The sequence below is a fragment of the Poecile atricapillus genome, chromosome 1, assembly GCF_030490865.1.
Source record: "Poecile atricapillus isolate bPoeAtr1 chromosome 1, bPoeAtr1.hap1, whole genome shotgun sequence".
In the NCBI taxonomy this organism is placed as follows: domain Eukaryota; kingdom Metazoa; phylum Chordata; class Aves; order Passeriformes; family Paridae; genus Poecile; species Poecile atricapillus.
The window spans coordinates 125,654,763-125,798,941 of NC_081249.1; the positions used below are offsets into that span (position 1 = coordinate 125,654,763).

At 41.7% G+C, this 144,179-nt stretch overlaps 2 protein-coding genes across 5 annotated transcripts; one reads left to right on the plus strand and one right to left on the minus strand.

Moving 5' to 3' along the window:
* Window positions 1–20,610: 20,610 nt before the first annotated feature.
* On the plus strand, window positions 20,611–35,189 carry RIC3 (RIC3 acetylcholine receptor chaperone). Of its 2 annotated transcripts, none has more exons than XM_058836940.1 (6): window positions 20,611–20,740; window positions 26,393–26,616; window positions 27,141–27,219; window positions 28,705–28,798; window positions 33,423–33,571; window positions 34,688–35,189. In XM_058836940.1, the coding sequence occupies exons 1-6, from the start codon at window positions 20,611–20,613 to the stop codon at window positions 35,170–35,172; spliced, it is 1,161 nt and encodes a 386-aa protein (XP_058692923.1). In that variant the 3' UTR covers window positions 35,173–35,189. The 2 variants fall into 2 exon arrangements, with proteins under 2 accessions (XP_058692923.1, XP_058692933.1); XM_058836950.1 differs by having other exon boundaries at window positions 33,426–33,571.
* A 5,607-nt stretch (window positions 35,190–40,796) lies between these two features.
* Window positions 40,797–116,626, minus strand: TUB (TUB bipartite transcription factor). Of its 3 annotated transcripts, XM_058836919.1 has the most exons (13): window positions 116,319–116,626; window positions 87,772–87,823; window positions 86,263–86,425; window positions 66,716–66,883; window positions 62,391–62,462; window positions 61,385–61,506; window positions 60,409–60,600; window positions 59,738–59,850; window positions 58,657–58,771; window positions 53,648–53,746; window positions 53,067–53,238; window positions 52,526–52,651; window positions 40,797–43,064 (listed from the first exon to the last, which is right to left on the minus strand). In XM_058836919.1, coding segments are annotated over exons 1-13 (1,434 nt in total). In that variant the 5' UTR covers window positions 116,357–116,626; the 3' UTR covers window positions 40,797–43,062. The 3 variants fall into 3 exon arrangements, with proteins under 3 accessions (XP_058692902.1, XP_058692895.1, XP_058692911.1); XM_058836912.1 differs by having other exon boundaries at window positions 40,797–52,651; XM_058836928.1 differs by lacking the exon at window positions 62,391–62,462 and having other exon boundaries at window positions 40,797–52,651.
* Between the last annotated feature and the right edge of the window lie 27,553 nt (window positions 116,627–144,179).

Here is a 144,179-nt window from a genome sequence, read left to right on the forward strand (position 1 = left end):
TCTGTGAGTTTTCAGCATCCTTGCATCCCCTTGAAGCTGTGGCAGGTATAAACTTGTCTCTCTTGTATTGTCCTCTGTCTGTGGGGCACAAGGCAAATGTAGTTTCATTTCTGTAAGTGCCTAAGAGTCTTTCACTTGTCCCTTCAGGGTGTCAGGGAGCCACTTTTTGTAGTTTTTAACCATAACATACAGTTGTCTTGGTGGTCTTACACCATGATGGTCATAGAAGGAAGATACATGCCCTAAAAGAAGACACTGTTAGAAGATCCAGGTCTAGGTTTTGAACCACATTTGCTACAGCAGATTATACAAATCCTGTGTATGGTCATCAGAAGTAGCCCTCAGTCCAGGTGTATTGGACTTAAGAGATCTGTACACCCTCTTGCGCCATATAAATTGTGAGTTCTCGATTCTCTAATGCAGTATTATTCCTGTCTTTTCTACTTTTAACAGGATAATGCTGTTCGCTGTTGACATTTTCTACTACAGCTTGTAACATTACAAGATTATCTGGATTTTTAATACTGAAACTTTAAAAAGTGCTTATGTTAGTGTCTTTGAACAGCAAAAATACCATGGATTTATTTAAAAGACATCTTTCTCCTTTAGAAAAATATATGATGCAGTAAATTATTTGTAAGAAATTTGCAACACCCCCCCCACCCAGACAAACAGCATCATGTGACAGATCACTGTGGGCCCCTGCTCAGTTTCATGTGAAGCTCTTGGAGCAGTCTGTGCCAAATAAACTTCTTTGAAAAGGTCAGAAATCATCCATATGGTAAAAACATCACCTCTCCCCTCTTCACCAACAATTCTGTATTTAGGAAAATACTTTGCAAAAAATGTGGAAGCATGTGGTCCATGGAAGGGGCCCTCCTGTAGAAAGGGCAGAGCCAGGCTGGCCTAAGTCCCCTGCCCTCCCAGCTGGGTAGAAAGTATCTGCATGGCAGAAAAGAGCAGGAGCAAACAGGTAAGAGGAGAGGAAAGATGCTTAATGCCTAAAAGGATGTGTATGAAAGGCAGGGCATAGACCTCAGTGTCTTCCCTGGGAATAACAGTGCACTCTGTAGTAACCTCAGGCAAAAAGACAGACCAGTGAATCATAAAAAAATAAAAAATAAAAAGTGTGGACATTTTAAAGTTAAGCTTTTAAGAATAAATAAATCTGTAGAATGTAACATAAATCAGCTGTGTCTTTCCCCCTCCCTCCCTCCCTCCCCCACCCCCAAACACTCGCTAAAGCGATTGGAAACATTTGGGTCTCAAAAAAAAAAGGGAAAGCTATAAGTGCTTTTTCTTTCTTTTTTTTTTGCCAAATCATGCAGAAGATGCTGGCAGCTGCAAAGATTCAATTATACACAATGCAAAAAATAATTTAAAAAAATAATGGCACTTGAAAAAAAAATCGCCTCTCCAGAAATTGCGTGGAACAATAAATCTGTTAATTAGCTAATTAATATTCAATTGGGGTCAGTGGGCTTAATAGAACCTTTTTCTGAGACCCAAGAAATTTTCCAATCACAATGTTAAGCCTGCCCACTTTCATTATCATCTAAGCACAGGCAGCCCTTATCAGGCCGCCAGACGCCCGGGAACAATGCGGTACCATTATCATCCCGGCACAGCGGGTGCGGGTACCACAGTCGGACGTTGCAGGCTGTGAAGTAAAAATGCTTGAGCATTTAGGGTAATTGATATATGGGTTCTGCTGTATTGTTTAGGTCTGTTTGTTTGCTCTAGTGGTATTTAAGGCAGTGGAGCATCAGAAGATTGATTTTCATTGGTTGCCATTTTTATTTTTTCTTTTTTTTATTTTTTTAATTTTTCTTCCAGCGGAATCGATGACAAGTTGTCAGCGCGGGACCCTGACCAATAGCATCTGGCAAGTGCTCCCCATGGCACGGGGGCTGCTGCTGGCCAGGCACGCATGGAAGTGCTGGGGCACTGTGCTCCACGTGCCTTCTGCCAAATCTTGTCGGGCAGAGCCGCTGCGGGAACGCTCCCCTTGGCGGGGCGGACATTAAAACCCACGTTGCTATAAAAAAGGACACATTTAAACCTGCCTCGCTATAAAAAGTGACAAAATGCAAGATCTATGTTATGAGTGGTGGCCGCTGCTTTTATTTATTTTTCCAAGGGACTGCAGTTTTCTGCTGTAAGGCCTAATGTCCTTTCCCTCTCTTAATACCAAAATATGGAAGTGGGTCCAGTGGCTTTGGGCCTCCCCACTGCCCCCCCAGGTTAAGAGAGTGCTGTAGATTACAGCTTTTGGAGTTCACTGGGCTGAATACGGCTGTTTATGGTATTCCACAACATTTCATAGAACAGTTTGCGGGTGAAATCACATTTGTTGTTTAGCTGGCAGTAAATCCTCCAGGTTAGCATGGAAAGGCCATCCAGGTCCAAGCAGTTTGACACAGGCTCCTTAAATCACCGTCCCAGGCCCCTGGCATGTACCACACTACACTGATGATTAGGTTGTAAACGGAAAATGCAGCTGGAGTTCCCTCTACAGAATGGGGACTTGATCTACAGGACCTACCTGCCCCTCCACTTCTTCATGGAGCTGCATCTCCATGTGCTGTTGCAAGTGACCAAAGAGGGTAAATGTAGCCTGGATACTTTGCAGTTTAAGGTTTCTCAAAAAACCTGTCCATCAAGGAGCAATGCTGCTTTCCCCCCTTGCCATGGGTCCCTCACCAGCCCTATGTTTCTCTTAGAGAGCAGAAAAAGAGGGAAACAGATTGTTCCCTGGAAATGTGGAGACCGGGAAATCCTGCTTCTTTCATTCTTTCTGCTTCTGACAAAGGATTCCTGTTACCAATATTCAAGGCAGGGTATTATTACTTCAGAGAGAAAATTGAGAGTTTTGCAAGTATTTCCCAGGTGATGGGGTTGTTGGTTATTTGTGTACTTAACCTAAAACTAGAAAGTCCTGGTTATGGATGCCTTATCCCTGAATCTACTGGAAAAGAACATTTCAGGTGATTTCTTTTCAGTGAAGCTATAGCTTAAATGGTTTACAGGTGTGAGCCTTCCATGGTGGCAGCTCTCCTGCCTGGTGCACCCCAAGGAAGTTTGCTCTCGGCACTGCCAGGAGAATGCGGGTGTTTTTTGAACAGGCAGATCCTGGGAGGAGACGGGAAAGTGCTGTGCCTGGGGGCACACCAAAATCCCTTCCTAGCTGTTGGTAAATGCTTGTAATTTCAGTCTTAGCTGTGGTTTTTCCGCTTAGCTTTTTGAGACCCACTTCACAGTGCTCACAGACTTGATTTCAGGGCTATGGGCTGGGGAGGGGGAAATCAAATTTTTACTTTCTCCTTCAACTTTTCTTGCAAGTCACTGGACTTTCATATTTATTTCCTGGGTAGCCTATGTGCAATTATTCTGATTAGATCCCTCTTGCCACTTCTCTGCTATTGCACACATACCCTAAACCTTAAAGAGAAAATAAAAGCTGTTATTTCCTATTTTCATAAATGAAAAGATGTTTCAAGTATTGGGAGACACTGAAAGAAATTCTGCAGTTTGAAGATACTTCAACTTAACTACTAATTGCAGGGGACCAGTGGGCGTAATTTTGGCACTATATTAGCTTTGCCACTCCATGAATAATTTGCATACAAAATGCTTTATTTTGGCAATCTATTAAAGAGCTATACAGTATTTGTGGCTTATCGCATTCACGCAGGAAGCAGGATCCTTGGCCATCTCGTTAAATTCTGTTGATGCATAACAATTTAAAGCATGGCACAAGCTGGTATGACATTTAAAGATGCCTTCACTTAATTATATTACACAAATATTGGGTTGTTTATCCTTGGGAATAAAGTCTTTTTGAAGTCAAAGTTGGCATGCGTATAAAGGAGTAAATTTTAACTGATCCCTCAAGTGGGCCTCCTAGCTGCAAATTGGGGTTCTTGCATTTTTTAAATTATTTGTGATAAGAAGCATTACACTTTGAATGCAGCCACTGGAGTTTGTTTGGTACTCCCTCCCTTCTTCTCCCCTAATGGAAAATACAGTCTTTAGCAATAAAACAGCACTTGAAACCGGAGGGGTAACTGCAGGCTGGGGTGAGAAACGGGACAAACGAGGCACTTGTAAAGAGTCTGTGGCTGCAAAAAGTCCTCACTTTGGTCTTCAACAGGAGGGAAAAATCATGCAAGGGGGTATATAGACTGTTTGCACAGATGCAATCGGGAAATTAGGGTAAAAGAAAAATCAACACCTTTTTTTTTTTATTATTTTTTAATCCCCAGAAGGATAATCAGCATGAAGCAAACACTGGAGTTTGGGCTTCTCTGTAAATAATAAATTGAAAGGATGCAAATCTAAAATTCATATTGTTCACTTTAGCTGGCTGTTCACGTTTTCTTTATATACATATATATCACATGCAGAAGCTGAAGGGAAGAAGACTGACAGTGGGCTGGGCAGAGAGCTCTCCAGCCCCATAAAAGGGAGACACTCTTGATGAGGAAACTGAAACCATTCATTTGCCAATGTTGTGAAGAAAGTGTGATCATTTGGCTCTGTCAATGATGTTAATAATAGAGAATTAATCAAATTTTAACTTACTGGACAATCAAAGAGAATATCCCTGTGCGATAAAAACTCTTTATTGGAGCAGGAGCCTTCCTCCATTTCCTGCTCCACTTTGACCAGGAAAGAAAAAGGCAAAACCCCACAAATTACTGAACAATCCTATCTAGCCTTACTCATAAATGAGTGGGATGACCTCCAGGTTATGGACAGACCATCACTGAGAGGATGGTTGCACATCAGTTTAATGGCTGCCTGTCCCTTTTCTGGACTTATTTTAGAAGTAAAATGTGGTGGCTTGAAATGACTTTATTGGGTTGGGTAATCAGAAACATTAAGTTCACCCAATTCTTGTCTAATGTAGGAAAAATATATGGTATTTCACTCTCACCAAAGCCAGCCATAAAGAAGGCAGTCACTGAACACAGTTTAGCTTGTCTAATTATAACCAACATTTTTGTCCGTTGGTTTAGTGAGATACTCTCATAGGAAAATTAACTTTATATCCCATTTCTTAGCATACTCATTCAGCTATTTGGAAGAGGTTCAAAGAATGGTACATACATATATATATAAAAAATTGAATTCTGTGCTTTCTCTAAGCCATTGATCTGCTGGCTGCAGCTCTGAGCTGTGGTTTACCCAGGAACTTCTTTATCTCTGAAGGTAATGTCTCAAAAATCTGAGATGACAGGCTGGTCCTGCCATGGTGGCCTCATCTCCTTACCTGTCCTTTGCAAAACTGCATTGCTGTGAATAAGTGTCTGGAAAAACACACAGACCAGTGGGAATTGGCACCACTGCACTAGAGCTGCCCCTTGTGCTCAAGGAGAAATTTAGTCTACATTTGGCTTTGATGTGTGTGTCCTTCCTATAATTAATTAACTAATGAGCTGATATGAAGTAATTTTATATATCATGGACTATTGATAAAACCAGTGTTAAGTATATTAGCAATTAGGAAACTAAGAGGATGGTAGGAATCCTTACGTGCAATTAACTACTCTGATGTAAATTACCGTCCTCCCATTATCCTCTGTTTCGATCTATAAACTGTCCCTTACTGAAGATGGATGTGTATGGATGCACTCCTGGAGAAGCTACACCACATCTTGGACTGTGTGCCAGTGCAGCAGGATGGATCTGTGCCTGGCACTGCATCCCACACCCCAACCAGACAGACAGACAGACAGACAGACAGACAGACTGAGGCGCCGGAGTGTCCTCAAACACACAGGACGCCTTAGCCTAAATCCCACTGGGTTTTGGTAGGGTTTAAGAGACCCAGCTTTGCATTTCCAGTGACTGAAGCACAGGTGAGCAACCCCCACAGAAGTATTCTCGTGGATCAGAGAGGAAAAGTCTGCTTAAAGCAGTGCCTTGTAGCTGTGCAGTCAGGTCTCCTCCTGCAACTGCTTCATACACAAATTAAACAGCACTGAGACCTACTCTGGTAAACAGCATATTCTTTACTGTTTTACCAAGTGCTGACCTAATATTTTTCTTATGCTTTCTATTTGTTGTGAGATTTGGTTGAATAAGTTCTTGCTTCATAATAAACATCTCCTGGAGTTAATGGACCAGCAGAGAGGCTGCTGAGCTCCAAGCTGCACCAGCAACGCCAGCGGCTCCCAGGGAATTATTTGCAGGTGCAGGTACTTGGCAATGCTGGGGTTTGCCAAATGCAAGCAGTAATGAGTGGCATAAAAATTCTGGCCGGTGTGTTAGATGAGCTGGCCACGCTGCAAAGCTGTGGCTCACAGATCTCTTACCCCCAGTTCAGCACCAGAGATCTGTCTGCCATCAGGAGAGGAGCCTTGTTGCCGTAGCTGTATCACAGGCTGTGGCACAGTGTGACCGTCTGCTGCACAGCCTAAGGATGAAACAGGGGAAAGTAAGGCAAACCTGTACCATCAGCTCATACCCATCAATAACTCTGGGATTTTTTTCACTTTCCTTCATTTTTTTCCTTATATTTTTTCATGCTGTCATCATTTGTCACTGCTGTGTGACCCGACAGTCCCAGCCCCTCACAGCCATCCCTACCCAAAGGCTGGCACCCAGTCTTACAGGTTTTCATCAGTTTTATCAGGCACATCCAGCCTTGGTCCTCGTGGGATCAACCACCTGCCCTTTCTCCAGGCATTTTTCAATGTGTGTGAGCAGAACCATGAGCTTCAGAGTGGGCTGTGGTCTGACTGGGACCAGAGCTGGAGCGAGCAGGGAGGACAGGCAGGAGGTGCTGGTGGGGGCCAGGCAGGGAGACACACAGGGGATGACTGCCAGCCCATGTGGCTGGGCTGATCTTGTACTCTTCAGGGCCTTTCTCATTTCAGTGGATGATGCCTGATTTGCAGACAGAATTTGGGCCTTTGGGCTAATTTTATTTAATCTTGCGAGATCTCTTGAGAGATTTTTAATGGGAACTCTGTATTAACTGTCCCTACAGCTGCACATCCAGACATTTTTTAAACTTTAATATTTTCTCAGCCAATCACTGAAAAATCACAAGCTATCACTTCTACCCTCTTTGCCAAGCCCTTGAATCTTCCTTCATCCCAGTGCTGTTGTAGATGCAGTGCCCCTCTTTGAGGCTGTCTCTTCAGCTTCTGAGAATGGGACCTTCTAAAACAAGGCATACTCGTGGAATTCTTCTTTTCCTCACTTGTGGGAACCATCTGTCAGTAGCAGCAATAGTGGTGTGCCCAGAGGCTTCAACTAAGCTTTAGGCATATAAAATTGGGACTACAGCTGAAGTCCTGGTAGAAATTGGAAGATTCCAACCAAGCAGAAATGAAAGACGAGAGCTTGAATGACTTCAGTAAAGACACGTGGAGAGTGACTGTCCCAGAAATAACAAGTCCCCTGAGACCCTGGTTAATGTTCTGCTCTTCTATCTGCCTGTCCTTTGGTGACTAACCCTACATGGGGCTGCAGAGGGATGGATGTGCTGTATGGAGTTGGGCTGCACATGTATTTCTTGCATGAGGAGGATGGCATTGATTCACATCCCCAGAGAAAGTTACACTTTAGCTTGTGTGGGAGGTGCACGTGCCCTCAAAGCTATAGGGTTTTGTTTCTGAAAATTACCTTGGTGACAATGGATGGCTGTGAACACGCTCTCAGTCTTACTCATCTAGTTCATTTCCAGATCCATCAGGTTATTTCTGGGGGGTGTGTTCTTCCAGGGTCTGGTTGGAGCTTTGCAGACATTTGCACGCTGTCAGGTGTGTGCATGAGAAATGTTCTACCCCTGACACTTGGCTGTTTCTCACATGTGACAGGAACCTGCTGTGCTCTTTTTGCTGGTTTTGGTGCCCCACACTCCACCATGACTTGGCCTGTTTGGTGCTCACTGTACAGAGTAACACCTCCGAATCACACAGTCCGTGACACCTGTGTTGGCATTGCTTGGACTAAATGACACTCCATTCAAGCGCTGCATTAACCCTGAGTGGATATAAATGAAGGTGGCTCTTGTGAAGTGCAGGTTTCAAGCCATGCCCAACCATCCTCTTACCCACCAGTGCAGAGTCATGCCATGATCTTCACAAGGCTGGTGGAAGCACAGCTTAGTCAGAAATCAGGATGAGTGATAATTTCCCTTTTCCTGAGAGTTATCAGCCATAGGACCTGAGCTCCTGTTTGATTAGCTCTTAGTGTCACCCCATCCTTCTCATCTGATGCACAGTTTAATAAGCAGAATGTTATAGTTGAAAAATTATTATTTAAATACCTTATTTATGTAGAGGTTTTTTTGCAAAGACTAAGCAGTAAATTAAAAGGGATATATAATGCAGAGATTAGCTGCAATGTACATTTATTTCCTGATGTTTTTATCATGTATGTAATGCAAAGTACCATTACCAGTTATTTCACCATCCTCATTAACAACAAGAACTAAAATTTACACATTTAAAATGTTACTTTGCCATGCCTTCATTTCCTTCTTGTATCTTAGTTATGTCCATTATGGCAAATTATCACTCCTTCCTACCAGCACCCAGCAGTGAAGTGGTGCTCCCACACCTAGTGGGACCTAGTTCAGCACCACCTAGGAGGGATGGGAATGATAGAACATTTGCAGCCTGTCAGGCTGTAAAAAGCTTGGAGGTGCTGCTGCTGCTCTAACAAATGAGACTGCTGTTGACATGGCTTTCCACGAATTCCTATGATTTGCAAAATACGACGTTGAGCAGCCAATTATGTTATATTACTGCTGACTATGAAACAAGGATCTAATCTGAATCTCGTTGATGCTAATGAACATTTTTATACCGACTTCAAAAGGTGCTGTTGGATCAAGCAGCAAATTATTCTCCTCCAGGGTACTTAAATTTTGATGTGTCCCACAGAACCGGAATCTCTCGGGTCTAATGAGCAGTGTGCAACTCTTGCCCTGTTACAAGGGAAACACAGGGGCTGACATGGATGAAACAAGGTGTGTCTTTCCTTCTGCCAGCTATTTGACAGTTGTGACAAATTGTCTTCTGCCGTGAGGTCCTACTGGAGACTCGCTCGTTGGTACGGGGGGCAGGGTCAGCAGCATAAACTTTCAGAGCTTCAAAAAAAGCCCCAACCACAAGGTGCTTCTATAAAGCACATATTTCTGGCCTACTTGAATCCAGCTGTGTGACTTTCAGGTCAGGAAGAGGAATTACAATACAATCTTAGCTAACTTTTGATTCCCCACAAAAGGTCTTAACAAAATTGGATGAGTTTTATATGAATATGTTAGCAGGGTGTAGAATAACTCTTTGCTTGCCTTCTTCCCACTGAACTGGTAGGTAGCCTTTCTAGTGTGAATAGAGGGCTTTTTTTTTGTAATGAAAGACTTATGAAAATATAATAAGTGACTGGAAAGAGAAGCACAGTAAGTTCTGCATCTTTTCATTGATCTGTTATTTTTAGTAAATCACATGTAATCATAATAAAAAAAAATCCTTGAAATATGATGTGACAAAAATAATCAGAAATCAAACTCAACCTGAAAATTAAAGGCATCAGCTCACAGAGTTCATGAAAGCAAGAATATATTTTAGACAATCTAGTTAGCATATTGCAATCTACTTAGCAATGTACTTAGCATACCACTGCATCTGGTGCAGTGCTCTGTTCCTTATTAATCTTCAATACATTTATTCACATGCTTTATACTTCAGATTTGCCAGGTGCTGCCAGATGTGCTGTGGCATTTCCTCGGATTGAATCCAGAGTTTGCTGCCTACTTGCCTGATGCTGCAACTCCTGCAACACCTGCACTTGCCCCAGTCAGAGGAGATGGGTGTTAGGAGGGCAGTTCAACATCCAGTGTGAAAACGTGAGGTGAAAATTAATTATAGCATATACTATATGTGATAGAAATGAGTTACTGCCCAATTATGTCTCCTGTTTCCATTCAGATGAATTAATGCTTGTTGTGAGCCCTTGGGAATTCAGACACACTTTAAACTTGTAATGAGTGCTATCATTATTGCTTTTGACAGTCATTGAAGTATAATTATCTGATCATCTATTTAAAAAAAAAATCAAAACTTGTTATATATGAGTTTAAACTGGCAGATTACAGAACAGTCACCTTAGCAGCTCAACCACTCAGCTAATTTCTGTAGTGGCACTGCCATCTCCTGGAAAAACTGAAATTGTGCTTCCAAATTTTTCACCTTGAAAGAAACTTTTCAAGAGCAAGAGAAAGGTTAAGCACAAAAGCCAACAAGCTCTTAAATTTGGGGCTTTAGGTGTTGCTGAGATGCCTGGTTTTGGTGTAGAAATGGCTGCATGGCTCTTTGTTATCAGAGGATTTTGCTGAGAAACAAGAATGGATGTGTTGTGTGGAGTGTTGTGGGCTACTCCTATCAAAAGGAGGCAGTGGGAATGACCACGGGCTCCAGCAGTTTAGTGTTTCTTTACAAAGCACAACCCTAAACACAAAATGGGTTGCCAAGGAATTTTGCAAGACCCTTTACTCAAGGCCCCCAGCATCCAGTTACCCAGGAACAGCTGCTTTCTGACCACAGGATTTTAGCAGTAAAGAGGTTTCTATTGCAGCTTTCATCTGAAAGGAGATGGCATTTTAGATTTTTGTCTGCTTTCTTGGCCTTTCCTGAGCCACCCTGTGATAATTAGCATTGACCAGCCTACCATCTTCCTAAGCAGTGGTTCTGGCTGTGCTGAAAGATTTCTCCCACCTCCAAGCACACCTCCCATGTTTCTAGGTGCTGGGTTAGTTTTCCTATTCAAGTTTTACATTTTTCATGCCCTGCTTTCAGGATATTTTCAATTAAAACCAAGTGGGGTTTTTTAACTCAAATTTCTCTTCCAGCTCCTGTCTCTCTGCTGGGCAGAAGCTATGTGTGAACCATTTGTGTTTTATTACCCACACTGAGCTGGGCCCATTCCCATCTCCACAGTGCTGGAATACAGGTGTGTAGGCTGCTCGGTCAGCCAGCACACACAGCTCCAGCTGCACAACACCTGCTCCCACCACATCCATATGCTGCAGGGATGATGACCTCAGAGATGTCCAAAAATTACACAAGCTTTCATTAATCCTATGGATTCAGATTTTCTTTTTCTGCCTGTGATGCATGTAAGATATCAAAACTGCTGCAAAGGAAGTCTCTAGCACTCAATTGCCCTGCCTGCTCATTTCTCACTGTGCATAGTGCAGAATTGCTCTCTGAAATAATCCTGTGGATAGCAGGATTTTGGAAAGTGGCAACTTTTTTGACTATGGAGAAAGCAAAAGTCATGTTTGGCCTTCCTTTTATTAGAAACACCTGATCTCCTCTGCAAGATTGTTACATCACACTTTGTCATAGACCTTTCTCTTAGACAAGAGCAGTTCTCTCCAGGGCAAGAAAACTTTTCCTGTGGTTTTGTAGGATATGTGCATGCCAAGTTGGTTACTTGGCACTCTCTTCCCACAACTGCACCACTGATAGATGAGGAACATTCACATGTCTGCAAAAAGAAGAGAGGCAACAGACTCTTTTCCCTCCCTGAACACATTTATTCCCTTCAGCCAGCAATACTTTTCTCTCATGCTTAGAGCAATGTTTGATACTAGTTTCACAATAAGCTTATCTGGAGACCACATCAGCAGTGCAGAGATTTTACCCAAGACAGATTGCAAATCCACATTGCTTCTGCTTTTCTAAGAATTCAGATGGGCATCTGCCAAGATTCCTCAGTCACAAGCTACTCCAAGTGTAGTTTGAACTGGCCTTGTAAATAGGGACAGGAATTCCTATGGCACTCCAAAAATTTACTTCTGAAGAACTAGGATTTTTCTAGTGAATTGTTGTGCTCTCAGCTCTTTTGTACTGAGCAGCTAATAATGGCCTCAAAACAAAAACACCATCCAGAAGGTTCTTCAGGTCTGGAAAAATGTTAGTTCACGCTGGCCACCACAACACTCCCTTTCCTCACCTCCCACAGCATTTCTCCAGTGCTGTCAGGCCTAAAAATGCACTTTCTGTAATAGCAGCAGAACCTCCTCACACTGCCATGTCTGTGTGTCTCAGGTGCAGGACCTGCCAATGCACTAAAGGTGCACTGGAAAGTTCAATACTGCCTCTATGTTCAATTTCAACCTGGAATCTTCAAGCTTACTGAAGGCTAGCAGATAACATCCTTATTTCTTTATCCAATGGTTCAGCCTGCACAAAGATATCACTCTGATAAAACAAACTGATGGGAAATGACACGCTTTTCTATATTTTCAGCATCAACATTTTTTCATATGGCAAAGGTTTTTCATAAGCTGAAAGCTAAAGTTTGAGACCACTTGCAGTTCTTAGGTAAAACTTGAGGCTTCCTTGGTACTTCTGATGCGGTTTTGAACTTATGCACTCATTTTATGATCAACTTTTCCGGGTACCTGTTTTTTTAATTGAAATGCTTCTTTTAATCAGCGCTAATTTCACTCCAAAATTAACGATTCTTTTGCAGTACATAAGTGGCTCTCTTAGAAGCTTCTTTGGTATCATGTGTTCTACATACAGGTTGCTGCTGAAACACAGTGTTTCAATCACAGCATCACCTCCAGGCTCTTTTCCTTTCTGCAGCCACTGCTACCTCACATGCTCAACAGAAGTAGATACACATTTTTTCACCCTGACCCAAAAAGCAGCACAGTATTACAACCTGCTCTCTGTGTTCATTAGCTGATTGCCTGTCTGGGGGGGCTGCAAGGGGGCTGAGCTCAGCGGGAGCTCTCTGGGCACAAAGAACAGCTTCCTATGGAAAATGTGGTGCTGGTGCTCCTGGTCTGTCAGCTCCAGGTGACAGCAGCTGGGCCCATGGGAGAGGCACAGGGAGCATTTACAGAGACACAGGCACAGATTTCCTATCAGAACTGCCACAGCCATCCTGCAAAGGGGTCTGCTCTCACTTTGGCACACACCAGGCTGCAGGGCCAAAACCCCAAAGGCTCTTCTGGCAATCAGATCATCCCCCAGCTGACACTGAGAACAGTCCAATACAAGTATATCAAAATCAATGGTGTCTCCTTGCACTAGGTCATGATTTGGCCCATTCTATGTAATCTGTCCTTTTTTCTAATCTTTGGAAAATATTTTGTAGATGTAGATGATTATCCTTCTTAGAAAACAATTATTCCTCTATGAAATATGTCTATCTTTAGTTGTATGAGAACGCACCACTGGCAAGTTGATTGATTTTCCTTGAAGGCCTTTCTCTCTTGCCTGGCTTCCAGTAAAGCAAAGGCCCTGAAAGGTGCAGCAGCTTTATAGTAGACATAAATGTTCATGTCACAGGTGTCTGAAGGCAGCGACATGAATCCACTTCCCCACTCTTTCCTGTACAACTCCTGACTTGTTCTCCTTGGCTTCCCACAGTAAAAGATGCAGTGTGGACTCATAATGATTTTCCCCCTTTGAACAGTGGCAGTCCTTCCCGTCACTCTGCATAAAAAGTGCCTTTAAGAGAACACTTTAGAAATGTTGATCCGTATTATAAACCCAGGAGATAATCAAATTGTCTGGAGTTCTGCTGATGTCAGTGAGAATTTACATGCTCCCTAAGCATGCTGGGGTCCACCCAGGTGCACCTCCCAAAGATAGGGGAGCTCACTGTACTCATTGTATGACTGTGCCTACATACTTGAACAGAGCCAGGCTTTGGGAAGCTGGCACCTTCCCCTGTGCAACATCTTCTCTAAGGCACGCCTTGCATCATAATCAGCACCACAAACATTCCCTAAATTATCTCTACCTGAACCACAATGAAATCAATTCAGCATGAAGAACTTCTGTTTCTAAGTAAAGTGGAAGTTTTGCCTGGTAATGGGTGAAATTGTAGTTCAACTGGCCCAAAGGTGGCTGGCATGTGGTAAAGAGGCCACGTTCTCTGGTTCCTACTGTACTAAATGCATCCTCCAGCTGAAAGAAAACAGTGATTATCAGAAAGTCAATTGTCATTCTGCCTCTTTAGAAAAATTCCCATTAAAGATAAAGCAAATTTTAATTAGATTAAGTATCCAATTACTGTAATTACATTTTTAAAAAATTCACATCATGAGGATGACCCTTTTAAAAAGGGTTACAAGAATAATTAGTGTATTCATATTAACCAAAATGTATTGGATAATATTTATACCCAGAAGGCAAAGTACATTACACATATTTCACCTTTGGGGAAAGCTTGCAAATGTTTTGGCAGTGGTATGAATATTTATAGGGAAGAGCGTGCTTTAGCAAGATTATATGAGAAAGCATTTATATGCTCACAAATTTTTACCCAAGGGTAAAGTATACATAAAATGTAGTGCAGAGATTATGGATATGCAAAGTGCGATTTAAGCGCGGAATTTATATCAGTTTGTTTAATTAATTGGAGCAGAATACTACTCCCCTTATTTATTTATTTGTCTGTTTTTGGTGACAGAACAGCCACAGAATTCATCAGAGCTTTCTTTCTGCTGATCAGTAACACCAAGAAAGGTTCCACCTTGTCCATGGGCTAAACCATGCCCTTTAACGCGCTCCTGAGCACACTGTGCAAGCAATCCCATCTGCTGCTGGCTGCTACCTGAGCACCTCACCGCGGAGCTGGGAAACACGCAGGCAGCCTCCAGTCAACACTGCTCATTTAGGGGCAAATCCTCCAGCTCTCAGCGAGGGGAAGGCTTGAAGAGACGCCAAATAGGTTTGCTCAGGCACAGAAGATGAGAAACCACATCCTTGTTGCGGGCTGCCCCCAGGATGTGACCCACTTTTGCTGCTGAGGGTGGCAGCTGTGCCAGCTCTTGTGCTGTGCACAAAGTTCCTGCTGCAGACCACTGAGACCTTCCCAGAGAACCCTGCCTCCACAGCCCAGCCAGCGATTTTTGCCTGCTCTGCAGCTAATCAACAGCTTTGGGAATTGCCAAGGAATTACATCCTTCCTCAGAAAACAAGCTTCTAACAGGTGTTAGCATTTACCTACTACTGCAGCGTTTGGCTCTTTACTACTAAGATACTCTCCAGTGAGAATGCTTGTAACAACCAACCCTAATTTAGGTGAGGAGCTGTGATAGCACAGCTTTTGACAAAACCTAGACAAATGAGGAAGCTCTTGTGTCATTTGTTAGTTTGATTAAGTTAAGAAATTTCTTCCTGCTTTACATTTATATCAGAGATTGTTCATTTTTATAGCAATATATATGTGGCCAGTCAGGAATGAGCAGACCAAAAAAGAGATAAAGAGACAGGCTTTAAATGATTCATTCAAGTTCTTTCACATTCATTTTCTCTTCACTGAATTATCAGCAATCATTCTTGAGCATTCATGCCTTTCCTGTTTTTCAGGACAGCTGAATATTGCTTTACATAATCTGAAGTTTGGTATTCCTTAGGCTATAAACCGTGGCTCGTGTAGATCCTTACCTACACATGTGGAAAAGGTTCTGCCTTCTGAAGATGTTTCCTTTATAAAAGGTAAAATTTAAAATAAATTAGAAATACTTGTGCAAAGGGATGGTTGCTTCAATGCTGATATTGCCAGCGTGGATAGCAGCATGAACATTTACAACTGCCACAACTCCCACTGTTGTTTGCTGAGTTTTGAGCTTTCTTGCAAAATAAAATAGCCCAAGAACATCCTTCAGGAAAAAACATAAAAACAAGGAAAAACCCACCTCCGATTCATACTGGCTAAATTACCTCTAAAGCTTTGTCCCATAATAAGGAGGAACTGGAAAAGTCAGTAAGCATGTGATAGCAGAGAGATAGGTAGGTGGAAAACAGGAGGGTTAAATAAATAGGAATAAAGTTAAATTACTTTCAAACATTCCTGTCCAGAAGTTCAAAATAAATAATTTTTTTGAGATTTCTATTGATACCTGCTGAATATGTATTTCACTGGCTGGAGGGTATTTTGCTACCTAAGTATTGTTTCTGAATATTATAAACTGCCAGATAACAACAAGGTATTTTCTATGATGGAATGAGGGAATTGTTTGCTGTTAGTGAGCTGATGACACATTTCTGATCAAGGCAACGCTCCTTTGGATGCCCTTACTTGTTAACTTGGCCTCTGGAGGCATCAAGAGTTGCTGACAAGTTTAGGAAAGAGGCACAGACACCAGAACAACAGCTCCCACAATTCTCATTTCCAGAAACAGTGCAGGGACTCCCAGAAATCCTACTGTGAGAAGCCTGCAACCTGGTGAATGAGTGATGGGTGAAGGAGCTGTGGAAGGAGACAGTCCAGCCAGGTTTGTAAGGGTTGGTGGGGCCTGACCAAGGACTGGTGTCTCCCCAGGGTCGAGGTGCTCACTAAAAAGGATTTCTGGAATTGTCCATCCAGTTCCAGCTGTTCAGACAGCGAATATCTCTTTTGAAGTAATTTAAGAGCCTGTGGTATTCTGCTGCCATAGAGGTCTGCAGCGTTAGTCAAAGCAATTCTGCTCTCAGCTCAAGTCTAATTAAGGGTAGCTCTTGCGTAAAGTGAGTTAAATTCAGTAGTCACAGCCCAGACCCCATGGAAAATAGTCTAATTCAACTACAGTAATACAGTGTAATATAAATATAATGGAAATACAAAACCATATAATTTAATTTGACATGACTGGCAGTTTTTTGCTTAAGTCAGTGAGGATGATCAAGTACAAACACTGAACTTCCCTCTTCGATCTTTTATTGTTAGTGCAGTAGGGAGCTGGTTTCAGGATGACTTTGCACAGCAGCACCCTAAACAAATGTACTGACAAGAGGCATATTTCCCACCCTCTTTTGAAAACATGTGCACATTTTTAATTTTTAATGTTTTAGATAGTTGCAGTAAATTGAATTAAGATTAGATATGGTCTGGACTTTTCTACATCTGTCCCATGTGCTCAAAGGAAGGAAACAAATGCACATGGAGAATCTGGGTAAGCCATGTGCCTCAAGCAGTGCTTTTATCCATGCTGCCTTCTTGCCCTTGCATCCTGACTGCCCTAACTCCAGCAGTCCTGACACAGGAGAGAGAGGTCCTGGCCCCTCCTCAGACCAGGAACAATGGGAGCCCCGCTGCCAGGGATGCTCCAAGCCCTGGGCACCCCATGCCCACCTGCCCTGTCCCTGCCATCCCTGCCTCCAGCAGAGACCAGCTGAGGCCATGCCCAGCAGTGAAAAACTGTGGAGATATGTTTTTTTCCCCAGAAAGTCTGAAGTGCTACCAGCAAGAAGGGCCCAGAGCCAGGTAAACGGTTATGGGGGGTAAGGAAGAATCACAGAATGGCTCTGTTGGAAGGGATCTTAAACACCACACTGCTACAACTACCTGCCCTGAGTAGTGAGAGGAAAGCTCATGTCTTGGCAAACAATTTGATGGGTGAAAGGTGTGGGTGTTAACATCTTTGAAATAGGTCTTCATGTCACTACTGACTATGGGCAGCGGGTTTATGGCAGAGCTCAGATGGCCTGGCCCCTGTCACAGACAAGGGAATGCACAGGCCTCAACTTCTGAACTTTGGGGGAAACAGCAGGTTCAAGGGACAATATGTGGTAGGCGGCTTGGGAAGGCTGTGCCATCCTAATGCCTCAGCCAGTGGAGAAAGGAAGAGGGCAACATGTGGCCGGGAATTAGGGTAAAAGGAGGCTGTGCCCTCTGAAACCCTGAGAGAGAAAATGCCCTGAGTGTGTTCCCCAGTGCACTCCCTCCCTTTATTCGAATAAAGTTGCAGAACTCCTCTGTCTCTTTCTTGGGCATAAACCTCTGGTGTTTGTGGATTTTCCTGACACTTGGGGGGCTCGGTGTGGGACTGCCTGGGTCGGGCAGGCAGTGAGAGGAGCTGGAGGTGCGGCTCACCCATGGGAGGTGAGCAGCTCCCTACGGCGCTGGCCGGCAGCGGGCGATGGGGCTGCTGAGACCGGCCAGGACAACTCCAGGGGGTAAAACACAGCAGAACACCCAGGGTGGAACACAGGAAAATAGAAAAAGGGCTCTCGACTGTAGGGGTGACGATGTCATGTAGTCTTTTTCACATTTGGAACATTTGCAACCTACCCTCCTGACTTCTCCACATCTGGTCTGTCCCTGTACCAGGTGTGGCAAGTTAATACAGAGAATAAAGCAGACACTGACAGTTCATATTAGTTCATTAATCACTAGAAGTCCTTGTCCATGGCTCCTGTTAGCCAAGGTGTCCCATCCTCTTTTTCCAGCTGAGAAGTCCAAATCTCCAGAGCTTTGGAGTCCTTGACCTGGGTATGAGTCCATCAGTGTCCAGGTGTCCTGGCTGCTGTCTCTGCAGTCCTGGCTGGATGTCTGAACAGCAAAATCCAAAGGCAGAGTCTGTGCTAACTGGGCTTCCTGTCAATGAGATTGCACAAGACCCAGAATCCTGGCCACACATTGGTTTAAATAGGTATCTTCACCTTCTCAGGTTTCCTTAGAGTAATGCGAAGAGGCTCCATATCCAGTTTTCCACATTCCCCTGGGACTGCCCCCACCTCTGGGTTCACTCCAGCATTCACAGCAGCACTAGCCTCCCCACCACCCCTTACAATACTAACATTCCCAGCTGCAGTCACCAAATCCTCTCCTCACAAACCACAATCACAACTAGGAATAACCAGAAAGTCATGCTTTTAAACCCAACTCACACATTTAGCCAACTCTCATGGGCGTCCCCATGTTATTTTTATTTGCCAGCAAAACTCAAATTAACACACACATCTTTCCCACTTGTGAGAAGAACATTTGAGCAATTGTTCCCCCTTTGCCATAAAATTCAAATTATCACAGCAGATCCTGACACCCTTAACAATCCATGTCTAATGTTTCCTTCCTTCCCAATCACTGTCCTGGTCACCGCCCCCTTCCCTTAGGTCCTGGGGCTCCCAGAACTTTGGGGCTTGTAAAAATTGCCATTCTTCTTGCCTGTGCCTTTACCTTTTCCTTTTCCTCATCATCTCTTCTTTCATATCTTTCTAACCAGGTCATCCAGGGACTTATTCTGCCCTTCCACCTGCTGCCTGTGGGTGCTCATTCTCCCACAGCTCAGAATCACTCATTTCTCCAGTGACCCAAACAAAATCGTTGACAGCAAATCCTGATTCTTCCACATACAATCCACGTTTCCCACATAGTCCATTCTCCTCCTCCTTGTGCTCACCCTGCTCACCACACACCAGAGCCATCCATCCCTGTCTGGCCACAGTGTCCAGCACTCCCAGCACAGACAGCCAGGCCCCAGGGAATAAGTGGACAAACCCAAATCCTCCGCCCTGGCTCCATAATGGTTCCAGGGGGGAGTGGGGGTGTAGGAACAACACCTGCTTGTTTTCCCTCTCCTGGAAGCCGGGAATGCAACAGACGAAAGCCAATCCCTGTATTAGAGTGCAGATTTGGAAGATTTCTTATCACATCACCTCCCGCTGCTGTTTGCCTTAACCACATTTGTCCACACTCCCCTTCAGCCAGTCCTTTCCCAAACCAACACCGTATTGCCTGCTCTGGTTGCCGAGGCCCTTTCCCTTCACCTCTTGCCTCACCCTAATGCCCCTCTTGGGCATTCCTGTCCTTAACTACGTCTGCGAGAATGTGCAAACCCTCTCAACATTCTCCCTCAGGACCCTTTGGAGGTATTTTGGCATCATCACCCTTACAGTCGAGAGCCCTTTTTCAATTTTCCTGTGTTCCACCCTGGGCGTTCTGCCGTGTTTTACCCCCTGGAGTTGTCCTGGCCGGTCTCAGCAGCCCCATCGCCCGCTGCCGGCCAGCGCCGCAGGGAGCTGCTCACCTCCCATGGGTGAGCCGCACCTCCAGCTCCTCTCACTGCCTGCCCGACCCAGGCAGTCCCACACTGAGCCCCCCAAGTGTCAGGAAAATCCACAAACACCAGAGGATTATGCCCAAGAAATAGACAGAGGAGTTCTGCAACTTTATTCGAATAAAGGGAGGGAGTGCACTGGGGGAACACACTCAGGGCATTTTCTCTCTCAGGGTTTCAGAGGGCAGAGCCTCCTTTTACCCTAATTCCCGGCCACATGTTGCCCTCTTCCTTTCTCCACTGGCTGAGGCATTAGGATGGCACAGCCTTCCCAAGCCACCTACCACATATTGTCCCTTGAACCTGCTGTTTCCCCCAAAGTTCAGAAGTTGAGGCCTGTGCATTCCCTTGTCTGTGACAGGGGCCAGGCCATCTGAGCTCTGCCACAAACCTGCTGCCCATACTCAGTAGTGGCATTGAGACCCATTTCAAAGATGTTAACACCCAGACCTTTCACCCATCAAACTCTTTGCAAAGCCAATTTTGTTTTTGCACACATCTTTCATATCCAATGTAAATCTGCTCTCTTCCAGTTTGAAGCCATTCCCCCTGGCTCCTGCCACTACACGTAAAAACCCCTCTCCATCTGTGTCGCAGGCTCCCTTCAGGCACTGAAGGAGAAGAAGGGAGTGTCTGTGTCGCTGCTCGGCCTGTCCTGGCCCAGGGCTGTTCCCGAAGCCGCGACCCAGCCCAGGCTCCGCCATCCCAGCGCCTCCCCAGGGCCTCCCCCTGCGGCTCCCCCTCCCCGCTCCCCTCGGGCTCCCGCGCGGCGCCTGCGCGCGCCTGCGCCCAGCTCCGCCATGGCGGCCTGGACGTGCTGCCGGGTGGCGGCCGTGTCCTGCCTGGTGCTCTGCGTCTCCCTCCTCCTGCCGCGCACCTTCCTGCCCCGGGCCGGCGGCAGGCAGGAGCCCGGCGCCGCACCGCCCGAGGGTAAGAGGCCGCTCCTCTCCGCCGCCCCCCACCCTTGTCTTCCCCCCGGGCCGGGACGCCGCGGTCCCGTTCGGGGTGAGCCCGGGGCGGGCGGGCTGCGGGGACTCCGTGAGGGGCCGGGGCTGCGCGCAGGGAGCTCCGCCGCCCGGTATGGAAACATAGCGTAGTTCCCCCTTGGCGCGTCTCTCCCCCGTGCTCATCCCTTAGCGACGTGTGGAGGGATGCCGGAGGATTCATTCGTGCTTACCGCTCTGATCTACTGTCTCCTTTTTTTAAGAAACAGCTTAAAAACTTAAAAATAACATTTTTTTTCTATGTGCGGGGTATTAAAGCTTCCCGAAAAGTGACATATTCATTCCATTTTTTTCGTTGGTTTTGTTTTTTGGTTTTTTATTTCATTGCAATACATCCCTTCATTATTTTGTTACTCTGTGTATGCAATTCTTCTGTTGTTACATATGAAATAAAAATTCATTTGAATCGTCTTCACTGTTCAGTTTCCAGCGTTTTAAACTTTCATTTTCATGCACCAGATTATCATAATGCTGTGATGGCTTATTTTAGGCTCAGGTCGTGTCTGTGCAGCCCCCCAAGTTGTGTCCTTCGTGCCTGCCCTCCCACTCTGCATGTGCTCTCTTTAAGTTATCAGGGAATGGATTCATACAAGCATCTCCCATCCTTTTTATGGCCTTTTACTGTAGAGGTTATTTTTCCCCAAGGCACTTCCCAAGAGTAGCAGGTGTCATAACCCCTAGTCTTGGCAGAGACGGAGCTTTGTGCAGGGCTGCCCACAAGCCAGAAGTGAGGCTGGTGGAAGCACGGAGAACTTGGGAGTTCGTCAGGATGCTGTCCCACAGGGACTCATGTTCAGTGACTGTGTCTCGTGCATCCTTCCAACTGCCTGGTTCTGTATCTGCACTCTTCAGTGACATGGATTTCTCTCACTTCAGGGTTTTCTAAGGACCTTCAGGCTGAAGTTAACAGCTAAAACAGTGTTACGTTGAAGCCAAATAGAGGATTTCCATGCCACAACAGCTCTTTCATGGTTACCATGTGTATTTTTGGTGTTCTAAGAACTTGAAAATAGGCTGGTCAGCACTGTAGATCTGCAGGTGTATAGTTCCATTGCAGGACCTTCTCGCACTGAAAACCCATAAGGGCCCAGCAGCCAGAACAGGTGAGGACTGTGGAATCACCTGCCTGGAGCAGGGATGGGAGCAGATGCTCTGAGAGGTGGCTCCCCAGACTTCTCCCCCCTGCACAGCTCTGGACTGACCCCGCAGTGGTACCAGAAGATGGAATTTGACACACCATTTTCCCACAGCAATGTAGTCTTAAGCAGTTGTCAGCTGATGTTGTGGTGCTCCTTCCTTTGGCTGCAGGTTGACCTGACAGAAAAACCAGCTTTAAAAAACCCAACAACAAACGTGTCCTCCAATTATTTTCAGTGCCCCTCAATTATTTTCAGTGCCATCTGTCAAATGAATGATGTTTGTACCTATGCTAGCACAGCTGGCTCTGAGCAGTGCTGTGATAGGGTGGCTTAATCATAAGATACAGTTAAGTGCTTAAAATAGGTAACATAAATACTCTTTACATCCTCAGAATTGTAAATACTTCCCATCATTCCTGCAGAGATCACAGGGCAGCACAGGCACCCAGCATTGCTCCCCTCTTGCACCCCAGCATGTGTCTTTGGCTGAGGATGTAATAACTCACCTCAGCTGCTCAGTTTCAGATGAGAGTTTATAGTCTGTATTTTCTACTTGATAGCAAGGATTTCATTACACTTGCTCTGTAGACCAAACTGTATTTCACCTGAAGTTACTTTTTTATTGGAAGAATAAATCTTGATTGAATCGCTCAATTCATATCTCTGTCATTAGTTGTCCTCTTCACTGCACTGATAACTGCAGTTACCTGGCAGGAGTTTGAGGGCTTGAGGTAATCATGTCATTCTTGAAGTTAATAAAGTGCTTATGGTAGTCTTGGGGGCAAAATGTCTCTGAATAAAACATGCTTAAAGTTTAGTACCTTTTGTTAAACTCAATGTTACCAGAAGGCTTTTTATCAAAACAGGCTTTAGGCATGGCAGTGGAACTTTCTTAATAAAGTCATTTTCAAAGGTCTCTTTCAGAAAACGGTGTTAACTATAGAAGTTAATTTTATCTTCCAGACAGGAATGTTGTTCTTTTTTTACAATAATAATTTCATGTATACGACAAAGCTTGCTTAAAGAACTTACTGTGTTTGTATCACACTCCTAGATGACATTATAGACAGGCATTAGAATGTTTATCTTTTGTTAAAGAGGAGCAAAAGGGGACCTACTAGCAGTTTTAAAAGTACATTTTAAGTCTAGTGTTCATAAATATATACCATGCATTTTGTAAAGCTGCTCTCTAAGTTGGTAGTTTCAGATAAACCTTTTAACTCCATGACAGCAGCAGACTCTGCTTTCTTACAGACAATCAAGTGGCATCAGCTTTACAAAAAAAATACATGACAGTTCAGGTAGCCCCCTCTGCCCAGCCTGAATTTGTGCAATGCACACATCAGTTGCCTGCTGGTGTCCTGAAGAAAATGATGTGCCAGAGAGACATATTGCCTAGACTAAGAGTTGCTGAATACTACAGTAACATAAGTCTAAATAACTTTATAAATTGTTGAGTTGGGCTTAGTAGCAATTCCTAAAACCCATTAAATAGAACACATAACGGCTTTCATGGAAAAGAGATGCCTGAATGGTCTGAGTGTCATCATCTGGTTGATTGTTGTATTCACTGTGTTGTAAATACAGTTTTTAAGATTTGCTCCTTTTCAGTTAGGTGTTAATATTGTTACAAGATTAAAAATACCACAGTCATTCTCATGTGAAAATACCATTAGGGACTTCATCTACATTCAGAAACGACAGCCTTTTAAACAACACAAATGTATCCTGGGGCATAATTTAATTTTTCGACTTCAAGCTATTGAAGGGACTGGGTTAAACAAAACATGCTCTGCTTACCCTGCAGCTGGTTTGGAGAGTTGATTTGAAACATAAAAACTGACAGAATTATTAAATGTATAGGATAAAGCCCAGGTAAAAAGATTTCAAAGCCGGGTAGGGTGTGGTTGGTGGGAGCTGTCACACACAGCAATCAGCCTGCATGAAGGCAGCCCTCGGGCTGTCACAGGGGAGTTGAGAAACATTTCAAAAGCAGAGCGGCACTTGGGGACCCTTCAAAGCTAAGGGGAGTTAGTGCTCTTCCCACAGCATTCCCACAACAGGAAAATGTCCTGTTATGGTCCACACCATCCCCACTGCAGCTGAATACAGCAAACAAGGACCCAACACATGGCCTTCTGTGCTCATCAAGTGTCACTTGATTTTCTAGATGGAAAGTGTGTTGTTGTCTCCATTTGAAAGTGGTTTGTTTCATCCCTGGAAGTGTGGAATCTTATTCAAACCACAGTGGCACCCAATTGTTACATTTTCCATTTGTATACTGTGCATTTAAGAGCTTTGTGCGTGTGGTTTTTTCAAATTGCCTGTGCTCTCCATTTCCTGTGTAATTTGCATGGATTCTTCACAATAAAAAGCTATGGAAGATAGTATTTGTTTATTAAGGAAATAATTATAGAAGTATAACAACAGGGTAGGTTTACAAATTGGAGCCATGAAATTCCCCTTTAAAATTATCTTGATATGTCTAGGGTTTGTCCTCTTGGCCTGATCATATTTAATTGAATTGAATCTTTTAAAGCACAAATGAGGCCTTGTGGATAATTTAGAAAACTATTCACTTTGAATACAGTTTCACCTTTGTCAATTATTTTCTGCTTTCTTAATATCTCCTTTTTTAAAAAATAAATAATATTTGCATAAGTATAAGATGTTTTATAAATGTTTACCTACCCTGCTGCTTCATCCCCACCAGAGTGATGCTGCTCTCTGCACGACATCACACTCGTTTCCACAGTGACCTACTGCTACAGGGCATTGCTGCTGGAGCAGGAGGACTTTTCTTGTAAATAAGATGCTATGCTTTCCAGCACAGACTTTGAATAATTCACTGAAATTTAAGTGCATGATAACAGCTTCCTCAAAATTAAGCTAGCCTGAGAATAGGTTTGGTCAGTGGTAGTGTAGCCTGGCAGTTACACTAAAGAACTCTTGGAATGTGTGCTATCGTCTACAAGAAAAATGTGTTTTTAATAGTGTAACTTCATGAATTATTGATATCACTTCCTAGTAAGTGTTTACTGCAATTTTCTGTGCTCAGGAATTTAGCTGCCTATGATGGTGTTTCCTAGCAAGACCAAATGTTAATTAAATTTTTCTCTTGTGTCTCATAAAAGTATCTGCAGCTGCATACTCGCAAGAGTAAAGTCAGTTCTTTGCAGTGCCGCTTTAAACCTGCTTTTCATTTTCTTTCTGCGAGCACAAGCAGCCTGTCCCAACACCAGGCAACAGCATCCAGGCCGTGTGTGCCAGGGAGGGGGAGTTTTCCAGCTGGGATCAGGGAGTGAGCTGCAGCCCAGCCTGGCAATCCCCATCTCTGGTGCTTCCATCCAGCACCTCTCACAGCCAGGTTCCATGGCAGAGTAACTCAGCTCAGCACCAGTCAGTGGAAGGGAGTGCAGGTGCACATCCAAGCTGGATATGGAGATGGAACGCAGGATGTCAACTACACAGAGGAGTAAAATAGTGAATTTCACAGCAAAATTGTTGAATTGATGGCAGCAAGAAAATAGAATAATGCATGAGCTTCAATTTATTGAGGTTCTTGTGCCCTTCAGTTGTGTGAAATCATTTGCAGCACCATTTCAGGCTTTCTGCAGTTCTTACTGTGGCATCTGTACATCCATTTATGCTTTCTCTCCTTTCTTGTGTTAAATTAGCTCTGCCTAGAAAGGTTAGAAACCTCTAAATTTTTTTTCCCTCTAAAATGCCAAAGATAATATGTCCCAGGCTATATTCAGTCTCCTTTCTCACACTGCTTTACCTTAGATCTTTTTAAGGAGAACAGCTTGAGGTAACATCGCTTTTCTTAATCTTTCATTACTCTCTTGGTGAAATCAGGTAAAATACTATTTCTTACAGCAATAACAAAAAAATCTGCTGGGCAGACTCTGCGGTCGTGTGTCAGGCTGTTAGGTGGATAATTGTTTGGACATTAATACATTTATACATTAAATGCCTTTGGGCAATATTGAAAGATCAGGCTCACAGTGGAAAACTGATATGTTGTTGGGGGATTTTGAGGAAAGAAACAAGTAGAAATCTGGCATTTCATCCCACTGGAGATACTGATCTGTTGGGTATTCAGACAAGAATATAACTATTAAAATCCATGTTTTGTTAATTACCCTTACAGCTTTTTCTCTGCTTAAAATCAAGAGATTTTAATTGTGTGATTCTAGTCCTAATTGTGAAATTTCTAGAAGTAAATGGCTTTAAGTAAAACCTAACTCCTAGCACTGCACATCACAGGAGACTGAGGACTGAGTTCACAGACTTAGTCCAACACGTTATTTACTCATCAGTGGTGCTGAATTTACAAGTAGAGAAAATAGGTCACTTGCACCTGCTGCAGGTTTATGCTACATGTGAAAAGGTGGAAGGTAATAGAAGGGAAATGACCATTGTGTGGTTTTTTGCAGGGAAGCTCAGTCGTTTTCCTCCGAGGATGCATTCCCACGCCACTCCCGACGGCCGAGCTGTCCCTCATTTTCCGAGGTCTCACCTTACTGAAGCAGTTGCCAAAGCCAAGGCAGGTGGAGGTGGTAGTGGAAACACTGGTGGAAGTGGAAGAGGTCTCGTGGGACAGATTATCCCTATATATGGATTTGGCATCTTCTTATATATTCTGTACATTTTATTTAAGGTAAGAACCACCATAAATTGGAAAGTCAGGGAAAAACTTGGGAAAAAAAAAATATTGAGTCTTGTTTCAGTACCTTGTTCCATTTCATCTGTGCTCAAAAACATGCTCATGCTGGACCTTTGCCTGGTGGTCAAAAGACTGGAGTATCCTGTGGGTTTTGCTGTTGCAAAGACTATAGCTAAGAATGCAGGGAAGGAATTCTCTCTGCATTGGCCTCTGACCTTTAACAATTTTTTAATTTTTTCTTTTTCCTGTGGAAAAGTGCATGTCTAGAGTAATGTTAGATTAATTTTGAATATACACATAGTATTCTTTTCCTTGTTGTATGTGTATATGTTACATGTTGTTATTTGTTCCAGGACTCTGATAGGAGTTTTCAGCTGGCAAAATCTTCCAGGCATCTTTCATGGTTTTGCTCCTGGGTGTGCTTTTCCATGGCTGCCTTCTGTATTTTTTTCTATTGTCTCTGGGGTTTATCTGTTACACTGTAACTCATGGAAGGGCCATGTTCTTGTCCTCAACAGCTGGCTTCCAAGGGAAGAACTACTCCTGCAGAGCGGAAATGCCCCACTGCTACCCCTGGGAACATGAAGAGGAAAATCAGTGAGTATGGCTCTGGGTTGTACCTGTGCAGCTGTTGATTCTGTAATGCTCTAACAGGCTTCTTCAAGTTCTGGGTGCACTGTAAAGCTGATGCTCCCTCCCACCCCAAAAAAAAATAAAAACAAAAACCAAGCCAGAATCTTCTGTGTTGGAACGAGCAAGAGTTAAAAAGAATTACTACACTGTCACTTTCTAATCTAATTTAGCCCATGAGGCTGTGATAGCAGCCTGATCCCAAGCCCCTCTGGAAGGAATGGCTTTTCATGAGGTTTGCTGAATTAACTGCATGGATTTGCTGAAAAGCTGTGTCACTAATGATTAAAAAGGGATAATAGGATGTCCAGTTATAATTATTGTATAATCCCTAATAGTCTAGTAAGAGCATAGAAAGCTAGTTTAATTTTTTTTAATTGGTGAATTCTTAGCCATCATCAGGCACTTCCCTAATTTGTCCCTTTTTTTTGCAATGTAGAGTTTTCATGTGTGCAATAAAGAGAGCAAATAATATTCTAAAATGTTAATTTGATTTTACCTAAACGTCACTGAGATAGATTCAAGTATTTGTAGGCACTTATTAGATAAATTAATAAGCTTACTATTGAGGATTGGGAAGAGTAGTTACCATTACAGTATTTAAATGTGTTGTGTTTAGCTGGCTAAACTGTAATAGGAAAGGAAAGTACTTAGGGCTTTATAGAAGCTTTTTTTATAGAAAGTGGTAGCAGGAAGGTAATTCTCTTAACATAGCTGTAATTTTCTTGACATTAATGCACATATTAGGAATACCTAATGTACTCAGTGCTGTAGATTGTGTCTCCAGTGCACTCATACTGCATTGTGCCTGGCAATTTTGGGCAATATATCAGCAATGATAATTGTATTTTTTTTTCTGGTGTTCAGTGAGAGAAAGTAACTTTGCAGTAAGGTTGCCATCCTTACATCCCAGAGAACTAACAGGGGAAATGATTCTGCTTTTTCTAGAGCTCTTCATTTATATTATTAAAGCATTAATGGCAAGCTGTACCAGAGCAGGGGTCAGGTCACTGGATTAGGAGCTTGAAGACTGAGTCACCACTTACATTGTGACTTGGAGAAGTAACTTCCTGTCTCTTTGCCAATTCCCCTTCCCCTTTTTTAAAGTCTCAGACATGCAAAATAATTACATCAGCGTTGCATTAAGTAATTACAATCTGCAGAATCGAGATCTTTCTAAAAGCAGGATGTTTGTTGATGGATTTCTCCCTTCCTACTATGTTGAAGTTCCATTGTGCCTTTGTGCTGATTAAATGGATGTAATATTGGTAATAGTCTTCACTTCTCAGGCCAGGAAAAGTAGGTAGAACTCTCTAAGCTGGATGTTTTAGTTTCCTCACAACCAGTTTGGTTTGGTACAGCATTTGCTACCTGTGTTAATGGAACAGGGATACATTTGCAAGGCTCAATACTGACAGATCTTGGGATTTTTTGTTTTGTTTTGTTTTGCAGCTGACTATGAACTCACTCAGCTCCAGGAAAGACTGAGAGAGACAGAAGAAGCGATGGAAAAATTAATCAACAGAGTAGGACCTATGTATGACAGGTGTGTTTCAAATTAGAGTATTTTTAGGAGACATTCTACTCTGATTAGAAATCAAACTTTCTTGCATTTTATATATAAAAATAGCATTTTTATTGCTTCTTCAAATTATAGAAGTTAGATTTTACACATCCCAATTCTTGTTCTGCAGTTTTTCTCTTTTCAGTAGCTATATATAAAATAAATATTTTTTTCCAACTTCATTTTCCTTAACCAGAAAAGCAATTATCCCTATCTCTCCCCTTTGTATAGTGTTATTTGTAAGAAAATGACAGGTATATGTAAACAGAAGATGAACCATCTACATTTAAAGTACGTAAAACAGCCTGTTTTATGTGACCAAAATAATATCCTGAATTATTCTTTTCCAGTTCTATGGATTATTTTCCTAAATTGAAATGCTGTTGTAATCTATGTAAATTCCTGTTAGAATAACCATAAAATTTTTCTTTAAGGCAGAATTGTATAATAATCTGATTACATAACTTAGTTCCACTCTAAATTCATGCATTTGCTTCTAAATATAAAAAGACAAAAGGTTCTAAAATCAGCATTCAAAATTTTATTATGTTTATTAATGTTTGCTACAAGTCTGATATCACCAGTCTACATTACAAAGAAACACTGGAAACAAGTCTATGTTTTTCATAAGGAATAAAAAGAACAGATCAATAGGATGCTGCATAACTGCTGTGTGAAAACTGAAACACCATAAATATGAAGGTGAGGTTTGCAAAAAATGAGAGCTGTTCTGGTTGTATATCATATTAACTTTGTCTGGATCAGCCAAGGCATGTTTTAACCCATCCTGTAGGAATGTTCTATGCTGAACATGCACATTTTGTTCATTTATGCCTCAAACCACTTCTCTTTGAGTGCAGTTTTTTCCCACTTTGTGCTGTGCCCAGTACTGTCTTGGGCAAACAAGGTATCCAACTTGCCCATGTTCAGCCAGGTCTGTGGGAGAGCCCCTAAACTGCCCTGGTTTTGTTAGTGGAACAGAAGGATCCTGCTTTAACTCATCTCTGTTCTGGAGAGCTGACACAATGCTCTACATGTACCTCTGAGCTGACAGAAATAGGCTTATGAGCTGCCCAGATATTGTGCTGATACCCAGGATGGAATATTTTTTTTTACTGAGAAAATTGGTTTAGGGTCTGATCCAGTATTTGTTCTACTCTGTGTTATTGGCTCAAAGCCTCTATTTAGTAGAACTTCCCTTCTTTGTTCAACCAGACTATTTATATAGATGGGTCTAAAGGTCTCAGGGGAAATGAGAATCTGAATCTAATGCTAACTGGAATTTTGTATGTTGCCTCTCTGAAGAGGAGGGTAAAGGCACCTCGTGGTGCAAATGGAGCAAATAGCTGTTTTCAAACACTTTGAAGCTTTCTTGATCTACTCATTAATTTCACTAATACTGGATAAATCTATTAAAATAAAACCTATGGTTTGAAAGTGAAGTTAGAGTACTAAGCTAGGCTTATTCAATCTGGATATTGATAGATTTAAATAAAAAGGAAAGAGTAAGAGAGTAAAAATGACTTGAGCTTTATTTATTGATCTGCAGTTAAACAGAAACCCTTATAGAGAAAAGTCAGAGACAGATATAAGTGCTATCAAGTTTCAACTAATGCTGAGACCATGGCCCTTTACATGAGGTTTGAAAACCAACCTCCAAACCAACTGAGGAGGCCTCCTTCCAAACCAGCATACCAGTTGGAATTGCTACACCATTAAATAGAGAAACAACCTTCCAGAAATACAAAACTGCCAAAAAGTACAAGTGCAGGTACTTTTAATAAGGCCAAGCATTTTGTAAGAAGAATGAGAAGCAAGACAAAGAAAGCAAGAGGAAGAAAGAACCACCTGACCAGGTCCTCAACAATATAACCAAAAATTTCTATTTCTGGTAGATAGGTAAGAGGTAGAAATAATGCAGATCACTACCTGTTTTTAAAGTCCTGTTTACCAGGCTGTCAACTGTAAAAACTTCCTTTTTTATCATAAACTGAGCAAAGGTGATATGGAAGAGTGAGAGACTCTGTGGGGTGCCATTTTTGGGGATGTAGCTGCATTTTGATAGCGATTACTTTAAGATCACGAAGCTAAAAAAATACCAGTTAACATGTCTGAGATGCCATTTTAAACTATTTAGATTATTTTCCCTGCAGTCATGATGGCTCTTTAGGAAATGTTCTAATCTCAGGCTAAGAATAAGAAACCTTTACTTTACCTGTTAGTGAGCTCTTTGGGACTCTACAAAGTGTAAGTATTGCCATTAGGAAAAATAATACTTGTGTTGGAGCTACAAACACAGACAGCAAAAATAATGACCTTTTCTTGTGCTGTAAACCTTCTGCATCTGTTATCCTCTTAGTATTCCTAAGTGCATTATATCCAGATAAATCTCCCATGTGCAGCCAGCCAGATGTCTTACACACTGCCAGCAACCTACAGTAAGTCTTCCCAGAGGCCTTACATGAAGTCAAAATAACACATGGGTTTCTCCCTCTCTGCAGGGAAATTTGCCTTTTAAACAGGGTATTTGGAGAAGGAATACTCTAAAATACAGAGCCCTTGTGTTGCAATAAGACAGGAGTGTTTTCTATTGAGGGTATCCCACATATTAGGAATTTTCCTGTATGAAATGCCACAGTGATGCAGCTCAGATAACAGGATCAATCCTGTTATCTGAGCTAGCTTGTCTGCCCAATGTGCTAAAGAGATGGGCCTCTCTGTCTTCAGCCAAGTGATATATATTCAAATTGGGTAAAAGGAGGATTAGTTCAGCAATTCTGTCACAGCTTTGGTCAAAGGCTGATGAAACCATTCCTTTCTATGGGCCTCTTAATTCACACCTGAGATTCCACATCTGCATAAGCCAGGCTTTTGGGAAGATGCTGCCTCACACCTTCAGCGGTTTGTGGAACAGATTGCCACGACAGCTTGGGGAAGATCAATGCAGCCTATGTATAGTGTTGGGATATCAACTTTTCAAACTGTGGAGCAAAGTGCTCCTTGGTGGAAAAGTGATGTTTTGCTTTGTGATCTCAGTGAAGTAGTTTAATCTAGGGAGGTGCTAATCAAACCAGCTCCTGAGCTAAGTTCAGTGACAGACACTTGTGCTTGCAGCTGGTTACAAAATCCAGCCCAGGCTGGAGATCAGCACTTCCACCACCATCACACCAACCAGCAGTAGGATGCTAATCTTACTTTAAACCAGTGTGACTTTGCTGCCCTTAGTGGAGTAGCCATTGTGTCACCATCCTTCCCGTTTAGGCAGAGTGGCACAAAGTACCTCCTGGAGTGCTGCTCCAGTCCCAGCAGCTGGTAAGAGGAAAACCTGAGGGACATTGCAAGTTTATTAGAATTCTGATAACTAAAGTGAGGTTTACATAGATACAAACCACCTAAAGCCAAAATCTGCTTCCAGCTCCTCTCTTCTCATCTCTTCCCTACGATTCACTGAGCAGCCTACTCAGTGAATCTACTCTTGGAGATTATCTGTCTGTCTGCTCTCCAGACCAGAGATCACCAGAGAACATCTGTCTGACCTCACCTACACCTACCGTTCAGCATTCTGTGCCACCCTTTCAAGTAACTGGGGGAAACAGCTCCTGACTGAAACACAGATCCAAAAGGGTTCCAGAAGAGTGGCTTGAACTGGCATTACTGCTCAAGAATGACTTAAACCTCAAAATATCATAACTTTAAACTCAAGATGAAACATGCACCATTGGTCAGAGCCATTTTCACCCCTGGTGGCAGCCAGTGGCTTTCTCATTCAAGCCTACTGAGTTATCAGACTGCAGAGCACCCCCCTCCAAATACTGCCTTTTTTGTCCATAAGATTTTTAGAAGCCTTTTTTCTTTCCAAAGAAAATAATGTGCAATGACTACATGATCTTATGTGTTGGAAGCATTTTTTTTACAGCAGAAATTGTATTACCTAAGCAGTAAAAATTACTAGATCCAGCAGTCAAAAGTTTGCTTTCAATCTGATTTAAAAAATCACAGTCCTCTCCAATTCTAAAGGGCAAGTTACAGTTTAATGTAACACCTTCTTTGCATTCTTAAACCTTCCTTCCTGTTTCTCCCCTCCACCTCCCCAACAGGCTGCATGGTTGACTGTCTATAATGACAGGATAATCTGTCCAACTTGCAAATTCAGTGGTCACAAGGAGAGATTTTAGTCTTGAGACTAATGACTGTGAGAAATTTTGAGCAGCCTCACAAGCTACACATGTAGCACAAGTTCAGAATTGCATTTCCTTATAATACTTCATACAAGGTACTGCCCCCTAATTCTTACCTAACACACTTTTAAAGGCAAGAAATTTCTCTAGTGTCTTTTGTACCATAACTCTTTTTTTGTGTGTCATTTTCATCTTGCTCTCACATTGGCTTTACCTTCCTTCCTCTAGTTGTTTACATTGCTTTTTGGATAAAGGGATGAACTATACTCAGCTGAAGTGCAGAGCACATGCAGATGTCGAGGAGGGATCACACTCCTCAGTAGGTTTCTCCAGACTGTGCTGCTGGCATGAACCAAACAGTTGGGTTCAAACCCTTTTCATAGCTTGCAATAACAGTGGACAAAATTCTGGTGTCTAATGTCTTCTAGCAGGACTCAAAATGTTACAACAGACCAGGAAAAAATGTTACTTCAACAACTCAGAGAAATCACTAGAGTTATGAAAGAAGGAAAATTCATAGATGACATCTCTCCTGAGAAGGAAGCTGAGGAAGCTCCTTACATGGCAGATTGGGAAGGTAAGTGAGAGCCTTTTGTACCATTACCCTTACAAGAAAAATTAGATAAAGATCTAATAAGATCACACTTCCAGATCCTTTCAAAGTTTTGGTCAACTTTATCCTTCTTTTTCCAGAAGCCAGTGTTCAAAACTTTTTTTAAGAGGTTGCTTGGCTTTTTTTTTCCCCAACCATAACAGAAAAAAATAGATTTTGAGGTATCCAACATTTCTTTTAGTGTAAACACTGCACTATCTGCTTCCCAAAGTGGCATATGAATATTCACATATGCTCCATCTGCTGCTGGGGCTCGGCTGCTCTGGGTTTACATCTTTCCCTTTCTGTGCTGGGCTAGATTTCATGACAATCATAAAACACTTGGAAATCAGAATCAGTATGTTTTAGATAACTCACAGTTATTACTTTTGATTATTCATCTTTGTTAGCTCCAATGTTGTAAAAGTCAACTCCAGGAAGTCTTTTAAAAGCTATTTATTTTAATGTCCTTTCCATTCCTTGGTGTTTACCTTCTACATAAATGTGTTTTCAAGATACCTTAGTTGAGCTGCTCTGTATCATAATTTTAAAGTCAGACTTAATTTCTTGCTTTTTAAAAAGCTTTCAAAAATGATCCAGCACATAAAGCATAAACAGTGACCCTGAGCTCTGTTCATAAAGTTTATAATGTTATTTCTAAAATGAAATGCACAAAGTCATTGATGTATCTGTTTTTTCAACTTTCTCAGTAATTCTGTTTATTGCAAGTGTTCAAACCATGCATCAGTCAATCTGTAGGCAGGAAAAAAAGAAGGCTCCATTTAAAGATCTAAGATACACCATTTTTACCTGTTAGCCCTCATAACTTCCAGCAAAGCTCGGCTTTCACTCCTGAAAGTCAGGGTTGATATCCTGGCTCCCTAAAAGCAAATTTTTTTTCATCATCTCCCAAGAAGACATGCTTTGCACATTCTTGCCATGGATTTAATACTGTCACGTGTACATGGCATTAAAGAGCTGACATTTTCACTGGCAGTAGAATAAAACAACTGTCCTGGCCAACTTTGCATCCACCACTGAGGTCAGGACTACTTTTAAATGCTGGTAATACTCCAAGCTGCATATCCCTTTATTCCTAAGGTTATCCAGAAGAGACCTATCCTGTCTATGATAATTGCTTCAAGCGCAAGCAGGACACAATCCTTGTAGATTACCCTGACCTGAGCCAGCCCTCTCCAGAAGAGCTGGCAGAAAGAATGGAGGGCATGGAAGATGAGGAGTATCCTTATGATGAAACCCTGCTAAGTGATCTCACCGTGGGAATGGGTGGCCAGGATTTAATGCAGAAAAAGGATGATGTAACTCTCATCAGGGAGGAGGAGAGTGACCTTCCTCCCAGCCAGAGCACTGAGGAGTGCTGCTGTTGCTGTGATGATGATGATCCTGCTGTCATAGCAGAGAATGCTGGATTCCACTCTGAGACCTGCAGTGAAGTAGAAGAGACAAGCCAAGAGGACCTCTCTGTGGAGTCAGAAAATGAAAATGCAGCACTGGAAAAGCAAAAAGTCTGTGATTCAGAGGAGACAGGCACGCTGAGAAAGCGCAACACCAAAGTGCTTGATTGATAGGGACAACAGTGGATGCCATCTGGATGGCAAAGGTAGAGGTCATAAACTGTCATCCATGTGGATTTTGTTCCCAGTGAGGATTTCTCTGTGTTCATCTCCTTGTACCTATTGCATTCTTGTGGTACCAGTCACATCATCTACCTGAACTGGAAGCCAATGTCCTCTTTCATGCACTTGTCATGGGTTACCATGATGCTGCCAACAGTGCTTTGTCCTTGAATTTTGAAGCCTTGTACTTTGGAGCAGATATTTGTGACTTGTTCCTCTTCAGTTCTGAAGGTTTTGTCCTTGGTTTTGCCCTTTGTCATCCCAGAGTTGACCAAATGTCTCTTCTGACTTTTTCAAAAACATCTGTGTGCTACCAGTTAGGAGGGTTAACCAAATCCTTATCATTACATGAGTTTACTGGGATGCTGAAGGACAAAATATGCCTTTTTTCTCTTGGCTCAGTGTTAACTGGTCAGCAAAGCAGACCGCAGTCACACACGTGACTCTCTCAGCTCTGTCATTGCTCTCTACGCTTCAGGAACTGCTGTCACTACAATCCAAAAAAGGTCCTGTGCTACCCCACAGCCCCTTTCCCAGTTGTTCTGTGTTGTTGGAACGGTAGCCTAATCCATGTTGTGTTACTTGTGTGAGCAAGACTGAAGCTCTGTGAGTTGTGCTTTAACTTTGCCTTAGCCGTGGTGAAATGATGATTGCAGGAACCACAATGTGTAAGAGCACTAAAAATATCCCTAGAGATCAAAACCAAAAAAGCAGTGTTAAGGTTTGTCTGTAAAGGAGAGAGCAGCATCAGGGGGACCCTGACACTGAAGGTAGCAGGTAGGCTTTTCCTTCTTCCTGGAAACCTGAGGGGTTTTATGTCCTTGGAATGTTGTTGCCAGGGTCATGTTGAGGCAACCCCAGCTATGAGATGAGGAAAAGTGCTGGAGCCAAGGGCTCCTGAGGGGAGGTGGCAGGTGGTCCCTGTGCCCAAGGGACAGCCTTTCTTGTGCAAGCAGCATGACATGTGGGACAGACTTCTGGAAAGGGTCCCTCAGCTTCCATGACCCTTCTGCTTCTCCTGGGTGCTTTTCAGGCCACCATAACCCGATGTATTGGGCCACACTCATGGTCCAGTCACAGCGGCTGTTTGTGATGTCAGCAGTTCCCTGAGTGCTCTGGCACTGTAGAAGCAGGGCCCTCTGCAGCTGCCCCCTGTCCACCCAGCTCTGAGGCCCTTGATGAATGTCTGGAAGGAAGAAAAGTCAGAGCAGGGAGGCAGATGGCAGCCCGCCTTTGTAGGGACCAGCAGCAGGGCCCCTCCCAGTGATGGCTGAAGAGGAAGGCATGTGCCAGGAGGAGGCTGTGGAAGAGGAGGAACGAAATCACACCTCTGCCATGAGTGCCACCACCCTCAGTTCCCTGATCATGGCCATGCAGAGCTTGGCTCTGTGCCCACCAGGGAATGGCGTGCAGCCCAGGGACATGGGCGTGCCAGGGAGCCAGCGGAGCAGTGAGCCTTTGAGTGGGACAGCACACAGACACGTCCGGCAGTGGCCAAGGAAGGAATCACTTTCCCTGGGCCTGAAGAATGGCAGTCGACAGTGCAGGAGGAGGGAAAGGAGGAGACGGAGGAGCATCAGCCCTTGCTCCAGGAGATCCATTGTCAACACGCGAGGGATGACATCCAGCGCGCGCCTCCAGGAATTCTGGCGGCTCAAAATCCGCACCGGCCTGACTGAAAAATAAGCAACAAGGATGAAAATGCTGTCACATCCTCCTTATTTGGTACTTTGGCAACAGCACCTGTGCTCCCGTGACCCCATAAGTAGAAGGTGCTTTTTAGAAACTTTCCGGTTCCATGCCTGCATCCTGCCTTGCTGGTGCCACCTTACATCCTGGGGTCTTTTAGGCTATAACATCAACAATTTGAGACTAGTTTTTTTTAAACAGAGTAAAGTTATCATAATGAAAGCACAGAGCCCGAGGAATTTCTTCTTTGCAAACGTGCTAGGGAATTATTATGGAGTCCCAGCCTCCACATGGGGCCCCTCCTACTGGCTCACCCATTCCATCTCCTGGCATCAAGAATCATTTGTTGATTGCCATGAATTAAATGAGCCCTTCCTTGTCATCCCCTACCCCACCCTTCCTGGAGCTCCTCTGCTCTGAGCCACAGGGAAAGGACATGAATTGACTTGGCTTTCACCAGCCTGCTGTGCTGAGGTGACAGGAGTTATCCCCAAGAGGGACACTGAGGTTCCTGGGGTCTGGAGGTGAGGTTGCTTCATTCTGAGGGCAACAACAATCCCTGATGGATGAGTGAAATCAGCCTTGCATAAAGAATGTTAGCAGACCAAGCCAAGAATGTAGACAGCTGTTTCTTTGGTGAAGCAACAGATGGCAGTTTGGCCAGGAAGAAGTGCTAGCCTTCACATGGAGATCCCTTCTAGCTGCTTCACAGGAAGTTCTTTTCAATGTTGGGGAATAAATTTTAAAAAACCAAACTTAATAAACCAAAAAAAAAAATATAACAGCAAAAATTCTTTCTTCCTCTGTTTTTTTTGGGGGGATTTGATGAGTGTCTATGGATTCCTCTCTCCCCTCCAGGTCTCCACAGCCCTGGAGAGGTACTGATGTGTGGGGTATAGGCCCAGCCCAGGCCTTGGAGATGGTGAGGAGCTGGGGCCCATGGCACACGAGGCCAGGCTGAGGGAGCTGCCTCTAGTCACGAGGGTGGGGCGGTGGTGGAGCGAGTGGCCCAGTGGAAATGTGGATGCCCCATCCTTGTCAGCATTCCAGGTCAGGCTGCCTGGGGCTTGGACCGATCTGGTCTAGTCTCAGCCTCACCCCAGTGTTCAGCCAAACCCTTGTTGGCTTCATTCTCCACTATTTCCAAGGAAATGCAGTGCTGGAGCCCTGCTGTGGATACAGGCACAGCCCAGTGAGAGGCTGATACCCTTTCCCTGGATTGTCACAGACCGCCAAGTGTTCCCTGGGTGTCACCAGAACTCTGACACTCTGAGACAGCAACCCAGGAGCACAGGGCAGGCATCTACACCCACCATGGGCCTCTGGGACACTCTGCTTTGATGAAAAACATTGGATTCCCCTGGTCTGCACCAGCTGCAAGCCAGCTGCTGGGAGCCAGTCAAGGTGGGGTGCCGGCCTGGGGCTACCCCCACAGAGCTGCTCACGTCAGGCCCTCGGTGCTGGGATGGGCTGGGGAGGGTGCCCATGGCAATGCCACCCACCACAGCCAGGGCAACCCACAGGAAGGGCCTGTGCCACATCCAGAGCCACCACCCAGCCCTGTTCCATGCCAGCCCAGCCCCCAGAGCATCTGTATCCCGGGATTATGGGTCTGGCCCACCAACTGCCCTCACCAGCACAGCTCCAGGTGCAACTGTTCCAAACATACCAATAACCCACGGAACCTGGGAATCCAGCGGGTAGACACCGTCATGGGAATGTGGATTCATGTCGATCAGGAGCTCCTCGTGATGGCCATCGTTCTCCAGGTGGGAGTTGCCCAATCCTCTCAGCACAGCATTATTGTGTGCTCCTAGAATAATTATGCTGTGCCAGACATTTTCTCCCAGCTTTGCAAAAGCCAAAGGGGTCCCCTTTTCAACGCCAGGTCAATTTCCCATTGTTTCAAGCACTAAGAAGGACTTGAACCCCCCTTTTACATGGGAAAAAAAGGAGCTGAACTCCCCTTTTACATGTGCCTTGCAAGGGCTCTAATCCCTTACACTTTCGGAGTTGTTAGAGCTACTTTTAACACCTGTGACAGGGCTAAAGGCTTCCTGTTTCTTTGCAGCAAGGTGTCAGAGAGACTCAAGAGCTCATCCCTGAGGTGTCCATGGCCTAGGCAGCCCCTCCCCAGGGACCAGTAAGTGCTCTCTGAATGTAGCCACGGAGCAGCTCACCAGCAGCTTTCAAACTGGGATTCCTCCCGTTTGAATATTTCCTTTTCACCCTTTGCCTCAGCTTTCCCCTCTCTGAAACAGAAATGTCTGTTTAAAGGAGAATTTTAGAAAAGGACCATCAAACGTGTGTCTCTAGCTTTCTCAACTATCAACTGCTCACTTCTACTAGGGAACACTCATAATTTGAAGGAGAGCTTAGCTGATCAAAATCAGGATTCTCAGAGAACTTTGATTAAGTAAGTAAATCAAAATCATAGGTCAGAACATCAGCAAAGCTGGGAATTTGAGAAAAAGTTATAGAAGCTCAGATAGATGCCCACTGGAAGCAGTCAGGCTCTTTAAAAGCTCATGCTCCTTTACTTGTGATGCTTCCCACCTGGCAAATGAAATGGCTTCAACTTTTTGTTAAAGCTAAAAGAAATATCACATGTATTGTTAAAATGAAATATTATGATAAAACTAGATTTAAAAACCCACACTCGGGCTTCGTTGTACCTGAGCATTTGAGAATGGTTACAGATTGTTTCGGGCATTCCATGGGATCAGGAAAAAAAGCAAAAAGATCACTGCTGGCCCCAAAAATACTCTAAAGAACATTAGTTATCAAATGGTATTTGGAAAACAGATAAATCTCTGAGAAGTTTATGACCTAACTCTTTGCATTAGTAATTAGTGTCCATATCTTGGATTTTTAATTTCCCAGCTAAGAATAAGAAAACTACGCTTACCTTTGAGAATACAGAACAATCTAGTGCAATAATCTTCTATTTAAATAACATTTACTTGCACATTTTAATAAAAAATAATAAAATTCTATGTTTCTAACCTCACGTATCACAAACACTGGGGAAGAGAAGCCAGATAAGAGTTAGAAAATCATCTCTTTATCAGTGGTTTTATACTGACCATGTATTCCAAAGCAAACGAATGCAACACCAGATCAGACAGACTGAGCATCCCAAACACAGCTGGAAAGGTTGGTCTGGTCAAATGACTTTTCTAAGCTTTGGCGCTCCATCAGTTTTTTGGAGGAGCACATATTCCTAAAGAGCAAACAGACACCTCTCTTTTTTTCTCAGTGATCTTCCTGGGTTGGCTCAGTGCTCTCCTCTCTGTTGGGACCAAACACCTGCCCAAATACAAGACTGCCCAAACTATATTGTTCCTGACAGAGGAAATTGTAAAAATACAGTTTAAATGGCAGTGGAAACTCCTTATGTTAAATAACTCCATATTCAGTGGAAGCAATTTATTGAGGTGTTTCCGTCCTTGGGTAGGGAAAGACCTTGTTGTTTCAAACAAATAATTCTGCAGTGTTCTGTATTCACAAACACCGGAGCCTCTATGACACACACCACATAAATTATGTGAGAATACAAAAATCAGTCGTTGCACATACTGGTAAATAAATACATTTACTCCAGAATACCAAAGAGTTTCTTTAAAAAATTTAATTTGTAAAAGCACATTCTTGCAGGTTTATCTAAAACTCTCTAAAGTCTGAACAAAAAGGGAGATGTCCAACTACTAGAAACAGACCAAGACCGTTTTGTGTGCAAACAAGCCAGACATGTTACAGCTATGGGGGAAAAACATGTCTGGTTAAATGTTAGTTCTCACGAGTTGGTAATTTTTTGTCAAATTTGATATGTTCCATTCTTTTAAAAGCCTATATAATGTAAAGAAAATATAGACCATAACATATTAAAATTCTACTGTATAACATCAGTTTATTTAAGAAAGGCAAAGAGATGAATCAGAAAATGCTTACTTGGGAGTTAAATAAAAAATTTTAATTAATCTGCTTTTTTTATTTTCTAGGGACAGAAACATTAATGTAGCACATTTTCTACTTCTTGAAGTTTAAGTAAACAAGTCAGAAACAAAGGTAATTTTTCTTTGCAGGCATATAGGCTCAACATATTCTAAAATGGGTATTTCTACAGCTGCTCCCAAACACTGGATCATTCAGACCATCATTAGCTGGATGAAGAGTGTTAGAAAGTACAAAATCAGCTCAGTGGCTACTAGGAACTCTCAGAAATGAACCACCACTAGAGTATGTACTTTCTGAGATACTTCTAGAGGTGCAACAAATTACAAAACATCCTCCACAGACATTTTTTTGTTTTGTTTCCCTGCTCTTGAATATAAGAAATTGTTCAAAAAGGAGAAACAAAAGCCCTGGGCTTGTGATCATGGGGTGGAGATTAGCTCACTGTGTGGATCAATCCCACTGAAAAATCAGCTGAAAGGAAAAGTAGATGCTTCTCTAATAATTCTCATGGAAAGCATGAGAGAGAACAACTTCTTGTAATCTTTTCAACAGATTTTAAAAAATCACTCGCTCAATATGATTTTGAAAGAGGTTTCAAATAACTGACTCTTTTTAGAGACATTTTGCAATGATTAACCCCAGGGCAAATTATTATCGTGGCTTATGCTGTCACTGTGAACAGAGGGGGGAAAAAGATATCACCAAAGGAGTTTCAAGTCTATATCCATATCTATATGTGTGTGTGCACAAACGTTTGCACATCTGAACCTGGAGAATGTAGGGAAAGTCATAAACTAAACCCATCCCACACTTAATACTGACAGTCCTGCTGGGCATGCATGTATGTCCCCTTTATACTTTGCATACAGCTGTCAGAGGAGCTGATTTTCCTGTCACTGAGCACAGGATTTTAATCTGAAATAAACTTACTTTCAATCACCAGAAAAAATGTTTATACTTTTAAGATAATAAAAATTATTAAAGCGCCAATATTTGTCTTTTTCATACGTGTTTTTCAGTAAGCCACTGTAAGAGATTTGTTTCTTGCAGACCTTGTTTCTTAGGGAGACTCCCTGCATGATTTGCTAGTTCTTGTGCAGGTTCAATTCCACCCTGTTTTATCCCTTAAATCATGGGCAAGGGTTTGTTTTTCTAAATGATCTGTGGAGTTGCAATAATGACATCACTGAATTTGGCAGCACATTTAATGGAAAAGGTGAACATTTTTCACCAACAGATATTCTAGATCCCCCCTTTGAGCGTCAACAAGTCTTCACGGGATGTATGTAAGAGCAAACTTTGCCCTCCCTTCCAAATCCTATTTTCTGAAGTGTTCCTGCCAGTAATGCCCAATTTTTGTGATCCAGTTAAGCCCACATTTAAACAAAGACAAGAAGACATGAGGACTCTGGCAGGGACACACAAGTGTGGCATTATGGAGACACAACAGAAGTTAGAAAGAAACACTGGTTACAGCAGCAGGCTTGGGGTTAGGCCTGACACAGAAACAAATGGGCGAAAATGACATCATGAAGAAATCTGTACAGAAATCGAGCAGTTTAGATGAGAAACAAATGGTATGGGCAGAGTTCTTACCAACATTGCACAACATAAGCAGTGGCCATCAGTCTATCACTGAACACTGAAATCCATAACTCTCTCTAAGCAGTGAAAATCACGTTCCTGCCATTCCCAGCACATCCCAGTGCCCGGCCCACACGCTGGACTTCCTCCACATCTGCAAATGCAGCTTGTTTGCACTTTGGTTTGCTTCTCTGCAAGTGCACTCCTTGGATTCTGTGCTGCCTTTTTGTGGGCTTAGGGCTCAAAATAGCACAAGTATAACATAAAGGTGTTCTCTTCTGAAATGCAATGCAAACCCAGGGAGAGTTCAAGTAAAGAGCCACAGGTCCCCGTTTTTGCCTTCAGGAGGAGCTCTTTCTTCAGGATTGGGAGAGCTGTAATTTAATGGCTTCGGTTCAGCATTTTCTCAGCTAAGCTTCCATGCACGTCTCTGCAGCCGTGTCCTCTGACTGGTGACAGACACACGAGGTAGGGGACAGCACACGGGGACAAACATGCACTGTGACAGAGCAGGGTGACAGTGAGCATGTGAGAGCTGCACTCTCCGAGATAAACCCGCTGTGTGTGCTTTTCTGACATGGCTTGCATGAATGCTAAGAGGGGCTCTCATCCTCCAGATCCAGGCAGATAGAAATGAAGAAGAAAAAGAGAAAGGAAGATTATTTTCTGAGGAACAAGCATACCCTCTGATGGGCACTGTAAAATAAACCTAGTTCTACGGGCATCATTTACATCACACTCCTAGAGTCAAGCTCTGCTACACTAATAAAGCTTCCTGGCAGCTACAAAATCCCAAGTAGAAAGCACACTGTTGTCAGGAAGCTTAAATTCATCATACAGGTGGCAACAAATCAGAGAGTGCTGAAAACTACTGCAGTAGGAAAACAGGACCTGGGAAACGTGGCCTCTACCGTGCAGGTGCTGAGCTATGAGGTGCAGTTCAAGAAGCCAAAAAATGTGGTACAGTAAAAGTCCTAAGTGCCACCCTGAGAGTGCAGAGGGGTGAATCCTTTTACATGTCCACCAGGGTTTGGTCAGAAACCTATTCAGCACTTTAAAATTCCCCAACAACCTTGAACTGCCCAACTTGATGAATACCCAGGTGGAAGATTATGCAACCAGAACTGAAGGCCAGCCTACTTCAAAATGAGAACATATACACAGGGATTTGACACGCTTTAATTCACAGATATTTACTTTATAGAGCTTTCACTGACTTAGCGTTCTGGGCTGTCCCCATATGGAAAAACCTGCACATGTTTGAAAGAAGAGAAGGTTATAGATGGGATGGGGAAAAAAAAAAAGAAAAATCTGGGAACTTGAAGCAAAACAAGGAATTCCAGTAACACAGATAACCAAGAAGCTGAAAAGCATCTACCACCTGCAAGAAAGTATTTGAAGTGATACCAAACAGGAATTCAACCTTGTGGACTTGTGCCATGTAGTCCAAAAGACAGAATAAACGGTGCTTTTGAAAACAGGGGGTTTTTTGGAAAGAAAAGAAAACCAACAAAAACCTTGTCATAGTATCACTGGACTCAGTAACTCTTGAGAATTCCTCCGTTAGAGCTCTATTCCACAATCAGCTTTTTGAGATGACACTGTTAGAAATCTTAAGAGCACACATCCCCTGCTGTAGCTTTGCTCTAAAGCAGAAGTTAGAATTAACAGTACACAGAATTTCTTTTCAACCTACTTTATAAAATATTGAATCCCCAGCTAAATACAATTAGAAATGAAATAGAGCCTCATTGTTTGTTTTGTTGGGTATTTTTTTACTTATAAAAACTCTGTAGGCTTGATTTAAATATTTTGCTGAGCAACTTCTCAGTTCCTGACATTTGCTCAGCGTTCTCATGCCTATTTGGGGTCATTCTCATAAATTAATTTCCATGAAACTCAGTTTCAGTGCAACTTAATTGCCTGATGAGAACTCTGTAGTTACATGGTTAGGTTTTCCAGTATTGTAAAGTGAAACACTTTAGTCTTCAGGATGAAGCTCACAATGGAGACCCTCTGTCTCCTAGTGCTCACCCATGGCAACAGCTGGGACAATAAGGAATAATAACACTCCTGGTTGGCAAAAAAAGCCTTCTGCCAATCCAGGCATACAGCACTAAGTGTCAGTGATTTTGTCTAGAAATCCTGGGGTTTTTTTTCTTGGGAGAGTTTATATATTTAGTAACAAATACCGAATCACATGTAAGGCAGCCGGAAATGAGGCAGAGCCTTTCCTAGAAAACACGGCTCTATTTGTGTTGAGCACTGGAAATACTGCCCTTCAGAAAGAAATGTCATGGTGCACAAACCAGCAGCATCATTAGGCAAAACCCAAGGAAAGCATATTATTATATAATATGCTGAGATAGAAATATATACACATTTATATAATATAATAGCTATGTCACGTTTTTCCAGCAAGACTATCAAGATCTGCTTCTACAACAGCTGAGGAAATTGCTGGAAAAAGCAGCTGTCTCTCAACTAAGCCAGCTTGGTACACCTCTAACTATTTGAAACACTCTTTTATTTGAGCTTAAACCACATCTTTGAAAACGTTTTTAAAACAGCTAAAAAATGCTTTAATGTTTAAAGACACATCAGGATTAACAAAGTTCTACTTCTGAAAGGCCAGGAAATTCTCCCTAGGGAAGAGAACTGGATGGTAATAATTGTGTTATCTTCTGCTGGCCCAGACTGGAATGAAGACCTTGTGCTACGAGGTGCCAAGGCTCATAAACTTGTTTATCATCATGTCCATCACAAGCTTGATGATCTTGGAGGTCTTTTCCAGCTTTACTGATTCCATGAGCAGTGTCCAAAGCCCACCCAACACACTCTGGGTTTTGTGGACTGGTGAGATTTTCTGCACTGGCAAAATAAGTGATCTCATGATGAAATCTTCCAGCACATCAAGACAAAATGTTAAGATTACACTTACCTAGACAGTAGGCCTTAAAAAAAAAATAATTTAAAATTCAAAGGGAGTGAAAATATTCCTGCTGTTATTTGGTAAGCCAACATAGGAAAGGTACATTATTTCCTATGTGATGTTCAAGAGTGCCTAGGAGAATTAGGAAGTGCACTCTTGCCAGGACTTTGGAATTCTCATCACTTGGTGTGTCCTCATCACACTGACAGATTGCTGCAGTCACAGACTGGCAGTCTGCATGGAGCTTCAGGATCAGAAGGTTACTATAGCTTACTAAATCTCCTAAATGAGAGCTCAAGCTTCAAATCAAGATTAAGAAAATAAAATTTTCAACAAATAATCTCCTTGCAATTTCATCCAGACTGTAAGCATTAAACTTAGCTAGATTTTAATGTTATATTTTATAAAAATGTTTATAAATTACATTCTGCTACTTTGAGAATTACTCTTTATAAATTACTGACACTTCTAATGGCATTGTGCCAACTGGGACAGCCTCAGTAAGAAGCCACAGATACCGGGTGAAATGTGAGAAACACTGTTAACATCCCAGCTGAGTATAAAGGTGGGCAGAAATCATGAGGCTCATTGTTTTTAAATCAGATGTGCATGACAGAGTCAAAGTGGGCAGTAACAACACTTCTGAGCAACTGAGTCACATCCAAGGGAAAGAAAAAACCAAAAAATACAAAAAGGCAATTTGCAGCACAATTGCCAAGTGCCTCAGTTTGCTACATGAAAGCATAAATAGGTGACTGCATTAACTGAACCTCTGCAATGTGTTCAGGAATAATAGTTTTAAAACAACAGATGCTGGGAAGTAAAACACAACCAACACCAGAAGGAACAGTGTATCAAATGGTTTGTCCTTACTGGTTTTTGCTGCACTTTTGGTAACCAAAAATAACACAAGGTAAAAAAAAATGCAGCCTCATTTAAATCATTGACAAGACTTCCATAGAATTCAACAGCATCAAGATTTGATCCTAAGGGATTGGTTAGGACGTGGTTTCTACACAGGCAGCAGAAAACTTCACATTCTGGTTGGTTCAGGGAGCATTAAATTGTGTTCTGAGCACTGCAACACCACTGTCATCCACCAGGCTCAAAGCACTCCTGGAAATCCTCTCAGCAGAACAGAGATGGACGCAGCCAGGCCAAAAACCAGGAGTTCCATTCAACTCACTGGCGCTGAGGCACAAAGAGGTTCCAAGATTTGCACAAAGTCAGACTCTGTTGGGATTAAAGCCCTGGTGACCCCATCCCCAGGCCTGTGTTGTGTCAGCCTAGAAGACTGTGTTGATTTTAACGCAGATTTTGACTCTTCAGGACTTTTTTTGCCTGTACCCAAGCACAGACTAGATCATGAGCATTAAAAGTACTTGTGAGATTCTGACTCTCAAGTAGGACTTTGTTACAGTTCATGTGCTTAACAAGCTTTTGTCAGAGTAATTTTCAAACTGCCATTGCAGACTTAAATAAAACCATGATAAGCTTCCAGTGTTATTGTATAATCCAATTATAATGTGAATAGGGAAGGTTTTTTATCAAAATGTAAGCATAATTTTTCTGAACAGTGTCCTCTTCCTAGAGCCATTCAGCAAACCAAGTAGTGGCTCCATTAAAGAGTTTCAGGAAAGCCACTTCATTCAAGTCTTCTCAGTGAAGGTACAGATAAACATACCCTTACTGAAAAAGGGGAATCGAAAATGTATAGGCAGTTAAATAAAATACAACATACAAAATAAGTTTTAATGCATTTTCATCCAATATACAGGCATTTGTGAGTATCAGCTACTGAGCTATAGTTCATAGCAAAACACCAAAGCGCTGAGATAGTTGTGCAAATTGTTTTCTTAGTTCCTTGGCAAGCAACAAAAAGAACTGAAGAATATCTACAAAATTAATTTCAAACACTTACAGAGGAGAACCCTGGAAGGTACTTTTTGTACATGAGGAACAACAGGAACCTGATTTCATTAAGTAGCACATACAAGAGAAGCCTGCACCTACAGTTAGATTAACTCTACTGCAAGATTTATATGTATAAAACTACTTTGTTCTAGTAATCAAAATGAGGCCTTTTGAAAAATCTGAGTCATCAGCCCATAATTCTAATAAAGGTGACTGCTGTGCTGTCCTTAATTGCCAAGCAAAAATATCTGCTGGTGAGCACAGGCTTCTGTAAAAGCAGAAAAAATGATATTTTAGGAGAGCAGTGGGATAGTGTGGGGCAAATAGTTAGAATGCCACAGGATCAAACCCAACATCTTCCCTCTGACACTTGCAATACATTAGGAGAAACCATCTCTGCCCAGAACACCAGGCAACCCCCTGTCTTGTCCTACTACCATAAACAAAGACAAAATAATCTGATATTGGTCTAGACTCATCATCCCTTCAGGGTAAAAACCCTCCTTTCCCCATCCTTGTTTTATCCTTATGTGAAATTACAAATTAATTAACAATGAAATTTGTAAAAATCTATGATACAAGAACTGAGAATTATTTTCCATAGTAAAGAATTGATTGATTTTCTGATTTTTTTTAATGGGCATCACCCAGATAGGAGTAAGATTTTAATAGGAGAAAAGTAGGTCTAATGCCCAATACTTTTAGAGAGCTCACTGGTGTCTCTGCTTGCTTAAAGCCCCTCCTTTGTTCACCACAAGGGAGCAAAACCTCTGAAAGTTTGAATTGGTGGCATTGGTTCCCCATGACCGATAAAACTCTGGTGTCATTTGACTCCACAATGAAATTTTTCAATTGTGCAGCCACCAGATTTTATTACAGAGCCCTTTTCACTCCAGCTCCTTTCAGTGCTAGGACCTCATGAGGACAGCCAGTTGGGAACTCCAGCACTATTGTAAGGCAACTTGAATAGCAAGAGATTTGCCCAGTAATTATTACAAAAACTATTCTCACTGATTTCTTAACAGCAGAATTTATAACAAGAGCCTATGACATTACTGTTTTATGTGCCATATATTATCCTACAAAAGGAACAGAGTGATGTCTAGCTTCTAAAAAATAAACTATTTTAGGCCACCAACACAATTCAGCTCTCAAAATTACTTCCAACCTTTTGGAAAAAAAAAAAAAAGAAAAAAGGAAAAAGTAAGGCAGCACTACAAAGGGAATCTAACAGCCTGCCTCCAGGCTTGTGGACAGCTCTGCTCATTGATTTGCAACCAATGGATTGGAAACTGAATGTTTACTGAGAAAAATTTTGATTATATTTTAGGCAAGCTTTTTTATCTGCTACCTTTTAATGTGTTAATTCACTCTAATGAAAAGCCAAAGGGCCAAATATACCCCTCTGATAAGGCTTCTATTGTAGGAGCATCACTGAATGTGCACCAAAGGCATTATTCATCTGTGGAGAGATCACTGAGCAATATTGTCAAACACTTCTGAGTTGCACATCCTTGAAGAGCAGATAAAGGAATTGTAAAGAGAATGAGAAGGAACAGAACATCAGAGATGAAGAAAATTAGATAAAGGGCCAGGAAGAAACTGTTTGATGTAAACAGAGTGACAAGTTAGATTAAGAACTCTCATTAAAGCATGCAGCATTTGCCCATAAGCAATTCAGGCAAGGAATTTGTTTACAACTCTGCCAAAATCAACAGCAGATGCAAAAAATCATCAATATTGGGATTTTAAATAACATTAAATCTACTGTAGCCAAACATTCACTAAGACTGTGTGAAGGAAATACACAGCTCGGGGCCATTCTGTTCTTTGTCACACTGAGTAAACAAGGTTATGCCCTGCTGCACACAGGCCCAGCAGAAGTTACTAACAGGAGAGTACCACTAACTACTCCTTGGCTACTTCAGCATGCACATGTCTCTGAAAATACTTACTAGTACCAAGATTTTGTTACTGATGGGGAAGAAAATGTAACTTTGTGAGGAAAATGTAATTTCAGGTATGACTCTATTCTAAGACAGAACCTGGTTTGACTTTTCCAAGTTGGGAGGACAAAATTTAGAGATGTGCTGGAAAGCTTGTGGTATCACCTTACATGTGACCTTCACCAGAAAATATGCAGCAAAAATTACCCATCAGAAATTATATAGATTCAAAATTAATCTTTGAAACTGCTTCCAGAGCAAATGGTAAAGGCCAAATGAATGAAACCCAGTACCTTGCTCAACAATAGTGAGGAATTAGGGTTTTAGCAAAGGGCATTAGGAACAAATCCTATTCTAACTGAAGCAGATTTAATGAGAGTTCCTCATTCTTAGTCCCAGGTTAACACCCCCCTCTAGTGACCTCGATTTATTGTGGGCAGTTTTTCCCTCAGCAGCTCGTTGGCTGATGGCCCTGTACGATTCTGTTAAGATGATGGGAATTTGAGCCACCACTTTCCTCCTGGCATGGTTACAGGTTAAAAAAAAATACCTGGCTGGGAAGAACATGCAATGAGAGTGAAGTTACACAATGTGCTGGCAGCAAAATTGTCCCAAGAAGCTGAACTTGCAGCCTTTCCCCAGCCCCTCATTCTCACCCTTGTGCAGGAGTTCACTGCACATGAGTTTCCTTTCATGCCAATTCTCTGGGGGGTCATGATGTGAGTCAGACCATTGTTATGATCTGGGTTAAAAATAACCCTTCCTAAACCAACTCCACCACTAAAGCCAGCAGATTGTGTATTTGCAGCACGGGACACTCAGCTCCTTGACACAGTGTTGTGCACGAACACAAAACCGTGTCAGGTGCCACTCTGTCAGAAGTAAGCGCGTGACTGGCAAGGCACAGAACTGAGGCCATGCAGATTCAGCCATTCCCGTGCTGCAGACTTCTTGAAATCCACATCACACCTAAACACCAGCACTGGAAATTAATTCCTCACTGGTCTTGCAGTAGTCCAAACAAAAAAAATTCTGGTGGTCACTGGAGCTAGTTTTTAAAGGCTGACATGAGGTAAGGAAAGGCCTAAGGGCCTGCTTTGTTAAATCCAAAGTGAGGTGACAGATGAGGATGTGAAACTGTGGGAAACCACCAGCTACAGAGAAAAACAAAGCACCCATGTGCAAAGCCAGAGGATCACCCTGCAGCTCATGACTCTGCACTTCGATCATTCACCGAGGGAACTGATTTCTCTCAAACAAAAGGTGTCTTTCCATTTTATACCATTGCATGGAAAGGCTCCTTGCAAAAAGATGAGAGGGGGGGGAAAACAGAGACAGAGCTTCCTGTTAATTTATGATAATATTTGACATGCTGAGTCTATCAACAAAACAGTCTTTAAAGTCAGCAGACTTTCTTCCCATAAGTTGTTTAAAAGATTAGAAAAAATGCTGGCAATTATTTATTTTCATCTCTTATCTCTTTCATTTCTTATCTGAAATTCCTTTGTCTGTATACTGGGAAGGAGAGTTGAAGGCAAAGGTGAAGAGAGCATATTTCTTTTGTTAGTTGAAATGATGCAGTCCAAATGGCACAAACTTAAGGAGAGCTTTATGACCTGTCCCCTACAGTCAAAAAGGGTCTGTCAACTATGAGAAAATCAGGCTTTATCTCATTTTTACATTGCATAATCTGGTTGTGCAGTGCAAGAATTTATAAGGAATAAAAAGGAGGGCCTGAATGTACACAGTATAAAACACAGCTACTACTTCACTCACATTTCCACACCCTTCTGGTGAACATATAAATCCTATTACTCTGTGTGCCATTCTGGACAACACTGAACAGAACAATGGCAGCAAGACCATTATTTTTATAGGTGTTGTACAATGTGCTTTTGAGTTGCAGCTGCTGGCTTTTGAAATGTTCAGGAGAGAAGATAACAATGGTTTGTTCTTTGCTTGTGTTTTGTTTTGAAATTGTATTTGTTTATATATTCCAGATAGATCAGAAGATAAAGTAAATGCAAAATCTGCACTATTTTAAGCTATTCTGTGTCCTGCCAGTGTCTCACCTGAATGCAGCATAAACTAGATTTGCCTAGAAGGATTTAGCTCAGTAGCTGGCACGTTTACATCAGAGAACAACATACACAGTTTCAATCGATTTCAAGCATTCTTACAATGGGAAATAAATATGAAAAGTGGTTGTTGCTCAAAGTTCAAAAAATGCGATCAACAAATTGTAAAAGCTCAAAAGGCCAGACAAATTTAATAAAATATTTCCATTTACCTTCCTCAGCTTTACACAGCCTGTTCAAAATAATAAGATTCTCTGCAGAGTGCCTTTATCCAATTGTTTATATCACTTCATACAAAATATGTGTTTGAATTACCACAGCAATACAAGGATATAAATTCCCAGCCCACAAAATGCCAAATTCAACATAAGTTATGCTTTCTTGGCATCTAGATGTTTTCCTTTTCCCTTTCTGTACTGCAAATACATTTCCATTTGAAACAAATTAAAAAGCATGTAGATGTTAAAACATAATGACAGCTTAGAATTCAAGTGACTTGTGCAACATTATTTTGTGCTTTCCACTTCTCCATTTCCTCCTACTGCAATTAAAATTCATCATGCCTTTTTCTACATGTACAACAGCAATGCATCAAGTTCAGTCCAGTAGAGGTTTTCAACCTTCAGACTCGGCTTTACACTATGTGAGATCCTCGCACAATCAAAAAAAAAAATTAAAAAAAAAATAAAAAAGTGCATCTTTTTTCCTCATCTTTCTCTTATGCTGGATGATGTGAAGCTCTGATTAGTTGATGCAGGAATGCAACCTTGAGGTACAATTGCAGCCTCGGAATGATTCTTAAATGTAAAAAGAAACTTTTGGAGCGCTCACGCCCTTTCTGGATTTTAAAAAAAGACACCACTGTCATGGTGCTACTGGAGCCACGGTACAGTACATCATGGCACACATCCATAACATAACCAGGGACACCAGAGACAGCTCCTATTTACAAAAACTCGATGTCATGTCCAGAAGAATATGACAGGGGAAAAAAAAAAAAAAAAAGGAAAATATAATTTCCTGAATGTCCTGAATTTTTAGAAGATTCCTTTCACTTTCTCTTCAGCAACAGAGTGGTCCTCCACAACTGCATTTTTCCCTGACCCTTTTAGTATGGACCATAAGCGACACCAGCAGGAATTGGGAATCATATGGCAAACTGCTTCCTTCGAGAGGATGCTCACCCACGCCCCTTTACTCACAAGCCAGCTTGCTGTCAAAACTGGAAAGGGCAATGGAAAAGGCTTGTAGTGCACACATTGGGTAGTTGTAGTCCATGGTGAACACGTCCTCAGCCACGCGGCCAAACTGCATCACGATGTAGTCAGCTGCAAGAAAGGTGAGAAAAGGCAAAAAGCATTACTGCTGTTTGCAGCCCTCGCTACAAAAGTGTGCATCCAACACCACCCTCTGTCCCAGAGCAACGAAATACCAACCAAACATGCTCACTCATCAAACTTCACAGCACTTATTCATGCAAGTGGGTGTGCTGTTAGCAGAGAGAGAAGCAAGGACAGCTTGAGTGATAAAGGGTTGCAAGACTTGTTAGTGTCAAAAAAAATGACGCATATAAAAAGTACTTTTTGCAAGAACAGCGAGAAGATGCCTTCTGTAGAGAATGTTGAAGCCTCTTATACAGATCTCAATTAAACCTGCTTAGGTGACAACTGTGAGGGCAGAATCCCTCCCAGACTGTGCAGGCAGTGCTGCTCCTACACCTCACAGGCAGAGAGCTCTACTTACGGTCATTGTCGTGGATAATTTGGAAGTTCTTCACCGAGGCCTGTGTGACTCGACCATGGAAATTCAGAACATAGGACTGGGTGTCATCATTCCAGACTGGTGTTTTGTTGTGCAGCTCAATGACACTCTCTGTGTTTTTGTTCTGCCACCGTGCAAGAAGCGTCTCATGTTCCTGCACACACCACAGACACGCACTTCAGTTTAACACGCTCGCATGACAAAAAATACATTAACAGGGAAGAAAAAATTAATCTATCCTGGCCCAAGGACTAAACTCTTACCCTCAAACCTCAGAACAGTTTCAGTGAATGAAACTGAGGACTCTGAGGATCTAAATGCAAATGTGCATTTGAGTCCCTTCCACAGTTTGATAAATGTTGGTTTAATGTACCTTTAATTATCAAAACAATTTTTCTGTAGTGCTTTTGTGAGTCACAGTAGTAGTCACATCTCATTGTTCTGCAATTGTTTGAATACCATTTTATTAACTTCTAGGCCTTCAGAAGTGCAAATAAAAACCCCCAACTCTACCTGAAAAACAATTCAAGTAATGTTTAGTGCTGGCTGCTGGTATGACTTACATTTCGTGGTCGGATGGAAACTCTTTCATGATCCATATTCATTCCTGGTATGATCACGCTCATTTTACGAGGTCCTTTAAACCCCAGGACATTTGTTTCCTAAAAATGTTTAGAAAAGATTTCATCATGTTCTTTATTTTTATAGTTAATTTCTTCAGCAGAGAGACATGGTGGCAGCCCAGGGAACTTATTTGTTAGTCAACTCAAAAAACATCTTGGAACTCCCACCTTCACTGGCACTGCCAAACATTCTAGCTTTGTCTTAGAAGCTCCAACAATAGGAAAAATGGAAATAGAGAGGTTTCCAAAAACACTTCTAACACTAGCTGCCAGCAATCTTAATATAATTCTTTTTTTAAAAAAAAAATCCTTTTGTTTAAAAAGGATATGAATTAAACAGATTGCTTGGCTACTGCTAGATCCCAAAATAAAGTAGCTGCAATTTAAAAATCATGAAATGCAGTTACATATTTTTATGCTAAACAAAATTAAATATATGGGACCAGCTCCATTTATTCCAGAGCCAGCACAAAAGCAAACAAAATGCTAGTCAGAGCATCTGATAGCAGTGCTGTGGTTTCCTAAGTTTGCTTAGAGATGACCACAGTAAAAAAAACAAACACATTAGCATGAAGGCACATTTTCTAGCTAGGAAGACAGTGAAAGTAAAGAAGTCACATGGGCAGCAAAAATAAATCCATGGAAAATACAAGTTCTTCCATTAAACATGATCTGATGCTTTCCTGAGCAGCTTTTCACAAGTGCACTCCAGCATTGCACTGTCCTCTCAAAAGACAACCATTAAAATCTAAACCAGCCTAAACCCTTATTTTCATCTGACACCTTTTTTTCTCCCACAGAAGCAACTAGGGCCTTAATTTCTGTTATCACCTGCTTTTGAACCAGAAAAAGTAAAGAGCAATATTTTCTAGTAAAACCTGATTTTATCATTAACCCAGTAAATGAAACAGTGACACCTTGAAGTCCATCTCCTCATGTTTTGTGATAGCTGTTTTTCAGTCACATGTATTTTTTTTCCCCATCTGCCAAACTGAAATGAAGGGCTTTGGAGATGCACTAAGGAATCTCAAGAAGAACATTCCCATTGTTCCCAGCAACATACCACAAGATGCCAAGAACCAGACACCCCTAGCTCCAGCTGGTGTGGCTTTACCACTGGGACATTTAAAAGTGATGTATTCAGCTGTCTCTGCTTTTATAATTTTAATGAAAATTTCCCGATTTTATGGAATACTAAACTTATTAAAACATCTCTACTTTTGCAAGCATCTCATCCCACTGGAAACATCTGAAAATACCCACCTAAAATACCTGCAGCTTTGCCATCATCAGACCTTCGAAATAACTTTGCCTGTTCCAGCAAACCATCTAGGGATTTTCCACAACTCATTAAAGATTTGTATGCATGCAAGAGAAATTCTACTGGATTATTTTACTGCAAGCTCCTGAAGCAATCCAGGCATATTCATATATCTTCCTAACTCTACACATTAATGGGAAGATTCTGCCTCTTTTCTGAATCATTTATGTCCCCTCCTTTGGCAGAGTAAAACATGTTATCAGTTCAGTTGGTTCTGCATCATGGCAAGATGAAAACTGATATGACTGCCAGCAGATTTTATAAGTAGGAGAGACTCAGCACAGCAGAGGACAAGTTCTAAGAAAAGATTCATGCTTATGCTTATTTTCCACTAAGTACTGACAATTTTGGGTTTCTCTGCTATGCCTTACAAGCTTTTCTTCTCCTCAAGCTGCAGTTATGCTGTACATAATTAATTTAGGTGCTGACTGGTTGAAGACATTGTTGAAGGTAAAATTAAATAATGGTGCTGAATCACTTCCCTCCCAACAAGCAGAGGAAAAAACCAGGACTATATTATTTGGGTTTACTCAGAAACACTGAAATTGGTACTTCTGGCACATGATGAGAGGATGGTTACTAGTTACACATTACCACCATCACCAATTACCACGCTCTGTGCTGGCAAATGCTACCCTAAACTCACAGTACCACACTGAAATTACATAAACATAGAATATGTGAGGAAAAATATTAAAATTACCTCATCTCCTGCTTTACTCCCTGCTTCTCTTTTATTTCCCTCCTCCACTGTTTTGTGTGTGTAAATTTAAGACTACAGAGGGTATTATTAGGGGAACATAAACCAAATTCTGATTTCACACCATTTTAATGCCATTGACAGTCTTGGTTTACACAGGAACACAAATGTTGTTTGTTGGCAGAGACTTATTGACTCAGGACACCAGTGATTTTTGTCAGCTCAGGATTTAGCCCAGTATTGCTGCACTCTCTGCCTTAGCCCATCCAGTCAGCCTCACAATAAGCTGGACTGCAAGAACAGAGAGCCTCTCCCCAGGGCTGCCTTTAGAATCTTACACACTTCTAAATAATTATGTAAGCAGGTTGCTTCAGTGGCAGTAGCTGCCCTGATAAAAGCAGCAAGGTGAATATCCCAGCAGCCCCCAGGAGATTCATGATTTTATTACCCCCATTTTCTTGCAGCCACTTCCCTTCCTGGGCTTGTTTCTCGCAGCTGTGCCTTGTCCTTAATATTTTCTGTAGAAACTATCATTCCAAGGAAGGCCCAAATCACAGAACTCACAACACTGCAGGAGCACAATGCAAGTGACTGAGTAGGAACACAGAATCTTGTTACTGTACTGAAACCTGAGTCACACCTCAGAGTATCTGCTGAGCTCACTGCCTGGAATCTGAAACAAACTGAACCGGGAGATACTGTGGAATCCAGCACAGAAAACCCTGGTACCAGTGGCACAGTTGCACCTCAGTGCTGCTGGATAAATTTTGCCAACGATTCTTCAATCAGCCATTAGGTGCTGCTGCAGGTTTATTAATAAGCTGGGCTGACAACACAAGGGGAGTAAAAGCAGCCAACAGCACCGAGAAAACTCTGACCTTGCCTAGCTCTGTTCCTGTTGCTTGAAACACATCTTAGGGCAAGCTCCACAAAGGGAGCCCTCACCACATTTATCCCACAATCAGCCACAGATGCATCCCCAGTTGTGCCTATATAAATTAGACCTGCTGAGATGATTAAGCAGGTCATGCTCAGCAAGCTGGGTGCAGCTTGATCTCCACATGGGTACTTGTTCAGATGAGCTGAGGGTCAATGAGAGGCAGAGTGGTGCTTTCAAAGTATTGTTTTTATAGCTTTTGCTGCAGGGGAAATCTCAGGGCAGGAATTAAAAGACTGCCTTAGGACAAGGGTGTTTCGGCTCTGCTCTTCCTGGCACTCTCTGCTCTAGTTCTGCTGCAGCCAGGAGCAATAATCTCACTTCAACAAACCTGGCTAGTTTGAAATTAAATACAATTCCAATTTCCTTTTGTCCTCTGGCCACAGCACACCTGCAAGCCTGCTGCCTTTCTCCATTAGTACCAAAATATCAATGGAACGAGTAATTTTCTTATACAAATGCACCAGTTTCAAACTGCTGACTACAAACATATAAAAGCAGCTTATCTCAGCCCCATTCTCCAAACAGTGGCCATAGTTTAGTTCTTTCCAACACCCATACTTCTAATTACCTCTGCTGACCACAACAGCTTTTTATTTGGTTGTTCATCATTCAAGTATCATTTGTTGTTGACTTAAGCAATGCCTAGATTTCTCAATATATAATTTTTTTAAATTGTCTTTGGTTTTCTTTCTGCATTTCCAGTTTGCACAAGATTAGTTGCCTGGCTCCAGGGAATGCCATCCTATATAAACCAGCAAAACTACCTTTATTAAACATGTATGTTCTGATAGGCTTCTACTGAGACTTCAAAGTGACCTCAAATCCTGGAGTCTCTTTTTAAATCCTGCAAGATGAATTTTTGGAAATTCTCAGAATTTCAAATTCAACAGGAAGGGAGGGATATGTATCTGCTCATCTGTCTGTCTCCAACCATAAACTAAATGCCTGAGGAACAGCACATGTGAACACACACATTTCATCCACATGAAAACTGAATCCTAAGCAGCAGGAAGAATACATGCTGGCAGCTGATACTGCCCTCCTTCAGAACTCCCAGCACTGTGCATGGAAAGGATGGCTCTCAGCCTTCTTGTTCATGGAAATCTTCCAGATGCATTGCTGCCCACAGTCCAAAGCTGACCCTTCTGGGAGCTCATTCTGTGCAGACACAGGGTGTATGGTAGACCTCAACCTGACAGATTTCCAGGCATCCTTGATTAGAGCTGGACAGGAACTCTTCAGGAAATTAATTCTTGGATATTTTCATCAGAAGTTGTTGATTTGTGAAACCAGACAACTTTCTGCAGCAGTGTACATATCAATTTTCCCTGGAAGGGTTTCTTGGGCCAAAATATTTTTGGACAGAAAGAACACTCTCACCAAAAAGGTTATTCATCAGCAATCCTGAAACAACAGCAACTGTGTTTCAAGTCTTGATTGTCTGCATTGCTCCTGACAAACGCTACTTAATCTCCTGTAAGAGCCCAGTTTCTCTCATTCAATCAAATTTTGGATTTTACTTGGTTTTTTTCCTGATAAAAAGGGGTTTTTGAGATTTTATCCCAATTTCAGCTGCTGCAGACCTATCTGTCAGCTACCAATGGTTTGGATCAGAGGTCTGGATTCTCCAAAATGCCGTAACAAACAATGATACTTGAGAGCAGTAATGCCATGCACACAACTCTTGCCATTTGAGGAGGTTCCCTCAGGTGGTGCCTGCAGACTGTGATCCTTCCCTTCCCAGAGGGTTATGTAAGAGCTCCAACACCTTCTTCTCACCAAAGGTGAGAACTGGGCAACCCTGTGCACAATGTTTTTCACCTCTATTTTGCACTGAGCCTCCCGGTTTCTCTAGTGGAGATCAGCTGCCTGGTTACATCAAAGTCTGAATGCTGATTTACATAATCATAAGTGAGAAGGAAATTCAGTGTGCTCTTTCAGAAACAGAGCTGCCCTTCCTGCACGCTGTGCCTGTGAGCAGTACTTACGTAACAAATAGCAGCTAGCTCCTGACGCAGGGTACTCGCCTCCAGGCTGGATGTTGTCTTCATTGGATTTACTCCATTGTCATAAACTGTAAACTTAGTTCCCATAAGATTTGATCTACCAAAAAAAATGGAAAATCCAATCACCATTTGCCAGCAATGCTGCCTGAGACATCTATCCTTTACTGCACTGTGGCCCCAGGGGAAAGGCAAATGTTGAGTACAGAGAGTTACTTCAAATCCCAGCTACATGGCAATTCCTGGATTAAAGGCCAAAATGACAAAAATGCAAAGATAGAGTACAGAAGTGTATCCTAAAAGTCCCTTATCATCATGCTGGAGATTTCTGATAACATCTTGCAAACTAGGAAATTCAAGAAAGCTGTAAGGAAACATTTGGGTGGGGTTATTTTGTGTGTCTGCTTGGTTTTTAAACTACACTTACTCTCTACAAAACCATCTGCTTTCTTACCTGACTACTAAACTCTGTGAGAATGCAGGGAGTGACTTTTATAAAGGCACAAGTGAGATCAAACCTTTCCCATTGCAATGGAAAAGAGTGCAAAACAGAAAACAGGTACAGATGATCTGAACATACACCCAGAGGGGCCCCACAGAAGGATCAGCAGCAGACTGGTTGTACAATGTGGGGACAGACAGAAAAGGAACACGTGGTTCTGAAGTAATTCTACTACCTGTAAATAACTAACTTGGATCTTAAGGAACAGGCAAAACTAAAGGGATTTTCAGACTGTGTAACAGTGCATTCCAAAGTATTTATATCAACACAATGTACTCGTGCACTTCTGAAAATCCCATTAAGATAAGTTGTGCCGGTACACCCTTGAGAATCTGGCCTTTGAGCACTTAAGAGCTTCAGTCCTGCTGACTTTTAATAAAATGTGATCCTGTAAGTACTTGAGACATTTTTGAAAACATGCCTTGGATACTGGTGATCTTTAAGACCATGATGACGTGAGGTAGTCAAGCCTCTAACTATGACAACATAGTGGATTACAGGCTTTTTAATATTGAATAAACTTCACATTATATAAAGAAAATTCCTAAACTTATCACTGTTTACCTCAGTTTTCCAATAAAACTCTCTCCACCCCGAGACAGGTCAGTTGGGTCTATAGAGATGAGGTAATTAGAGGTTTTACTCTTCTTTCGCTTCCTTCCAGCCAACAGAAACACCTAAGCAATGCAAAAAGAAAATATTCTAGAATGCTAAAGGGGTTAGCACATACCACTTCCTGCTTTGATACAAGGAAACCATAAGCAATTTTTCTGTCTTCAAGCATCACTAGAAAAGTAACAGAAAATCTCCTGGGATTTAGCAAAACCATGGGGGAAAAAATCTGGTAAGGGAAAATGACTTCTCAACCACTCATTCCATTATTTATGGTTTAAATAATTAAATCTGATCTATTTTGTTAAATGTTTCATTCTAACTCGCTCTGGCTCTTCCAGCTGAATTGAAAGTAGATGCTTTTCAGGCCACAGAATGCAGAAAGCCCCAACTACTGACAGTCACATAAAGGTGACATGCATGGATTATTTAAGGCCAAGGATTAGACATATGAAGAAAAGCAGTGGAAGAAACAACACAGTTTTTTGGCTTTGGGAAGACCATAGCGTAGATCTAGCAAAAGCAAAAATGTATTTAAAATATAAAATATAAGAATCCTTCAGATTTTTATTACTTTTTTATATTCAGATGCAACTGGTATGCCATTCAAGCTATGTTATGACCTTTTTACCATGCTCCCTTTCCAAGTGGAGGTAATAAGTAGGGTACATCCCTCGGTCCATTCCCTTCTTGTCTCTTGTGATCCTGCACTTGACAGTGACCCCCTGTGGGGCAGGTCTGACAGCAAACTCCTCCAGGTCATCCACATCTATGAGGGGCTCATTTGTGGAAGGACTGGGGGCTGAGGCCGCTTCCTAAAACAATAAGCAAAATTCAGGGTTAATTTCCATTTACAACAAGGTTATAAGCACAAAGGAGCAGCATTTGATAGAAGGTGCACCTTTCAAGAAGTCAAACCAAGGGCCACATTGTCTTGCTGATGCTCTGTGTACAGACCCAGCTGGTGGAGCAGAACAGGGTGGCTGCACAGACAGAATGCTGTGCAGGGATTACAGAGCAAACCCTGGCTCACACCTTCCCATCTCACCACACTCCTTCTGTCAGAAAGGCCATGTTCAAGGACAGGGGTGGCCTTTGATGGAAGGAAAAAATGGGATAGGGAGCAAGAGTTTAAGCTCCAGAGAGATCTAACAATGTTGAGAAGTCAGGGCAGTATATAAAAAAGCAGGGCACCATCAACTGGTTAAGTAAGAGCTTGTGAGTTATAATATTTGAACCAGCCAAAGTCTTATTTTATGTTCAGATGGTTACAGAGAGAACAGGGTGGGAAAGTGCCCAGAAAAAGTCAATGAAAACAAAAGATCCTTCTGAGCACCTGCAAGAGGTAGGCAAATATTTACTGTTTCCCTTTCTCTTCATTCAAGTTCAGACAATATTTGCCATTCTTTTCTCCAAGTCGTTATTTTCACTGCTTGCTCTTGCGAAGCCTGAGAGCTATCACAGTAAAATCACCTTGGAGATGCTCTAGTGCATATTAAAAACAGAACAAGAAAGCCAGGCCAGTCCTGAGTGCACCCTGAAATCATACAGTTCACATAGCAGCTTGCATACCCCCCCTCTTCAGCACTCTCCCCTTACCTTATTGGATTTCTTGCTCGTGGCAGAACCAGGCCGGGTGTTACTGTTTAACTGTGAAGAACTGGAGCTGTCTTCATCCTCCTCATCTTCTTCCTCATCAAAATTCATGCTGCTTGAAATGCCTGAGGAGAGAACAGCACACTTACATGAAACAGTGATAGATTAAAGCTGCCCATACTTGCTGTAAAACACCACTCATCAGACTGCTGCACCCTCAGGCTCGCAGGTGAGTGAGGGGGTGTGGGAGAGTGGCTCATCGTGTGAGGCAGTGCATGAATACATGGGTCAGACAGCAGCTCTCCTGAGAAGCCTAAACATTCAAGTCAAAGTGAAAGGAAACATCTCTCCACAGAGAGGATCAAGTTACCCAGTGATACAGGAGCAAATATCTGGTTAGGAACTAAATTCAGATCATCTTCATCCAATCAAGTACTTCAAACACAACACAGAATCGTAAAGAGAGGACAACCTAGCACAGCCACTTGGAAACCCTCACAATTAAAATACAAGCCCTTTTACAGCACACTTTTAACTGTGTGATCTGCTAAAGAGCACATTTAGACCAAGAAGAAACATTCACATCAAGGAAATGTTCTCCTGCATCTTTATTTCATGTAAAGAATAGTATCAGCCCAGGCCAACAGAACTGCCTTACAGCACTTGATAATTTGACTTTACAGGAATTCAAAACCTCAGACATTTCAAAGGGAAACACAACTTTGAACATCAAATAGGTCTTAGCAGCAAAAAGCATCAATGGTGGGACATTTGCCAGGCCTAGTTTTTCAAAGAGTATCATGCAGATGAAGCCACTCCATATCCAAGTTCAAGCTCTCTAAATTTCATGTATTACAGGCAATATTCTATACTTTAAAAAAACACCAAAAAACATCACTTGGTCCAGAATTCCCATTATGAGTAAGTCAAATGTAGAAGGATAAATGAAATGCAGATTTCCAGAGCCAAGCAGCATGGGCATAATTAACTTTTTTCCTTCTGTACTCACCGGGAACATGATCCAGGGCGACAAGGCTGGATTGGGAGGTGGAAGAGGACCAGGATGTATTTGCATGGGGATCTGGGAAAGGAAAAAATCCAAGGGTTTGATTCTGCAAACCCTTAATTGAGTGAACAAGTGTAACCTGGCAAGAGGACTCCACACAGGGCTGAAGGCTTATGGGATGGGGCCACAATGCTGCTGCTTAGATTCACAATTTCTGCACTGCACAATCAAATTCACCTTCTACCTGCATATACCTGCTGCCATCTTCACTTTCAGTACCTTGAATAAAATGAAAAAGCCCTGGATCACAGAGCTGTAGCTTCAGCAAACATCATTCACACTGAGAAGCTGTGCCACCAACACTTCTGTGTGTTATGTGCACGGTATGGTGGGGTTTGGGCCTACTTTTGAATTCTGACAGAATAAAAACCCTCAAACCTGATTGACAGAAATGATACACACAGATTCTATACAATATTGAGTCAGTAATATTGAAAGCAGTATTCAGATTCATATGCAGATGGCCTAAATTCTACTTCAGTCCCTGTGCTTACTATGTCCTCATCATCAAAAGATGAAATCTCTCTGAACTGTTTTTCTGGTAGCTCCAGGGATATGCATAAAGATTTTATTGTAGCTTAATCTTCTCGAATATGAACTTGGTCTGTAACAAGCAGACACTAAACCAAACTGATGTACAGAAATATAGACAGCAGATAGAGACTCTGTAATGGTTTTCTTCAGCTCAAATTTTGGAACAGATGAAGAAAAAGACAGTATAAAAGGCATTCAAATACTTTTTGCTTTTATTGCTGCTTCCAGTAACTTCAGTGCATATCCCTTTAGAATATCCAGATGCACACTGGATAGTGAAACACCACCAGAATAGTAGGAGTGAGGGTATAAAAGTAAACCAGGAGCATAAGCAACGCTTGCACTGCACTCAGCTGCCCCGTGAAAGCTCTCATTATCCACTTCTTCAGCTCCCCCAGTGCTGACATACACCACAGAGCACGACAGCAAAGCCTTTCAATAGGACCTGGTTATGCAAGGGAGGCCTGAGTTCACAGGTCAACAGATATTTTCAAAGCCTGTAGAATTCATTCATTATTAATCACACACTCGTTAATCACAAGCATTATTTCTTAATAAGGACAACCATGTTCTAGGCTCTATGCATGGGTAATAGAGACAGTCCATCTCCTCAGCTGGCAGCTGCACAATAAAGCCATAATTCATATCCACAGATGGAACTGGTTTATTTCCACACCTGTGCTCACTATTTCACCACCAATACTTTAGTGGTGAAATTCTGTGCCAGCCTTAGAAAAGTCTGCGCTCACAACCTGTGGGGAAAAATGCTTCAGGGAGCTCCTGTTCTGGAATCCAGAAATGAAACTGATCTCTTCCCTAAATCTCAAAACTTCAGGTGGCAAAGAAGAACTAAGACACAATTGCTCATTCCATGCCCTTTACAGAGACATATTGGAAACTGGTAAGCATGAGGATTACATGTTAGTTATTCAGTGTTAAAACTTATGGAAGTCTGACTCTGTTCTAGTGACTCATTTGCCAGGGAGGAACTCTACAGATTAAAACTTTGGGAATCAAAAGGACAAATATTTCCTACAGGAGGAAAATTATTCTAGGATGGCAATTTCCAACAGATGGAGAAATCAAATAAAGCATTTGGCATTTTCCTGCAAGTGGCATATTCTTTTCACACTCAGTAGCCTATAACCTCTTGTCTTGTTACAGAGCTTGACTCATTGGGTAAGGAGACACACGTGCTGAGAGAAGTTTCTCTCCACCAGGTTAGTGCCAAAGAGCAGAACAGGCAAGAACTAGGGCTAAGCATATCCAGTGGGATTCAGCTTTTTCCATGAGAACAGTTAGCATTTCATAGAATCACAGAATAAGCCGAGTTGGAAGGGACCCTTCAGGATCATGGAGTCCAACTCCTGGCCCTGCACAGGACTCCACCACAGTGACACCATGTGTCCCAAAGAATTGTCCAAATGCTTCTTGAACTCTGTTGGGCTTGGGGTGCTGTGACCACTGCCCTGGGGAGCTGTTCCAGTGCCCAACCACTCTCTGGGTGTAAAACCTTTTTGTAATATCCAACCCAAACCTCCTCTGACTCAACTTCAGGCCATTTCCTCAGGTCCTGCCACTGGTGATCACAGAGAAGAGATCGGTACCTGCACCTCCTCTTCCCCCTCATGCAGATGTTGAAGACCACAATGAGGTCTCTCCTCCAGACTGAATAGACCACATGCCCTCAACCACTCCTGATACAGCTTCCCCTTCAGACCTTCACCATCCTCATGGCCTCCTTTGGACACTCTAACAGTTTAATACCTTTTCTATACTGTTGCACCCAGAACTGCACACAATATTCAAGGTGAGGCCGCCTCAGCGCAGAGGAGAGCAGGACAATCCCTCCCTTGCCCAGCTGGCCATGCTGGGCCTGATGTCCCCAGAACACAGCTGTCCCTCCTGGCTGCCAGGGCACTGCTGGCTCATGTTCAGCTTGTCATGGACAAGGGCCCCCAGGTCCCTTTCTGCAGTGCCTTATCTTTGTGTTCTTCTCCTTCTGCTCCTATTCCATGCAAGAGAAGGCCTGATGGGAGACAGCGACTCTAAACACTCCTCAGCTGACATGCCAGTACAGATATCCCACAAGCAGTGAAGTGGCAGTGGGAATCCACATAAAGAGCTTTATCTCTGCATAAAGTATCACAGGAATGGTGGGATACTCAAAACAAACATCCTCTGCTGGTATCAAGCAGCAAACAATACACACATAGTAAAAATAATTTACAGAGATGCTGCTGACATTGTCTTAATACCTGTTTTTGTGTCTCACAAAAGCTGTGTCTAACAGCATAGTTCTGCTGTTAATAAAAATGAATAAACCTCAGTATTCCCATTAAAATAAAAGTGCCCCCCTCACCTCAACTTGAAACACACTAGTGGTTTACTCTTAGCAGTGTCTGTTCTGAGCAGCAGTGTACTCAGACCTGGTAAAAAAGGTCATATCATATATTTGAGAATATGCATAAGCAACACAAGCAAAAAAATTCCCACTCTCTGCTTCTATTAAAAATAAACACAAATTTGGGGAGAATAAAAATATTTGATGGCAAAAAACCATCAAAACCAGAAGTGTCCCCCAGAGAAAAATCTGAGTGCTGTGACCTAATTTGCAAAGTCTGTGGGTACTTTTTAAGTCAATCAGCTTTAGTTTAGTAGTGTGCCTGACAATTAAATATTCTGAGCCATGGTCTAAGGCAACACAATCACCACACAGATCAGAACTTGTTAGTCATGCCCAACACCCCTGCAACTCAAATGCCCAGGAAATAGCGCACTTGGAGAAAATCTGCCCATTTCAGTTGGAGCTGCTCACATCTGCAGGGTAACGTCCCAGAAAAAATGAATCTTAGTGAGAACTGCTCTGCGGACAAGAGGCAGCATTTAGGTATGAATAGTCCATTCTACATGAGTCAAGTTTGCACTTACATTTTGCTCTTTATACACAAAGAGTTTATTCTTAAAGCATCAGAGCACTCTTGGCTTGAGCCATCTCTCCTTCAGAAGCTGTACACTGAGGAAGAACAACTCCAAAGCAAATGTCCTCAGAAAACGCTTTGTGAGGGTTTGGGGGTTATTTTTTTTCCTTCCTACAGTTAGTGTCTAAGGGGAGATAACAACAGCGCAGGAAGGAAGAGACAGATGCATGAATGTGTACATACACAATCTATCTCCCAAAGCGTGCATGCTTCTGGAAAAAGAAAAATAAATTCCAGAACATTTGAGGACTCTGCGTGGGAAATGCTGAAGAATGTGGTGTACTTTTCACCTCTGCAACCCTGAACAGACACTGCGAAAACATGAACAATGTGTAACTGACAGCACCACTAAAATTAATATTCCAGTTTGAATGTTGCTATTTCACGCTGGTTTTTTAGCCATCAAGTAAGTGATTCCCAGAGTTGTACATTATAAAAATGTGAACAGATGGATGTGAGCAATGGCATCTGCCTGGTACCTTAATAATGGCACTGCACTGCAGATGGGGCAGCCACATCCCCAAGAGCCTGCAGAGCTCTTGTTCCTTGGGACAAGAGAGAACTTCATTGTTTTATATTTCTTTAGGTTTGGAGTTTGGGATTTTTTAGGTAACAGAATAGAGCCTAAGAGGCTCTGAGGAGAAGACACACAGAACTAACAAACTCAGCTTAGGGCTGACAGTGAGGATAGGAAATTGAGTCAATGTCCATCAAGCAAGCAGTGAGAACATAATGGAAGCTTTAACTACTTACCTTTTTTCTGCATTGCTGTTCTAAGATCTTGCTTGCTTTGCTGATGTTGGCCAGTAGCCACTTTCTCGCCATCATCTTCATCATGGCTTGCCTGTCCAACGGTGAGAATCTGCACTTGACTTGCTATCTTCTGAACATCATCTTGAAAAGCAGCTGGGCCATCAATCCCTGTCAGACAACAGCAAAAGTCTTAGTGTCTTTGTGTCAAGAAACTAGTGAAAAGAGAATTGCTCACTCACAAAACCAGCAGCTTTTCTAGGAATCACAGATTGGATGCTCACACTCAATATTTCTAGACTTAAGCAAGACTAAGCTAGCCTCCAAGGCAAACATTTTCCTTTCCACATACTAGAGAATCTCCAGGAGAGGATCAGGATTTCACTGGTGCCCTCCTCACCCCAAAGCACACACCTGCCCCATGCACCAGAAACACTGAAAACTAAGCAGAAAAGAAACACACTGGAGACAACTGACAATGAAAACAGATCAAATTTTCATACGGGCACATAAGAGATCCAAAAACAGATGAACCTGAGTCCTGGGTTATGCCATATCCCCATATAAACATCACTGCTGTCATGAAATACTTTAAAGCTTCAAAAACCTGGAAAATTCACAAGTAGATCTGGCAGTTTATCCAACAGAGGGGCAGCAAGTTAATAAGCCTAAATACACTTTTTGAGTTGGGAAAATCGCCATACAGTTAATATATCAAAGTGAAACTCCAAGGAAGATATTACACATTCCCTGGAACCTCCATCCTCTTGAGATGCTTAAATCCCAACCAGGCACAATCCTGAGCAACCTGCTGTGAGCAGGGAAGAGGGACTAGACAGTGCCCAGAGGCACTTCCCAGCCTAGCCATGCTGTGATCCTATGGCTCCTGACCACAGCCAGAAAGAAACTATTTACCTCCTGATGGCTGTAAATCACCTCTGGAGAGAGAAAAAGAAAATAAGGGGTGGGGGGATGTTCTTACCACAAGCCAACTTCATTTTGTTTCTTCAGGACAGCAAGGTGAAACATCAGACTCCAAATGTACTTCAGCTCTTAGTTAAGACACAGCTAGAATGTTACTAAATCAGCCATATAAAAATGCATTTCTGCAGCTATAAAAATGGTAATATTTTCATGTATAGATATAATAAATAGCATGAGCTCTATACTGCCGCTGTTGTGAAATTTTTGTTAATAAGCAAGCAACACTGTGGAGAGTTAGCAAGCACTACAAAGAGCTAATCCAGTAAAGGAATATGGTGCTTCTCACACCAAACAGAGCTGAACAAACCCTGTGAGAAGGAGCTGCAGGGATTGGCATTTTTTTTGGACTGTGATCTGTAGCAGAAGTCTCCAAGAATACCATTTCATCCTGCTTTGCCAGCAGCTGTCAACTTGCATTAAAAGACAGCTGGATTATACATTTAGCACGCTTAACTGTACTTTGCAGTATCTGTTGTCACTGCCACTGCAATACGAAGCATAAGTGGAAAAAAGAGTGGCCCATATCCCCAGGAACAGCACCTAACAAGATGCAGTCTGACACTGCAGAGGTGTTAAACTCACAGAGTTCAAGGTCAAAAGGAGTTATTGATTCATTACACAGACCCTGGCAATTTCTGCACCAAGCCTGCAAATTCTGATTTACTCACAGCAAGGCCCCTCTGTTGGATAAACCAACAACAACAGCTAACAGCAAATAAATAATCTGTCCATCCAGCCTTGAAGGACTAGATAAAGTCCATGTAAATGTCTCTGTGACCTTGCTAGGATGACAATTTGAGAAGCAGCTCTGCATGATACAGAATGAACAGTATCATCTATGCTGCAGGTATAATAAGGCACTGAAAAAAGAACTTCATTTTTTCTTAAAATCTATCCTAGGAGAGGCACCACTGCAAAGGTGCTCTAGAACACACAGGTAGCTGCTCAGATCCTCTGTGGTATTTTTAACAGCTTTACAAGATTAACCATTATCATTGAAGTCGCTGGCTAAAGATAGGTTCTTACCTTAATACTCTGAATTTCAAAAGTGTTCAGCATCCATGGGTTTAATGAGATGTCTCATGCATATCATATCTAGCCCCTTATTAAGCACTGGATGATACAAACCTAATTTTGAAAACGCTTTTGGGAAGGAACAAAACACCTTAATTATTCCTCTTCAAAGCAGACATTGATCTGCAGCAAATGAAATGCCTTCCACAGCACTGGAGATTGAACTGAGGCTGCTTTTTTCAGATGCCTGCAGAACATCTGCACTCACATCCCATGCTGTCAGGAACATCGTGTATTATTAGGAGTCGGGACAAAGGCTACACTGGCAGGTCACAGTTTTGGAGAAGAAGAATCAATTTTAGTATTCTGAAGAGTGCATCACTGGTAGAGTGTGTTATTAAGCATTAGGAATGGTTCCACTGGTGAGCACATTTAAGGGATTGAAATATGTAGCAAGACAGAGAGGATTTAAAAAAAAAAATAAAAAGAGAAAAAAAAAACCCTCTGCTGTAGGTGGTTCATGGCAAATGCAGCATTAACTACATTAACAACTTAATACTTGTGTGTGTGCATAATCTTTATAGCTACACATGCGTGTGTAAGATGGGATTAAATGCAGGCATACATTTTTCTCTATTACGAGTTCTAAGTGCATCTTTGTAAGCACTTAGAACAGTGTAAGCACTTAGAATAGTTCAAAAGGCAGCTTTGCCACCACCTACCAAATGTCTGCAAACATCTGAAAACACTTCCAAGCTTGTGTAATGATGATATTTGAGGTGGACCTCTCCTTCTCTTTGACTCACTGACTCCTTTTATCCACTTCCTAGAATATTGGTTCTCCATGTAATAAAACAAACCACTCATCTATAGTTTCTGTGCTGAAGGACATGGTCAAAAGAGGCAAAGAAGCTGAGTGGTTCATGCCAAAAAAAGTTTTTATTGCTATGGTCAGCATTTTTTACAGTGCTTCCCAAAAATCAGGTAGGTAAAAAGTCTGACAAAGACAGCCTTGAATACCTGCTAAGAAGAAAAGGGAATTTTTGAGAGGCAAATGTGAAGGAGGACAGAGAGGAAAGAAGAAAATTAGAACAACCCTCAGAATATCAGTCTCTTCTGAAAGGCCGCTTGGTACACTTTGACATGATCATGTCTCAGATGAAAACCAGAGGCACCAGAAATTAAAACACTACTGAGGAAAAAAGAAAAGCATCAGTAAATGAACATCGCTGGTATTTATATCCTGCAAATACTATTCATCAACACCTGTATTCTCTTAGCACCTAAAATCTCTAGATAATGTTTATAAATAAGCAGCATCAAGCTGTTGAAAGCTGGTAATCTAAACTACTGAATGGCAAACAAGATTACGATCAGGAAAGGAACACAGCACAGAAAACAAGTAATTCTGTCCCTGCTTTACAAATGAGGAGCTGCAGGACAGGGAAGTTCTTGTTCTCATTTTACAGAGCACTTAAGGCACAAGTTTGATGTATGAAGCAGGGCACACTGCTCACAGACTAAGAGTATGATTAAACCCTTTGCAGATCAGACCTGGAGAGCTGAGCAAGGTCAGACAGGAGGTCTCTGGAAGAGAACATGCACTTCCTGAGCTCAGTTCCTGGTCTGACAAAGGAGTCATATCCACGTGGAGAACACCCAAGGCTGTGGGTGCAAATGCTGTTCAAGACCCCTGCAGAGCAGCTCTCCCTCCCACTGAGGGACAGCAGCACAACCCTTCAAAGGACAGCCTGCTCTGAGGTCAAGGACAGGGAGTCCCAGGGAGACCTGACACCACAACAAATAGTATCCCTCCTTTAGAGAACTTGGCTTAAAGCAAACCCTGATGTCAATATTTTCTAGGCCATTTCCCATTATATTGCTGTTCTCATAGGAGCTGATATGACCCCACTGATAGGGGTTCAAGCAACTGCAAAATCACAAAGAGATTTGTTTTTAGGGAAAGGGAGCAAATAGAAATTTGTTTTTGAAAAGACATCTAGAGGTGATTTAGTCCAAATCTCCATCAGACTATTGCTAGCACCAGATCAGGACACTAAAAGCAAGTACTTGAGCACTAAGCTCTATATTCACTTTGATGAAATCTAAAATAGTAAACGGGAACTGTGCATTCATAAATCTTTATCCTTAAGAGGTCAAAATTACTTCCTCACAATCAAGTTCATGTGTTGCCAAAGCAAATCCTGGAAGGTTTGTCAGATCTAGAAATAACAGGAAATTCACTTATTGTTCCTCCTACCCTTTTTCTTTAGTGCCCAGGGAAGTCAAGATAAATCTGCTTTACAGATCTCCCCCCATCAGAAAGGAAGTGCTACAGTGAGAAATGATGCTTCTTACCCAACAACTGCTGCTGCTTTCTGAGCCAGCCAGTGTTAATGTAGCTGCTTGTTACATACGAAAACGGGACAGGATGCACAAATCAAAACACTCAGACAGGCGTGAAAGGGAGAGAAGAAACACGGAAGAAGCCAACCAAATCAAAACATGGAATAGCCACCCCAGCAGGAACAGCTCTGTGTGTCAGAGCAGCTCGTCGCAATCCTGGCTCCCAGAAAGCCAGCAGGAAATACCCAGTGTACCACTTACATTTAAAGTATAGCATAAGGGGAAAATTTCAGCTAAAGTATTGTTTATTTTGGTATTTTAAACACATCCAGGTTCCTAAATTCACTGACGAAAAAGAGATCTTAATTTATGTTGTCTGCGGCAGTTCCGAGCAGGGTTTTTCCCAGAATGCACTTTCATAGTCTAAGTGCAAGAGTTTTGGGAGGAAAAACCAAAGCCAACCAACCACCAATTACTTTTCACAGAATGATTCCTGACTTTTCATATCAGATTTCACTTTGCATTAACTCCTGGCTTCTCATGTTTTTCTGGGTTTTTTCAAACATTCCATTTTATCTTCCTGATTTGTCCTATTCACTGCACACAACCAAAAAAATGCACTTTATCCTGTGTATTTATTAACTTCTTTGTAGAAGTTTCCCTCCTCTATCTTAGGGGGAAAAGCCCACCAAAGTAATGACACCATTATGTACCAGTAATGCTTTCATGAATCTCCTTTTTTAAAGAATCATCAAGATATTTGATAGCTAAAGATGCTCTGGATTTGTAATATTATGTAGGGTACATAGTTTTCCTAGCTTCCTGCTGCAAATGTTTTCAATAATATGCATGATCTTTCTGATGCTGTACACTGGGTTCACTGCTATCCTGAATCACCCCAATCTGCCACAAATCAAACCAGAATTTCATCCATTATCTCCATTTGAAAGACTACCATTTTACATATGCATTTGTTACATCTGGTTTGGGTTCTTTTTTTTTCCAATACTGAATATTATGCCAAGCAATAAACTGTGAGACTGAAGCTTTCAGAAATACCAGTTTCATGAGCTAAGCTACTACAAAATGTCATCAATTTACTGCAGTTCCAGGCTCTGTCCCACAAAAATTATGGTTCTTTTTAAAAATAGGCACAGTGCACACTGCCAGTAAGAAATACCAGTAATAATCACAGATTTAGAAAAAATTGCTGAATACCTTGTTACCCATCACAGAATTACAAAGTGCACTGACATGAGCAGTTAGCTACATTCCTTTTCCTATGCCAGTGTAACCTCATTAAACCTGATATTTCTCTCGTGTTTGTCTTCAGCGCATTGTTCTGATCACAGCTTCATCACTCTTCAAGCCACTTAAAAAAGCATTACACATCTAAAACCAGAGTGCAGTCATTACACTACAGCTTCAACAGCTACTCATGTATAATTCAACAATTTTTTGCTCTGAATTAGCTTCTTATTTATAGGATCTGGTCTAAGTGTTCTTTTTTCTTGAAACACAAAGAGCTGGGCTATGCTTAGAAAGGGAAGGTCCACTATAGCTAAATACTAACAAAAACCTTTAAAATGCCATTTGAGCATGTTAAGTGCACTCACCCCTCAGCATTCATCCTGCTTATTTACAGGACATACAAAGCTTACACTCAGAGCAGAGACAAACCTGAAGCAATTGCAAAGCTAAAAGCAGAACCTAAAATTTCCCAATATTTGCTCTAATTACCAACGAGCTCCCTTCAACAAAATCTCTTGTGCTAAAACATGGCATAAAACCACTTCCCCTTCATCCATTTTCATGGTTAGATCTGAAGTTATCAGCAAATCCATTCAATACTGTTATAAAAAAAATCTTTCCTTAAGACTCACATTTATTTTTAAAAGAAACTGAAAATTAATACAAGTTCTACTATAGGGTTCTGTTACTATTTGCATTTTCTTAGTTCCCAAATTTAAAATTAGCTATGTCTGTAGTGGATTTATAAGCAAAAATCCCTGTGGAATTTTAAAGACGCATTTGGTTTTACTTTTACATCCAATAAAAAACAATTTTGCAGCTTTGATAAGGATGGAAGACTGGAAATCCAGTCATAATCCTCCCAAGTTTACAACTGTCAAAGGTAAACCAGCTATTATTCCAAGGGTGAAATAATATGTGAATGAACAGCTAAATCCCAGTGCACAGAAAAAAGTAGACAAGCTGGATGAAGTGCAATGTGTATGCTCTGAACATACTTTGATTTTTATTTGCTTCTAATCATCAACATGAACTTCAGGACAGGAGATACTCAGCATTTTCTCTGCTATAATTGATAGATAATTGATTAATAACACCTCCACTCTCTGAAAACTTGGAACTGATGGGAAAATGCTGAAGGCCAAGGAAAAGCTCCCATAGCAGAGCAGGAGGAGCAGTAAGAATTGCAGCAGAGGCTGAGGTTTCTGGAGATAAAAATATTAGTTCCCAACACATGGAGCAGTGTCAACATGCCAAAGTTCCCAGTCTACACAAAGTGATTCTGCTTTCACTGACACAACTTGCTTTTATTAACATAGGCCAACATTTGCCTGCTTGGGGGATTTTTCAGAAGATGAGTTATATTATAACTGGCATGTGAGAAAAATCCTTGGTGTTACCTGCTGTGGGATAATAAAAAAAAACCTGTGCAGCACAGTATCTTCAGTTCTGAACACAGCACAGACACAGGCATGTCAAAAGAGGTCTTAAGGCTATGCTGTAACCATTACTTAAGTACTAGCTCACATAATGCTCACTTACTGGTTTTCTTTTAAACTAGTGAAAGAATTTTTACTCTTCAGCAAGATGTACATCAAAATAAAATTTGGCATTTGTATTACTGTGCTGGAATGTCATTACTTTTTACATTAATCTGGGAAACATTTGCTTTCTGTTAATTTATTTTGCCAATAATTTTTACATTCAGTTAATTTTCCCTTTGACACACCCCATCTTTTCTCAAATGTATGAACAGCCTTTAGCTCAGGGCCAGCCTCTAAAGTCTGTATTACCTAGAGGTTCCCTTGCAGCCAGAACTACACAGTTCTACAGACAGTGTCTACAGACAGAGAGATGCTGTAGATTCAGACTCAAGAATTAAGCTGCAATACGCAAAGGATTTTACTAAGGTAGGCTCAAGTCCTGCAAAATCCCTACAGATGAGCTCCAATACTTTGACCTCAATAATTAACCTTATTAGTCATTGCTATCTTTAAAGAGACTTGTCAAGGATATACACTACTTTCTCACTGAAGCAACAGTGCAGAAACTGTTTGACATGCACAAGACAGGAATACAGCACAGCCCAGGCAGGACAGTGTTACAGTGGCCTCATTCAAGAACTGCAAGTTATTGGAAAGTTATTTCATTTCATTAGTGATTCAACAACAAATAAAAGGTAACTGTATGTGGTACAACAGCTTCTCTTTTTCTGTGAATGTACGTACATATATAAATAATTTAAATACCAGTAAAGTAGCTCAGTATTTCTTCCACCTAGCACAAACTGTAAATCTGAGAGTGGCAATGTCATTTCTACCCACCCTTTTGTCATTACCAATCGTGTATTTTTTTTTGTCTAATCGTATACAAACTCATTGCAGAAGATTTTTCATACAAACACCTCCCATTTATCAGCCAGGTGGGTCAAGGTAACACTGAAGTAACAACTTGAAAAACCCCTTTGAGGATGGTGTGTCAGTTTTGTTGAATTGATTTTCAAGATGTCCCCTTAACCTCTAATTTGTATAGCTTAAACCTCACTCAGAGTCTGGACAGAAGCAGCTGAAATTTAAGGCTGCTTCTCCAAACAAGATTAATTTCAGATAATCTAAAAAAAGCACACTCTTGTAGGATGGTTCTCTTCTTTTTTACCACTGCAAGAAAGCACCATCATCCTTCCTTCAGAACTTTCTTCCTCCTCTGCAATTTGAACAAACATTCTCCTCCAGAAAAGACTCAATTTACAATTTTTTTGACTCCAAGGCTGTACATGCCCAGACACAACCAAGTCACATATGTTTTCCAACCTCAGAAAAATGTCAGGGAATTACTCTTAGACGATTTTCAGATTTTCAAATGAATTATATAAAAAACAAGAGAGAGAGAGAATTGACAGCAAAGCAATGAATTTAACATCTGACATGCAGCTGCATGCAGCTAACCTTTGTGTTTCCCTTTTTTCTCCTTTCTGGTGCTGCTACTGTGACAGCTCGCAGCTGCTGCCTTGGTTTTTTTAGTTGGTTTCGGAGCTTGGGCGTCCACTACCACCTTTACATCTTCCTGTTCAGCCTCCTGCACTGCTTCAGAGATTCAGGGTACCCCACCAAAAAAGAAAATAAACAGAGAGAGAAGAGAGAAAGAGAGAGAGACGAGAGAATGAATTGAGAACTTTGCAAAGGCATAAAAGAGAAAGCAAACATAGCAGAGTTTGGTATTTCAGACAATTCATGCAGTGAGGAGAATCAAGTTAAACCAGAATGTGCAAAGCTGTAGTAAAAATCTGAAAGATTTTCTCAAAGCTGAGATACATTTCCTTACATTTTTCTTCCTCACAATAATATATCAGCTCCTAACTTTCAGTCCAAAAGTGACATCAGAACATTATTTTGTTACTGAGCTATTGTAGGAAGCATTTTTCATAGTAAAGCTCTGCCAGAATGATCACCAACAGTGGCAGCATGAAGGCAGAAGAATTTTATTTTGACTTTGTAGCATCCATGCTTAAAGCTACCTCCTAACTCTCTAAACAAGGAATCATCTGAAGGTTACTTTCAAAGCACATCTTGCACAATTGTGTAACACAGCATGATGAGTAGATTGGCCATGCATTTTATAGTAAAACTATACCCAAGCTGAATTTAAAAACTCTTCTTACTTCGTAGCAGGCACAAATTAATGAATTCATTGGAAGGACTCTCTACAAAATGCACATGGCATAAACTGTGAATATCAGCATAATTCACACAGTGTTCCTTGCTTCCAAAGTAAAAAGATGCTTTATCATTTTCCTAAAAGCACGACATGCTTCGAGGTCAGTATTTCAGTCTCTGAACGCAACGCACACCATAACTCTTTCCTCTGGCTAGACCAAACCTTGAAGTTAGATAAATGTCACAACTGCCTTTGTGAAATGCATAAAGAAACTGTCAAACTTCACACCCCAAACTACAGGTGGGCTAAGAGATTTTGGGGTTGGCTGCTGGTCACTGGTAAGTGCTAAGCCCCACTGCTTCATGTGGTGACCATGGTTTCTCTCCCTGGCACATGGGCCTCCAACCCTTTCTTTTTCAGAAAACTAAAGTACTTTCTTTAAAAGGATAAAAAAGTCCTCTCAGGACCATTATGGGAAAGAACTGGTTGCCCTAAAATTACATTTAAAATATCCAGACAAACTTCTTAAAACGCCCAAAAGACTAAATGATTCTCCATGACGTGTGGACTGACACTATCCTCTCTCTGAAGGGGAAAACTCTCCCTAAGCTTCTCGCCTGTGAAGCAACTTTCCTCTTCAGCAAATCCTTCAAGCGCATGAATAGAAATAGAAACGCCAGGGAGATTCTCAGAGGAGAAAGATGAAACAGATTTAGTCATGTCTGTGTAGACTGCAGCTCCCAAACCCGCTGCTACCCTCCCCAGCACAGCAATCTGTTATGAGTAGCGTTGCATTCACAACACAGCAGGCACCTGAGGCACTCAAGAAACACATGCTCCTTTTCTCACTGTGCAGAGGAAGGGCTCCAGTCCTACAGGGAATATACATTAAATTATTAGAGGAGAGGCTTGAAGTCCAAAGAATCAGCTTGAAGCTGATTCTTAATTTTTAATTTTTAATGCTTGTCTTTGTCAAACACTAATCACAGGACTGCAATCCCTTTGCTGAGGGGAAGGGAGCACTGGAAATGAGTAGGACAAAATCAAAGGAGCGAGTGCCCAGGGCAAATGGCATGTAAAAGCCAGTAGAGTGGGTCCTTCCTCCATGGGCATGGCAGCCTCAGACTAAGCAGGGAACCAGAGTCAGCTCCACACAGTCTTTAAATAAGTGTGATTTGCCAGCCCAGCACCTATGCTATATTTGTACCTCAATATCTCTATTAAAACTGTTCTTTTAATTGTTTTGAAGATGATAATCCACATTATAATTAAATTCAGTACTTTACAAATGACCTGTATTAAGTGGCCAGGCTGTTCTCTAAATCATTTTAAATCTGGCCATATTCATTCACTCAGAAGCAGCACCATTTACTTGGTCCAAAGCAATGATCAATCAAGCAAAGGGTGAAACTTTCTGACATTATTAATTGCAAAGTTAAAGACTTCTCTATCTTGCTAGCCATTCTTTGATCTTACAAGTAAAGCCCTGAAGCTTTCTGAGTTACTTTTGCCTAAAAACTTCAAGCAAGAGGTATCTGATTATAAGTTCAGTGTGGGAGCTTCAAAGGACAGAGAAGGGAATATTTCCATTGCTTTACTCCATGAGGCAGAGAACAGGATTTCAGCCCAGCAGCCGTTCTGAGCATATACCTTGGCTGCTGTCTGTGGTAAATGGGCCTTTCAGACACAAGCAATGGAGGCTGCAAAATACGATTTAAATCATAAAGATAATGATACAGTGCCTGGGCTCATGAAAGGAATTGGCACAGAATGTCCTGTTTCTAAAGGATACATTTCTGAGCATTACCATTACATTTAAAGTACTACCTCTATAATAAATCCAAATTTAATCCCAACATGCCATCTCCACCACAAAACCATCTCATTCTGAGCTTTTAGCTATTTGGCTAAGGCTCACCCACTCATGTTTTCTCTGGTGTTGTCTGCAGATACCAAAGAAAGTTTGCTTTCTGTACAAATTCAGTTCAGGGCAGTTCAAGGTTATATCCTTGTATTTAGGCAAGCTCCTGTCAACAGGCCAGCCAGGATTTGGATCCTTGCAGCCTGCAAAACCAAAGGGACAGGTCTGTGAGCTTCCCCTGCTCAGCTGGTCCAGCAGGCTTGGATGTGGAGCAAAGTAAAAAAATCCTGTTTTCTGTTTCCAGTGCTTTCTCCTGCCCTGGAGAGATGGAAGAAGGACCATTTCAGAGCCCAGTATACTCACTCTGCAGCTGGTCATTAGCATGTGCTGCTTTGAACTGCTCAAGCCAGCATTCCTTCCAGGCTGCCTTTGTGGAGATGAAGCAAGTCAGAGAGGCAGTGTTTATCCCCAGCCACGTTGTCAGGGGATCAAATATCTTCCCCTCTGCCCTCTACTGCATCTTTGGATCATTGTCTAACAGACTGACAAGAATTTCCCTTCTCAGCAGGATGGAAACCTCGAGGTTAACTCTAGCCTACATTCTCCACAAGCTCTAGATAGCCCCATAAAACCATTTACAGCTCCCTGCAAGAAAGCCTGAATAAGGAAAATGAGGTAAACTGGCTGCCTAAATAATATTCACTGATACAACAATATGATTACATTCTTTGCTGGACATCAAAAAGTTAAAAACAATGATAGGCAGCACCAGAGGATAAATAAATTAAGAACCTTAAATGCAGCTATATGGGGATGAAATTTCAAAGGCTGTCACTCAAAAATGCATTAATTTCTGTTCAGCTACCCATTTAGGCGGCTTTAAAAATCCCTACTGACATTATCTTAAATAGTAGGAGACTAGATTTGAAAATCTATCCTGATACTTCATATGCCCCACCCCAGGTTTTTTTCACTTAAAAAACCTAGACATTTTCCCTTTCCATAAGAATTATTCATTTGTACTAGAATTTGCATTCAGACAAGAAAAAAATGGGGGAGAAAGTGCTGTAGTGAGTCAGCACTCCAAACAGAAAAATCCACTGGACTCTCAGACCTGGTATTTCATTCTAGCTTGAACTTAATAAATTGTGAAAAATAGTTTTGAGCTAAATGCCAAGCTTACAAATAAAACAGCTACATGACTTTAATTTCAGTATTATTCATCCATGTTCATTAAATCAAGTACTCACTACCAACCTCAATAGAGTATTTAAAAAGTAATTTTTGGGAGACAGAAGGGAGCACAGATTGCAATATTAGTTCAGGATCTGAGATGAAAAGAAAAGAGGAACAAACAACAGTTTGCTAATATAATACAGGTGAGTGTGGAAGGGCTTTGTCAAGGCAGAAAATGGCAGTATCCCAGTTTTGCCTTGCACCACCAACAGCCTAACTCAGAAAAGGGGAAAAAAGAAACCTCTGCATGAACCAGTTCTGTGCTGGCCAACACTCCAGGTTACAGGGATAAATGTGCAGCAATGTGCAGCCCAATAAAAGGATGCAGCTTGCAAGCATGTGAGTAAACTATGATGCAGACAAGTCAAGCTTTTTCAAATCTGTAAATTACCCATATATATTTATATGAATGAATGAAAATGTAAAACATGTCTTTCCATCTGGCCTTCATGGTGAGAAGTTCACACAGGAAATAAGTTTCAAAGCAGAATGAATGAAAACGCAGATTTCTTTTTGCCATTTGTATGACCATATTTCTTGATATGAGTGCTTGCACACTCTTATGATCTTAGAGGAAGGAAAAAAATCTATGAATCATAACTTACCAATCTCTATCACATAAAAATGCCATGTGCTAAAGAAAAAAAGATGCTTTTGATCAGTACATTATGTGAAGAATGAAGTAAATGAAAAATTACAAAAAGAAAAACAATTCTAAAATTGTGCAGTCTGTCTGGAAACCACCTTAAGCAGAAAGAGGCTGAACCACAAAATGAGGCATGTGAGGCAAGTATAAGGCAAATATTCATTCTATTTACCAACATCCTCTCAATAATAAAAGTGAAACCCAGAATGAGCACCATGCAAGAACCATGAACTACAATTCAGTTGAGATGTACCTTATTGGAAAGTGAACTGGTGTGAACTGGTTCTCCTTTTCTTACTGCTGCCTGAGATGCTCTTTTGTTTCACTGTAAGAATGGCTTGTTGCTTTTCTTTGTAAAGTTCTAGCCTTAGTCAATCTTGCTGCTTATCTGGGCTGTTGTTTATTATTAGTTTATTTAATCAACTTAGATTCTGTACTGATCTAGTAATTCTACAATCATTTAAAAGACACTGGAGTCTATCAGAAATATTCTGACGATGGGGAAACCCACAATATTTTACAATGCAATGAAATATTTTTATTAGCTTTACATAGACCACACAAATAGTTAAATCCAAGGACCTAAATTAGAACAAGGACTTTGGTGTGTTAGTTACTGTTTAATCACATGCAAAGATTTGATTTCTGCTTCAAAATGCTTGTAATCAAAGGCATTACTTCTCCAGCTGGTAACTTACAGTCAGATTCCAGATTCCCAAAACTTTATTGCCAGTAAATTCCCTAAGGCTCCTTGCAATTTATGCCTCTAATGGTGATGTGATGACCAAGTTGATGTTGCAGACCTGAAAATACTCAGAAGTGAAATGGAATGGTTTTTTAGTGCTCCAAAAAAAAAGGAACCAATGAACCTGGAACTTGGTGCTGCTTAAGGACATTATTAAAAGATCATTGGTCTAAGAGTTCCGCAGAGAGAACAAGGGAAGGAATTAAATAAAAGATTCTTTTCTTCTTAACCCCCATGTACCTGCTGCCTAATCCTGGGGAGGGGAAAGGCAAAAGAAGCACGTGGAGAGTTGACAGCAGTGAACTAGACTTTGGGAAAGCAGCATGAGGAACTAATGAGGAAAAGTAAAAAAAAACTAATGAGGAAAGGTAAAATGATCTATGGGAAACCTAGGCTAGGAGGATTAAAGATGGTGATAAATTACATAATTACTTTGTGATACTGGAGCCTTGAGGGCATGACTAGGCTTTAATTGAGCCTCCTTGGGGGGTCCCACCCACAACCTGCCCATGGGCTTTCTTCCAGCCCAGCCCAGGGCTGTGCTCTAGGTGCTGCTTCCCAGCCCGTCTCCTGGGAGCATCCTGGCACTGGAGGCAGCTCATCTGCCAATGGAGAAATGTGCACTGCAGCATCTCCTTTCCACCCTGAGTGCTACCCTGGAGGGCCCTGGTTCATCCCTTGCCATGTCTGGGACTGCAGGGAATCCTGCTGGCAGCTCTGCCTGCCCTGTTTGCAGCCTTTGGGATGGGACTGTGCCTGTCAGGGCATTTCCTGTGCTGCGGCCACCCTCACCTCCTGGCTCCTGAGACACTGCCCAGGACAGAAAACAGCTAAGTATGAAGTAGTAACTGAAAGTAAATACACTTTAAGTGCGACATTAAAGGGAAGAGAGGGGAGTTTCTCAGGCCATTTCCTCTAAACTTTCCTCTCAAATCGTTCAGTACCAAAAACCACAAAAAGACTTGTCAAGAAACACTTGCTACCCTCTGCCCTCTGCTCCTTGCTGCTGGGTTAGTTTGTTTATTTTGGAAGTGCACTGGTGCAGTAAGGACTGCTGACAAACCAAAAAGATGCTTTAAAGATTAAGGTGAAGAGACTGCGGCTGAAATAAAGATTTCAGAATATATATGCATATTGGAAGTTAAGTATTTTGTCCACATGATGTTTGGAGCGCTGCCTGATCTCTCAGTATTAACAGCCCTGTGCTCTTAATAGAACATTCCTTGCAATCTTCAAAAAATAAACTAATACCTACTCATTCCAAGGTCAGTGGAAAACAGGGATGGAAAGACACTCTTCTGATGAGCAGGCAAATGCATGATTTTTTAAATGGTTAACTGATGTCATCTTTTAAAGCTGACAGCTTTGGATACTCATCAGAAAATTCTCTCTCATCACTCATGGTAAATAGCAGAATGACACGTCAAATTTAACAATCCAAAGCTATGAATTGTCATCAGAGATCTGTTTAACACACCACACAACCATTACATCTAGATGTGCTGCCAAATGTCAAAGGAGAAAAGTAAAAAAGTCATTCTGCCTTTTTACACATGGTTAATCTAAATCGCTAAATTGGAAGTTGCAATGAAAATTACTCTGAGAGTATCTAATTGAAAACATTTTTAATTTCAAGTCTTATAAAAAAAGCCACAGCTGCAACAAAGTATGGCAATATTAATGAAAGCATATCTGGCACTCATTCAAATCTCTGCCTTCCTCAGTGCTGTGAAAAGAAAAATCACTCCCCAATGGAAATTCACCATTTTTACAGAAGTAAAATCTCTGTAAAAATGAGCTTCCAGCATTTGCATTAAATGTAATTAAATAATATAATTAAATTGTTGCAGTAATTAGTGTATCTCTGCATGCTATTTGGCTCCAGGAATGCTCAGTATTTGCAATCCAGATTGAAAAGAAATGTATTTCTAGCAGAATTTTGCGCTGTCAGTTCAGGCTAAAATGTTTGTTCAGGTTTTCAACAAATTTCACAAAATAAGCTGAGTAGAAATACATGAAAACAAGCAAGCAGATATAACTGTGAGATATTACAGAACTGCAAGTAAAATTTTAAAGAAACTGTAAACAAACAGGTAGCAAAATGTCCTTATGAAGGACACTGAATCAAAAATAAACCAGAACACATGAAGAGAAGACAATGTAAGTGATCTCTCCTACAAAGAAGGATTAAATTTCTTCCAGTGAATGAATGCCTTTGTTGTCTTTTATATGGAATATAAATTTAATAGCAATACAAAAAGTTGTTATTGGTTCTTAGGTGGCTGTTTATAATGATGAAATGGCAATTGAGCTGTGTTTGGTACTGCGAGAGAGAGTGGCTTTAATGTAAATAGTCCCAACAAGAGCCATGGAACAACGTCATGGAAATCACTGGAAGGTAACCTATTCCTTGAAATGGCAGGCAGATAAATGTAGGGCCTAACCCTACCTACCTGATCCACAGATGCTGATGACTGTGTTACCACTGGCTGGGACTCCAGCTCAAACTAACCCCTTACAGACCAGAATGCCAAGGAGTTTTTATCTCAAGTTGTTCTTTTCAGACTAATTCATCTCAGTTCCCACAGATAACTTTCGTTGTTATTAGTTACTTAGGCCTTATGTAAACAAATAAAGGGTTTTAAAAAGATACACTACATGCAAGTCATTTACAAGCTACAGTATCTGGAGACTTAAAGTAGGTGAAATATGGGCACAAATGAGAAGAAATGTTCTGAGTGGAGACTTGTGCATGGTGGATGCTGCAGAGCCACTTCCTCACTGGAAGAGCACCCATCTCCTTAAAAGTCTCATGGCACCCAGAGGAATTGCTAGCAACACTTGGCAGAGAACATAAATACCATTTTGTCCTACCAATGTGTCATTTCTCTGCCTTGAAGTCATCTAAGAAAAAAATCATTGTGTTTCTGGGAATACACAATTAGCTTAACTAGCAAAATACGGTGTTCTACTCTATCTACCCAGAAGTAGCTCACCAGGCTGATGTTCTATTCCAGAACAAGAATGACTGACTTTCTACTCCAAGCTCTGATAATTATTCTGGAATTAAATGAGTTTTTACTGCAGAGTAGAGTTGCCCATGAGGGAACCATTGCAGCACAGATAATGGCATCAGAATAATCAATGGCAGCGTATGAAGGAGAATTTCCCAGCACAGATAATGGCACCAGAATAAGCAATGGCAATGTATGAAGGAGAATTTCCCAGCACAGAAAGCCCAGCATCTGAGAATTGCTGAGATGCTATCTCTGACCTACTTTGCTCAAAGTACCATAGAGATATCTCCACACAGGCATCCAATTATTTGTTGAAATCAACAAGTACTTTTGTGCTACACAGAATTACTACAAGCTGAAAGAGAGAGTAGAGCAGGATGATAGGTGGAAAGAAGTGTTCTTTCTGTAGCATTTGCTAGCACAGGAATTGATTTCACAAACATGCTCATCCAAGCAGTGTAGTTCATTCAGCAGAGCATCAACTCCCATCAAAGAGTCATTCTTAGCTTGGAATCAGCATGCCCATAACAGCAACAAATGAACGGAAAAGAGCAGAATAGTTCTTTAGAAACAGCCCAGCTGTCTCATGCATCCGACACTGCCACATACAAATGTTTTCATTGAAGGGGGGTGGAAAAAAAAAATGCCAGCCCTGAAGCTCAATGCCACAGTTAAAAATGGTCATCAAACCCCAAAATTTACCATGCAAACTGAAGACATTAAGCACATTCCCAGAGAAGGCCACACCATAAAAAGGACACTTTTAAAGTTCTTAGAATATTTTCAAAAGCAACGTGCCTAACAAAAGATTTTACAAGGCAATAAAACACCCTGCTAGGTAATTAAATTCTTCTAAGCTGGCTCTTGCAAACTGGATGGTTTATTACAAGGAGAGCTGTCCCAAGGGATTAACAAATGTCATGTTGAATATGAGAAACATTATATTTCTTTGCTTCTTTGAAACCTTGTGAAACATTAAAAGGGTTTGAGAGACAAATTTAGAACAAACTGATTTAGGGATAATAAATCCTAAATATTCCAGTGAATGGTGTGGTGTAATATGACAGGAAGGGTCACTTTTACCTTAAGAGCACAGTTAATCTCACTTACAGTGAGAAAGTCCACTCTGGTGCAAACTGGTGTAAAATTTAGCTCAGTTAGTGCATATATGAAATTTGTTACCAGTTATGGGATGATAATGTCTTTTTCTCTGATTTGTGAAAAACCTTGATCAACTGACAATATAAGGGGTTTTTTGGCTTAGGCTAGAAAGAAATTCAGTTTAATCTTAAAAAATTACATCCCAGACCCTGAGAAACAGTAAAGATAAATATTACTGATGTTTTCAATAGTTACTAGAAAAAAAAAATTAAAATAATACCAAGCTGAAAAAAAAATAATTCTCCATCTGAAACCACTTATGGTATCCTATTTGCCTGCAGAAAGAAGATTAAAAAGGCCCATTATTACCAAAACCTCAACATTTCAACAATGCAATTTCCATATTGTAACAGTAAATTCTGTAGCTCTAATCAGCTAAAAATTTCCACCAACGCTAACTAGGAGGAAAGACTGAAACCTGCACTACTCAGAGCAGGATTTGTTAATCTACTAAACACTCACCTTGTTCCTGTGGAAAAACAAGACCACCAAAAAATAAAACAGAGAGACAAAAAGTACAGCACTTTTACAAAGTGGAGTAAACCTGACAGAAATTTGAACTGAATGCTGGGTTAAGTTTTTGTTTGTATAAGAGCAGGATACTAATTTTTCTTTTTTTTCTTTTTAAACAGTTTAAAAGATGCAAAAGGCATCTTAAGATTTAATGTGTAAACCTCAAAACCTAAGTACCCTGCCACCTAACACCATTCCCAACCAGAGAGCTGCCAACTGCATTCTTAATCAATATCAGCAGATTTCAGCTCCTGTCCCACAAACTCATCAATAATCAGAGAAGGAAGCCTTTTGCTATTGAAGCTAATGAATCCCTTATGAATTATATTCAACTTAATGATTTGCAAAACAAGGAAACTGGAAATTTTCTGCTCTCTATATATCTTGGAGGTGTTATCAACCTGGAATGGTATCTACAAGAGTCAAATTTTGGACAAGGAAGCTGCCCCTTAGGAAATCCTAATGAAAAGTATGCCCATACCATCCTTAGAGGGCCAAAAAGCATGGGCCATGTGAGGATAGAACTAAATAATGCCTGGTTTCCTTGGGATTTATTTCTGATTATTAAGGTCTTTAAAAAGAAATGGCATTGTAACTTTTTTCCCCTGTGGGTGTGACATCTGAAGTGACTGTCCCTACTTGGTACTGTAATCTTTAATAAGAAGAGACACTGTACAAGTTTGAAATGTTCTTCTCTAGCTGTTTTAATGGACTGTGCAGAAACACAGTATCTTCGAAATTACTATATTGAACTTAGTTAATAGGTTTCAAATTTATCATTACTACTGTCAGGCTAACATAAAATTACATTCAGAGGGATATTCAGAGTGGAACACATCAGCTTTACTTCGCAGGAACCAAGGCTGAAGACACTTAAACAGTCACGGCAGAAGGGACAAGCTGTCTCTTTCCCAGCTCAGCACTGAAATGGCAGCTAGTTACCTCGCTCCCTCCTGTTAGGCTGCAATTGCAAGTTCTGATGGTTTTATCCCCAAACACAAGTGAAAGATATCAACAATTTACTAAAACATACAAAACGAGAGTCTTTGTTCTCACAAGCATAAAATGAGCACCCCACTAGGACTCTCAGCAAATACACCTGCAAGAGGTGACATTCTGTACCATGATAGATGGTGCTGCTGTTGCTGTTGAGATAGGATTCAACCAGCGGGGCCTGCTCCTCCGAATGTTTCGTCCTGCGCGTCCTTGCCCGGCTGTCCACGTTGGACTGAACCATCAGTGGCTCCTGCCGCTTCTTTTTCTGCTTCTGTTCCAGCAGTGCTCTCTGGAGAAAACACAGAGAAAAATCATCTGTTACTGGACTCCAAACAGCAGCAACCTTCGATGGAAAACAATGGCCAGCTTTACACCTTCACCGGCTTTACAGCAGCGCAGTTGGCAAGCGGGAGACTGGGATGGTGGGATACAGGAAATCTTTGCAAAAAACCACAACCAATCCACTGCTGAAACACCTTCTGCTGAAAACAGCAAATAATTAAAATACATCTTTCTGAGCAGCCCACCAGCTGTCAGAGCTTGCTTGGAAATAACCCTTGGGAAAACAACAGTGTGAGAATACTGGCTGTGAAGCAATGGGAAGGTAAGCAAGGGCATGAGGCAGAGATGCCAATTTCAGTTTCTGTAAATTAAAAGCAGGTAATTGCAAACCAGAATCGAGTGATAATACTGGACACGAGCCTAATTTAACAGCTATAATAGATGAACTTTAATTAAACACTTAAATTTCTCAGCTAGACCTGCTTAAAACCAAAACCTTCGGCATCCAGTGGCACCATAGGGACCTTATTCGAGCCCTCTTCCACAACCTCAGTGAACTGAACTGTTAATTTCACTTATCTATTACTTTACCGTTTCCTTGCTTCTATACAGTGATGTTTTAGCTTCCAGAAAGGAGATGCATTAAAACTGAGGAATAAAGATGGAGAGTGAACTCATTCAGCTCCCTAAGTTGTGTTAATACCTCAACATGACTCCAACATAATCAGAATTAAGTACAGGATCATGGCATAAACAGTACTTGAATTTGAAAATGAGATGCTGGTAGACATGCAAGCTGATGAAATAGTGGCAATAGAAAAGGATAAAAATAAACTCACAAGGTTTAACTATGAAAATGACAACGTTTCTTGAGAAGGGAGCCACAGAAATCAAAGTAAAAGCAGAAATCTTAACTTGCATTAAAACTTGATGACACAATTCCCTCAGATTTCATGCACGGGGCTCTGACTCCCTTGTACAAGTCACGTAGGAATACAGTCAGAAAATAGGCAACATAGCACACAGTGCCACTAGGTTACAGCCACGGGAGCTAAATCCACTGAATAAAAACTTCGTGGTTAACCTCTGTTGGCTGGAGTGCCTGTTCCATCAGTGGGGTAACAAATACATTGTGCAACAGCTTAAAATGAGTCCAAGGCAGTGGGAATCACTCAAACCACAGTCAGAAGACAAATTTTAATGGAAGTTAGACTTGTGGGTTAACTTTAGTCTCCACAGATCTCTCTTCTGCATCCCCCAATCAGAGGATGAATTTTCTATCAACTATCAGTGTTTTCATTACTCCAGGGTTCAGACTTCAGGGAGCAAGAAGGTCCTTCTCCAAAATCTTACCTGTCTGTCAAGCTTCTGCTGACGCAGGCTGCTCCCCTCATCATCCAGAACACTGCAAAGACAAAGAGTGCGTAATTGGAACAAATTTATCACTCAAAACAACACCTAACAGCGCCCAGTGGAGGAAACTCTCACAGGAGTCATCCATAGAAAACTCCTGCTATGTTCCATGGAAGTTTGCTCACCCTAACTAAAAAACTTTGCGTCAGAAGATTTAAATGCAGTCCATGAAAAACTGCAAAACTCCGGCTCACACAAACTTCAACAAAAATCAGGCAGCTCACAAAGAAATGCAAAATCCACTGTCTACAGCTTGGTTTATTTTCCACTCTCTTCTAATGCAAAACATCAATGCATACAGCAGTGAAACTGAAAATTTGCATATAAAGCCTAGAAAAAGGGAGGAGTATAAGTGAACTGCTTAGCAACTCAGCTGTATTTAAAATTATGGTAGGAAAATTAACCGCCTCATCTTTTGCACACTGAAAACCATAATTTACTCCTGAATATCTGAGAAGTCACATACTTCAGCTTTCAGAGGTTGGCAAGATAAACAGCATTGCTCAGTGCCATATTTCTCTCTGCTAATTGTTGCTTGTTGGGAGATTAGCTCATGTGCATTCAATCATTTTCATTAATTAGATATTAAAGACTGGCATTGAAATCAAAAAGTTATTTTTGTGAAGCATTTTACCAAACTACTGACTAAGCTTTATTTTTCTGGAGAACAAAGGTCTCTATTGTAAGAACACTATAGTTAAACATTGAACACAGATAATTGAATCTTTTTAATCTTTTAAATGCTAATATGTCATCTACAAGGAAAATAGTGCTATAGAACAAAAACAATAGCCTCTTACAAGGAAAATTAATTTTCTCCTACAATACACTTTTATAAAGTGTTAGCCCCTTCTCTTATACCACTCTTAAACAAAAAGAGCAAAAAGAAGATCCAGGACAAACAAACCTGGATTCTGACCTACATACAAACCAACAGTATTGCAACAGAAACTGCATAAAAAATATGGATCTTATGTATTAATTCACAATCTTTAGGAGACAGTAACATTGCAGTAGAGTTAGAGCAGCCAATAAAGGTATGCAGAATGCCACCTTTCCAATGCCAGCATTTTCAAAGACCTATAATTAAGCGTTCCTGGTAGCATCAGCCTTTTACAATTTTTCTTAGGTTATATGCTACAAAAGGCTGATGTTCCACAGATTGCAACTGTGCTGTCCAAGTACCTCAGGTATGAAATTACCATCTCTTGTAGAAGTAATGCATTACCCATAGTCCACAAAAAAAGAAAAAAACCCCTCACACTCATAAAAATGTTGTGCTTTACACCAAGCATTCTTTATTTTCTAAATTAGAGAAGTTATAAAAGGAAGACACACATTCCTCCACGGTATACAATACCAGGTTTGCAGAAGAGTGTTTCACTATGATTGCAGCAGTATTAGCTGCACTGCCAGAAAGTACAACTACCTTAATGGAGATTTTTCAATGGCCAAACAATTGAATAAAAGATGCCTGAGTGTAAAGTTTCAGGCTCAATGGCCTGAAGAAATCCTACTCATTTCAGACAATGCTTGAAAAAAAGCCAAAACCATGTAATGATGCTAATAGAGTCCCCAAGAACTGCAGAGGCAGCAATGCATCCATGTCCTGGCACGACACACTACACAGAACAGGGGGGCAGGAAAATGTCCTGTGCCTGCGTGGGAAACCACAACAAAGCAAATTCAGGTTCAGGCACAGCTCCTTTATGTCTCTTAATGCCCGACTGCAGCACGGTAAACATGGCAGTTTAAATAATACCAAGCAGCAAACCCCAGTCAGAGAATGGTGTGATTTGCATTCAGCATTCCAGGAATGCAAAGCAGCTATCAGATACACCAGAGGACTGCCAAAAAAAAAAATATAAAACTCCATCCAAAAATTATGGATGCTGCAATACTGAAACACCTCTCCAAATTGCCCTTCTTACTACAAGACTTTTTCTTTTAAAGCTTCTGAATATATACAACCAAACCTGAGACTGAGAGCACCATTGAAAACCAGCTGACAATGTCATTGTTATAAAACATTCATGTTTTATAAAGTTCTGAGTAGTTTTCCACAAACCGTTTTCAGGCATGCATTAATGACAAGCCTTGAATTTAACATTCAACAAATAAAACTGAATTCTAGCTTCCTTCATCGACACTAAGATTCAGTAGGATTTGGTTGCTTCAACAATCCTCTCTCCCTCCAGGATGCTGGACTGGCATGAGAATGCCTTGCTGCCACCAGGTAGCCACGCCACTCTTCTGAATCCTTCACAGGATAAAAAGGCCTTATTACTACCAAGTCTATCTATTTTAACAGTTACTCAGTTCCACTATCACTGGAAAGCTGCAGTTCTGTCCTTACTAGATGTCAAATAACACTTATGCAACTCCAAATACAAAAAGGGTTCAGTTTAGCCTATATATTCTTCTGCTACAACAACAGAGCACTCCAGTTTCAGACTGCACTTTGTCAGTGTTTTCTGCAGAACTACTGGACCTTGGAGCTGCTGACCAGCAGCCAACATTTCACATTCCCCAATTTCCAATGGACAAAGTCCACTGAAACTGGGTGACTTCCAAGATATGCCATTAAGGGAAATCAGGGTTTAAACACATGCATGCATAAGTAAGTAAATACATAAATAATATCAGCTCTGTTTCCATAGCAATTCCATCAGGCCCTCGCTCTTGCTCCATTGAAAAACATCTGCAGCAGACTCTGAGATGAGGTGTGTGAGTGCCACTGACCCTTTTCCTCACACTTCAGTGAGTCCTTGCAGAGATTTAGCAGATCATCTCACCACAGCATCTGGCAGTCTGTACATTCTGTCGGATGCTCCAGGGTCCAAGAGCTGAAATCCAGCTCTGGATTTCTGCTTTTTATTTCTTGGAAAACACAAAAGTGTGCGAGCACAAGCACAGCCTTTGCCCTTCCTGGTCTTTCAGAAGAGCAGGAATCGATTGCTCATCTCTCTGCAAGGGTTGTGCACGTGGTGAGAACCCAGCCTGTCCTGCCCAGTTTTTTGTTGCACTCTGGTCCAAATAACTGGGGATGGTCAGAAACTAAAGGCCCAGTACAGCAGAAAAACTGTGACTGAAAGATGGCAGGAAATAATCTCAGAGAGAGAGGCTGTTAGAACAGGTCTGCCTACATGTTTGATGTGATGCTAGAAAATCCCAGGAGCAGCATGAAACTCTGTCAGATTTAATAGAGAAATATAACTTTATAATTCATGAAAATTGAATTATTGAAGAGCATGCATACATATTAGCAATCTGCTCAGCACGCTGAAGTATCCTGAAAATCCAGTAAGATTCATTTTTACTCCTATTTGATCAAGGATCATGTATCTGCCTGGCATCTTGGCTATGGCTCTGACCCACTAAAAACAAAAAGCAATTTTACACTATACATAATATTGTAAACAGCCCTTCAGCTCTGCAGTAATAGTCTAGTCCAAATCTAGCTGACAAAACAGAGCTTGTACAGATTTCCTTGCGGATTCAGTGAAAAACCATCCTTCTACACCCAACTTGAACAATCCACCCATTAGAATTTACTAGTGCAGGGTTTAAGAAGTCAAGCCTATAGCTACCTGCTGTTAAGATCCATACTACTTGCATGGACCGAGGCCCACAGAGACTTAAGTTATCTTTAGATAGCATTATTTTCAAATTCAATTACAGCATTTGATTCAAACATCTCAATTCCTGTTTTTTAAAGGAAAACACATTAAAAGTGAAATCACATTTTAGTCAAAGTATTACTTTTCATATCACCCTTTTAAGACACAAAATCTATTTTACAGAAACAGTTTCAACATAAATTCAATTTATAGTAAGCCAGGCTTACCAAAGTGCTGCATGTCATAACAAAGATGAAAACATATGAAAGAATTTTAGTATTCTACACATTTTATAATCTCTATTCCTTAAAAAACATTTAGAAAGAAACCCAAGGCCAATCAGGTTTTAAGGATGAAACTTCATGATCACAGAAAGCTCCACACTTTACTGCTGAGATAAAGGCAGAAGATTCTGTAAGTCAATATCTTGCTATTTGTAATTCCAAATGGGGTGATTTCAGTTAAAGTAAAATCAGAAAAAAATTCAAATAACACTTTTCACAGCAAGTACTTCGCCTTTGCTCTTTGAAAATGCAAACTGCTTGTATTTCAAGAAGTCATTGCAAGAAAAAACAATTAAGAAGAAATGTTTCTAATTAGAATGTCCAAGATGCATGTAGTCACTGATTTTATTTAAGGGTTTTTTTAAATTACAAAGTCTGCCACAGTAAAGCAGCTCTATTGTTTCTGCCTGAACAAAGCAATGCTTTTGTTCCTTCCTGACACGGTTTCATAAAGGAACATTTTCCATGTTTAATAACTTTTTTACCAGGACAAAGGTCTAAAATCTCACCTAGCACATCTCTGCAGCCCAGCACTAAATGCACCAAAAAGTTCAGCTGGTCAAACAAGCAGACTCATACTACCACTAAACTTCAACACACTGTTTAAGAAGTGTCACCCTTGCATTTTCTCTTTTTGTTGCTTTATATTACTAACAGCAGCATTCAAAAGCTCTGTGTGAAATCAGGGACCTTTGCACAAGCAAAATGAATATACAAAGGCAGAGAAAATTTCTGAAACAAACAGTTCACATTATAAAAAGATGAAGAATTGGGTAAGAAATTGTTCCTCCCACTTAGAACACTGAATCAGAAGCAAATGGAAAATTAGAGGTGGTATTTTAATCTTGAGTTTCTTCTGCCATATTGTGAGCTGCAATTCAAAAACAATGGATGATCAAACCAGATAGAAAGAAAAAAAACACACCATACCAGACTAATTACCAAGATCACTCAGATCTTTTTTATGCAATTCTGTGAAGAAAGCTGCTATGTTGCTGCGTCAAGACAAACAGGTTATAGGATGCTTAAGAGCACAACAGACTCAAAAGACCAAGAATGTGTGTAATGTGTCATTTGAACATTAGTCTCCAAAAACACAGGAAATAAAATTCCTGTAAAGAGATAGCACTTGGCTGACTGGATACCATCTGTCATATTCACCCAATTACACTTCTCTGTAATCTCTATAAAGTCTCTGTAGTTCCATAAAGCCCAACTGCTCTGGATAATGGTACTGTTAAGTCTTTAAGAACGAGCTTTCCCGCAGCACTGATGAAATACTACTGTAAAAGCCCATTAACAGGGTCAGGGACCTGCAAGCTGAAGTCATGCTCCTGGGGGGAATGGCACACTTTTAGGTTCCTCAAATGAGTGAAATTCAACCAATTCCTAAGCAGTGAAGTCGGCAAAAATGCCAACACCTGCAAGCCCCCACATAAAACAAGGTCTGCTGCCCCACAAACGCCATATGCTGAGCACGCCAGAAGCCACTGGGAGAACATTATTGTATCAGGCACATAGGCTAATCAAAGACTTATAAATGAGACAAAGCACTGTGAAAGACTGCAAGGGCTCTCCCCATGCTAGGAATCATCAAGGCTTTGTGACCCTAAAGCAGCTGCTCAGTCGCCTGATTTAGAGTAAAACCTGCAGCTACTGTCTTTACAGTAAAATGAGTGACTGCTTTCCTGGGCCTCCTAAGCGAGCAGAAGTCTGGATATTGAGGAGCAGCCCAAGGACATTGAATATTATTTTGCCCTTCTACTGCAACAGCAGCTCTTGGATTTCTCCCATGCCACGTTCAGGGGACAGAGAAGGCAACAACCTACCCTTACAGGGCACCTCTCAGTCGCCACTGAACTGACCAGGAAAGTACAGACACCGGAAGCTCCTGCAGAAATGGAAACTGCATTTCTTTAGGCAAAGCTTCAGAGGAATAAAGTATTTCACTGTGAATCTCACATAATTAAAAAAAAAAAAAGCATGCCAGTCCAGGAGTACAGCATCACCTCTTCTGCCCGTGCAGAAGACCCTTAAAAAGACTGAAAATAATACAGGAAAAGGACAGGAAAAAAAGGCAGAAACATGAAACAGATATTTGTTTGAGAAGTATCAGCACCAAGCCAGCCACAAAACAGAAGATGCAGAGGATCATACACTGTGCTGAGGATCCAAATGGCACTAAAAGCAACGCCTGCAGGGCAGATGGTTGATAGCAGACTGCATTTGTAGTTGCACAAATAATTACAGAACCAAAAGCTTTATTTTCTTCTCAAATCCTGGATGGCAAACTAGTTTAAAAATCAGCAAATTAACGAGACCTTCTTGAAAGGTTGTTGCTACTATTTGCTCCAACAAGGTTTATCTAAATGTCCTTTGTACATTGCGATCTATGACACTCATTATGTCTGGCAACAGTTCCACAGATTAAGTGAGAGCAAATGCAACAACAGGAACGCATTCATAATTTTTTTTCTTAATTCCATGAAGATAATTGTTAAGATTAACTCCAGCCAAATCCTCAGCATGGCCACACAATTGCCAGAGATCAGGTTGGGAAAGCTAAAGCCCTGATAGAATTAAATCTGGCCAGAGATGTGAAGGACAACAACACAAGCTTCTGTAAGCTTTACAGAGTGCATTGCTCAGTAAAGGCAGACTGGGGAATATATGTGCCCTCTCCAGAAGGAAACAGAAGACCTGCTTACTTGGGATGTGGAGAGAGCTGAGGTACTCAATGACTTTTTTTGACTCAGACTTCACTAGGAAGTGGCTCCAGCCACACAGCCTGAGTGCAGAAGGGTTTTCTTCTGAGTGCAGAAGGAAAAGGCAGGGACTAGGAGAATGGAGCACTGCTCTCCATAGGAGAAAGCCAGGTTTGAGACCACCTAAAGCACCTGGAGGAGTCCACGGCGCCTGGTGAGATGCATCTGTGGGATGTCCCAAGGGAACTGGAAGAAGGAGGAGCTGAGCCACTACCCATCATACTTGAGAAGATGTGGCAGTCCAGGCCACATCTACTGAAAGAATATTGAACTCATATTCAATATTTAACTTCATATTGAAGTCAGGCACATGGAAAATGAGGACATGATTGCTGACAGCAAACATAGCTACACTACGGGCAGATCATGCCCACATGAAATACCTGGTGGCGTGCTATGACAGGGCTACAGCACTGGTGGATGAGGGAAGTGACACAGATGTCATCTACCTGAACTTTTGCAAAGAATTTCACACATTCCTGCACAACATCCTTGTCTCTAAACTGCAGTGGCATGGATTTAACAGATGGAGTCCTCAGTGGATAAGGAACTGGCTTGATGGTCACACTCATAGAGTCATGGTCAAGGGTTTGGTATCCCAGTGGAGACCAGTCAGGAGTGGCACTCCCAGGGGTCAGTACTGGGACTAGTACTGCTGCTGACACGGACAGTGGGATCAAGGACGCCCTCAGTAAATTTGCCAGCACCAAGCTGTGTAGTGTGGTGACACACTGGAGGGAAGAGATGCCATCCCAAGGGACCCTGACAGCCTGGAGAGGTGGGGCTGTGTCAACCTCATGAAGTTAAATAAGGCCAAGGGCAAGGTCCTGCAGCTGGGTTGGGGCACAAGCACAGGCTGGGAGGAGAAAGGATTGGGCAGCCCTGGGGAGAAGCATTTGGGGGGTGACAGCTGATGGGAAGCTCAACAGGGCCCAGCAATGTGAGCTGTCATCCCTGAAAGCCAAATGTGTCCTGGGCAGCATCAAAAGTAGCGTGGACAGCAGGGTGAGGGAAGGGATTCCCCCACTATTCAGCACTCCTGAAACCTCACCTGTGCCCAGGTCTGGGGCCCACAACGTAAGAAGCATGTGGACCTGTTGGAGCAAGTCCAGATGAAGGCCAAAAAGAGGATGAGAGAAATGAAGCACCCTCCTATAAGGAAAGGCTGAGAGAGTTGGAGTTGCTCAGCCTGGAGAATGTTCAGGGGAGACCTTGTCGTGGCATTCCAGTGCCTGAAGGAAGCCTACTAGAAAAATGAAGAGGGATGTTTTACGAGGGCATGTAGTAACAGGACAAGGGGGAATGGCTACAAACCAAGAGTCAGATTAGATTGGATATTGGGAAAAACATTTTTATTGTTTGGGTGCTGACACACAGGTTGCCAAGAGAAGCTGTGGATGCCCCATCCCTGGCAGTGTTCAAGGCCAGGCTGGGTGGAGCTTTGAGCAACCTGGTCTAGTGGAAAATGTCCCTACCCATGGCAGGGGAGTTGGAATGAGATGATCTCTAAGCTCCCTTCTGACCCAAACCATTTTATGATTCCATAACAGCATTTTGGTCTGTTTTAATTATAACAGTTCATCAAAATAGATTTCCAATTGTTATGACTTTAGGGGTATATGAAACCAACAGCAATTGTAGAAATCAAATCTTCTAAATGTTCCACTTAGACTAAGATTTTGAAAAGCCCATAAGAGTCAGATAAAATATATTGTTAGATGGGTGTATTACAGGATATATAGAAACAAACACTGACCATTCTTGAACAAATAACCCAAGAGACTCTCAGTGCTGAAGGGAACAACAGGAGCTCTGCAGATACTTCAGATATGCTTTGAAGTAATGAGATCCAGCTTTGAGTTAAATCAGAACAAAACTGTAGTCATAGAGAAAAAGAAACTACAGTTGAGGATCTAAAATGCCTAGGCTGACAGCTTTCAGTGAGGATGATAAGAAGCCAGGAAAAGATCTAGTGAGATGAAAACCAAAACTATTCCCTACAGCACATTGCATGTTTTAAATAACTGAACTACAGGGCTGCCACTACTGCCCTGGAAAGATCAGTTGAACTAATATTTGTACAGATTCATTCTCTGCAATTACACAGAACTGAACAAGATAGCATATGGCAGTAAAATGCAAGTAATGAAAATATCACCTACTGGAAGAGCTGGGTTATTTCTCACCCTCCCTCAACGCACACAAACTCTGAACACAATGTCAGAGAAGGAATCTAAGTCCCAAAAGAGAGAGGTGAATTTAATAAACATGAATGATGGAGCAGTAAAACACAATAGCCTTTGGGTGATCTGTGCTTAAATTGTATTTAAAGTAGTTTGACGAGAAGTACCTGAATAGGAGCAAACTGGGAAGGAAAAAAAAACTGCTGTGACCTGGAGATACACTACCTGCAATGCAGATGGATCCAGATGACAAATGGCGTGACTTTCAGGAAGTGCCTTTATTGAAAACACATCGCTGCCAGCCACTGGAAAGATCCTGCCCTAGCAGCCAGGTTTCTCTCTCAGTACCAACACCCAGCTAATCTCAGTTGTTAAAACAGTAAAATATATGCACAAACAAACCAAACCCCTTAGTGTACAAAGCATCCAACCACAACAAACAGTAAATTAAACAAGCAGAAACTAGGGAAAAGTATTGTCTGGATAAGGAGACTGCACTTACACATACATACACCGCAGAACGAGAGCTCTCTGCCTGGTCCACAATGATTCTCCCATTCCATTACTGCTGGCCAGGTAAAAAGGTCCTAGAACAGACCTCTGCTTTTTTGATGTGGAAAACACTGTGAGCCACTGTGATGAAGGGAAAACCTGCAAATGATGACTGCTGGCTCCTTTCTCTCCCTGTCCTATACCTGTTCTATGAAACGTGGGTTTGTCCAGTTGGCAGCTACTGGGCCTATTTTACATCAAACAGTACAACCTTCCAAGACACCTGTAAAATCAGAGTAACAAACAAGTCTTAACTCCTCCTGGAAACACCTTTGTGAAGCAAGAATGAAGCCTCACAGGTACAGTAATTAACCTAGAAACAATGTTGGCCTTTAAAATAATGGTATAATGGTAAGCATTTAACAAACAAAACACTGATGCCAAGGATAGGGTCACTGCTGCAGGTGTTCAGTGAGGTTTCTCCCTGCAGTGGGTGTGCAAACACAGGCATGAATACCTAGATCAAACATGCTGCTGATGAAATGGATTCTATTTGAGCTAATTCACTAATGCAGCAAAGTATTAACAGATCCCACTGCCTGTGTATGTGTTCAGGACAGGGGTGGGAAAAGTTGGAGTTGTGTTTACTGGAATTTTAAATAGTAAAATTAAGGAATAAAAGGAGTAAAAATAGGAAAAATAGTAAAATTAAGCTATCAATTTATTGAAAATGTAAAGGTGAAAAGAGACTACCTAGTGTACCTTTGCTGCTCTAACAATCAAAACTGAACAAAAATACAGTAAGAATTGTAACTCTGACAGATGCTAGTGAATTGAAACAGGCAAACTCCCTTTTCCTTTTTACAGGTGGTTTTACAGTTTCTATAGAGTACAGTTTCTAAGGGAAGACATGTCATTTCATGATAAATACTAACCGTGAAACAAAATATTTTGTCACTTTCCACCCCCCCCACATACTATCTTTATAATCCAACCTAGTACTCTTTTGCTGGAACTGAGGAAAGCGGATTTTTCATTTTGGTTTCAGTTCTTTCTCTGTACTACCTTCTATACTAGCAGCAAATACTGACAATCCTGGACAGCATTTTCAGAAGAAAATGAGTTTGTCAGATCCTGGTGCCTAAGTACATGATATGGATTTCAAGACTGGCAAGATGTTGATGGCTGTCAAATGCAGCAAACACCATTTGGCCTCTATTTTGTTCCCTACAATGAAAACAAAGTCATTATTTCTAACAGCACTTTATCTAGATGAGGTATTCCATTCAGCCTGATCTTCATACCTGGGCCCTGAATCCCTAAAATCATGAATTCAATCTCATGAGAATGTTGCCACTAACTTCACATTGCACAAAAAGATGCATATGTATAAATCCCTTCAGGCTGGCGTTTTTAATTATAACCTCCTGAAGACAGAGGATTGCTTTCACAGTGTGCATTCACAGTGCCTGCACAGAAAAAGACTCTTTCTCAGATTTTGATAAATCTTAGAAAACCATAGTAATAATAAGGCTGGGATGCTGATTTTCCTCCCCCCTCTGGCCCCCACCCCTTTTTATTTTTTTGTGAGACATAGGTATTCAATCCTGGTAATGTCTGCAGCATTCAAAGATAATTTCAAAACAAGTTACGTATTTAATCTTCCAATTTATCAGTTCCCTGTGTGAAGATGATCCTGTGAGTAAACAACCTGAAGAGCATTGTTCTCCATTTCAAAACCAAGCTAATCCCTTTCCTTTGTTTCTGTGTGCAACCAAGTGTGGTAAATGGAATCTACTCTCAAGACCTAAGAAGCAGAAGAAAAACTTTACAACACAGTCAGAATTTGCTGCAGCTGCACCTTGTTTGTGTACAGTGAAAGCAAATTTTCTAGCTCTGTTTTCCAATGTGTCCTTTAAAGGCCCCTTCCAACATTATTGGAACACATTTCAGCTTTTCTTTCCTTTTGTTAAATGTTTTTCTCCACATCTGTGAGTAACTCCCAGCCAAGGGAGTTTACTTTCTCTAGTAAAAATAACTGTAGAGAGAAAATAAACAGGAGGGCAAAAACGTAACATGGGATAATACTACACAGAATCACATGTCATAGGTTGCTATAGGAAAAGGAACAAATAGTACTTCTTGACACATTTGGGGAAAAAACCTATCTTGTCCTGTTCAACCCATATTTATATATTCTGGTTATACTTTATTTAACTCCAAATATGCTGGCCTGTTTCAAACTGAAGAAAATAAAGCCCTTTTAATAGCAAAATTCACTCACTACATTTACAAGTACTTGGAAGTGTCACATCAAGTAACAGTCTCAGTATTCTTATGCAGCACACCACTTTTTGTAGCATGCTAAGATATGTACATTGCATAAAATTCCATCATCTTTGTTTTTCATAAACATTAACCAATTTCAATTTATACACCTAGTTTAGCATATTAGCTTTAAGTATTTCAGATAAATTAGTCAAATTTAAAACAGGTCAAGTATATGTTAGTACAGTATTTTTAGTTCCATTTTCATTATGAATCATCAGAATCCCAACTATAGCTCTTGACTACTGTGTGACCATTTTTGTTACATCTGACAATCACTTTCATCTGGTTCTCCTTAACTGCCTTCAATGAAATTATCACTTAGTCTAGTAATTACTCTGGATTATTCTCTCAACACTTCATAGTACATTGTGTGGTGCTACAAAAAGCTACGTGAAATACCTTGCTCCAGTGATGTATAAATGGAAAAATATTTTAAGAGCATTTAATTATTAAGAAGTGTGATATCTTGAGAAAAATGATACATTATCTGCTCTATCCAGCTTGATGTCTCAACAGAAACCAGATGAGATATTATTTCTTCATATTTAACTATATATGGATAGATATATATGTATGTGTGTATATAAATGTGTGTGTGTGTGTGTGTATTTAAAAAACTGGGAGAGAAAAACTAAAAAACTAATACTTTTTTTTAAATACAGTCTGGAAAAATATCATCATTAACTGGTATGACTCAAATGCTGGATTCTTTCAGTGTTGGGCAGTTAACTGATATAGCAATTCCTTTCAGGACACACAATTTTGCTCTGTGAGATGTATACAACATGCCAAAATGTGTGCTGCCAGCAAGAAATGAGAATTATGAGAAAGGCTGTGGCAGAGGAGTCAAGATAGCACACAGACTCACAGCATCAGAGAACGTGGAATCTGTGTCCCCAAAAAGCTTTGGATTTCCAGCTGAAAATCTCCTCTGCAGTATGCAGCTTATAGCTGACACAGTTATCAAATTTCTGAAAAATTAAGAGCTAATGATCATGACCCAACCAATTCATATTTCTAACTGCAACTACCTTTTCCAAATTATTGTTCTGGGCTTGAAAACACTGTCACATAAATAGCCTGCGTGGTACTGTTTGAGAGCAAAGTCAGTCCCCCAGGCAAGACATCTCAGTCTCTGGAACATCATTTTCACTGCACTTGAATCAGACTGAAAATAGGGCCTGATATATGCACACCACCTAATTTTTAGGGTTCTGATCCTGACCTGGCTAACAGCTTATTAATTCTGGACACAAATATCTAGACCTGCTCAAATGGCTAAATATTTGCACATGAAAGCTCATAGCACACGCAATGGTAAACACCAGAATAAAAAGCTGATAAAAAAATCTTTCATTTTTATCTTTGCTTTCTAAACTGCTTGTCAAATATTCACCAGTGCTCTCAAACAGTAACCAAGGAGGAAAAAAAAACCAAAAAAACCAATAAACTAAAGAAGACAATAAGATGCTTTTCAGTATTGTTTTGAAAACTCCTGAGATGTGCACAAATATGATACATGCAAAAAGAGTAACCTTGTCTTTGAAATAAAACATGCATAAAATAATTAGATTTAAAAAGCTGTGTCAACTCCAAGTATTTGTTTTGCTTAATCTGGCAAGCAGCTGTCACTTGTGACTGTAACAAAATAACCAAAGGAATTAGATGAAAAAGATTTCAGCATTTAGCCGATCTACTGTTTTTTAAATTGTTTTAACTTGAGTTAAGCATTCATTATTTCCCTTCACCATGTGCCAGTGGCTAAGCAAATGGGGTACCATATTTTTATAAACTGATGGACAGCTCTCACGCAAAGCCTCAAGTATTCTTTGCTGTTCATGTACTGCTGCAGATTTTCAGTAAAATATGACCTCTCAAAATAGATAAAGGACACAACACCAGCATAATATCCAAGGAATTAAGCAGTGTAATTCTCATTAAGGTTGTACCACTAATCCATGCACATTCTCTACTGAAAATTTATGCTCACATTATATATTTCTAGATACTGGTAGAAATTACAGTACTCTAGAATCAGATCATAATTACATAGGATTGCAAACTGTACATTTGTCAGTTCCTAGAAACAAAATGGATAGCCAAATCTGCAATTCCAATGGCTGCTTTCATACTCGATACAGATACTGCAGTTCACTTACCAATTGAGACAAAACCTGTTTTCTTTTTCTTCGTTTTTTCTCTAAGATTCAGACATGCTATCAACCCACACAGGGACAGGGATAAGAAATAACACAGGAGAAACCTGCTGACTCTACACACTGCATAGAACAGACAAATTATCCTCTTTAAAACGTAACTCATATCATTGGGTATCACTGGGTTTGGGTACTTTTGGGGGCTAGGGGGTGGTATTCCCTTTGCTTTTTAAAGGAAGATGAATGATAGTATCACTTGGAATTTCAACTCATGGATTCAAGGTGTGGGACTTAAACGAATCTCCCATAATATATTGTGACAAGTACTGCTTCCTATGCCTTTACAACTTAATAAAAATCTTGAAGACAGAAAGAATAACCAGAATGTAGAATTTAACAAATGTCACTCTTCATGTATTCGGAAAAAGTACAAATTGTTTCCCACCCCAAATGTTTTGATCATAAAATAAAAAACAAATCTGTTTAAAAGCACTTCAATTTCTGTTTTCTAAACCAGCACAGCTTTAGAGAGCTACCACTGACGCAGCCATGCCCTTGTAGCAGATTTGTTTAAGCGTGACAGGAACAGGTCCTGAGGTAATTCAAGATATTACAGGTCTTGGATTTTGTGCTTTCTATTTTTCAACAAAGAAAACAAGCCTAATCAAATTTGCTCCCATGTGCCATTTAAAAATGTAACTAAACAGATCACAGCTGAAGTAGATCAGATTAACTGCTAAAGAAAGGTTGTGTTGACAAACTGCATGGAAAAGTTTACCAACACCTTTTGTGGATACGAAAGGCACAGCAAAAACACACAAATCTACTTGCCAGGAGGCTGCCTTGGGTTTAATTTGCAAAGCGAAGGCTGGCAGAATAAGATGTAAAGGATTTTTACTGAACAAAGAGCTCTTCAGGTGCTGTGACATCCATGGCAAACCATTACAGGAAAGGGCTTCCATCACCCTTTTCATATCTTTTTAATACCTGGCTGAAGTTGCCATTTTGATTATTCCACTTCACCTGGTTGAATACCTGTTAGCAACAATTACAGCAAAAGGAATCTCCATTGGGGACTGATGTGCCATGCACAGCCTTGTCTCTGGACACACCTGTAAGCCTGTTACTTCCCTCCCATGAAATATTTTCAGCTAAAATGGGCAAAATGTGAGCAGAAATATGAGATTATCAGCTCGGTTGCTGATTTCCTAAAACAGGAAGCAGATCGTACCATACAAGTAAAATTAAATTCAAAATATTTGGGTCTTTGTCAGAGAAGGATTAAAGGTATCTATCTCCCATGAAACATGAGTGTTAATGTCACGTTTTGTACAAGGCAGGGAACCTCTGGAAGTGCCAGGAAGAATTCTCATTTCTGTGGGGCTTCTGTAATAAAATTAGACCAGAGCGCTCGAACTTCAAATTCCTTCACTGACAATTCATATAATGAGGAAAAGTTTATGCATTCATAATGCTTATGATAATTTCTTTAGTTGATTAATTTAAACTAAAATTAAAGAGGGTTAATATTTCTAAATCCAACAGATTTCACAATGAAAATGGTGGCTGGAGAGAGGCAAAGGCTTTAAACAGTCTCTCTGTAAGAGGAAGTTAATATAAAACTATCATATAGCTCCAGAATATTGCTAGAGCAATGAGAATCCACATAGGGAACATTATGAAGCACAGCTATAGGAATTCTGCTATCTAAAAAACAGGGATCCTACTCTTCATATGGATCCTAGGGTCATTTCTTACAAATATATGCAGAAGATTCCTTCCAACATCAACACATTGTGAAGAAAATTTACTGGGCTCATTTTCTTTATGCATAGTTCTCACTCTCCCACTTTGGATTTGACAAAGAGCAATATACGACACAGACAAAGAGCAAAAAGATTAGACAAAGAGCAAAAATAAAAAAGATAATCTTATTTGGGGGAAAGAAGGGTGAAAGATAAAGCAAATATAATTCCTTCCCCAATCTTGCTACTGAGTTTTCAACCTGGAAAAGCCACATTTCTGTATGTGCAGGGTCCCTACCAGCAACACAGGGGTAATACATTCCAGTCTTTGCAAGCTCTCCCAGAGCTCCACACCAAGCAGGACGCAAGGCAGAGACACAAGCCTGGCAGCACACTCCAGCACAATGCCAAGGTGCATCCAGCACACCAAGGAACCTGTCCCACTGAGCTTTGAGCCACAGCCACATTGTAAATCACCAGGAGCATGCCAGGCAAAAGAGACGACCGCAGGTGTAATCAGTGAGCACACATCCTCTCAGATAGAGGAAGCTATATCACACAAAGCTGGAGACCTCTTCTAACCATATCAGATGTGATTAAACCACTTCAGGCACTGTGGGAAGCTATTTCCAAATGCATTTAAGTAAGGCAGAAAGAATGATTTTAGCTATTGGACCATTAAAAAGGAGTGAAGCTAAGATTCCCCTTTGGGTCTAATCAAAACTCATACACCAGCAGATGTTTTCTTCTCCTCTCTGATAAATAGATATGACTGTATCTTCTGGTTTCTTTATGAAACACTAATTGCCCACTGCACAGAAGGTCTAATTGATGTAGCATGTGACCACTGTTATTTGCACATTTTTCACAGCTCTAATACTTCAGTGCACAACCCATGGGTTTGTGCATATTGCAGGATACAAGGTGAGCCATTTCAGACTGAAGGAGCATCCACTGAACATCACTCAGACATTCCTCTGTTGGATTCAGAGGGCTCCATTTTCTTGCTCTCTCAGGACCTACAAAAACTGGAACAGGGTGAGGAGGTTCAGCAGAATTATGGAAAGAAAGCTGGCTGGCACAAGCTAGAAATTTCTAAGACAGCAACAGCTTCCTGTTCCAAATGTGTTTACCATTGTGGGGTGGTGTTGCACACTACCAGTGCACACACTCTTATCTTCACTAATGTCAAATTGGGGAGTGCCCAGCGTGTCTGTCTGGACTGCCAGCCCACAGCAGTGACCAGAGACTGCTCAGCCACCCTTCTGAAGCTCTGTGTGCTGGCAAACCAGGCTGTTCTCCAGGGAACACATCTGCTCCCTGCTGCTGAAAGAAGGATCTCCACCCAAGTCTAGAATGTACTTTAGAAATTCTGCTGCTGACAGTTCTTGGATGGCAGCAGAGACCTGGAATCCCACTCAAATATTTATCTGCTTTACGATTATTAAAAGATTTCATTTAAGAAAAGCTGGAAGATTATAAGGAAATACTGCCACTGACTGACAAATTTAGCCACACTATGTCCAGGCACTCTCGAGCAGCACATCCAGTATTCTCCCAAAACCAACATCAGCCAGGTACAGAGGACACACACATAAAAGGAATGAACCACAGAAAAAAAGGAAAACAAGCTTCTTTAAGTATTGAGTATCATTAGGAAACAGAGGCAGGTATTTAATGATGTAAAAAGAAAACAAATGCCTTCACTTCCCAAAATAAATAACTCAGGGAATTATTAATAATGACTCAAACACTGTTACTTATAGACATATTCTAATGGCATGAAAACAAAAAATAGAAACAGTATCATAGCCATGTCATAAAAAATTAGCAACAAGACAGATTTCATCAAGTGCAAACTGAAAAGCAAAACCATACAGAACACCACCTTTCTGTTCACTCTTTATTGCAATATGTGCTCCTGTTTGGCATTGGCAATCCAAGACCACAGCAAATGCAATATTGCAGAGCTGGCTGTAAACTAAAACCCTTTGGGCTGAATTTTCACCCCAACACACAGAGAATTACTTTGAGGATGCTTCACAATGTCAACTGGGCATATTTACAGTCCATCACACAATTCAGTGAAAACCTCTGTGCCTCTAATGTATCTTACATTTTTCTTCAGAATAAGCTTTTTCAGAAGAAAATGGGTTGTTCTTGCCAAAGAACACATAGAAACTACACTGTGTTATACGCTGTTTGTCATTTTGACTAGGCAGCACAATAGTCCTTCTCCTCCCTTCTCATTCCACCACATTAAGTATTTTCAACAGAATCTGAGCGCTCCTGAAAATCCACCCATAGACAGGTGCACAGCATTCCCTCTTTTGGAAGGCCTATACCAGCCTAAAGATAAAATACAGCTATTCTGCATGGTTTTAAACCTTTCTATTTCAAAATCTTTTTATTTTAACAGAATACAACAAGCAATATACAGGATAGTCATTCCCAGTGAGCTCCCAGTTGCCTATCTCCTTCAATCTTGGTTATAGCTTCTACTATTTGATACCATATCAGTGAAAGCATGGCTTCCAGAAACTACAGTTTGTTGTAAGTAAAATTAATTTCCTAATATCTGAAATACTTTCTTCCAAGTCTAGAGTTCACTGGATTCTTTTACCAGAAGTATCTGTAAGAGAATGACAGTTTATCAAATCCAAAGTTTATCAACTTAATGACCTCCACAGTTTCAGAACAAAATTTTGGGAAGACAGGCCCAGCACAAACCAACAAATCACCTGAAAATCCAGGCATTCATCTGAGGGGTTAGAAACACCTTTTCAAAAGAAAGAAACAAAGAGCAGAGACTTGAACACCTTAACTTGCTTATGCCACTTTTCATCTTATGCAAAGATACCTTCACATTTTTTCCAACAGAATAATCTGGAAATCACTCTGACACAAGGTGCACAGGATAGGAGAACTTTTTTCTTTCCAATACTAGTCAGAACAAGCTATATCTTGCAAATCCTAAGGCATATAGCATTAAATTAAGGGGAAGGGAAGGGAAGGGAAGGGAAGGGAAGGGAAGGGAAGGGAAGGGAAGGGAAGGGAAGGGAAGGGAAGGGAAGGGAAGGGAAGGGAAGGGAAGGGAAGGGAAGGGAAGGGAAGGGAAGGGAAGGGAAGGGAAGGGAAGGGAAGGGAAGGGAAGGGAAGGGAAGGGAAGGGAAGGGAAGGGAAGGGAAGGGAAGGGAAGGGAAGGGAAGGGAAGGGAAGGGAAGGGAAGGGAAGGGAAGGGAAGGGAAGGGAAGGGAAGGGAAGGGAAGGGAAGGGAAGGGAAGGGAAGGGAAGGGAAGGGAAGGGAAGGGAAGGGGACTTTTAATTTCATTTAAATTTCTCCTGTGCTGGTTTTTCTTGATCTTCAAAATCTGAGATTATATTCAAGCCCCAAGGAGGTAATTAAGAATTTTTCAAGCTGCATCAATACTGCCAGAATGCTACAGTATACCATTATTTGAAACAGCCAACATTTAAAAGGCATCTTACAGGATGCCTCAAACTTCTAGCAATGTCATGAACTTTTTGTTCTGATTTGATGGCCCAGTTTCTCTGGGTATTAATACGGTATTTCTTAATTAATATATCTGGCAGATCCAAGAATTATCCTAGTATTCTGAAAAGCCAGGGCCTAGATTAGGTGGGTCATAGGTGGCTAGTGCTCTTTTAATAGCCAAAAATGAATATTCCTATTTCAGACCAGATAATGAATTCTACATTAAAAGTTACATGCCCATTGTTAACTGTGCTGTGGCAGATTCCCAGCCAGCTGTACACAACCGAACACATATACAGAAAACAATTTAAATATGGCAGTCCCCAGCTCCTCCCTGACTGAACTGCACCGCGACTCCAAGGAGTGAATCACCTGTGCATTTCTGATGCGGCCCATTACCAGTGATCTGGAAAAGGGGTCCGAGGGTTCCCTCAGTCTACAGACACACCAGGTTGGGTGGGAGGGCTGATCTGCTGGAGAGCAGAAGGCTTTGCAAGAGGACAGGCTGAATTGATGGGCCAAGACCAGCTGCAGGAGGTTCAACAAGGTCAAGTGCTGAGTCCTGTCCTGGGGTCACAACAACTGCAGGCAGTGCTACAGGCTGGGGGTGGAGTGGCTGAGAAGCTACCCAGTGGAAAAGGACCTGGGGGTGCTCTTTAACAGCAGATGGACACTCAGCAAGAGGGTGCCCAGGTGGCCAAGGTGGCCAGTGGCATCCTGGCCTGGAGCAGCAATAGCGAGTCTGGCAGGACCAGGGCAGGAATTGACCCCTGTGCTGGGCACTGGTGAGGCCACACCTGGAGTGCTGTGCCCAGCTCTGGGCCCCTCACTGCAAAACAGACATTGAGGGGCTGGAGAGAGCCCAGAGAAGGGAACAGAGCTGGGGAAGGGTCTGGAGCACAAGTCCTGTGAGGAGCAGCTGAGGGAGCTGGGGGTGTTCAGCCTGGAAGAGGCTCAGGGGGGAGCTTAATGCTTTCCACAGCTACCTGAAAGAAGGCTGTAGCCAGGTGGGGGTTGGTACCTTCTCCCAAGTAATTTGCAATAGGATGAGAGAAAACAGGCTTAAGTTGTGCCAGGTCAGGTTTAGACAGGATATGAGGAAAAACTTCTTCACTGAAACATTTGTCAAGCCTTGGAACAGGCTGTCCAGAGACCCTAGAGGTATTTAAAACCTGTGTTAGATGTAGCTCTTAGGGACATGGGTTAGTGGTGAACTTGGAAATTTGGGATAAATGGTTGGACTTGATGATCTTGGAGATCTTTGCTGACCAAAAGATTATATGATTGCAGAGATGTAACAATGCACTACATGCAGAGGTATGTGAGCTCTCTCTTAAGGACACACAATAAAACAATGTTAATGTTACTCCAGGGCAAGCACGAAAAGTTTCTCTAAAACATTACACATCACTTTTTAAATCTGCAGCAACAGCCTGTGGAATGATTTAAGATTCAGTAACCTGGAAGAATCAATTATCAAGGTCTGACTCAGTGGTGTGTAGAGACACCTTTAAAGTTATTTAACACTGCTTTACAGATGCAGTGTCCCAAATGAGGCATTATTCACCCGAACAACTGAGCTGAAGTTTTAGCACAGAAGACTTCAAGCAATCCCTAGGTTTGCAAAACACTGTTAAATGGAAATTCACACTCCTGGCTTGAGTATTGGGATTTATAACTGCCAAAAATAGTGGGATGAATTCCAGGGTACAGTATGTGTCTTAGTCTTTCGGTTTCCACTCAACTTGATAGGAGCAGTTAGTCTAAGTCATTGTCTGGACAAGTTATCTACTCTTTAATTTCCACAGTACATTCAACAATTTCCTCAAATTTTCAGAAGTGAGAATTGCTACATGATGCAATGTAATTTGTTTTTGCTGCTGTTACCGCAGCCAAGTGAAATGCTGCTGTAGTAGTAAGGGCTAGCAACAACCTGTTCTGAAAAAAAACAGACCTGTTTTCCTTATGTTGCTTGCTGTGGCACAGGAACAGCTAATGTAGACACCTAGTCTTCAACTTCATTCATTTTGCTTTTAAACTGATACCAAATTTGAAAGACAGAACTGTTCAGATCCCTTCCCTAACTGTAGATCAAATACCAATGTACTTGTATTTCACTTGCAAATACAATTTCCAACTTAGTCATCATTTGAAGCTAATCAAGGAATTTCTTCATCTCATAATATCTCATCTGCCAGTAGTTAGAACTGTGATTGGAATTAAAATTACCATTAAAAACTTCATGCTGTGGTTTCATTACCTGTGTCAAATGAGTTACAATAATCATGAATTATGATATTCACAGGCTTGTGTTAACATGCATCACAACAGGGATCACGAGGTTTCTACTGAAATTTGCAATTCAAGACTTAATTTTCATAAACATCTGATAATCCAAGCTAGAACTCAACTTCATGAAAGAATGACTCGGGCACTTGCATTGTCAGAGAGCAAGGTAAGTGTGTCACTCACAAGAATATTGGCATATTCATGCATTATAGACCACTTGCCCTTATTTGCTCAGCTAAAACATGAGCTCAGAGAAAGGGATGGTACCAATCCAATCCCCTTTTAAGTCAGTAGAAAGGCTCTGGTGCCACCTCTTTGTGGCAGCTCCCTGCAAGCAACCACAAAACTGCAGGGATGGCAGAGGGCAGCCCAAGTCTCTATAGCACCCCTGCTTTCAGGGGGAAGGACGCTGGTCTGAATGCACAAAATCAATATCCAAACTGCAAAGTTCTTGTCCTGGCAGAAGCAGTTGCTCTCCCCAGCTCTGTAGGGCCTACTGCATTTCCCTGAAGGAGGAAGTGTTTTCAATTGGGTCCCCATTTCCCTTTAAGGATAAAAAATAGATAAATATGTAATCCCTCAACTTAATAACAATACAAAAGTATGAAACCTACTTCTGCAGTAATCACTGAAAGGGAAAGAATATATATCTTTTAATTTCTTATTAACATAAAATAAAATACAAAACTATCATAAAAGTAATGTAATTATAGAGCAAACTGAGCTTTTAAAGGGTCATGAAGCTACACTATGTAGATATAAACTACATAAATTACACTGCCATCAAGGGTTAGATAAAACAGCCTGGCGTAAAATAACTGTCAGGGAAAAAAGTTTTGTCTTTTATGACATATACTCTTCCAAAATAATTATTCCAGTCTTTCCACCTTCTCCCACTGTTACCTTTGTACACTCTATACACCCATCCCTGAGAGCACATCTCCTTATCTAAGCCAATATCCCCTGACTTCCCATTTTCTTAGGAACAGATAGCCTAAAGAAACTAATGATCATATGCCTGTAATAAAAATGAAAAGAAAAAAAAAAACAAAAACAAACATGCCAGCAATCACCCTGAGCTTTCCACTTGCATTTTGTGCCCCTTTCTTGTACCTGCTTTCTAAACTGAAAATTTTCCAGCCTGAAGACTGCCTTGCTGTGTACCTGTGTGTTATCAGCATTATGTAGATGACAGCAGGGCCCAGAGAGGTGTTACATTCTCAGCTGAGAGTCCTCAGAACTTGCTGGTATCATCATCTCCCTGCCATTACATCAAGATAAAAGAGATTGCAAAACTGTGGGAAAACAGTTCTTCCGTCCCTGCCCCCTGTGTGTAGCACAGACCTGTCACCAAGAAGGGCATCTCCTGGTCCCAGTTACTGGCCTTCACATCATACAGGAACAAAAGGTTCAGCAGGAAGCGAGATACAAAATAAACACTCATTTTAATATCCATGCTTAAGGCATTAGTCTTTGAGTACACCACTGTAAATACTAATATTAATTCTCAATAATCTGCAAAATAAATAATTTCAGCTTTTAAAAATTGCAAATGTACTAACCACTTAAGTAACACAACGAGAAGTTGGGATGGGTTTCTTTAAAAGCTAAATAACAATAAAATACCAATTAAATAGCAAGTGTTTACAGAGAAGAGTATCTTCTGCAGGCGCCATACAGCTGGCAAGACAGAATTCTATTTTCGTGAATAATCTCTAAGTAGGAAAGAGAACAGAAAAAGAGGCAAGAAGAGCAAGATGTAGGGAAAAATGGCAAAAAGAAATCTGTTCATCAGTTGAAAGAACAGAAAAGCATGAATTAGAAAATAAGTCATTAGTGTGAGAGGAAGAAAAACGAGGAGGAAGTGTGAAAAGAATCCAGCTCCCTAGAATGGCAATTTTTAGTTACTAAATAAAAAGTACCACCTTCCAGAAAAACTGCTGCTTGCATGTCTAAATGGATGCCACTCCAGGGAATGTCCAAAAACCCTCAGGCATAATAATCCAAACTGTCCGACTCAGGGAAGTGCAAGAGGAGAGACATTACATTTCATATCCACTTCCCGGCTGTGATCCAAATCTGGCACAGATGGCTTGGAAATGATTGTCACTGCCAGGAACCTGCAAATGATTGTTGCTACCAGAAACACATTGGCCTGTGAAAAAATCAGTTTTCGTCTCAATCTGGCCGCCAATGCTGCAAAGGTGGTGGGGGTGGCCGTGCTCTGGGACAGCTGCTGCATCACTTACTGTCACAATGCCTGTGCAAGGGGTGGCAAAGCCCCTGACTTAAATCCACCTCTGGCACATTGCAAAGCACAAGACAGCGAGGTTTCACGCCCAGCTCTGCAGCTCATCTCTCTCGAGCCTTGTCCCATTTCCATTTAAGCCAACACCCTGCAACTTCCACGGCTCGGGATACTTATTTTCCCCACCTCTGTTTTCTGCCTGGTTGATTTAGGCTACCAGCTTCGGGGTAACAATTGCCTCTGCCATCTCCCTCACACTGATGCTGGGCAAGCCACCTTTGATCTCTGCTGGAGTCGCTATGCACCGCAGCAGGAGCACTCCATGCAAGAGCACAGAGTTCCATTAAGGGAGAGCTCTAACTTAAATGTTTTAAAAGCACAGGACCAGGCTAATTTTATACACTGAACAGCCTGAGACAAGACAGCCTGTTTCAGAGAAGAGGGCAGACACAGTCTTTGAACTCTTTTCCTTAGAAAAAGCAGCTCTTGTAAATTATCCATGCCATTCCCCACGCTGGGAGCCCGCCTGCCTTGTGATGCTCTCGGTCACAAACCGCACCTTGAAGCAAGGTGAGCACTCCACCTGCACCGCTGCCTTCACAATGCCAAAACTCAAGGGTATGGAATATCTCACTACTCAACAACATGCACAGAAACAAGTGTGGGATACCCTTGGTCTTCAAGGCCGTTCTTGTTCCAGGAATTGTTTACACATCACACTTTCAGAAATCTTCTTATCTGCCCTAATTGCGATGATTCATGAATTTACAACCCAGCTGCGCTCCACAATTTTCTTCCAACTGTAATCCTTGCCTCTGCAAGTAAATAACTTGTGACTGTTTATAGCTGCAATATCTAAGCACAGCCTTAAAACTTCAGAGCAAATTCCTGAAAGCTACAAAAATTGAGCATAATAAAAGCTGTCACAAACAAAAATAATGTGTATTATTACCACCATCATGTACGCATCAAGACATATTATGCCACTGCAAACGCAGGCTGTGTGATCTGCTCTCTTCAGTGCCTTTAGTGCCTTCAGTGCCAAGTGCCAGGTCCCCCCAGGGCACAGTTCATGGGGTGCCCACAGGCCATGGCAGGTTTATCCACACAAACCAAGGCTCAGCAGCATCACACAGACACTTACAGAGACCTCTGGGGACTTGTATTAAATTGATTCCTGTGTGGATTGGGCTTTTCAGCTGGTGGTGTTTAGGTATTCCTCATGGAACAGGTTAGCTCGTTGTATAAATGCTGCTTTTAAAGTTACAGGATCAAGATTTATTGTTAAAGAAGCAGCTGAAAACATAAGAACAAATAATAATAATAGAGACTGGGGCCTCACTGTAACCAAGCTTACTGATTCTTTCATCTTACTGAGCAGCAGTTTTATTTGACTGCAGTTTTACAGTATGAGGAATGTCTTCACTTATTCAAGACACACCAGCATAAAATAAAAAATGAATATGTTCTATTTAAGAAATGCTATAAATTAAAAATGAGTTCAAGAAAAAGATATTGAACAAAAACACACTTTTGAACAAAAACCTGAACTCCTGTGAATTTGTAGTGATTCCCAGACATTTCTGCATTGTATTTTCTACTGGAAACTGGTGAAGGATTCCAAAGGAAAGTACTACTGGGCTTGACAACATAATTCTTCAAGAAGCTACATCTTACTCTCAACTTCCATTGCAAACCACTTTTGGGGCTGGGGGCAGCTACAGGGACTGCAACTGATTTATTTTTAATTGTGTCTAAACTATTTTGAATCTTTATCATAAAGCAGAGACATTGTTAAAAACAGGTACAATTTAAAGAATTCCTAGCTCATTGTACTTGATGTCTAGCTTTATGTAAGTGCCTAATCATATGCCTAAATTTCCATCCACGAAAGGTGTTTCATGAAAATAAAAGCAATATATTTACTTATAAAAAACAGCTTTCCAACTATTTTTCATAACATTAGCGAACTGAAATCCCATCCTGTGGCTATTAGTGTTTCAAAAGCAGAATACATAAGAGAGAATGAAAAGAGATAAGGGTAAATACTGAAACCACAAACTCACAAATAATACGAATCTTTTATTGACCTCAGCACAAACTGGCACTGACACTGAAAAAATTGCCTATTTTTTGTTAACTCACTCAAAATGTTCTCAGCATCTTAAAAGGGGAAGTATAAGTTTGTGAGTTGTGGACACACAGGTGGATTGCTTAATGAATTGTACATGACACACATGGAACTGTCTCCCTCTGGCTCATTTCACTTGAAAGGAAAAATATGACATTTTACTAGCAGAAATACAATCCTTCTCTGCCTGAGTTAACTCAGGTATATAGCTGCACATACATTCCACTGCTGGAAGGATACATCTTTCCAGAGTTCAGCATGCCCAGCAGCCTATGCAGTCCCCTACACTAGCAGCAGTGACACTCATGGCTGTCACATGCCACCAAGACCATAAAAAAGGTGGTGAGCCTTCCTCTAAGCTGTGAGAGTCAGCAACCACTGAACTCCCCACAGTAAACAAGAATGCAAAGCAAGAGGGAACATAAGCATGGGGCATTTTGCTCTCAGAGAGAAGATGAACTGGTCCAAGGGATGCACATCAGGTCTCTCCTCCTGATGTATTTCACTCCCTTGAGATGGTACTTCGACCTAATTTACTCATACAGCGCTTTCACGTGTAAACTCAGTCGCATATGCATTCACAAGCCACTGCTTCCTGGGCAAGTATGTTTAGGGGATCCTGGAAGACCCTTTACACACACAAGTCCAATAAGATTTGCAATGATACTCAAGAATTACCTCTGAAGACTGAAAAATAAGGCAGCTTCTTGAAAGAATGCTGTTAGAAGCCTAAATATAGACACTTCAGAGCAGAGCCATGGTTTGGTTACCTTTTGGTTTCAGGCAGTCCTCAGCAGTTTCTGACCATAAACACATCGTTAACATTCAAGAATCATATTGTATTAGAAAAGCTGAGTACCAGCAAATCTGTACTTCTCTGAAGATTTGCTGCTTTGCCTCCCTTTGTTTCTCCGTGCTGCACTGAGAAGAAGCAGAGATGTTTTATTTCCCTCTTCGAGGCCACTGCTATAAAACCCCTCAACAAAGTTTTGGCATTGGCCTCTGCAGAGCCTTGTGTACAGCGAGAGAACAGAGAAACTGTTCCACTGCTGCTAGGATGAGCCATGAACAGCTGTTCCTCTGGTATTTCTGTCCTCATTACAAGGCTTCAAATTGCATCAGAATGCATCCACTAGTCGTTTTTGAAGCCTTATTGCCAATTCCTTACATCTTTTCAAAATGCATGGGCTGAAAGTGCTATTGCTGAGAGAGTGGCAATATTCTCAGATTCATTGTAATCATGTTTCTTTCTTTCTAATTCCTCAACTGATTTGAACTATGATGTGTGCATATCAAAATAGCAGATTTCCACTCGTGCAGTTATCTTGGTTTTTTTTTTCTCTGCATTAGGGAGTGATGTATTTGTGCTCACGTTGCATACATTGTGGCATACGTCTGCTACAAACACTGTCATTGAGAATGTGGCAAACTACAACTGACCTGCTTAAGCAGCTGTCTTTGTTTTAAAATGCTCTCTGTACATATTCTTAATTCCGTGATTCTCTACCAACAACAAAAATAAAAGGTTTATCACAGAATCAACTAGGTTGGAAAAAGACCTCTGAAATCACCTAGTCCAACCTATGACCAAATACCACCTTGTCAACACGACCATGGCACTGAATGCCACATCCAGTTATTCCTTGAACACCTCCAGGGATGGTGACTCCCTCCTGGGCAGCTCCTTCCAATATCCAATCATCCTTTTTCGCGAAGAACCTTTTCTTAACGTCCAACCCAAACCTCCCCTGGCGCACCTTAAGACTGTGTCCTCTCGTCCCACATTACTGTATCTACCTTGTTTCACTTACAAACAAACGAAAGAAACATGCTTTCTGTCTTTTTCAGAGTGCCCTGTTAAACCCCTCGTGATTTAGTTTTGTAAAAATTCAGCTTGAGAAAGACACTTTAAGGAAAACTAGAAATAAATAAAAAAACCCAAACGCATAATGCTAATATACTCTGAACAGCAGATTCGGAAAGGGGTCTATTACTAGAACAGCCCATCCCGCCCGGGGAGAAATATTCGGCTCGGTTTCCCCTCGGTCCGGCAAGTCCGGCACAAACTATTCCCCGGTTCCGGCCGCAGAGGCTCCCGCCGCAGCCCCGGGCGCTCGGGGCCGGGCAGGGCAGGGGGCTCGGCGCCCCCGGGGCCGGCTGGGCTGACGCACGGGGCTCCCGGGCCGCCGCCGCGGCTCCCGTAGCTTATGGCAACGGCGGAGCCAATGGCAGCCGCGGGCCGGGCGCTGCCATGGCGATCCCGCTCCCCGCCATGGCGGCACGGCCGGCCGCGGCCGCATCGCCCGCCCGCAGCCCCGCACCGGGAGCCGCCGCCGGCGGGGGCAGCGCGGGCCCGGCGCCCGAGCCCGGGGCGCGGCGGCCGCCACCGACGGCGCAGCGCTCCGCCCGCCGCGGGGCAGGACAGCTCGGCGCCCTGCCCGCTCCCCGCGGCGCTGACAGCTCGCCCCGAGAGCAGCCCCCGAACTTCGCGGAGCGGCACCGGCCCGAAGTTGGGAGGCGGGACCGGGCGTCCTAGCGGGGAGCGCCCGCACGGGCCGGCCCGCGATCCGCTGCCCCCGGCGGGACCCGCCGCCGCCCCGCCGCGCCCCGCGGAGGGTCCGACCGCCCCGGCCCCGCGACCGAGGCGCGGGCTCCGGCGGGGACCCCCCGAGGGGCGGCGGCTCCTGCCCGGGGGCAGCCCCGGTGCCCCTGCCCCACCCGCCGCCTCCCGCGGGGTCTCCCCCTACCTGTAAGGGATCCAGTCCGCCTGGTGCCGCGAACTCATCTCTCCCCGGCGACGCTGCCCGGAGCCGAGGAGGCGGACGCGGCCGCTGCTGCCCGAGTCGGAACCCGCCACGGCGCGGGCAGCATCCTCCGTCCGGGGCGGGGGCGGGCGGCGCGCCGGTTATCCCGGCAGCGGCCGCAGAAACATCCCCCCGGGGAGGGCTCCCAGCGGCGGGCCGGGCTGCATGGGGAGGGGGCGGCCGGGGGCAGCGGGAGGCGGCTCCCAGCCCTTCCTCCCTGCCCGGAGCGGCGGCTGAGTCGCGCACCGGAGCGGGGAGGGGCGGGGGAAGGGCCAGCGGCGGGCAGGGAAAGGCAGGGCAGCAGCGCCGCGTCCCCGCTGCCGCTACCCGCCCGCCCCCCCGCTGCCGCCGCCGCCGCGCTCAGGCATCGCCCGGGCGAGGCGGTCCCGCCGCCAGAGTCGAGCCGAACCGAGCCGGCCCCCGCACCGGGCCCGCCCCTGCCCCGTCAGCCTCGCCGCCGCCGGGCATTTGCGGGCGGCGCGGCCGCAGGGAACGGGAGCGGGCACGGGCTGCACTCGGCTCGGCTCGGCACAGCCCGCACCGGCATCGGCAGAGACCCAGCCAGGCTGGCCGGGCAGCCCGCTGCTGACCGGGGCGTGCAGAGGTGCGAGGAGAGCGCAGCCTGCACGCAGGCTCCTCTCAGCCCAGCCCACCGCCAAAATGTATGAATTGCAGCAACTCAACCCAAAATGGTCGAGGAACCACGGCCTGGGGGCTGTTAGTAAGAGCTTACCGCGGCCCTTAAGGGAGAATGCAAGGTTTCGGTTCGCTAACAGAGGACCGATGCCTTGCGGTGATGAGAGCTTTTGGGATCTTGGTGGTCGCAGCCGCCTCTGCCGGCCCTGCACCGCCGCGAGCGCCGGCAGCTCTCCTGGGAAAACCATGGTGGAAAGCTGAGGCTGGCTGGGAGCAGAGCACAGTCACGGCACCCTGAGGAACCCACCTTTTGCTGCACGGGTGTGCTACAGGCCACCATCCTCTCAGCGCAGCAAGACCAGCTCTGCTCCAGCTCTACAGCCACAGCAGAAGTAAAGCCCTTTTAAACCATGTAAATCCCGTGTCAGATTATAAGCTTATAGAAGCGGTTACTTGACTTCATGGAAGAAACATGACCTGAGGGAAAAAAAATCAGTGAAAGATAAGGATTAATGAAAAATACTATCTCTAGTTGCTTTGAATAAATGCCAGTCTGGTCCCTAGTATCTCAAAAAGTTTTGTTGTAGGTAGCATTTGTAGTGCATATGGGAGAGATATTTAAAGAAAACTTATGAGTCAACTAAAGTCACCTTTTCTCCCAAAACCAGCGTTGGGAAATAAACAACCAAAGAGTTAAATGTGGCACTCACTGTACCTTGGAAAGGTTTAGATAGTGAGGGGCACCCTTAGAGACAAAGATGTGAAGCTATGACCTGCGAAGCCATACCCAAATTGCAACAGTGGTCTTCTGCCTGATGTGTGAACTCATCTGGAAGAAGGTTATGGTACAGGTTATCCTATCACAAGGACTGCAGAAGCAAAAGGAAAGATGAATGATTAAGGCACTGGAAATATGCACATGTGAGCAGAGAGTTAAAAAAAAAAATAGTTTCAAAAAAAGAAAAGCTTCAGCCTCATCTCTAAGAAAATAGAGATGGGAAGTTTAAAGGTACGTGCCTAGAAATGGTAGAGTAGAACAGAAAAAGAGCCCTCATTTTGGATTTATAGCATAAAAAGCAAGGAGACTATTATAGCTTAGCAAATTATAAGCAGATTGAAGAAGATACTTTTTCACTCAACATAACTCTATTGGATTCACTACCAAAGATCATGGCTGGGGCCAGGAAGCCAGCAGAGTCAACAGAAGATGGCATGCTTAGCAGCCAACACAAACGTTATCATATTCCTCACTGTCATGAGCTGTCAGAGGCTATTTTAAATCCAGAAACCAGAATTTAAACCTGTTCCAGAAGTCCAAACGAGATCTGTTTTTAAGGAAGAATTCTCACTTAACCATACAAATAAAACATTGTGCTGCTTTCTTGACCAGTGTCAGGTACTGGATTCGACAGACCTTGCTCCATTCCAGTCAGGCACAACCTGGAGCTGTGAAATAATGGGCTTCACCGCCACCTGGCAGTGTTATTAGCATGAGGAGGCGGCTGAGGAGAGATTCCCATCTCCTGGTACTAAGCTGCGTGCTTTTTAAGCACTGAGGCTTCTGCTGAAGAGATGAAAGACTAAAGAAGAGCTTCCTCTCTTCAGAGGCATAAGTTCTCAAGACTGATGATTAGAATATCTATTTTCAAAAAGCTGTAAGTGTAAGGGTTGGTAGATGAGCAAATGCACACACATCAAAAAGATGCCTCTGAACTTTGGAGTGATACAAAATTTCGAAGTGCTTTACTGCCATTTGACAGCCCAAGAACACATTTGTATTCACAGATACAAAGCATACAGGGTTACCAGGTGTTCAAAGTGGGAGACTGCCAGGGTGCCCTGAAAGATGGGTATGCACAGAGCATAGTGTCCACCTAGGGAAAGCTGACAGAGGAGAAGAAAGATAAGGAATATTTTATGGGAAGAAGGGGAAAACAATTTTCTGCCATTTTATCTGCTTTTGAATGCCTTACTTATGCCCCCAACCCTTTTCCTCATCCCCCCCTGCCCTGATTCTCCTTCATCCCTTTACCATCTCTGGCAAATACTGTTTATATGGTTTCACTGTCCAGCTTTGGCTCTCTCTCAGCAGCAATGCTCTGCCTCCACTTCTGAAGCAGCCGAGTGGAGTGGAAAGGTGAATACCAGTCCTCTGCAGCTGGCAGCCTGAAGAGCGGGGTTACTGCACACCTCTAGCTCTGAGCAGGGTCACAACTCACCAGCCTTCTATGGATGTCCCTCTGCTTTGTCTGTGTGGCACACAGAGCTATCTCTGAATGACAGGGCAAGTGTAGCAGAGAAATCCTTGTCAGGAGGAGGACTGACTGAGGTTCTTACTGTGTAAGAAGCCTCGAGATTGCCCTTGACCTGCAGATCCATTCACTGGCATCTCGAGTAATTCTCAGCAGCTCAGGGAAGACCTGGCCTCACACACACAGGTTTTTACCAAGCATTAAATCAACAAAAGCCAGGAAAAAGCACCAGCATGTAACAAATAACCCTGACATACCACGATGATTTCTAAGTGCTCTCTGTGAATAGAGCTGTACTACTAAAAAGCTTTGTTTAATTAGTTTCAGATGCCAGCCTGATGGGCAAGGCAGCCGTTTAGAGAAACTGCTTTAAAGGTTCGAGGACTGATACATGAAACAGCAGCGACGCAGATGCAAACCTGTCTCCTCCGCTGCCAGACATGTCTCACTGAGCAACATCTTCGTCTATATACAGTCTGCCATCTTTCCAATTATCCCTGTTTTGTCCTCTGTGTAAAATAAGTGTCCCACTAATACATTTTTATGTTGAGGTGATGAATAATACAACACAAACTGTATCTAACAGTTGAAAACACCTGCATTTGCAACAGAAAGCCTTCTGGCAATCTGGGTAGAGAGCAAGACATCAAAGCAGAAGCACTGTTGAAAGGGAGCCTGGAGAATCTAAGAAAGCAGTAAAATAAGAAACTGATGTAAGCTCTTTCCTAAATGTACTTCGTAGATTCGTTACTTTTAAGTCTAATTTTCCCATAATGAGGAAATTAATTTTTTTATTGTTTAGCCTGTAAAAAAACCAAAATTAGTAAATGTATATACTGATTTTAAAAAGAGCAGAGAGTATCTTTTACAGAGTGGTTTTTTATCTATCTACAGTCCTTTGTATTTCTTTCTAGGCCCACTGTTACATCTGCACTGCTGAGCACGGCGCTGTTCAGAGCTTGTGTGTTACAGAGAGAAAGGTCTGCATGTTGTATGCCCGAGGTTTCCTACACCTCAGAGCTGCTACGATAGGCTCAGGTTATGTATTGAATTCAATTCTTGCCTCGTTTGCCTTTTTAGCTGGAAAAAAAAGGTTGGTTTTAGGAAAGGGAAGGTATAGTAATGAGCTCAATAACCCCATCCTTGGTTTATGCTGAGGTATAACACTTCCTAACTCACAGTTCCCAATCCTTTCAAAGGACATCTAAGAGACTAAAACAATCATTACTTTTTAGGCCTCTTAAAAGGGCATGAGATGCCATTTTGTTGCCTCTGGGTCAGCTCAAGCATGGTGCAGAAACACTCCTATCTAGGCTTTTAAATCTAGCACAGAGCAGAGTTGGCATAAATGTGTAAAGATTCTGAGCTTTAATTCATTGGCTTGAAATTTTCTAATTTTAAGCTCCAGCTGACAAGGAATAATGATGGATGTGTTTGTGCTGGCATGGCTACAGAAATGGTTGTGTTTAGATTTTTCCATTCCAATGTATCTAGAATCAAGAGATCATATTTGAAGTTAAACCACGCTAAATAAAATTTATCTGTACTCTTACAAACCTGGACAAACTCCTTACAATCCTAAAAATGTTGATGGATTTTTCTGTATAAATCTGAGATCAGTTGTGAGTATATCTAGGATATTTTGTTTGTTTGTTGGAAAATCAAACTGTGGAACTAACCAGGACCAGATGCAAAAGCTGAAGGTTTTGTATAATGAGCTGATACTCATCAGGGTCAGTATATTTCTTCCTGACCAGTGAGCTCTGAAATGCATTGAATCAAATTCAGAATAAACTCTCGGGATGATAGCAAGGGTGTTAAAACATTCCCAAATCAAAAAATAAGAAAATCCTATCAAAAAGTAAAAATAAACACAGTCCTGAGTTGTAATTTTGGCTTTAAACACTTTAGTAATACCCAAGACATGATGGAGGTAATTCTGCCTGTTGTTGTGGTCTTTGGATGAGGCTTAGGCCAACTTTACTGTCATTGTGCCTTAAACAGAAGGAAGTCCAGTTTAGATCTTGTTTCCCTAGTAAGAAAAAAAAAAAAAAAAAAAAAAGGCATTATTTTTGATAACATAATTTCAAATATAATGAGAAAATTTTATGGTAAAGGTGAACAATTTGGAGATGAAACTCTGGGGAGGAAACAGATTGGTACATGGAAGACTAATTATAGCATTTACATGATTGGTCCTCTCCATCTCTCCATAAAAGTTCACATTTCCTTATTGCATTTCATCTATTTTCATTCCAATAAGTACAGTCCTGCTTCTTTATTGTGAGGCTGTGAAGTATAAATACTTATCAGTAACACCCTGAAATAAAATCTATTCTGCAATAGAAGAAGAGTTCCCTTGCCACCTAGGGTAATTTTTCACGTTAGTCACTTCAGTTTGAACTTGCCTAGCTCCAGGAAATCCTGTCTAATACCAGTTTTCTTTAACAGTTAATATCAAGCTGACACCTACACATCTACACATTCCTATAGAATAGGAAAGTATGAGAAAATGCTAACTTTTGAAGAGGGAAAGCTGTTAAGCTCCCTTTGCCAGCACTAGAAATCAAAATTTGTATGTCACTGTCCTCGTGTGGGTGGCCTGCTTTCAACAATGGTGGCCTGTTTTCAACACCTTCTAAAGAAGTTTTAATTCAGTCTGATACCACATCCTGTAACACACTCAGCATCTCTCTCAAAGTCTTGCACTGGGTACATCCAATGTTCTTATTTTCCAATGTAAGTAAAAAATCCTATTACTGAGGAGAAAACAAACTATCTCACTGGTGTACGTAAAGTCACTGAAACTTGAGTGAGAATTTACTATCATTATAATTGGAATTGTCCCATTGAACAATTACCTAAATTCAGTGGGGCCACTAGAAACAGATTCTGTTCCATATTCCCTTCAGAATCCCTGTTTGACTGCACCCTCTAACATTTTTCTTACATCCTGATGCCTTAAGTGATTGTTCACGAGGGATGAATTTTCCTATGACAGTGCTTAAATACAAAATTGGATAATCCTATGCCACTTCAGCATACTATTTCACATAAGCTTTGCTTTAAAAGGTTTCTTTTCCATTTATTTATTATTATACCAAATTTTGCACTGTAATTTTGCTCTCATCTCTAGCACTTATGGTCTTTGGACTTTTCTGAACCATTTACTTATTTACATATCAATCAGGGCAGCTATAATACCAAATAAAAAATACATATTATCAAAAAATACCCCTGCCCAAAGTAGATGCCTCTTCCCTAAAAGACAGGTGTAAATTCATAGGAAACCAAATGCAGGTTTACAGCCCGTGAATATTATTTCATTTGGGTGGGTTTTTTGCCTTCTAAAAATCAAGGATCATTTTCAGTTCTGATTCCTTTCCTGTTTTGTTTTCATGGAATCGCAGGAAAGATGGCAAAGGAAGAATCTCATTTCTGGAGATCATTTTACACTCAGCCAGCAAGAGGGGAACATATGGCATCTTCCTTTGTCCCAAGTGCAGAGGACCCTGAGGTGTCCTTCCAGGACAAAAGTAGGCTCTTCCACACCTTTCAGAATTCTGAAATTCTTGCAAGCTGTTAGCAAATGGTAGCATGTCTTATCCTGCTGAAAGGCTAAGAAAATCTCAGACTGTTTCTTCATATTAAATTGTCTTCCCTTTGCAGCATGGTGAGGAAACAAATGTACTTAGTACTACAAAACCCCAGGATAAATCTAAAGCTAAGCACACCCTTCATAACTATTCTGTGAAAGTATACATAGGAATTACTTCCAGCTATTTTTAAAAATAAAAAACAACCCAAACATTGAAATGATACATCTAAAACTGTCTACCCCAGCTGAGAGTTTACTTTTAAATGTTCAGACTTGGCTGTGGGGGAACGACACAAAAAGCCAAACAAAATCCTGCCTAATATCAGGGATATTCCCATTTCAGATAGTTCAAACTCAGATGTGACTTATCAGCCCTTAAAGGCTGTTAACTTCACCTGACAATGAGCCAGAAAATTGAAATGCTCCCAGCAGAACTTGTAAGTAGAACCAGAAGTGCTTTGCCATAGGTGTTCGGGTGGAACATCACAATAATGACCTTCTCATTTTATACCCTCTAGCTTTCTTCCATCAAACATGATTACTCAAAGTCGTCAGTTTCTTAAAAAAGAAAAAAAAAAAAAATAGAGCCTCAGATTTTAAGAGAATTAACATTCCGTTACACTTTAGCACAGAGCTGCAATCAAATTAAAATGAGGTTGAGTTCACTGTACAAAGAAAAAAGATTTGAATGGTTTTGTTTGGAATCAAAGCAGCTGGAAAATTGGAAACCAGCTTTAGAATAGCTGAGCATTTTTATAGCGAGAAAACATTCTACAGTCTTCAAAATCTTCAGATCATATTTAAGATTAAATACTATCAAGTTATTATTTTCTTTTGCTTTCTTTAAAATTATTCACCTGGTAAAACTTTCCAAAAGGAGCAGGAATTAGTATTTAAATTATCGTCTTTCCACACTCTTTCTGCTAGAATAGGCTAAATATATTTGATCTTGAGATGGAAACACCTGATTTTCCTTCAGAATTTATGCAACGTATTAAGTTGGCTTACTGCAATCATCTGCACTTCTTGCCAATCTGTGACACTATTCGTAGTATGACTGCTTTACATCATCTTTGTAATGCCATAAAATGTCACATTCACGTTAGAGGTGACAAACTGAGGCAAGAGCTAGATGATTTGGTTTGGCTGCAGCTGCACAGAAAGCCTCTGGATAAGCTGAGGAATGATCATTTGATCTTCCCCGAAACACCCATCCCCAGCACATACAAATCAGTTTCTGGGTAGCGTGTGCCAGGCGCTTCCCAAGTCCTCCATATTCGCTAGAACAAGGACAGGATGAGAGCGCCTTGCTTACTCAGTGCTTCCCTAAATCACAGCCTAATGCAACTGGTGATAATTTCAAATGCACAGATACACTAAATTAACTTAAACTGCTGGCTGAGAATTTCTGTTTGCAAACGCTATTAATGTTATTGATTTCAGCGCACTGTTTTTCACTTTACCTCGACAGATGACTGAAGCTGTGGCCAAATAGCTCAACATAAGCTAAATGTGAGACACCGTGTTCAATAATGTGGTCCAGCCTAAAGAGCCCTTTTCTTTCTGTGTTTCAGCATGTTCTTATAAAATGCTTTATTTCAGTGTTTACTAGGTGATGTGGCCATCAAAGTTTAACAGCTCTTTGCTGGGCAGCCCCCAGTTTCCACTGGAGAATGTCAGGGCAGGATTTTTTAGGCTGGAGATGCATTAAAATAAGACTTCCACTTTAAAAAATTAGGTTCTTCAAAGAGACATAAGATGGCATAAGATAATGTAAAGAAACTTTTCTTATGTAATTTTGAATTAAAAACAAAAGTCAATCAAATAGTTTACATCTTTCTAGTAAACACTGTAAAAAAAAATTACATGGAAACAAAATTATCTGAGCCTGTGCAGATTATTATACAAGGAGATGACTGTTTTACATCTTTTTCTTCATTCTGCTTTGCATAAACCAGTCTCTTTTTTGGCCTCTCAGACTCTTTTCAGACAACATCCACTTTATCCAAAATTATTGTAGGTAGATATTTACGGGTTTTCTATTTAATATCCAACACAGGAATTGCTACTTTGACTCTTTGGGATTTCTTCACACCTCCTTATCAGGTTGACAGTTTGCTGTTCTTCCAAGCCAAATCCTGTTATGCTTTCCTTGCACGGATACTGCATTTTCCCTTCTGTCCTTCCAGTTGTGTTCGTGTGCCTGTTTCATTCATGTTCCAAACACTGTTATTCCAGTCTGGGTCATAACATCTGTAACATGACTGCAACCATGCCCTTCAACCCCCCTTCAGGTGCAGCAAGCTACAAATTATGCCTGCCTGAAAGCAGGGATGATTCCAGCTTTACACCAGATGTATTATTTATGACTAAATCAAAAAGAGACTGTGAACAATGCAACTCTCATTCAGTGAACACACAGACACAGTACATGCTATGGAGAATAAGAAACCAGGGAGATGATCTGAATTGGGAAAGGATGTGAAGTAGTCACTTAAAAAAAATAATAATAATTATGTAAGCTTAGTCACAAGCCTTAGTGAGAGAGCTAGGGACAGCTAAAAGGTAAAGGACATGAGAACTTGGGATGGCAGAATCTGTGACTGCCTTCCTGCTAGCAGCACCCATCATTCCCATTCCTGTATGATCGATGTAGGAGTGTCTCAGTTTACATTTCCTCCTTTCACAGCTCTGTCCCATTTTCTTGGATCTAAAGAATTAAAATTCTTCAGGAAAGGTAGAGGTTCAGGTCTTTAGGAAGGGATTTCTCTGTCTCTGCAGTACTGTCCCACCAGCCCTGCACAGCACAGTTAACCTCTGAAGGTCAGCAGGCTTTGACTGGAAGAGGAACAAGAAGGAATAGGAAAGAGCTGGGGGGGAAGAAGGCATTATAAAAGCCACCAGATATTCTGCATTTACTAGAAACTGTTCAAAAACCACTGATGGCCTCTTCCCCAAAAAATAGTAGCATATTTAGCTGTGTTCTGTATACATATAATGTATGTACATGTTGTACCTCTAGCAGCCATAATGAAGCAGTTGTACACACTGGATGGCATAGGCAATACCTGATATATATACATATATATACATATATATATATATGTATCCTGCTATACCTCCCTCTCATGGAGTCCAAATTTAACAGTGTCCTTGAGAACCCACTGTGCCCAAAGTGCTGCCTCTTCCTCAGGAAGTGCTGAGCAGTTTCCTCATTCTGACATTTGCTATTTATTGATCCTTGTCTGCGCTGTCTTCCTTTGCACGAGGAGAGTGGTAATGTAGCAGCCTGTTTGCAGCCAGTGCTGCACTGTACTCAAGTATGAGAGAGATGTACTGAGACACACAGACCTAGAGAAATTCCCTTCTGTGCCTCTTGCCTTGTTTTCCTATTTAACTCTCTACCAGACTCAACTCAACAAGAAGACCCTTCCTGTATACAGAAATGTCAAGACAAAAGCAAGACTCAGTGGAGAAAGTTAAATCAAGGCGAAACAGAAAAAAAATGCAGCCAATCCAGAAGACATTGAAAAAGTTTATGAAGGGGTAATAGGCAAATTGTTGTGGAAAAGGAGAGAACAAGAGGGAGAACTTTTATAAAAATAAACACAGTGAACAGGAGACTCAGGTCTAAAAGACAGAGTTGGAGTTAAAATTAATACAGTCATACCAGTTGGACTATATACAATCAGAAACTACACACAAAAGGCCAATGTATCAGCAGGCTGGGGGAGAAAAAAACCCCACAACAACCCTACAACAATGAAAAGTCTCCAAAAATACCACATACTGTAACAGGATCTTGGAGCAAGTCAGTCAATTAGAAAAGTGTCACAGATTACTTATGCAAACAGATGTGGCACCTGAAGTAGACAGAAGCAGCTGGTGGGTATTGATACTTTTTTATTTTCCTACTTCTTACTGCTTCATGGCAAGGAATTTTGTTGCACAGCACGTGCCAGTCATACAGTAAATGAGCAACCCTTGAAAGGAAACATACTGCATATTTTTCTGAACAGCAGATTTCTCTTCAGATTGTCTTCTAAAAACAAATCAGTTTGTAAAAATATATATTTTGGTGCTAACTTCTGCTGAAAGTACCCAGCCTCAGAGAGTGCCACGTGTTTCCCTGCTGTTTGCCCCAGCTGTCAAAAAACACTTGAAGAGTTCCTGACTTTCCCTTTGCTGCTCACATTGTGTGCAGGCATTTCAACTGACCTAAATGCATTATTACATTGAGATAAGATATTGTAGGGCAGACTCAGACGAAAATTATGTCTTTTAGGGAAATAATTGCCAATAAATAGACATTTCCAGAATTTCCACTGGGATTGGTGGAATTGTTTATGCAAACATATCCTGTGGTCAGTCTGACATGATCAGGGTAGGGGTTCTGAGAGGAGGAAAACCCAAGCCTCAAGATGCATTATACCATGTTCTCCTAATCTCAGTAAGTGCCACCTTTCTCTTACACAATGTTTAATTATTTGCAATTAACTCGGGCCATTTAGAGAAAATTGTTCATTAATTCAAATATTTGGAAGAATCAGCAAATGTGATTTTCCTCTAAATGAAACCTTCAGCTTATGAAAATAAGAAAAAGCGTACTCAAAACTTTTTAGGTTTTATTGGCATCCAGCTTAAGAAAACTTCGCTGTCCACCAGTGACATTTTTAGAGTGATAGTAAAACAGAGGGTGTCTCTGCTTTTATATCCCCCACCCTGAGATCAGCGTACTTTACTTCTGCAGAATAGCAGCTGTAAAAAATATTGAGTGGTATGAGTACTCCTGCCTGCTTACATGACACAGGCACATTCTGACCAAACTTAAAATTGAAAGTCTGGGCTCTTTTAACACCTACCAATCAATGGTTTGAGTTACTGAATACAACTGATTTTCATTCCCCACTGACATAAAGTGAATTCTAAGCAGGTACAGAGGGAGATGTGCCTCTGTCTCAATTTAAATCTCAAGAGCAGAATTGATTCAACATATTTATCTTGAAAAATGCCAAGTTTTCAACATCACACATTTCTTTCCAAAGGGCTTGGGTTACATTTCATATCTTGTGATCAGCTGCATCTCTGAAGCAATGTACCTCCCCTTCATTAAAAAGAAAATATTAATGAACAAAGGTAGTGTTGTGAACACCAGTGGTCCCTGAAGAGTAAGAGAACTCCAGACTTCCAAGTAAAGCATCAAAAGAGGCAGCAAACTGCAATTTAATTGCAGGAGCACACAAGATTGAATTCTGGCTGAATGAGTCCAGGACCTGATTATGTGATTTTGTACAAGTCACCTCACCCTTAGGTCTCTCTTTCCTTGTGCAATGTTTACAGCAGAAACACACAAGGCAGCCAAAATACGATGCAGGACAGCCCCCAAATGTGTTTGTCTGTCCTTGCAGTGTCATTATCTGGAGGAGGAGCTGTGAAAAACAAATAAACAAACAAAAGGAAAATATGAAAAATAAATTGAATCACTTATGCTGAGATGAACTTGTAAGCCATTGTAATTCAAGTAAAATCTGTGAGGTTTTTAAGAAGGCCCAAATCACTGATGTGCCTATTGGGCATTCACTCTTGAGCTACTAAAGAGACTGGGAACACCAGAATCCAGAGGTTATTCTGAACGATCCAGATGGAAGTGGCAACTTCCATTAAGAAGCCCTGCAAAATTCCAGCAGCAGCTGCTGGGCACAATGGACTGAAAGCAAACTAGGCATTAGACTCCTTCCATTCTTCATCTCAGTGAGATACACACTGAAAATTCCTCCAGGCAAAAGATTATCACATGCAATCCTCCTTAATGGTGCCTGTAAATTACAGGTTATGTGCATCAAAATAATACAGAAAACAAAGATGGAGATCCAACTTCTATAAAGCTGAAAATCTCTTTCGCTGACAACACTTCTGATAATCTATATTTTCTCTAACTCACCTTGAAATAAGAACAATCCCCACTGTGCCATCCTATAAAAGCTCATGGAAGCTATATGGCTCCCCAGTTCCTCACATTTCTCCAGAAGGAAGATTGGTATTTTAGCTCTATCTCTGCCACGAGTAAGAGATGTCCTTAAGGATAGCAAAAAAATGGAAGGTGCAGAGGAAACAAAGCATTTTCTTAACAAAATGTTTTCTAGCCCAAGTGTCCTAGGGCTCCTGAAGGGAGAGAGCTGCCAGCCTTAATGTGTGAGGAGCTGTCTTGCTTGGACATTGGACTGTGTCAGATGTTTCACCTGCTGCCCTCCCCTCTGTCATTGCCCAAGCCATTGTCAAAGATGGATTTGGAGGTACAGAGGGGCAGGAACCAGAAGAAATTGTGAACTGAGTTTGTACCAGGGTACAAGATTTTCACGTGACTACCCCTCCAGCTTCCACAACCCTGTTGTCCAGAGCTAATGTTCATTCTCAGCTAGCATTTAAAACTGATCTTTTCCTACAAAGCATTTCCCCACTAGACATGCAGAGGGAAAGGGGAAGAGTGGACCAACATTTGTACAAGCAGAGATGTTGCAGGGCAAGATCATAATTTATTTATTGGTTTGAGTCTGAAGAGCTTCATCTGAGCTAGTAAGTCTCCTAAGTTCATTTTGTGTGTGATTTACTCTGGCAGACAAATTAGTAAGTGCAAAGAGATAGAGGAGCCAAAACCTTTCTCATTTCAGTTTAAAAAAAATATAGCTTCTGCATAATAGCGAAACATAGAATAAGAGAATAAAATTCAAAGCTAAACAATTGAAAACTTGGGTTAAATCATCTCTTTTGCTAACCAACTCTGCATAAGTGTTTTATGAAAAGTACAGAGCCAAGCTCAGTTCCTGGATAAAACCTATAATTATTTTATAAAGACATATAGTAATTGAGGATGATTCAGAGATAGCTGAAGAAATAGCAGCTGTATCAATCTTCAGGGAAACAGTTCACAGAACTACATTTTTGAAGACTCCTCAAGGGCAACTGCTAGCTGTAGTCCATCTGTTCATAAAAATCAAAATGAGAAAAAAAAATCAATTATGGTTTAAATTCAGATCAGATTTCAAGCCCAAAGCTTTTCAATTTCTTTGTCTAAGATTGCTGGCACACAGGCTTTGGATTTAAGACCTGTGTGATCTATTGGAAGACAGACCGGCAAGGCACACCTTTACATGTTCAGGTCTCTCCTTTAGGCCAGATTTGTGAAGGTTACTGAGTTTTTCCTCCTTTTACTCCCAGCTAGGGGTGACTGACAACGTCTCTGTCCCCTCACATCTCAGAAGCAGAGTGCCCTGAAAATCAAGCTCTACATTCCTGGCTCAGATCAACGAACTGTAGGAAGAAGTGAGATGAAAACATAATGACAGATGTGAAACAGAGGTCACATCAAATGTCATTTTGCAAATGAACAGATCAGTTCAACTTCTTGGATCATAAGACACTGCACATAGATATTAGTAGGAAGCAGAAATCATAAAGACAAATTGATGGGCATTCTCACATGGAAGGGATGCAACTTGGGAATTAACAGAACTGAATTTTCTATAGCAGCTTAAACATCATGTTGTATTTTTGATGGAGGAACTGCAGTGCTAACAGCTAATACTGTACCAAGATCTCTTCAGTATTTTTAATTGCATTAGCAATGCAAGGTCAGGTACTCCTCCTTTGGTGAGACTGAATTCATGTTATTAATGTGCAGAGAAGATTCTGCAATCAGATTAATTTATCAACATTGTCTACATTAGTGGAAATACATACTGCAAAGCCTCTGCAAGCAAGGAAAATACTGTGTATAACAATAAAACTGCAAATAAAACTCCAGATTCCCAAAGGGATTAGCAGAATTTAACTGAGTTGGAGTGAGGAATGAAGATTTACATCAGGTGAGAGCTTGGTCTATTATTTCTGTAACACTATCTAAGTCATCATAAAACATGACAGATGCAGTATTAATGATGAGCTGCTAAAACTTAACCAGGGTTTCCCTCAAACCTTGTTGCTTCAATCAGGGCTATGTATGACACTTCTGGAATAAACTGCTTTCATTTCAAATCCATCAAATTTTATATTTTGCTTCTCCTTGAGGTGATTGCTTTTTGGCTGGGACAAATTACATACTCGGGTTTAGTCCTAGATTAGAGTTCGCTTTGAGTACAGCCTTTCTCCACTTCTGAGGGTGCATAAAATTCCTGTGAGAGTGGGTTATCTGATGGGCAAATAAATTCCATCTCACCGAGCCTGGAGGGTGAACAAGCCGACTTTGGGAGAGGATGGAGGGGAAATCCAGAATAATGAAGAAGATAACTCCCAGAAACAGCTTTCCTTTCCCCTCCAGGCAGTGAGGAGAAGGGTGTGAAAAGAGCCTGAGAATGGCACTTTCACACAGTATTTCACATGCTTCAGGGAGACAGTAGCCCTGCCCACAGCACTGCCAAAAAAATAGGATGGACATCTATCCGTGCAGGAGGAAACACTGTTTAAGAAGGCACCAATCATCTTTGGAAGTTAAATTAAATCACCCTTATTGCTTCTTAAAGCTTCGAAGTAGTGCTCCAGCACTGTGAAAACAGCACCTGCACCGAGCAGCCCGTGCACCCGTAAATTGTGCCAAAGCTGCAGCACTGGCTTTGAAAATTGATATTGTTCCCCAAAAAACTGAGGCTATGTTGATCTGCCTCTTGGGTTTTATCTTTAGAATTCTGCTTTTCACATTTCCTGTACAAGGTGGGGTGCTGGAAGTATTTTGCCTGTAAATGGACAGTGCACCCAAATGCAGAGTCAGCATGAGCTAGCCATGTCATAGCCATATGTATGCAGCATTAACATATGCATTTCACAGCAGACAACAGTACTGATATGGTCTTGAGTCATGAACAGATCGCTAAATAACCGATATTTACCTCCAATATACTTCTGGTCAATCATTTTTTTCCATAGCGGTGGAAAGTGGCCCAGACAACAAACCACCAGTACAGCAACTTTGTCCAGTTTCTGCATTTTCTTGTGAGGTGAACTAGAAAAATTACCTAGTCTTTTCTCAGCTGCATTCCTGGTTTAGGTGAACATGTCGTTTAGGTCAGCAATGTTCTCCATTGTAATATTTCATATCAAAAAAGAAAATTGAAATGAACACATTTTCATTTGTTTCTACTTGTTGTCCAATGCTGGAACTCACGAGCTGAAAGATGCTGATTCAACAGCACTTTCACAGATGAGAAATTCCCCAAAGAAACGAAGGAAAATCAGGAGAGGGAAGATAAAATCCCACCAAAAAAGGGGCAAATCCTGGTCCACAATAAAGCCATTCTAGGAAAATGTTGATGATGAAATCTGATATAGGAGCACCTCACAATGATCAGGATGACATTACCTCAGATCCACACCAAGGCCACATCTGAAGGTGGTTTGGCATGCTGCCTCCAGTCTGGAGGCTAAGCCACCTATTCATAAGCCTAGCCATAGGCCTTTTGGTAAAAGGCTGCATTTGCTGCCAGCTCCAGGGTCTCCAAGTTGTACAAAGCTACACCAAAGGCAGGACAGGCCCAGAAAGCTTCCTGCTGCTTCTTGCAAGGTGATGGACTTGCTGCAACAGGCAAGCAGGTCCTGCAGCAGCTATACCTGTGCCCTCCCAAATGCACCTGCTGCCTTTCTCCTCCAGCACATAATGAAAGTTGCACAAGTAACTCAGGAAAATGAAGTTCCTCCTAAGAACTGTGTCCTTGGAGGACAAGAGCACTGCTAGGAGTTGTGGCTGGTGTGACTTGACCCACAGAGAACACAAACAGTTGCAGACAGAGCAGACTTTGCATTTTCATTTGATTTCTTGTACAATTTTGTAAGAGAAATATTAATAGCACACTAATGGCAGCAATTACTATAGTGAATGTGACAGCTGGTACCAGCAGCTGAGCATACGTTGTGGGTTTTATGTTTTCTGTGGATTGCGTGAGGCGGCTCCGAGCAGTTGCAGTCACTGTCTTTTGCTTTTCCTGAGGATTCTATTTTCAGCAAGACTCTGCTTGTGGCAAGAAAGATGGAGAGCTACTTTTGTAAGTGTGTCACCCCTCAGGAGGTTAGTCACAGCTCAAAGAAATAAGCAACATGTTCAAAATATGGTCAGCCTCTCAACCTGCTCTGGTCCTCTCAATGGGTACAGTTCCACTGATAAAGAAAGTATCCAGCTGTTCACCAAGCAGTTTGATTCTCCCCTTCCTAAAGGGAACACTGGGACACTCCTGCAGTAGAACTATGAAGCAATAAACGAAACTCTGGTCACTTGGAAACATTTACAAACAAAATGCACGTCTGGGATTCCACAATTGCCGCCCGCCTGCTTCACCTCTGAACAGACCCCGTGAGAGTAAATGAAGCAGAAATGTAGAACATAGACTAAAGAAAGGGCAAAAAGGAAATAAGAAAATTGTTCTGGCTCATCTTCACTCAGATTAAAGCCTGAATTTTAATTAGAAGTGAGCTGGGCTCCTGCTCTGCAGAGCACAGGCAGCCAGCAGGGTTGGACAGATAGGTTTTAGTTAAACCCATATGATGGTGCCAGACTCCCCAAAGGCAATGCAGTTCAGAGGTTCACCTCCAGATTCCCGGGGGCTGCCAAACTTGGCGTTCAGCACTCCTGTTTTAAACTTATAGAAGGCACAGCTATTGAAATTCTGTTCTACTCTCACTCGTTGTTCATGCTAACACAGTCGAGGTACTGGGAAGCCTGAGGCACTTCCAAGCTTCAGGAGAAGCCTACAGGAGCTGAGCCGAACTGCAGGAACCAAAGCACGAAAGGCTTCTGGTACCCACTTTACCTGGTGTGAAAACTTAAAAGGTGATAATGACTGTACCAGTCACCTATTCAGCTACTGAATAAACAAGGATAATTGAATCAGAATCCTTGCCTGCCCTAATATAAGAAATTTCGGAGTCCGCTTTAAGCCAGGACAGTTCCCCAGTCACTCAACCGAAATACTACAGAAGAACTTTGTTTCTCCTAAAGAGCTACATGTTCTAAAATTACCTTAAATTGTCCTCAGAGCAGAATGCTTCCAGAAGTTCCGAGTTCTCAGGCTAACATCCACATCAAGCAACACGTTTGCATTCTGCCTCTTGTAAACTTGGGTCAAAGTTGACTCTCATGGCCCATTTTCTAAACTAACAGTTCTGGTTACCCCACGCTCTTGTCCTGAAGGACTATTCCAGCCTACTCTACCATTATGAAATGTAGTGACTGTGTTTGTAAAACGTCTCTCTGTCGAAGACTAACACCGTGAATAAAGCACAAGTTTTACATTTAAACTTTATGGACATTCAGCAGTCCTCAATGTGGAAGAATGCATATGAGTGTAAGGCAGAAAGGCAGAGAGAATACACCAATATTTTAGTTGAAGGGAAATAAATTTCCTAGAAGCCACAGAAGACAAAATACAGCTTTAGGATCTTAACTGTTCTGACATGCTAGAAGGCACAAGGCTCAAAGAAAAACAAACAAAACCAAGTGGCGTATCCATTAAGGTCTTCAAAAAACAAAGGGGCAGCTTAAAGGCAATCTGTCAGTGTAAGAGCAGAGCAGAGCAGGCACAGTTGCTGACTTCAGCAAGGAAGCAGACAGCTGCATTTTGGACAAATGAGAAACTCCGAGGAAGAATTGCTGGCAGCTCTGTTAGAAGGACATTAAAATAATAAAATCTTCTGGTCACAAGGGCAAGCATTGCAGATACAGGTGAGTCATAGACCATTTCAGGACGCAGGTTTTTGAAACTCAAAACTATAAGGGACACCTACAACGTGGCCTCACATGTCTGTGACAAACACATGGTCAGAGACATCCTCAGATGACCCAGCTGCCACAGTGGCATTTTCAAATACCTTGGGCTGTCTTCCTTAACCTCAAACAATCACCTTAATGAAGGGCAATTTCTGCTCAAGTTGAGGCAGGCCCAGTTGATGGGGACACAGGCCTAGAAAGCATTGGCTAAATGTCACCACTGCTATAAAGTCTCTCTTGTTGAGTTTTGCTCTCTTTAAAAAAGTGAAAGGAAGACCATGTTCTTATTCAGATTCCAGAATACCACCCAGGAATTGTACCATCAGGAATGATACTCCACCCAGTGGAATACCACTGATGTGGTAGTGAGATCCCACTGCAACACTGTGGTAAAAGATATTCTCATCAGTCTTTGAGATGGTATGAAGGACAAAATCAATAAAAGGACACTGAATTGTAACAGATCAAAACACGCACTTGACATTAAAATAAAATAGCATTAACATAAGCTTCAAGAAAAGTCTGCATGGCCCTTTCTTTCTCTGGTGCATTTTAAAAGCACCAGCAGTAACACAAACACCAAAAGCATGGGTAACTGCCTCACTGCCTTGTTGTAGTACCCTGCTATTCATTTAATGCTGAAAAAGAGGTGATCCGCAGTCCAGATGATGTATCACCCCCCTTTTTGCTTTCATTTCCTTACTGCATTATCTTGACAACAATCATGTTGCATCCTAGTGGAAAAGCACTGTCCTGTGCATCAGGACACTTGAATTCTCCACTTGGCTCAGCCTCAGGCTGACACTGACCTTGAGCAATTTTTTACTCCTTGTGTGTTCATTTTGTACCCTCAGGACCAGGTTGATTCCTGCTGCACTTAATGAGGTGCCCAGTGCTTTGTGTAACCCAGATTTAAGGGAAGCTGCAAATATGCAGGAGGAACAATAATACTGAATGCATTACAGAAAGGAATGTCCATACAAGCTCAGGGAGAAGAATTTGTGCCTCCTTTAGCAGCTGCTGCCGCAGTTCAATGACTCAAGGGTCCACTGTGTTGCTGTGCCTTGGATCCACAGCTAGGACTGGGAATCAATTCACCAGCTGTGTTCTGTCCAACTTACAGTTGTATCACTTCAGAGCAAGTGGAAAAGGAGCTTGGTGGCAGAGATACAATGTGGAATGTCATGTTCAACACCAGACTATTTCATCTTTACTCAGGGCCTTTTGAATTTACTTGTCATGGTCCCAAAAGAGCTGACATCACTTTCAGATTGGTCTATAAGTGTAGGTAGCATAATTTTCCACAGGCTAGAGAAGAAAGAATTACCATGAACCTTAATAATTTAAAGCGCAATATTTTGTTTAAGGAATAATTCGAATAAAGCACTTATAAACTTGGTCAAGTTTTTAATTTTTTTTAAAGAATTCTCTGACCCAAAGTGAAGCCATAAGAACAAAAAACACAGAGAGACAGACTGAGGGAAGATAAGTGCCACATACATCAGCATTGATCTTGTTTTCCCAACTACACCCTGAATATTTCAGACTCTCCCCATTTGCTTATGTTATGCTCTGGGTTCATTCCTGCCCTGATTAATGTTCCAGCTACTGAAAGCCTCTGATGAAATTAGACCTCAGGGGATTGTCTGTGGGCTAAATACAAAGGCATGTTATTTTTAAAGACATGAGGTTTATTATATTCTTGAGGTTTATTATATTCTTTCCCCTGAGACAGATAAACCAGTGCATTAAATACATAAATCTACCACTGAGTGAACAGTTGGTGGGAGGATGCATTTCTTGTCCCCAAATACAGATTATACCTGTGAGATTGCCCATTTCATTCTCTATTTAAAAAATAAATAAAATGGTGGAGTCTCCCATACTTTTCAGAACCAGAAACACTTGCCATACTGCTTTCCCCATAGAACTCTTATAAGATGCAATTTAAAAGAATAGATCCTCCTTGCTTTTGTACAGTTGAATACTCCCAATGCCCTGCCACACCTGCTGTTCCACGTAACACAGTGAAATTTTGCCATGTGGAAAGAAACTGTCCCAGTGCAGCAAAGAAAAAATTTAATTAAACAAAAAACATTCACCCAAGATAAAAACCATTTTCACTTTTGATGTAAGAAATTACTGTGTTGCACAAACCTTCTACAGTTAGGTTTCAGTATTCCTTACAAGGACTTGTCTTCATGCCATTGTCAAACAAATGTCTCAAAGGGCACTTTTCTGACCTTCCTGATAAGCTGATCCTGCTTTGTTCTTTAATTAATAATTTTCTTGCTTCCACAGCCAGTTTTCCTATTTCTTTTGGTCATTGAGCTCTCATATCCCTTCCCATCAGTCCCAACATTCCTGCAGAGACCAAAACCGCACAAACTTAAACTAAGCCCTAGTTTAAATCATTAAAGCTGAATTTCAAGGAATTGTATGAAAGTTATCATGAAGTGTGATGTGGCTTTCTAATTAACAGAGAAAAAGCATGAGCATAAACCTCAAACTGCATGATTTTTCATTCATCTATTCAGTGAATAGGAAAGATCCTTGAGCTTTTTGTGTGAAAAAATAGGTTAGTAATTACATGACTAGTATTTTAAACATTGTGCCTTGCTTCAGACTCTTAATTAACAGCCTGACTGTCAGGTAATTTGCTGTAGGCTCTCTAGTGTGAAGACAATCTTCAGTTTTTCAACATGTTTTCACAAAGAACCTCCTCACTGCTGCAGTCAACATTTATTGGTATGTGATGTAAGAAATAACATTTAACACCTGCATGCAAACCCATCCAAGCTACCCACAGATTACTCTGTCCCTCAAAAAGTGCTCTCACATCTGGACACAAATACAGACCAGTAACTTCATGCTACCATTCAAGATAAAAACAACATTGTAGTAAATATAATAACTACCCCATTTTCAGTGTACCTTCCCTCTAGATACAGAGCTGGCTTAACCTTTGATGACAGCAATGCCTTGGCAAGTCTGCTGAAAGGTTTCTGGACGTCTGAACCACATGTTTTCCTTTTTCACTGGAGAAAAGACTACCATGATGTTGTGTAGCTGAGAACAGGGTGGGTTTGGCAAGGGCTCATCCAAAGGTAGTGGGCTTTGGTAAACATCCTCTAAGAGTCCATGATCCCAAGCTGTCTTGGGGTGACTTTATGATACTGGTATCCCCAATCGTCTGGTTTATGTTATATATTAAGTTCTGTACCTTTAAGACTGGCTCTGAGAGCAAGAGAGGGGGAAAAAGAAGCCGCAGTTTGTGTTAAAGAAAATATAACTCCCACACATCTCGCTCCTGGACTGTGTTGTCTGCAGCACAGACAAACAGCGGGACAGAGCTTCTCCCTGGTTTTTAGTTAGTTTTAGCTAGCTGAGGCAGAGGAATTCCCCAGACCTTTGTTTTTTTCCTTTTTCTTGGATCTGTGCAAGCCTGCTCTGGACTGAACACCCAGCCAAACCCCGGGAGCTCACACCTGTGGCCCACCGGGGCCTGGGCCTCGGCACTTTCCAGCGCTGGAGGGACTGATAAGAAACTGAGCAAGCCGAGCTACACCACATAAAAAGGACTTTTCTTCCTAGATTTGCCATCCCATCGAACAGCAAGAGGTTTTATTATTTAATATTATTCAATTTTCTGTTAAATAAACAGCTTTTTCCACTTCTCTCCAAAGAAATTTTTTTCCCTTTCCCAGACCGGTTGGTGGAGAGGGGCATTTCCCTGAGGAAATCCCCATTCAGAGTTTTCCTCCCTAATTTGCCCTAAACTAAAACATATACAGCTTTTGGCGCCCAACGTGGGGCGAGAGAAAGTGGAAAAACCTGTACTGATTGTTGGTTGTATTTTTAGTTGTATTTATTCTGTGTTAAGATAAAGCAGTCAGTAGCCATGTTGTTTGGATACATAATATCTCTCGGGGTGGAAGCCTTCATGTCGATCTGGTCCCTAGAATTTTTTGAGGTTTTAATACTTGTCTTTTCCCTCTTTCACAATAGAGGGGCATGGATTAGAATGGTTATTGTGCTGGGCTTGGTGATAATTATTTGTAGGAAGTTTATAGAACTACTGAAGTTTCTGTCAGGTATGTTTGGCTTATGGTTTCTTCGCCCGACCCTGCCTCCCAGTCCTAGTAGCACATTTTAAGAGTTTATTGGTAATTGTACCCAGTTTGTTAGAGGAAGAGCAGGGGATGAGGCTTTTCAGCCTTTTCTTTCCTTTTTCTCCTTTGAATCTGTTATGTCCCTCTTTGAGAATATCCAGTTTCCCCTGAGTGTTAAGAATACCACTTTCCTGGTCACTTTCCTGGTAGTTCAGCTGTTAAGCTTCCTCTATACGGCCTGTAACTTCTCTAGAGTGAGGGCTGAGATATCCAGAGGAGCCAATGAAACCCACGCCCCCGAAGAGACTGGAGCCATTGGTGGAGACATTTCTGTGATCTTGTTGATGAAGAGGAGCAGGAACAAGTGACACGGGCTGAAGAAGCTCCACCATATAACCAACTTCCAGCAGAAGAAACACGCTACGCTCTGTTCACTGATGGTTCCTGTCGCATCGTAGGGATGAACCGGAAGTGGAAAGCAGCCGTATGGAGCCCCACACGACAGGTCGCAGAGGCCACTGAAGGAGAAGGTGGATCAAGCCAACTTGCTGAACTCAAAGCTGTTCAACTGGCCCTAGACATTGCTGAAAGAGAGAAGTGGCCAAAACTCTATCTCTACACTGATCCATAGATAGTAGCCAATGCTCTGTGGAGATGGCTGGAAAAGTAGAAAAGAACCAACTGGCAACGCAGAAGAAGGCCAATCTGAGCTGCTGATGAGTGGAAAGACATTGCCACCAGAGTAGAGAAACTGTCTGTGAAGGTCCGTCATGTAGATGCCCATGTCCCCAAGAGTAGAACTAATGAAGAGCACCGAAACAATGAGCAGGTAGATCAGGCTGCAAAGATAGAGGTGTCAAAGATAGACTTAGATTGGCAACACAAGGGAGAGTTGTTCCTAGCTCGATGGGCCCATGATGCCTCAGGCCATCAGGGTAGAGATGCCACCTATAAGTGGGCACGAGACCGAGGGGTGGATTTAACCATGGACAGTATTTCCCAGGTTATCCATGACTGTGAGACATGTGCCATGATCAAGCAGGCCAAGCGGTTGAAGCCCCTCTGGTACGGTGGGCGGTGGTCCAGATACAAGTATGGGGAGGCCTGGCAGATTGACTACATCACACTGCCCCAAACCCGCCAAAGAAAGCAGTACGTGCTCACGATAGTAGAAGCCACCACTGGATGGTTGGAAACCTACCCCGTGCCTCATGCTACAGCCCGGAACACCATCTTGGGACTTGAGAAGCAGGTCCTTTGGAAGCATGGCACCCCTGAGAAGATTGAGTCAGACAATGGGACTCATTTCAAGAATAACCTTATAAACAGCTGGGCTAGAGAACATGGCATTGAGTGGGTGTACCATATCCCCTACCATGCACCTGCTGCAGGGAAAGTGGAGAGGTACAATAGACTGTTAAAGACTACCTTGAAAGCATTGGGTGGGAGATCTTTCAAAAATTAGGAGCAGCATCTAGCAAAGGCCACCTAGATAGTTAACACCCGAGGTTCCACCAACCGAGCAAGCCCAGCCCAGTCCGAGGCCCTGTATATAGTAGACGGAGACAAAGTCCCAGCGGTACATCTCAGAGGTTTGTTAGGAAAGACAGTTTGGATCAATTCTACTTCAAGTGCAAACAAACGCATTCGTGGGGTTGTTTTTGCTCAGGGACCGGGTTGCACATGGTGGATAATGCGGAAAGATGGAACAACACAATGTGTACCTCAGGGAGATCTGATGGTTGGGTGAAGATCGTGAATTAATTCCCTTGTCTGTATAATGTATGTGTTGTAGAGTTAAAATATATATATATATTAATTTTGATAATAAGTTGACGATATGGGGATAAGGGGTGGAATGTCCTGGGGTGACTTTATGATACTGGTATCCCCAATCGTCTGGTTTATGTTATATATTAAGTTCTGTACCTTTAAGACTGGCTCTGAGAGCAAGAGAGGGGGAAAAAGAAGCCGCAGTTTGTGTTAAAGAAAATATAACTCCCACACATCTCGCTCCTGGACTGTGTTGTCTGCAGCACAGACAAACAGCGGGACAGAGCTTCTCCCTGGTTTTTAGTTAGTTTTAGCTAGCTGAGGCAGAGGAATTCCCCGGACCTTTGTTTTTTTCCTTTTTCTTGGATCTGTGCAAGCCTGCTCTGGACTAAACACCCAGCCAAACCCCGGGAGCTCACGCCTGTGGCCCACCGGGGCCTGGGCCTCGGCACTTTCCAGCGCTGGAGGGACTGATAAGAAACTGAGCGAGCCGAGCTACACCACATAAAAAGGACTTTTCTTCCTAGATTTGCCATCCCATCGAACAGCAAGAGGTTTTATTATTTAATATTATTCAATTTTCTGTTAAATAAACAGCTTTTTCCACTTCTCTCCAAAGAAATTTTTTTCCCTTTCCCAGACCGGTTGGTGGAGAGGGGCATTTCCCTGGGGAAATCCCCATTCAGAGTTTTCCTCCCTAATTTGCCCTAAACTAAAACATAAGCATATTTCATAGAAGGAGGAGCACAGCAGCTTTACTTACATCCCAATCTCACAAGGGTCTAGCTGAAAGCCAAGCTGATCCTCTACCAAAACAGCCCTGAGGTTTTCTCGTGCAATTTTATCTCCAAAAATCCCCACTGAAAAAGTGCAAGTATTGTTTCTAAATGAAGTGACTTATTGATGTCTTAGTAACCAGTCTGTAATACAGCATCCTGGTGAGTGCAGTCAGCCTGCAGAAGCTGGAGAGCAGAAAGGCAGCAAAACCCCCATGAGCTGGAGCTCAAATGTCAAGGAGCACTTCTGCCTTTGGGACGCAGCTATCTGAGCTGTGCACTGCATTTTCTGCAGCCAGCATGGAGCAGCACAGAAGCCTGCAGGAAATGAGAACATAACCCAAATTCTGCTCTGTTGTACAAGAGAAAATCTCACCAGGAAGTCCACTGAATTCAATAGACTTTGGCTGGATTTACACAGACATAACAGGGATTAAAAATCTGCCCTCCTGTACTATGTGCCCTCAGCAACAATCAGGGGGACAGCATCACACAGAAATACCTGACTTGTTAAAGTGAGGGCCAGCAGTGCCAGCTATGTGATTCTGATATTTAAGCACTTTAGAATCTAATAGCATAATGCATTCATCGTGGCCTCAGTACCCTGGTGCTTCCCAGAGCTGGGTCAGTGTGGTGCAGGGATCCATCACAGGTGGTAAACTGCAAACAAAGAACCCCCAAACCACTGGAACAAAACACAGCTTTGCCTACACCTTGTGGACATTCCTACAATGGATCTATTGGCATAAGAGTTTTCTTTTTCATTCTACTCAGTTTTTAAAATAGGTTACTGTCAAGTACTATGGACAGTACAATATTATAGCAGGACTGGAGGGGGGGACTGGCATAGGATTTTTTTTTTCTTAACAGCCATTTAAGAAAGAAGTAGTCTTAAATGAAATGTTATTTCAGTGCTTTTCCAGAAACACATAGATTTTCTCCCATGGATTTTGTGGTCAAAACCCAAATGCAATAATCTTTCCCTGAATATGATTGTTTTAATTGTGTTCCAGTGACTTAATATTTATGCAATTAGACAATAACTACTGTGGCATTTTAAAAGGTTCCTCTGAATGGCAAGCTGACAAGTGCTTGCATATCATTCTGAGTAAAATGACTTCACATTGTTCTGCTGACTCTAACAACTATAATTACTCTTTTATTCAAAACGTTCAACATGTTTCAAGAAAGAACACAAAATCTTCCCTTCGTGTTCTAATGAGCTGCTTTCTACTGAGGAGCAAATCTTTAAGGAGGAGAACATAAAAATTGATAGGGTGCCAAGAGCTGCCCTAAATAAACATCACCCCAGACTCAGTCTGACAGTGCTGAGTTATTGGGCTTTTGGGAATGAGGGAGCAGTGTGGCCACTTCTCTTGGGCTTTGTCTGTGCCCTCACCACGGGCCTATGGGGGAAACTGGTAAATCTGGGAATTTAGTCAAACTACTGGTCTTTTCTTTGCTCAAAAGGTATGTTTGAAGACAACAACAATGTTCAGAAACCTATTCAGTATTTTGAGATTAATCAGAAGCCCACAGGGAATACATCCCTGAGACCAAAACCACTGTTTCCTTCACCAAGCCAAGAATTTCATTCCTGGTCCTTACTTTCCTGCAAAAAACTCACTGCGAGTTTCTGCTGCTTGCATTAGGATTACAAAAATACTTAATTGTTTTTGCTTAAAAACAGTCACTTTATGTAACTCAAGTAAAGTAATGCCAATTTTATGGATTAGCTAACTCTTTCAGGAATAAATAAATTCATTGCCATGCTTTTAAATCCATTTGACACAGAATAAAAATCTCAGGTGAACACAAGATAAGATGTAGCGGTCTCTTGGGTGTCAGAACAGCCCACTGAGGCCAGGAATGGGAACCCTAGTGGGAATTCAATTTAGAAAAATAATCCACTGTTTCTATCAGCAAGTAGTCTTGTATGATTACAAGTTAGTGATGTCTCAAAGAAAATTTGTGAAAGAGGGAGTCAGTAGATGGTTTGATTTTAAAAGAAAATAAATAGAATAGAAAGTACAAACACCGCTGTCTCAATAACCCAATACATGTTGCACCTATATTTCAAATACCATGCACAATCTTGGCCCTCCTGTTTCCAAAAGCATGTAGCAAACTGGAAAATATATTGGAAGAGAAGCCCTCATGACAAAATGAAAATGTTTGAGTTGAAAAACACTAGAATCTATTTCTGATCTCCAAAAATCTGATTAAGAAAAAAATATTTATCATGATGATGTCATTTGCCATCAAAAACAGTGAAAGAAAGATAAAAAAAAATCTATTTGTGGCAAATTCATACCCTTAGCTTCTTAGAAAAGACACAATGAAACAAAGTGGAGACTTTATCCTATCTCACTGTAATTTGGAAAACAAAACCAAGCAAGGACAAATAGGAAAAATCCCCAAAAAAACAAAAACCAAACAACGAACCCAAAACATAAACCCAAATACTTTCAGAGATTCTGCCAAGCCAAAAACTTATTCATTTCATGTTTTAAAGATGGGTTAACTAGTCAGGAGAATGAATCACTAGAAATGTATGTACACAGTCTTCAACATTGTTGGTATTGGGTTGGTTTTTTTGCATTTTATAAATGTGTCAGCAAATATTTCTCCTTTACATGCACTCTAATGTGATTCATTGACCTGTACAGAGATTCCACTTTTAAAACCTATCCAGTTTAAGCCCAGTATTTTTTTATATTTGCCACACTCAGCAATCCAGACAGGGGGTGTAGAGAGTAACAAGCTTTCAAAAATAGCCATTTTCATTAATTTCTCTGCTCCCCATTTATCACTGTCAACACTGCAAAGAGGAATAGGAGCAGGAGTAGAAGCAGATTGCACAGAAGATTTTACAGATTGCTTGAGGGTTTTGTTTCTTCCTCTCAAACTC

Bases quoted from the DNA above. Each gene is read 5' to 3' on its own strand.
- RIC3 (XM_058836940.1), top strand. From the start codon at position 20,611: ATGGCGGCCTGGACGTGCTGCCGGGTGGCGGCCGTGTCCTGCCTGGTG. The intron at 27,220-28,704 runs GTGAGTATGGCT...TTTGTTTTGCAG, and splicing joins GAACATGAAGAGGAAAATCA to CTGACTATGAACTCACTCAG. The intron at 28,799-33,422 runs GTGTGTTTCAAA...AATGTCTTCTAG, and splicing joins GTAGGACCTATGTATGACAG to CAGGACTCAAAATGTTACAA.
- TUB (XM_058836912.1), bottom strand. From the start codon at position 116,356: ATGAGTTCGCGGCACCAGGCGGACTGGATCCCTTACAG. The intron at 62,463-66,715 runs GTAAGTAGTTAA...TTCCTTTCCCAG, and splicing joins AACAGCAATGCAGAAAAAAG to ATCCCCATGCAAATACATCC. The intron at 53,239-53,647 runs GTAAGTCATACC...TGGTGTGTGCAG, and splicing joins TTTCCATCCGACCACGAAAT to GAACATGAGACGCTTCTTGC.